The sequence below is a fragment of the Falco cherrug genome, chromosome Z, assembly GCF_023634085.1.
Source record: "Falco cherrug isolate bFalChe1 chromosome Z, bFalChe1.pri, whole genome shotgun sequence".
NCBI lineage: Eukaryota > Metazoa > Chordata > Aves > Falconiformes > Falconidae > Falco > Falco cherrug.
In genome coordinates, this window is record NC_073720.1 from 65,179,269 (window position 1) to 65,323,447 (window position 144,179).

The 144,179-nt window shown below is 39.7% G+C and overlaps 1 protein-coding gene and 1 long non-coding RNA gene across 3 annotated transcripts; one reads left to right on the top strand and one right to left on the bottom strand.

Moving 5' to 3' along the window:
- Positions 1–1,149: 1,149 nt before the first annotated feature.
- SNX2 (sorting nexin 2) lies at positions 1,150–33,779 on the bottom strand. Its single transcript, XM_055698602.1, has 15 exons — positions 33,623–33,779; positions 26,197–26,314; positions 18,921–19,084; positions 17,557–17,623; positions 17,308–17,351; positions 17,075–17,216; positions 13,667–13,745; positions 10,240–10,315; positions 8,818–8,931; positions 8,497–8,590; positions 6,541–6,746; positions 5,405–5,548; positions 2,616–2,696; positions 2,437–2,508; positions 1,150–1,637 (listed from the first exon to the last, which is right to left on the bottom strand). The coding sequence occupies exons 1-15, from the start codon at positions 33,728–33,730 to the stop codon at positions 1,587–1,589; spliced, it is 1,560 nt and encodes a 519-aa protein (XP_055554577.1). The 5' UTR covers positions 33,731–33,779; the 3' UTR covers positions 1,150–1,586.
- A 145-nt stretch (positions 33,780–33,924) lies between these two features.
- LOC129734692 (uncharacterized) lies at positions 33,925–64,919 on the top strand. Of its 2 annotated transcripts, none has more exons than XR_008730180.1 (4): positions 33,925–35,254; positions 50,777–50,888; positions 51,458–51,593; positions 55,852–64,919. It is a non-coding gene; the product is annotated as an uncharacterized LOC129734692 (long non-coding RNA). The 2 variants fall into 2 exon arrangements; XR_008730179.1 differs by having other exon boundaries at positions 56,617–64,919.
- Positions 64,920–144,179: the final 79,260 nt, after the last annotated feature.

Sequence of the window (144,179 nt, forward strand, 5' to 3'; positions counted from 1 at the left end):
TTTCTTCATCACAAACCTGTTGCATACTTGAGCTTTTCAAAAAGCAGTTACAAGCTAAATGATTTAACAAACACTGAAGCACAGATACTACAAAGCTTAAGGTTTTAACTTTTCACCATTTAAAAAGATGCTTGATATAGGCTTGATATTTTATTTTTTATTTAAAAAAACAACAGTTTCTGTACTAGTTTTCTTGAAAATTCCTAGAAATACTGAGCCAACAGAGTTCTGTACAGAAAACAATAGGGAACACTAACCTGGAAAGTTTATACTAATTTCATTGCATAAATCACAGTGTATGATCTTCCACCTGAATTTAGGTTGCCATTTTGTTCAGAAATAGTATTGGGTGTTTCTTTATGCTTGACCACAAACAATACAAATTCAGGGGCCTATCCTGCAGTCTTATGATTAACTGAAAGCAAGAACTTCTCTTGTATTTTACATGATTAATGTTTGTCTAAAATATCTTAATATTAGTACATGCGATTGACAAGCACTGTGTGTCATTAGAAATGACAGGGCAGCATGTTATAGGTTAATATTGTGTATTTCAGAAAACGTTTAGCTGCTTTGATTTCTTATAAAAGATACAACCATATAACCAGTTCCTACAAATATGTTTTCTACTCATGAAAATCCAAGTGGAATGGTAGCCCTTACAACTAGTTTGCACTCAGCTGAATTACCTACATTTCTTCCTCCTCGATTACCAGAATTATTGCAAGATTTTTTTCTTTTTGTATCCTGAGACCATTTAAGACAACTGATGAAATTTATCAGTCCACTAGGACACCGGTATTTGACCATGCAGTTGATCTTAACCCCTCAGAAGCTTTGTAAAACACTTGGAAGACACTTCTGGTTTTGCCTTTTGCCCAAGCATCAGTATTTTGACTCTATGAATATTAATGCATTACAGTTTACCAAGGCAGCGATAACTTCAGGTGGAAAGAACACTTGTAAAGAAGAGATTCAGAATTAAAAACCATAACAGTTTATCACCAATACCTCTTTGTGGACCTTTAATACCATCTCCAGCATTCTTTACTAAGTGTTGTTTGTGCCTTTGATATGATCTCAATTTGTTCTAAATGCTACTTCTAAGAACATTAGCAAATACCTACAGACACAAAACAGACAGAAATGTTTAATGTTTCACAAGGTACATCCCTTTATTATTGTAATCACAAAAACATGATTTTGTACAGGAATGTTTAAGTGAACTTCAATCGATGCAATTAAATTTGTTTCATAAAGATCAGGTAAACATACTACAGAACTTCATATTGTAAAGAACAAAAATATCAGCTTTCTGGCCTTGCAGTGCACATTTTAGTGCAAGTATTAAGACACAATAGTGTTCAATTCAGCATGTATTGCAGAACATCATGCCACAGTCCACTTCAAAGAGGGTCAGGACATGCAGCTTGTTAATAAAATGCTGTAGTATATAAAAAAAGCCACATGTTAATTTGTAAAATATATAGTGGTTTATTTGGATGATTTAAAGTGATTTCACTGTGGAATTTAGTTTTATCCAGGATAAACATCCAGACTGTCTTGTCATTTGGAGTATTTTTCTTTTAGGCGATGGCTTTGGCTTCAGGTAGGAATGCCTCCCAGTATTTTATTAGCTTGAAGAGAAGGGAAAAACATTATAATAAGTACTAAATGTTGGAAAAGAAAACACGCGGATCTTCCTTCTCTTGTGGTAAACTTGTCCCCACCCGACAAAGTAAGAACACAGGTGCTTCATATTACATATCACATTACTACATAATGCAAGAAAAAATAAAAGTAATAAATACACAATTCTACTTATAGCAACAGAGTTTTTACCACACATTGAACACAATGCTACAGAATAGTTACACAGAAGTTTTTGTAAGCTCAGTTTGCTATTCTTACCTCTAAGGGTACCACCTTTTTTTTTTTTTTTTTTCTTTTTAATTAAACAAAGCCACAGGGTTATATTCATGGCATGAGCAAAGGAGAGAGTCCAGACTCTTCTGGGAACAGGACCTACTTCCAAATCATTGGAAACTGTTTTACAGTATTCAGTAATATTATATACTTTTTAAAAAGAGCACTAAATATTTAAGCATTCAAGTCTCCTCAGTAAGTCTAAGTACGTATTCATTACAATTTACTCCAATCTGTAAGTTAAAGTATTAATTCAGTTTCAGAAGAAGGTAAGACCCTCCACTCGCCCATATCTGTAAGGCAGCTTCTCCCTTGATTTCCTGAATCAGAGCTGTGTAAAGGAGCACAGCAATAGCTGGGAAATTCCAAACACTTATGTTATTCTCCAACACAGTACAGGCTAGAAGTAGTTCTTTATGTTTTAGAAATTGCTATACTTAAAGCCTGCCTTTTTAAAACTAACCTAATATAGAACATATTAACTTGTACAAAACTTAAAATTTATCTTACCTGCTGTTGTGTTTGCACTAATGACTCTAAGTACTCGATAATAACAGTTTTAAAGTCTTTCACTCGTTCCTTCTGTTAATAAATAAATTATAGCATATTAACCTCTTAACCAATTTTACTTGGAATGTCAATATTATCTAAATTAAGACTGTTATTTACTTGGACAAAATTATACATGCCTCAAATCTTCCCACTTCCTTGCGAATGGTTTTGGAGATTTGTTCAAAATCTTTTTCCCCTTGCTGAACTTTTGTCTCCCACTGGCAAAGGAAAGACATACAGAGTTAAGACTGTGTTCTCCATTCAGTCAGTCAGTATCTGAACCTTTTTTAGTATATTAGTGATAGTCCCTCAAGAGCTGAAAAAGACCTATTTGGGGTTTTTTGCATACTTAAGGGAAAGTCTTACAATAATAACTTAAAAGTAACAGATTGGGTAATAGGATGTCATCAGATCAGTTAGAACAATGGTATCTCTAAGGTAATGCTATCTATTGATGAAACGTAAAAATATCTTAGTATTGCTATTAAGGAACACTTAACATTTTTTTAAGGATTTTTTAGAATCCAGAAAGGACCTCGAAAGCTTTACCCACCCATTTACAAACATTGCTATAGGAGGAATCTAAACCTGTAAGTTTTCTGTGACTAACTGTCCAATCAAGTGTGTGAGAGTTTCTCAAAAGTTAGTTCCCTATACTTTCCTAATCCCAGAAAGAGTTGATTAAATTTTCATCTCTGTCTATGATCAAGTGTATGGTTATCTCTATCATACTTCTGTTGCAGATGGCAGGCTACTAACGACATGTTTATTGGCTTTCCAGTCAGAATGCATGTTACTTAACCAAGCCAAAGCACATGCTTTCCTTGTTCAGTGGGAACGGTTTTCACAGAAAGCAGGAATAGAAAAGTTATTGCAGGTAAGGAGAACACAAAAGGAAAATTCAGAGGAAGTTATGTTGCTTGTGGTGTTTTGCCATATTGGGAGTGTGGTATTCATGTAACAATACATGACACTAGGTTATGTTTCTCCTTAGTTTATGGGAAAAGACATTCAGCTACACAATAAGAGATCATAATCTACATTATCTTATAACTGCTTTTACACATCTATTATATCGTGAAATCTAAGCTAGCTGGGTAGATAAGACTGTGAAAAAAAGCTATCAGCCCCAGACTTCCAACGCATGCAGGCTAAGAAATACTTAAAAGGCAACTGTATCTGTTCATCTCAACATTGTAACTGAGTAATGGGAGCCAATATATCCAGTAACGATCTTCCTCAGAAAAAGGCAGCAGGGAAGCAACATACTTCAATATAACATATTCCCGTTAGCAATCCAGTGGTACTATTTACTCAACAAAAGCATTTTGTGGTGCAGTGTCAAGTTACTACTGTGATAGGAGACGAACATCATCTATGTTCTAATAAATATCTACATATTTATATTTTTAGTTTATATTTATTGAGAGTCCCCTTATTGTCTGCATAGCTTCGTAATGTGTAAGTCATAACATGAGGTCCTTCATGGAAGACCAACATGAGGAGTTATTAGACAGCTGAAACAATACAAAACTCAGCCAAGGAAAACACAGATTAAGACTGCCTGTGCCTTCTTACCACAGCAACTAGAGGTACCTGAGACTTCAGTGAAAGCTTCTACAGGCCTAAATGGATCCAACATCCAAGTTTCATCATGCCCAAGTGCCACATATTTGATGAATTATCAATGGATAACAGCCTGTCATCTTAAGAGTTTCTGACACAGAGAAATTTCTCGTTATTCCCTAACTTATTTCTAGGACTGTTCTTTGGCCCTTTATCTGCAAAAAGCAACATGCTTTTTGTCATGGATGAAGCTCAAGTTGTGTAGGCTTCCACTTCGCAAAATCTCTGCCAGAAGTACTAGTATTACAGAGTTCAGCAACTCTGATCATACTTCAATGGCAGCACTAACTTTCCATCAGCACATTCAAATTGTGGGTTTACTAACAACCTTCACTAATCATCCAATAAAGTAGGAAAAATAAATCCTTCAGAAACAACGTAATTAATTCTTTTCATATTGGGACTGAGAAAGAGTATTTCCTACTACTTCCAATACTCAGGAAGTATTTTTGACAAGGAGTACCAGCTCACTTGTATTGTGGATGAACGGGTGACGTCGAGAGGCAACCAGCAAGAATGTGGTCACAAAGAGTGACACAAAGTTTTCCCAGTAAACAAAGGCCTTTTTTAAGAAAAAGAAAGCCAGGTTAATGAGTAACTTCAATACCATATGCAAAATATATGAGGGCAGAAAGAACAAAGCAGCATGTGGTCAGTGACCAATGAGGAAGCCAAACAAATTAACTGCTTAAGACAGCTTGAAATGTGCAATGATTTTCTCCCATTATTTAATGAGAGAATACTGGTGCATAATTAGAATGCATTAATGTTAAATAATTAAGTTGTCCTACCTCTTCAATTTCCTTAGTGAAGCATGATAGAAAAAGTGTATAAATTATGACACTTCAACATGTTAATTTATTTTTACTGAAGTTACACCATATATACATACATATATATATATATATGGGTAGATACGCTGCATAATTAAGCAAAACATGGGAACAGTTCTCCGTTAGTAGTCTTAACTGGATTTTAGATTTAGAAGCCAAGAGATGCCCTTCTGCCTACCCAAGCAATCTGTTAACAGTTAAAAGCATTACTTAACTTGTCCATGTTTCCCTCCTCCCATCTCCCAGACTCCGTAGAGACAGTATTAACTGCCCTACAGATCTTACGACAAAAAAATGCACACATTTAATATTTCAAATAAATTCCTTTTAACAATTTCGGTAAATATGAAACACAGCAAATGAGTAAGTGATTTATAAATAAAAATGGTATAAAGTAGTGCATTAATGCAGAATGAATGAGGTAATGCAGGAAGTCTAACCTCCAAAATAACATTTGATAACATTACCTCTTTTATCTCATCTTTAGCTTGCTGCAATTTATCAGGTTTGTTGGCAAGTTGGAGCTTTGCTTCAGCTTCACGTTTCTTTTGTAAAGTGACCTGAGCATCTTGCCACTTCTGCCAGCACTTCATTCGATGATCAAACACACCCTGTAAGGACAGACAAACAACTGGAATTGTTAGAGCTATCTAAATTCCTTACCAGGAAAAGGTAATGCTGGGTAAAGCTGGAACAGACGTACTCAAAAGAAACCTCACTGTGCCTACTACATCTCTGGTTGCATTTCATTTGACAGCATGCTTGCAGACCTCAACATCTTCCACAAACAACAGGGTATTAAGAAGCCTTTTCAGAGCAGACACTTTAGTGCCCCAAACCATTTTATGTTTCTTATTTCATCAAAACACTACCAAAACAATCACTTCAAATTGCTCTATTATGCAAATACTTCTCTAAATACAGATTCTAGCCAACTTTTCATGCACATGGATTACATGCATATTCAGCAACACATTTTTGTTAGGAAGGGACTAAGGTAGCAGCGTTAAACTATACATATTTTTTAAAAAAAGTAAAAAAACCCCACGCTCCCAACAATCTGGCAAGTTCAAAGGTATTTCTGGATAAAATTCATGAAAAGCTCTTCCCACGAAAAAAACTAATCATGCTGTGCAGTATGACTTATGCCAACACTGAATATTTTCTTTTATTACTTAAATATACAAATTGTATTTGTTTCTTATTTACAGAAACTATTGGCTACAGCCAAATTATGGTCTTGAAAAACTATGAGTATACTGTAAAAATAAGTAACTTGAAAGAAACAAGTACAATGTCCTTAGACACAGTAGTGTATGATGTCCCCAAACACTGTGCACAATTGGTACTGCTTGAAGTAGATGATATTCACCATTTACATTCTGTCTGGATCTTATTAATCCATTCCCATTTTTCATCACAATCATTTTTATCATTGGAATAACTGATCATGGATGCATTCATTTTACTCAGAATTTCAGGCAAAAACTTTATCTTAACTGTTACAATATGTGCAAACACGCACATTCATTTACCCTAAATCCGCATGTTGAGGAATTGACTTCAAGTACAAAAATCAGTATTTTTTTCTAGTAGTACTCACTTTTACTGCAGCAATGAGACGAATGTAATCACCAAGCAGTTCTGAGAACACATAGAAATCAGCAAAAGCTTGCTCTTGATGCAATTGATCTATCTTCTCCTCAACCTCCGCAAGCTGAGACAAAGCTCTAGATAGAGCAGTGTGGTCTTCAGAGTTACCTAACATGGCAGCACTTTTAGCAAAGGCAGCTGTGTTGGCTGAAAGCTCTGAAATACAGGAGTAGTGCTCAGTACAGTTCAGATAATTCGTAATATTACTCTGCAGCACAGATCAGTGGAGGAGAGACCTCTGCCCTATTTCAACCCTAATTTCACCAACTGAAAAATATAAGCTGTATTTCCTCAAGCTTATGATAATACACAAGGAGATCACAATGAAACCACATTTAGGAGAAAAACTGCCTCCAAAAAACCTCTCCAACAGTAAACGTTTTGCTGAGCCTGTTAATGTCATGCCTACTCTGTCTAGCAAAAGACAGGGGAAAAACTGTCACTTCAGCATTATATTGCCTGGTTCAGAGAAAACTCAGGCCCACAAAACAAAAGCCAAGTCACCTACAGAGCAAAATCAAACCAATTTTAACAGGTCTACACCACAGGAGTTCAAAGTGGGAAAACACCCAACTATTTCACAAAACCGCCACTGCCGTAAGTGGAACTGTATTTCTGCTGGACTGTTTTAATTGACTGAAGTACCTTTAACTGTGCATACTGTAATGTATTGCCACATTCTGACATGACTTGAAAAAAAAACCCCTCACATACCAGTATGGCTGGCATCTATGAAGGTAAAGTTTTGAGCTTATTTATTAAGAAATACTAGGGCAACTGTCTCACCAAATCCCATGTCAGTCGTCCTGTACAAAGTTAAGTCCTATGAAGGACCTCTGAATAAATGCTTAATCCAAATTACTTCAGGATAAAAGTGCAGGTTTGTTTGCAACCATGCTGCTTCTGTGGAAGCATCAGAACACCACAAATGTTTGTAGAAGCAAAATGTCTTCAGATACTTAAAACCTTTACAACTTAGACACAACTCTAAAAAAACAATAAACAATTCTTCAGATCTGTGAGCAGGTGCCAAATCAACAGTAAACAAAACCTCCCATTTTCCTTTACTTCTTAAAATACTCTTTAGTCTTGAGGACATCTGGCCAAAGATTTTTTACTACAGAGAGGAATTCCTGATAGAGTTACAAGAAAGCTGAAAGGTGACACCATATTTTAACGTAATACACTAGCGTCAGGTGGCACATTTACAGTCTTCCTTGAAATACAAATCAAAGTTTAGGTGTTTTGGTTGTTTGTGTTTTTTTTTAAATCATCTGACGGAAAGCCAGCTTTGACAAAAGACCAGTACAGGTGATGAAAATACAAGCTTACTGGCTTTGCTTCTCTCTAAAGTAAACAACCCAAAAGTTGATATTCTTAGACTACTCATCTTTCCAGAAGAGTTTACCTTAACACTAGCTTGATGATGTATAGTTATGTGGACCAAATTAAGAATAGTAAATATCTGTTTAAGCGCTTAAACTCAGTTAACAGAGCAATACTAATCCAAAAAATGTTTAAATGGATTTATGCAGCCACTTTTTGTTCAGAAGGAAATGACTCGTGACCTAGAGGTACATTTATGAATGTTTCCTGTAGCAGAATCACTTGCTAGGTATGGTATTAAATCTCATTTAATACCATAATTTATTAATTTATTAAATAATTAAAAAATGATGCTAAATCAATATAGTTACTTTATGAATGACAGATATTCTGGTTAAATTAAGATTAAAAGCAGGTATACAAAAATGCTAGAGCAGTTTAAACTAAAAGACACAATTAGAAGATTTTTGCATTAAAATATACTGTGTAACTCAATTAACTAATTAAGAGCTCTGACACACTAAGCTCCGTTTCATCACCATTTCCTAAAGTTCATGCAGCCACGTAAGAGTAAAGTTACCTTTTCTGTGGCAGACTAATGCTTCGACACTGGCATGAAGTTTCCTAAGTTGCTGATCCAGATTCTCAAATTGCTGCTGTTTTTCTTCAAACCACTGACAAAAGATGAAAGAGTCAAGCATCACAAATTAGATTACCAACAACATTTCTGGTTTTAAAGAAGCAAATTATCCAGGTACTGCCAGGGTGGTCAACTGATACAGCTACGAATTCAAGCCAATAAGCAAATTAATAACCCATTTTCTACTTCTACAGCTTTAAAATGCAATTGTTGAGGCTCATTAATTCGTCTCATTATTCAAGCTGAAAAATCAGCTCTTACTGCATCCGATTCATTCATCTTGATTGTCATTTTGTTGACAGCGTCGGCAGCCTTGTTCACCATCCTCAATATTCCTGCTCCACTCAGAGCCTGGGTGTTAACCGCTCTCGGCAGCTGGAATTGAATGACAAATAAGGGCAAACAGACTGGTTAAAAGGATGGAGGTTTAACTGGGCACCAAGGGGGAAAAAGAAAAGGATATAGTGTTTTCTTTACTCCTGTGTGTTTCAATATAGTGGAATCTAATTTCTCAGATTTACTACTTTTACATTCTCAAGAGGAAAACTTAAAAATACAGACTATTTACTTTTCTTCTACATCTTTACATTTAAATGGAACAAACAATCCACTTCTCCAAAGTTATTATGAACTAGCCAAAGGTCCTCACTAGCCACCTATACACTACAGAAAACAAATGCCACTACAGGAATAGAAAAGCTTAGATTTACACCAAATTAGCCAAAAGAAATTCTGTAAAACATTTAATTGTAATGCAAGATTTGCACTGTGTGCTGATTATAAAAGGTTGATGTCTTTTTGCTTTTCAGCATAGGCCAGATTTCAAAACCTACCTCATACATATCAAGAGAACTGTGTATTTGCTTAGGTACTTAGAAATCCTCAGGAGTAAGTTAACAAACTCTAAATTTAATTGATATTATTATTCAGGCTAGTCTGAATATGCCATACAAGGTGGCCCCTATGTCAGACCATTTACCCTTCATGTGAAGTTTTATCTGTCAGCAGCATTGACAAATCCACTGTAAGTTATTTATCAATGATGCTTTTGTCAGTAGTGAGGTCTCTGTGACTTATTAGTATAACTAAGATATTGACATTGGCCAAAAGACAGTTCAGTATTACAGTGAATCCACTATGCACATTTATAAATAGGTATTACATTCGCTTTAACATTATATTTAGTATTATGAAAGGTTCCAGATTGATAGCATGGGTGGCTGAAGTCCTCCACTCACAAAACACCTAGCCTGGCCACAGCATTGCTAACATTTTCACATTGTCCTACCAGTAAACCTCAAGCTGGACTCCTAAATACATACAAGAGAGCTGCTTCCAAGCCAGTTTCATTCTTGATCTAACTTAACAATCAGTACTATCAGTTATGGATTTTCACCATGTATGGCAGCCTTGACTCACTTCCACAATCTAGAACTGGACAGACCAACCTGCTTGAGAAGTCACGGAATAGCAAATAGTTTCGATCACTGCCACTCTAATTTTTATCAGAAGCAGAGGCACACCATTACCTAAGTAGCCTCTGCCATTCTGCCCCACAAAGGGTACAATTTGATTTGATTTTATATAAATCTATGGGATTAGGTCTCAATACAAAAAGAATATATTGTTTTTTAGGTTACTGTATCTACAAACAAATAGGAAAACTTCAAAGAACTTAAATACCTCGGAACTTTCCAAGAACTGTCTTAAATCTGGATCCTGTAACAAGGTTGGGTGTTTTACCGTTCGTTGTAGATACCTATGATTTTAACAATCAAAATATTAGACAATAAAACAGATTTAATGTGCCTGACAGCATTGAAAAGTATCCTCCACCTAAAGAATGGGTACACAACCTCCCTCATTATCAAAACACTTTTCAAAGTCACCTCTAAAAGATCAGATGATAGTTCAGTCTCCAAGCCCCTTCAATCCTTTACCTCTCTACTGACTCTTCAAACCATATTTATGCACTCTGTCACTTTCCTCCAACAAATGCTTGGGCTAGGTCCTACCCAGTTACAAGCTAGGACCACTAAGCTGTTGAAATGTTCACTGAAGCCCTACTCCAGTAAGACTGCCACAAAACCTGGAACTTCTGACTGAAAGTAATGCAGCCCCATGCACTCCACACCACAACATAACACACCAAAGTTGCAGGCAGTGGTTCTAACACAGTTTGTTTACACCAGAAACTCCTTAAGGTGGGATCTGCCCTAACTATATGTTACACAGTGGTAAAATACTATAATTCTTATTTTCAACAGCTGAGTGAAGTCTTCCTCCTCTAACAACAGCCAATTTATGCCATAAAAAGCCTGTCCACTGCACTGTACAAGAATGCTTCAACAAGCTCATGTGTATTTTTTTGTTGTTGTTACAGATAATTCTGGCTGACTTGTTACAGAATTAAAGGAAATCTTGGAGAAGCGAGTTGATTATGTTCCAGGCATCAACTATTTATTTGCTGCCTAGACTAATGCCCTCAACCCACATTAGTTCTAAAGGAGTCGTGCACTTGCAAACAAACAAAAAATAAATCAGTGCAGCTCCTTTCTCTTTACAATTTTTCTGTTTCTGCTTAGACCTAAAAACTGTTGATTGAAAAAATATAGGTTGAAGAGAGAAATTTCATGAAGATTCTTCCCCTAAAAACTGCTGCAAGTTTGTCTTTCACTAAAGACTGTTACAAATTTGTCATAACTGATTTTAACATTATGTAGTAACACAAAGTGTGACATTTACATGAATGCTTTATATCAGGTAAATCAAAAGATCACAGGAATATGATCAGTGATCTGCTAATTAATATGCAGTGACAGAATACTATCAATGGCATACTCTACTCTTTGCAAAGCTTTAGCTTTGCTTAAGCCTCAGCTGCAAAGTACCACAACATCCCCGTTAAACTCAGACATTGCTTAGAAACTGTCCTAGAAAGTCATGTGGGCTGGGACTTTTAACTGAAAGTCTGAGTATATTGATACTGTAAATGTAGTGTATTTTCTCCATCATCTATTAGGTATGGCTGCCAGACCCTTATTTTAATTCTTAAAGAACCTAAGGGTTGCAGTGGAACTATCATATACATTAGTATAAAATTAATTAATAAACATATTAAGTATATGCTAATTATACATTAATTATGTAAGCAGTTATATATATCGAATATGAAAATATGCAAGTAAAATTAGTAAACAATTATACATTACACTTGCATTCTATTCTCAGTAGCATTTACAAGTTGAAGTTAATGTAACAAGGAGTCAACGAGATTTTTCTTTAGAAATCTGCTGCTAGAGAACACCCTTTTCTCCAAGGGAGACTTCTAACATTTTCACTGGAGACAACTGAACATGCGCTTCAGGACATCTGGCAAGCAGACCTGCAGTATGTATGTTCACTATTTAGGGCATCAATTTTAGTGAAATCAACTACCAAGGAACCTTGCTTTTCTGCCCACCTTCCCCATAGTTCTCCATTCAAAAAAGAGCAAATTGAAGCAGATTTCTTTGGTCTGACTTTCTGGGGAACATTAATATATTTTCCTCAGCTTTAGGCAAAGGCAGCAGAATCACTGCCGCTAAATATCATTTGATCACCTTGGTAGGTATGTAATTTTTAATAATATTTTGATCCTGAAGAAAGTGTCAGCTAAAGTTGGCATAAAAAAAAAAAAAAGCTCCTTGCCAGATAAGATATTCATAGTCTTTCTGTAAAAACAAGTGGAATATGCTATGAAGCTTTCCCAGCATTGTCAAAAGTCCAGAGGAGTCCATTCCTCAGTACAGGAGGAGTCCTAACATCCACTAGAAGTGGTATACTGGTGTAACTCCTTTAAGAAATAAATGAAAAAGCAGCACTTAAAACATGCACACAAGCTTGTGAATTAACCTTTTTCTAATTCTACTTCTGTTCCAGCAAGCAACCAAAAGTGAAACTAGTAATCTATATTACAGAGACCTAAAGCTGTGTGTGGAGTTATCTGTTCAGTTAGTTATCTAAGCCCAATTACTCTAATTCTGGCTGTTACTCCAAGTTTTCATATCTCACAGCACCACACTTTTAGCAATACACTTCTTGTATAACCAGAATGTGTTCCACAGTTCTGCTCCAACCAACAGAACAACCTCAGTAACTTCTAGATGGAATTTTAAGTGGCAAATGTTAAGCTGTAAGTCAATTTTCCATACCAGACAGCTGAGACCAATGCATCAGTATTTTGAGGCTCAGTAGAATTTCAAACGTTCTTCTGTTACTCAGGAAATGGAAGATATTAGCAATGGGATTATGAAGAGATATTTTTTGTTTAAGATTGGCTCTGGAATTCCAGAAGTTTAAGAGCTTCATACATTATCTGTTAGATAGGTCTTGCAACACACAATCTAAAACCTTTGACTTGTTAATTTTCTAGTTTAATTGAAACTGTTATATGGTATATAGTTCTTGTATGATTCAACTGCATCACAGCAATGGGCATATTATAAAATCATACCAAAATTAAGGCTGTATACTTGTGTAAGTTCTACCAGTTATTTTATAAAAGCTTTACTAGCCATGTCAACAGGGGAAACTGATGCAGCGTTATCAGTTACAGTACCCTTCTACGGCAAAAATATTTGAACAGTACTAGTTGTGTACCAAGTGACAGAGGGTGACAGAGATCCAGTATCTCTTACGCAAAAATTCAGCCAGTCACACACATGTACTGTAAGTTGTCAGAAGGCCATTTTACTTTGAAATGACTGAAGGTCTTTCACCAGTCTCCCTGCCCAGCAGCTGATTTTCTATGGAACGGATATACTGCTGAAGTGCCTTAATTCCTTAGACCCAAAATGCCTATGTAAGCTGATGAAGTTTTACTTACTATATCTCTGTAATCTTAAGCACTAACTAGTCTGAGGAGTCAGCAATCATCCCCTCTATGAATAAGGCTACATTTCCCATTATCAACAGGAATTATTCAATTTCTACACAAAAATTTGGCAGCTGCATACAGCCTCTAGAATCCATCTAAGTACACACGGCCCAGACCCCAATTACAGCACCCATGCAGTATATTACAAGTAATTCTGAGGCTAAACAAGTTTTGGTTAAATACATACATTACCTTTCTAGAGCTGCTCTTCTTTTCTCTACAAATTCAGTAGATGAAGAATCTTCCTTGCCTACTTTAACCTTGGTCATGCCTTTGAAGAAAATGGCATCATATTGATTTTATTTTATCATAAATAATTCATTAACATAAGTGATGTGATTAGAAGATAAAGCTCACCTAAGTTTATGTATCTAAGTCAAATTACAATGAAAAACACTAGACAGAAACAGAAAAAACATCAATACTGCATGCTGCATGGTTTTGTGGGAAGTAGCTCTGTGAAATACACAATTTCCTGTAACATATTAATTGTGACTACAAGTTACACAAAACAAGTTTAGTTTGCATTTATGAAGTCAATCTAACACCAGAGTTTTACTGGTCACTCATTTTCAGAAGACAACAACAGTTATTCAAATAAAGCAGAATAGGAAAAGAAATCTCAGGTTATAAGCTGATTAATTGGTAAGCTTATTACCAATATTTTAATTTATTATTTTTTAAGTTCTAAAACTAAGAAGTTTATAGTCAACTAAGGCAAACTAGCCAGCTCTGAAAATACTGAAGCATATGAACAACTACAGATCGAATGGAGAATAAAATTAACAGAATAAAATGTATGCAGCTTTATTTGCTTCCTCTGCCCAAGCCAAGAGTGGCCAAAAAACTATGATGGGGAGCCAGTTATTAATGTATCATGGTATGGGAAATACATTCAATCTCAGCAACTGAACACTAAAACCATCAGACTGAGGTCAGTATTGTTCACGCTAAAGGCCTAAACTCAGAGAGTTTAGGAACCTGAGACCTATCAAAAACACCATGAAACACTAAGCATTTGTAATTATTCTTATTTCCCAAAACACAGAAGAGGTATGTTATGATACAGACCAAACATCTTATTTCTACCTGTAATGTGTTCCTGCTCTGTTAGTTCTGTGTTTCTCCAGCTAAAAATTCTAAGTCTGAGATTCTGAATATGTACTCTTGACCTGCTAGGTCAACAGTTCCCAAAATTGTTCCTCACCCGATCTCCCTTCTGGCTTTAGAAGTTTCACACAGTAACCCACGGAGGGGACAAACAGCATCCTTACAGGAACAAGGAGCGACCCTTAACCTCTCAGTGAAGCCTTAGTTTTTCCCTTCTCTGTAACATGACGAAAATAAATCTGATCGGCATTTTTTTCAAAGGTATGCTACACAGTGTAATGTAACTGTAAATCCACAAATTTATCTGTAAAATCAAGTATGTCTACATACAAGACTTAAAATATTCAAACAAGGTGAGGTAACTCACATGCCTCATCTTTTTGCATTAGAGTATTACTATTCATTAATATTCCACTACTGAAAGCATGAAATGCTGTAGTTTAATAAAAAAAAAATCCTTCACATATGATAGCAACAAAAGTTCATAGAGAAGAAACTGAATATGAATTCAAATGACCAGTATGAGGAATTGCTAAGTTGTGATATTGACAGTTATTTCTAGATATCATGTCAGCTTTCTTTCTCTGCTACTATAACCCTATTTAAATGCAAGTGTAAAAGCAGTTTGTGTAGCCCAAGCACTCCTCTAATCCTTTCCAGGACAGGATTCATAACTTCATAAATTATTTTCTTAAAAACAGAAAACATGATTTTCAAATACACATACATAAGTAATGAGGCAGTCTGGATGAATGACCAGCTCTAGTTCACCACTGACTCAATTTTATCTCCTTTCACAGTCAGTAATTGACCACTTGAATTTGTGGCTAAAGTTCTGAAATGCCAGCCTCTCCCACCCATCACCAAAATAAAGTCAGACCTTAAAACTCCGGGTGTTATCAACAGTGTAACAGAATGAACACACCAAGGAGTTATGTGTAATACACACTGCATAATATGAAATATCATGCAATCAGTGTTAGGACTTTTAAAAATAAACACGTGATATAAACACAATATGTCATCTTACTTTCAGCTGTTTTATCAGCTCTCTGCTTTAAGATGCCTCATTTTAAATCAGCCTAGAATCCCTTCTTCTCTCCAGAATTATAAATGTTTGGACTACATATTTTTGGACAGAACTAAATACTACCTGTGCACTGAAGTTCAAGTTTAAAGCAGGAGTTTCATGCTCTTTAGAAAATGTCCTACAGAATCTGTGAGTTCCCCCAACTTATCTGTAGCTTAACAAAGTCTGTATACAAGAATCTGAAGTGACAGCCAGTGCTTGCTCACACTGCAGTAAGTCCCACCACTTACATATTTCCAGGTGTATCAATACCTATGCTGGTTTTGTTCAAGTGGTACCTCAAAATCCAGGCCAAGCTTTGTCTTACAGATGAATTTGACTGATGCAAGTACTACATTTCATGTAATTCCACACTGACGCATGCCTTAAATGTTGTATCATTCAAAGCACATGACTAGAAGCCTCATTCCATCTTTTAAGTCTTGTTAACACTGGTAATTACTTATTTTTGTTACATGAAAAATTGGTTATTACAGAATCATACATTACTTTCAAGAGCTACCAAAATTCAGATAAAATTTTCAGTCTTACAGACTAAAAAATGCAGTTGCTTTTGCACAGAATTAAAAGCATGATTTTCCCAAGCTTTCTGCTGCCTACATCTACTCAGTCTGCCTAGTCCTACTTATGTGAAAAGTTGCTGCTCTGATTAGCTGTACAGACTATACTGAAAAAAAGACTTGCCATTCCCTACTTATCAAAACGGTGTTCTAGAGTCCAATCACTTTTCTATATGGGTAAGCCAAAAGACTTCAGCAGGTTTTACTATGTTAAATGTTCAGTTATTTTGAAAGAACCTCTTCTACTTAGAGCTCGTAACGTTTCAATAAGTTGCTTCAATGTATCAGGCATGTATCCTGGAGAAAGGATTTGATTTTCAAAGACTAGCAACATTCAGAAGGGTTTTACTGAATTTAAACTTTGAAGAATTAACCAAAGGTTTTAGTGTTCGCCATGACCAAAAGAAACAGACTGAAGTATTAGAGAGGTGGAGTATGTATGAAGCTCTGTATATTGCAGGCAACTGATAACAGCACAAGTTAAAAATAAACTTTCATTTAACGTCTTTGTTTTGATAGACTAATCAGCTCTTAAAGGGTAACAGTGAAGAACGAACAATAGATAAGACACAGAAGGCCATGTATTAAGGCAAATGTCGTTCTTATCATCCATGCTGGTCTGAGTTAGGAAGAGGCCACTACATATCTTTCCAATTTAACCTGAACTTTTTAAAAATACAGAACAGGAAGAATATTTAACAGTTTGGACTACCTGATAAGCAGTAAGTAATATTTGTGCAGAAAATTATTTATGAAGCCCAACACATATTAAAATGCTTAATTTGTATTACAGTACTTAACTGTCATGCTTAAATTCAACCTTGCAGGAACTACACTTACCTACAATACTTTTTTCTGGAGCTGGAGGCACAATGTAACCAATATGCATGTACTTTGTTGCTAATTTGCTGTGCAAGCCAAGAAAATCACTGAATCTTCTTTTAACAGAGAATTCATTTTTGTGGAACATGGAAAGTGATGTCTTAAAAAGAAAGAAAAATTGTTATGAATTACTGATCCATCTACTCAGCTATGATACAAAGTTATCTGCAAATATCTGTCGCACTAGTTACCTTTGTTGTTACTCTGTATGCCATATAAGCATTCATGCCATCTCCTGTAAGAAAATTAAGATACTTAAGCTAGGCCAAGTCATTTTAATCCCTCCACACATTTTTTTATTCCAATATATACATTAAATAGCTTTCCATTTAGACAATAAAAACTGCAAAAAAGATAACTGAAATCATGCCGAAATCTCAGAATAGTCTTCATGGAATAAGACAGTCTATCATCTGACTTAATATGCTCAAGGAACTTACCAACTTTCTCGGGGTCTGATACATTGATTTCTATATCAAACAAATCTCCATTTGATTCCTCTTCAATCTAGGAAAAACATATGTCATATTTGACAAGGTAACAGGTACTTATATTATGTATGATAACAAGGATAAGGGTATAGAGGAAGGAGAAAACAGCAAGCTTGTATAATTAAAAAACACTTCCAGACCCACCGTCCAATGTTAAGTGAATATAATTTCTAACATTCATTGTCACTGCAACAAAGTTCACGTGGTGGACTTGGCAGTGTTAGGTTTACAATGAACTTAATGATTTTAAAAATCTTTTCCAACCTAAATGATTCTATGATTTAAGTTTTAAGCTTTCCTGCAAAATTTTTAGCACGGCAGTCTTTTCTCAGGACTTGTAGGCCTCAACATTTTTGGTATTTATCTTAGGGGTATGTTAATTCTATCACCTACAATGCTAGCAGATAAATATGGCTCAAATACTAGTTTCATTTGCGGTATTTCTATATGCATCTAATCAAAGCACAGATACTCCTTTTTATTAATGGTATCTGTAGCAGAAGACGTTGGGAAGGGAAAAGTAACAGAATTTTCTGATACTTGCCTGAGCTTTAATCATGCAGAGTTTCATAATCTTTCATGTAATATTCCTAAGTTTGATAAAAACAGAGATCTTAAGAAATACCATGGCAGAAAGGACAGTGTACCAGGGCTGAAGGACGAAAAAATCAGAATAAAATGCCATCTTGTGGCATCTGCCAAGTAGCCATCATCAAGCCACAGGCAAGTCTTGTTTGCAAACTTATTTAGCAGGGGCACTGTCCAGTCAGAGAACACTCCAGAATGAATAGAATTCCACAATGCCCAGGCTTCGAATGGAACACCAAATTTAAATAGCCATGTTAAAACTACCATTAGCCTCAACTGTTTGTTAGCATGCAGGACAATGCTGAAAGCTGCTTCCTCCATTTCCCCGTTAACAACAGCTTCAGAAATCCAAGCTGAAACCTGTAACATGCTAGTAAGAGTTACTATACATCATTAACGTTTCTCCTGTATCAAGCTCACAGCTTGTTCCTACAATATCTATTCTGAAGCAATGAGGCTTCTTACCCCTCACACTACAGATCTCCAATATAATCAACTAAATAATTAATTACTACGGTGTTTTCATGTGTCAAATTCATGTTTTCTGTGTGCAAATCAACTTTATATGCAAAACAAATAGAAAAGGTTTTCTTTTATGTACTTTCCTTTAGCAAAGGATAATCCCATAAGTCAACATTTTGGAACTGTCATTTAAAAAAAAACAAACTAAAAAAGTTCAAAACACAAATAAAGACATTTCCATAATTTGTAAGTTTACTGCATACCTCTTCCCTGGATCTATCAAAAATCACAGGGGCTGCTATGCTTTTTGTTTCCATTCTGGGAGCTACTAATGTAGTAGGTGTTACAGGAGTGATTGCAGGAGTAGGTTCTGGTGAAAGCATTGGATCCCTCTCTGGGCTGTCCAACGAAACTTCTTCTGTTGCTTCTAGATAAACATTTTGAGTTAGCAAAGAAGTTTTTGTGGAATAGAGATGGATACACATCACAAAGATAACAAACACATACACTACAAAATGATGATGTGCAAATTTAATAAGATCATCCTTAAACAGCACCCATTTGTGAGAGGTAACTTCTTTCAACACACAGCTAAAACTAGATGTGACATTTGAGCTTGTAGTGCATAATGGGTTAAAGACTAATATTGCAAATTTGGTTTTAGTATACTGTTAGGTAAAGTCTTTTACAGTAGCCACAAGGGATATGTAATTTATTTCTGCATAATACATTGTGAAAACTAACGACAAACAGTTCTTCTTCAGCACCTGTACCAATTTTCAGTTTTGTGCTCTGAACAACATCTGATTTAGTCATATAGGCTGATAAATGGGCAGACCAAGCCACATGTTAAATGAAGTTACACAATCTACCCCTGCCACAAGCCCACAACCTGTTAAACAGAAATATTAGCAGGTGAGACATTCTGACTAGGAAGACTTAACTATCTTTAGTCTCTATCTATCTTCAGTCTCTTTGGGGCTTAAAACAGTTCACTAGAAACTGAGTACTTTCTTCAGACAGTAGACAGTTCACCTGTCTTCAAAGAGGACTGTAAATCTCTGCTTCACAAATCCTGCAGGCTTTCCGCCAATAACTGCTTTTGACCACTGGCAAACTACACACTTCCTGGGTACAAAGAAGTTCCTGTTCTAGTTTAAATAACTAGTGCTGTGATTTTCGCTAAATGTGCATTTTCAAGAATTCCAGTTCCTTAAAAGATAATGCTGACCACAGAACAGTCATTTGATACCAAAATTGATTTCCCAACTGCTCTAAAGTCTTGTTACAAACTAGACTTCCTGTAGTAAGTACTTTACCAAGCAGATAAAAGGGCACTAAAATAGATCCACTCTGTGATACCTGAAGTTATCAAAAAGGTTTACTATGCGATTTGGAAAAGACTTGGGCTTGCAACTTTTGTCTATAGGAACCACTAAATTTTCAGATTTTTATGTGTGTGTGTGTGTATATAAGTACGCCATCTTTCTTCCAAACTTTTTGAAGCCTGATGCATACAATTAATGCAACTAGTCTTTACTTAATGGTTAAGAAAAGGAGAGTTTTAAAGATCAGATCTATTTTAAAAGTTGTGAAATAGTAACACAGCATGTAAAAAAAAAGTCTTTTTTTTCATCGTGCATGGGTTTGTTTGCTTCTCCAGAAGTCTGTCACCTACTAACAACGTAAAAATAGAACTGCAAATAGCATCTAATGAACCATACCATTCATTGCTGCAATAATATTATGATCTTTCATAATCAATGTATCAAACCCACTCAACTTTATCCCTGCTGTCACTTAGAGATACCCTGTTAGTCAATTCCATTTCCCATTCTTCTGTAACACTTCTTTTGCCAATCGCTGACTTTTTCATAAATAAAAAACCCCCAACACTTCTCTACTTCACGGATGAAAATGACTGTGTGCCTAAATTTTGTTTGATACTGAAGTTCAAAACAAATTAAAACCAAACTTCAGCATGTCACTATGCCTTAACTGGTTTAAAGCAGATGCTCACTTTGGCTGGAGGCTGACAAAGTTTGCTGTCGTCACTTTGTTTTGGAGTGCATCACAGATTTGCTGAGCTGGGAAAGGACCTTTGCATATCATCTAATCTGACCCCTCTGCTCAAGCAGGGTCAGCCACAGAAGCCTGCTTGTGAATCATGTCCAGACAGGTTTTGAGCATCTCCAGGGATGGAGAAACCACCTCCTCCTTGGGAAGCCTGCACCAGTGCTTGATCACCCTCACCACACCCTCACCATTAAAAAAAAAAACCAACCATAAACCAATGTGCTTTTTGTTGGGTATTATCTGTATTTCAGTTTGTGTCCATTGTCCTGTCAGCGGGCACTACTGAGAAGTCTGGCTCGCCCCTCTCCATTCCCTCCCATCAGATACATGTAGAATTCCTCCTGAGCCTGCTCTTCTTCAGGCTGAACAGCCCCAGCTCTCAGCCTCTGCTCATGTCATACACTTCATGCCCTTAATCATCTCCATGGCCCTGTACTGGACTCACACTCCAGCCTGTCCACTTCTCTCTTGTATTGGGTAGCTCAGATCTGGACCCAGCACTCCAGGTATGGCCCCACCAGTGCTGAGCAGAGGGGAATGATCACTACCCTCAACCTGCTAGCAATGCTCTTCCCTAAATTCAAATTACAGATTTCCATAGTATTTTCAAACTAAACTGAAAAGCAAGCACCTTTTTGTTTTCTCCATTTTTATTATGAACAAAGATTATGTAGAAGTTTTCTTTGTAGGAGATTTATTTTTCCTACCATTGCTTTATTCTTACTGCTTAATCTTTCTGAAGAATGCTGCTGATGCTTCCTGCCCTCAAATGCCACAGGAAGGATACTGCATCTTAAACCAATAAAGAATTTTAATTCAAAACCTCAGATCAGGTGAGAAGTCATACTGAGGCAGTTGCAACAAAAATAAGCTTTTAGACTTGTAGAACAACATTTAAACATGGCAAAGAGGTAGTTCTCTGTTGGCTAACAGCATTCAACATATATGTTATATATTATACAAACGACTTTTACAGAACCATTTCTCAGAAAAAAATTACAAATACATAACATGTTATATATATAATAAAATATAAACCACAAAAAATGAAAGCTATTCCCCTTCAATTCTTCCTTTTTCTATCACCAGCTATATTGGCTGTGATGTGAGAACAATGTTGACAGCATACTGATGTTTTTAGTTGTTGCTACGTCACGCTTATACTAAATCGAGGACTTTTCAGTTCCTTGGGCCCTGCCAGCGAGAGGGCTGGAGGGGCACAGGAAATTGGGAGGGGACACAGCCAGGACAGCTGACCTGAACTAGCCAAAGAGGCATTCCATACCATATGATGTCATGCTGCGTATATAAACTGGGGGAAGAAGAAAGAAGGGGGTGACATTTGGCATTATGGTGTTTGTCTTCCCGAGTAACCATTACATGTGATGAAGCCCTGCTTCCCTGGGGATGGCTGAACACCTGCCTGCCCATGGGAAGTGGTGAATGAATTCCCTGTTTTGCTTTGCTTGCCTGCGTGGCTTTTGCTTTACCTATTAAATTGTTCTTATCTCAACACTCGAGTTTTACATTCCTTTCTGATTCTCCTCCCCATCTCTCTGGGTGAGGGGGAGTGAGCGAGTGGCTGCGTGGTGCTTGGTTGCCAGCCGGCGTTAAACCACAACAGTCATGGATCACTGTCAAGATGCTTAGCTCCAAAAGAACATGAAAACTTCTTACCCTGCTGCAGAAGACAACTACTTATGTTTAATTAACATTCTACAGCCAACTACACCAAGTTTCTAAAGCGCACGTTTGCAGTTCCTCACTAGCAGCTCACTTCAGCTAAGTAAGCTATTTTTACTGGTCACGCTTCTAAATGTCAGACCTCTAAGATTCTGTCATGGCTTGAGTGTTTGAATTGGCTTACTATCTTTCAAAGTTTACTCAGGTGATCACATAAATGTGGAAGTAAACCAAAGTAGAAACTGTTGTCCAGAACAGAGGACAAGTTATTAGAAAAGGCTTCTCCAGGTATAGCAGTATTTCAGAGACAGATATTTTAACAGAATTGACAGTAAAACCCACTACACCTAAGTCACAGCCCATGACCCTTACTGTTACACCAGGAGTACTGTAGATGATCTTAATGAGAACAGAAACACTTTTAACAGAACAGTCAGCCACTAATAAGGCCTTCTTCTGACTTCAAAACTGTAGGTTCATATGCTTTTGTGGATTTATTTCTTGCAGAAGAGACATAGAACTCAACAACCAGCTTCTAAAAGCAGCGAGGCATCTGCACTGAACTCTTCTCATCAGACACACCCCATGACAACAGCCTGACAGACACTATTAGCTAGAAGCTTTTGGTGTTCAGCTGGGTTTAAAGTTCATCTTGCTTGATTCACAGAACTAGCATCTCCTTTGCTGTACCAATTCCCAGGAAAAAAGCCTAAGATAAACCTATCATGACAAAAACCCAATAAAAACAAACATTGCCCCACCTCCCAATGCATTTCCCCCAGGACACAGTAGCTAGATAGATACTTGTGTAAGATGATCCATTCCCAAAGACCTATTAGAGCTGAAGAAACAAAAGAACATAAAGACTAATCTTTTACTAGACTAGGGAAGGGGAAAAATTTTGATTTTCCATTTTTCTGAAAACAGTGCCAGAGCATTGATACAACTTCACAGACCCGCTCATCATGTGTGAGCACCAGAAGCGGAAGGCAGAGACAGTTATGTTCTGCACAGGCAGTCCACAGCACATTTCTGCAGCTATACACATAACTTTAGGCCAACATTTTAGAACACTATTCACGATCTAGTTCTTCACTCTACAGTAGAAGCTTATAGACAGCCAGATCTTAAGACACACCCCAAAGCCTCCCCCAAGATATTCTTAATACTGCCTGCTTTGGAGTACTGACCATTATGCCCTCCACATCTAAGAGCTCTACAAGGTAAGACAAAGTAGTTCTTTTTTGGCCAAGTAACCAACACATTGACTTTTATTCTAAGGGTGAAAGTGCTTAAGTGGGTTTAGCAAGGCAGTTTGGTTTTTTACAGAACAAAGAACCACATACTAATTAATGAATGGAGCAGCAAGATTTACTGGTGTCCAGTGACTGCTGGAAAACTAATTTTCTTCCACCTTTGAAACCCAGTTTTAATAGTTCACTTATTAGTCACCAGAGACAAGGTAATGAATAGCTAAAATATTTTATTGCACATGCTCTCCAGTAGCTGCTGCGGAAACACAACAGCAAAGAGGTTTTAAGTATAGTCAAAAAAAAAGCCTAGAGAACCTGGGATTTTTGAAATGCATTAAAACAGTACAGGAAATCATGTAATTTGTTTTCCCGCACCTCCTTTCCTATTAGTTTGTATTGTTAGCCAGAATAGCTAGAGAGGCATACCATCGCATTTTTTACAAATAACTCTGCAAAACTAGAATAGTTTGTCCCCAGAACATCAGAGTCCCTCCTTTCAGAAGGATTTCATTGTAGCTAATAATTCAGTATGAAGGAACAAGGTAAGTTAGAAAGCTGTGGAACTTCCTTCACTTCCTTTCCAGTAAAGTGTTCCTATAAGCTCTGCCAAGATAGGTTGCTTTGGAATTTCAACATGTTGAAGAAAAAACACCCGATCACACTCACTTGTAAATTAACTCCTGTTTTTATAGAAAGTGAGGCTCATGCAATCATGCTGGAAGCAAGAAAATAGGTCTCTCATATTGCCTTTTCACATTGTTTCTATTCATTGCAAATCGGTATCAGAAAGTTAATCAGATGGATTAACAACATTGTCTAACAAAACAGTCCTAAGAAAGAAACAGTTGGGAGTGCACAGCACTGGAACACAAATTAGACGTCATTTTTGAGAACACCTATGCTGACAGTGATACAAAGACAGAAGTTCATCACTAGGGTACAACTGTGTTACACAAACTTCCTGCTTAAAACAGGATGCTGTGAAAAATGTCATATTCTGTCATAAATCAATCTGTGTTTTTTTCCCCTATGTGAGAGTTTGTACTAGCCTCAATCTGTATGTAAACTGACCGTTTAAACACCAGTCTTAGTTGTTAGACATGCAGTATGTTAGATACTTCCAGTTCAGTGCTGCGTGAAGAAATTGTCTTTCATAGAAAAACTCAAATTTATTAAATCAGTTCTGTGTTGTTTTAAACACAGTTCAGTTAAAACAATCTGGCTGCTAACATTTGTTCCTTCTGTCTGGTTCCCCTCAATATTTACTCCAGCCACCTTTTTCCTTAATATTATCCAAAGGAGAACTGGCTTTCCTAAAATATCTATTCCATATGGCTCTATGGTTATAAAAATCTGGCTTTACACACTGAAGCTAAACAACCAAATTACTAGTATTAGGAAGCTTCATTGCTAAAGCACTGCTGGTCTTTGTAGTCATAAGATCAGGTAATATATATATATTAAAAAAAAGTTAAGATTACCCGCCTATTCTTTACTCTTCTTCTCTTAAAACATTTTCAGAGATTAGTAAAATAGTCAATAAATTCTAACACTGTCATAAGCAAATGTTAAGTTCCAATACATGCAAATAAAAATTTAGTAAGTTCAGAACAAAGGTAACGGGCGTGTGTATACACATATCTATACAAAATAGCCAAAGCTAAAGGCTATAAAGTTTCTTTTTGAATGATTACATCAGAATGAAGATGACATGAGGACTGTACTCAGAGAGACTGCCAACTGACTTACTCAACATGCAGTAATAGGAAAAGTGTTAGCATTGAGAAGCAGCATGCAGAACCATCTTTTGACCCATGTAATATACTCCAAACATTACACCATTCTTGAATGGTTAATGCTTCTACATCTGTAATGGACAGCAACCATAACCCATATTAGGATAGTTGAAAACCAACACCAGTAGTGACTGATTAACGAATCGTTAGAATGTGTTGTGTATTGACTGATTCCTTATCAGAACTTTCACACATCTTCCTCCACAACGTGCAGTACTGTTACGTATCAGAAACAGAATCATGTACTAATGAAATGACAGGACTGGTCCCATGTGCCAGTTTGTTACCTTTTCGTTATAATGAAAGAGTCTTAAGAAAAAGGAAATACCCTCCAACTTGCAATATGATCTAAATAATCTTTCTTTATAATTGGAAAAAAGACTGGGATGGCTTATGTGTGGATATTAGAGCAGCAAACCAGGATGCAACTCCAGTCATGCTTTTATACAGATTTGAATATTGTTAATTACATAATGATGAATAGTATTATTACTGTCAGCAGAACATGGTACTAACCATCTAACACACCACACTATGCACTGATAGTACACACCACTAAGAAATTTGTATTTAGTAAACAAATTTAACTAACGTTACAAAGTAGCACAAGAAAAAACCTGTACATCATTGCCAAACTACTTGAAGGCCTTTAATCCTCCTTCCCAGCAAAGCAATTCTCTTTCAAGTGCAAAACAGTTTATGCAGATACATTTGAAAAAAATAGCCATTACCAGCAAAGAGGTCTTCTCTGTCATCATCTAGCATGATTTCTGCCTGCTTTGGACCATTGGAGTTTGTGTTAAGGTCTTCTGCAGGAAGACTTGCTGGTTCTGGAGATGAAGGACTTGACTGTTGAAAAAAAAAAAAGTGAAATAATTAGCAGAGAACCAGTTGCCAAGTATCAGTATATAAGAATTATTGCAACAAACATTCTTTCATTGCAGAGAGCAAAATGTACAGAAAGGAAACACTGTCAGCTATTTCCACTTCCTACTCCTAGCATGGTAACAATGAACAAAAGATATGACCTAGTCAACAGCTCTTCTCATTTCTTTGTCAAAGAGAAAAAAAAAAAAAAGTCACCCATTTCCTCAGGTTTAATTAACATGAAACAAAAGCTGCTACAGAAATATCGACAGTAAGTTTATTAGGATTTCTAAAAGTAATCTGATTATTAAGTTCCTTTTGGAAAGGCCTCCCTTTAAATCCATGTTTGTACATAGAAAAAAAAAAAATCAATAAAATACCCCTCCAAGTACTCTATAGCATTTTTTCAGAGATTAAAACAGTGCGTCAACACCATCAAAATGATTCAAGGCTGCCTGTGGCCATAAGAAATACTGATAGCTTTGCAACAAGTTGAATTTGGGGATTATTGCCACAAAGGGTTTCATTGCACTGTATGCAGAAGCCAGGCTTGCCACAGATACTTAATTCACTTGAAGACTAGAACTTGCCCTGTGAAAAAGCAAAACACTTGAAGATACTCAGGAAAATTAAAGCAGTACTGAAGCTAGGATACCAAACATAGTTTACTTGTAAATACACACCTAACAATATCAGTGCTTCAATTAGAAAATCCTTGTTGAATAAGTATCAACTATACTTATTGCCATAGTATTAGAAAATCTGCAAGACTGACTTCTCACAACTTCATCCAAGATAGCTAGCTAAGAAGCTTTCAACAATAGCATATTTATTCATGAATGCATACACTTCAAAAGGAGTACCTGTGAATTGTCACTACTTGCTTCCTAATTTCTGCATAGAGTTATCATAACTTAAGTTCAGAACCAGAATCCAAAATAAGATAGCAAACGTTTCAGGCTACACTTCAACAAATGCCACAGGCTACAAAAGATTAAAAAAACTCTGAAACATACTGAAATGCCATTGTATTTTCATAATCACAAATGTACCAGAGGCAACAGTTCTAAGGCAGAGGCCTTCCTTACAGCTGACTCTCTAAGAACAGTGCCCATCCTGACATGGAGTATGGCACTGCTGCTTTACTTCAAGCAGCACAGAGCAAGATGCTGGCCATTGCATCTATCTAGACCTCAGTCATGTCAAATTCTGGTACAGAGGAAGCAAGTAAGAAAAAGTAAAAATCCTGTCTGATAAATTCAGACACAGTACAAAAGAGTTTTGCAGAGGACATATGAAAACAAGACTCTCTTGACCTGGAAAGGTGTTAGCTCAAGCTTGTCCCTGCTGAAGACAGAAGGAAGATGAAAGCAAATACAAGAATACCAGAAAATGTATACTGCTTTAAAACATATTATGGTTGCTAACAAGGAACTACTCAATTCAAATGATGGAAGAGGTTATATCCCCTTCCCTTTGCCAAAGGCTGCCAGCCTCTGAAAAGCCCACATACAATGTGGAGAAACCAGTAAACAGAGCAAAGTGATGGGCGACAAAAGAAGCAGCCTCTCAAACTGCTTGGGTTTTGACCTACAGCCTGCAAAGAAAGTTGAAGCAGAAACACTCAGGAACCGTAAGTAGATAGTAAAATTTTACAACCTGACAAGGAACCAATCCACTTATCACATGTACACTTCTCATCTCATACTAAACCAATGCCAAAATGGTCCCACAGCAAACAGAGTGCTCTGGGGTAATAAAAGTGTATTTGTTCACTCTATGAAGCATGAACCTTAAGTTGTATCACAAGGCTTGCAACCAATTTAGATGAAATTAACTAGGAAATTTAAGAAAACCTCATCATTTGACATGCTTCATTACTCTACAAATGACAGTATAAATAGTATGTGTCACATTTAATAGTCAACAGTTTTAATTGTTTTCAGAAGTAGCATATTGCGGAAGTAACAGTCTGTCTCTCCCGACAGTGCTGCATGAAGCTGGGACTTCAAGATCTTGTCCTTCAGCTAGAAAAGCAAAGCACGGAAATGCTTGATTTCCCTGTGAGGTTCAAGCAGTTTAAAGTTTTATCAGCAAAAGCAATTCTTCACAAAACCATTACAGACACCCATTCCAAACCAGTTTTTCTGCTACTCTACTTGGAACAGCAACCTGCTCAGTTTCATAGATCTGGGGCTTAGGACATAGTGGGGACCCCACACTACCACAGATGCAGAAGGGTATATAGTTCATCAATTCACCTCCACGAACACCAGTTGTAATATAGCCAGGCACGTATGAAAAAGACATAGTGTAGAAACTCCTTAAAAATTATTTATGGTCTGAACACAGCCATCAGTTTGTTTTTAAGAGTTCTGCCACAAACTTCAGTTTGTTACCTTTAGAAGTTCTCTTCAAAACAGACATAGTTTTCAGGGAACTATGAAAACCCAGAAAGCCACAGCACTGAATGTATCAGAAACTAGAGGCAGTAATTCCTGATAATCCAATTATTTTAAACAGTCAGTGGCTCAGAGTTTGCTACTCAGCTTCTCAAAAAATGCATCCATACACCCAGACAGCTATTAACATATTAAGCTATTCCAGTTACACCCTACTACAGGCACAAGCTATAAGACAGGACCCCAACTTTGCTCCCTTATCTCTATGAAGTACAGTTGAAATGGTGATTAAAATGGCTGTCAGAGGAGTTAGTATTAGCATAGTGAAAACCTGAGTATCATAAAAGAAATGAAAGACAAGACTAACAAAAAACCCTCACAGGCCAGACACACACAAACAGCACAGCTGTTTAGAAATTTTAAGTTTACTTGAGGCCAATGATTCACAAAGTGTTCCAAACATGCCCATTTCCTGAAAGGTACATGCCTGTGAAATTTACAAATCGCTCCTGAGCTGAAAGAAAGTCAGGTGAAGCATCCAACAACCAAGATGCCCAATGGCCAGGACATTCAGGTATGCAGGACAGTCAGGATCCTGCTTTAATTGTTTTCTAGAAAACAAGTTTCTGGTGAGAGGCCTATGTGCCCATTCCAATTTGCAACGGCAATAGCAAGCTCATTTTTTTCCTTTTTTCGGTGCATTACATTTTTTGGCAATAATTAAGTATTTTATAGCTCTGACTTAAAAGAAACAAGAACAAGTTCTCACATTTTCTGTTGGCTGAAATTATAGCCCTAGATGTTCGGTTATCCTCCCTTCTCTTAATAGTAGGGTCCCCTTCAAACCAGTTCAACTACTTGTCTGAAACCCTTCCTAGCCTCCTTCAGTCAGAACACAGTAGGCTGACAAAAGCCGACCATCATATTATTCTAGTTGTTCAAGTTAAGCCAGCTCATTGTCTGAAACAGGGTTACAGAAGCTCGTGAAGAATCACAGAAGAATGAATCACAGCATGGGCAGAGAGAACAGACTTAATGGCAGGACAGTTAACATTTTCAGCAGGAAGTAAGAGGACACAAGCAACCATACTAGAATGAAAACCTACATGCTTCCATTACAGCCTGGATTTAACACCAAGGAACAAGACACATTTCCAGTAGAATTACACAAGAATTAACCTTGGAATTACCTTCTGTAATGGTCACTGTTAATTCAATGGATATCATGAAAGACATCTGGACTTCTCCTACCTAATGTTTTGCCTTCTGTGCAAAAAACAAGTGCATATTGCTGATCTTTGACATAAACTGATAAACTGGCAATGGGATTATATACACACCCTGCCCTAAATGACAGTCCTTGACAGGTTACCACATCTACCACTTACTGATTGTTCTCAAATGCCTCTATATAATCTTCCATTACAAAATAAACTAGGAATATAAATACCCATTGAAATGAGTAGGTGAAGCCTAGCTACATGTTCATCTGACACCTGCTTTACAAAAGACAGGCAATACAGAGTGAGATGTTTAGAGGAAGTTAAGTAAGAAGTGGTGCAACAGTTAAACAAGGAAGATGGCAGAGAAAGACTAGGGCAAGGAGGAGGAAGGAGAAGGAAATTACAAAATGAGAGTAACGCTAAAAATACTATTTGTCAGAAAATCTAACATATGCTTTTTTCATATGTGTTGCCAAAAATTACTTTCATACAGTTGTTTGCAGTCCCTCCTAACAGTGGCAGAGGACACAGCAGATTACCGATTTGTTGATTACAAACCTCTAACAGGAGGATGATTCTTTTCATAATGCACAGTTAACTTCCAAAACTTGTGCATATCATGGACACTTTCTAATGAAACAAAAAATCACGCACTTGAGAATTTAGCAAGTAGCTAAAAGTTCATGGAAAGTTACTAATACTGTAATGTTACCTAGGGCTCAGGAAGTCCTTGAGATACAAAAACCTGGAGGCTGGAAGAGCACTGAGGGTGACTATCAGCACTTACATATAATCACAAGTAATGTTCTTCACACAGAATCCACCACTGAGTATCACTGTAAATGGAATCTTGGCTCAGACCAATTGTCTGATTCAGACTGGCCATTCTCACTGACGAAAGCAAATCTAGCAGCTAAAGGGAGACCACTCAGTGACCATGAATTTTGTGGAGGCAGTCCTCCAGACATTACAATATGGTTGGCACAATAAAAAACAAATAATCATTCTACTGCTCTTAGGCACTGTGGATATCTGACAAGGAAATGAGTACCCCACGAGCTCAGACAAGCTGCTGTTCAGCCTAGTGCCCAGAGTTCATAAGTGCCTGACATTTACTGAAAGTAATAGTTCTCATTCTGTGCCACTCAGCAAGTTTTCAAGTCTTAGAATGTGTTCCCACTGCTCCCCAGAAGTGCTAGGTATTACAGCTCAGTGTGATCTTTAATCTTTTATATTCTAGGATTAAGAGGATTTAATTCAAGACATTAACTTCTAGTACATGCACCAAGAAAGTTAAAACTCCAGCTTCTTTTTCTTCACATCAGAGAATTCAACTTGAAATAAGCAATATTCTCCATTTGATTACACAGATAAGCCACTGAAGTCAGTAAGCCTTCCTGTATTTGCCATTCATAACATACACTGACTTTGTATGTTGTCAGAAGAAACTTAGATGAGTTAGCATGTGTTTTCCAAATGGAGTTTTTGTTAGCATAGAAGCTATTTGAAAGATGCAGTAGAAATCTCACAGCTTCTCCAATGCACAACCACATCATAGGTTAGAAAGAAGCAGCATGCCTTTTGTGAGCTGCCATGAGAATGAAAGCAAGAAAAATAGGAGAGGGAGACACTGAAATTAATCACACAAAAAGCAAATGGACAGCTCCAAGATAAACCAGTTAGGAACCACTTCGAAGTACCACTGGCTTTGAACCTCACTGTTCCTTACCATGGTCTCTCCTCTGGTATCATCAAATAAATACATGATCAATGACAAAAAGCATGGCACCATTCTGTTGCTACTGTAGAACTTCCACTGGCACTTAGAAACAGCTACTTCATGAATATTTACAGGATTAAAACAACACTCCAGACAGAAGTTTAATTAGGCCCGCACCATGAGATAATCACTCTTCTCTGGACTAAGGTGTCCTAAACACTTGAGTTAAATAATCTACATCCAAACTAGCGAGGAGTTCAAAGTCAATTTTCATGATCTCCTCCTCCCAAACTTGCAAGAAAAACACAAGATTAAGGCTCTTGGCTATATGCTGTAGCTGATTAGATGTCAAAAAAAGTTTCACTGACAAAGCTTTTCAAAGCTTCTCTTTACTTAAAGAGTCTTCCCCTTTTTACTCAACTACTTTCTTCCAAATACTTTTTACAAAAACAAAGCAGCGCAAGTGAACTGTCAGCCAAACCACTCGATACAAAGTGCATTTCTTTGCTGGTTTTTGCAGTTAGAGGAGTTTTCAATAACTGTTTTGTATCATTAAGATAAGGACTTCTTACCGTAACAGTGGTTTAGACACTATATCTTATCTCTTGCAGCTTTAATTCTAGACTGTACCAGTAAAGACATTATTTGTTAAACTGCTGTCTTCATACACAGAACAAGACTCCAATAATAGACCCAGAGATGCACAGAAGTCTATTGATACAATTCTTGTCAACTGCAAGTTCACATCATTTGCTATTCCTTCACAGCATTTTACCACAGATCTTTTTCTACCAAAGCACAGATTATGCATCTATTAAAAAAAAAAGAAGCTACTTGAGAGAAGGCAAGTGACTTTAAAATACATTTAGGAGCCTCTTTGCATACTGGCCTTTTTCGTTAAAGACAGGCAACAGCCAGGGTAAAACAAAGAAACATGCATTGATCTTATTACTGTAAAGGTCAGGGACAGGAAACTCTTCAGGAAAAGAGGAACATGAACAATTTTCTTTTTAAATGGGCAACTGTGCACAGGAAGAACAAAGGTCTTCCAGATGATACTAGCAGAACACTTTAGAAGAAAAACGACCACAACAACTCAGCAAGAAAAGCTCCCACTATAATGAACACATAAGCCTTTTTCAGAAGGAGGACCTATTTATGCATCCAGTTGTTCTAGGGCTTTTTTTCTGTATTACACTCCTGACACAAAAAGCGAGCACGGTTTAGAGATGTGTTCACCACAAATGTTCCTGTCTTCCAGACTCATTTGTCTGAACTACTGAACGACTGTGAACAAGGCTTCACAACGCCTGGCAGGCACGCCTGCTGCCTTCAGTGGCCCCGAACTGCCCCTCCGGCCAGGGGGCCAGGGGCCGCAGCCGGCCAGAGGCACCCAGCGCTGCGCCGCCTCCGGCGAAGAGTAAGTTTCTACGCGCTTTTGCAAACTGCAAGGGGGTGAAGCCTCGGAAAGAGGCCAGACAAAGAAAGTGGGCTGTTATTAATCCACGCAAAGTCTAAGGCGGGGTGGGGGGGAGGACCAGCGAAAGAGGCGTTGCGTGCAGAGGAAAGGTGCAAATGTTTATTACCCTGGCAGCACAAGAAGGGGTTAAGGCAAAGGAGAGCGGGGACCCGGCACAGCGGCACTTGGAGAAACAGTCTTCGGTCTCCCTCGGCCGGAGAAGACCCGAAGGGAAACACGGAGCTCCCACTGGGCCGAGGTCACTCGCTCGCCGGTGGGGCAGCGCCGAGGGGCCACCGTGGCCGGCACAGCGGCAAGAGGCGGGGCCGCTGCTGGGGGCCGGGCCGGTGAAGGCCGGCGGCCGGGCGGGGGCCGGGGCCCCCAGGCAGGAGCGCGGCACCGGCGGTCTGGCGGGGAAGGGAGGGCCCGGCGGGCGCCGGCCCGGCTGCGGGGGCTCGGAGCCCGCGGTGCCGGGCGGTCTCTCACCTCCAGGGTGGATACAGTGCTGGTGAAGAGGTCCTCGCCGTCCTCCAGCTCCTCGAAGTCGGCGGGCCGCGCCTCCCCCAGCGGCGGGGGCTCCCTCTCCGCCGCCATCTTCCCCTCCAGCCCGGCCGCCAGCCCCGGCCCCCCGCGCCCACGTGACGGCCGCCCCGCCCCCTCCCGCCACGTGATTGTAGCGGGCCGGCGGGTCGGGGCCGGGTGGGGGCGGTAGCGGTAGCTTCCCCCTTCCCGGGGGCCGCCGGGAGCTCGGGCCGGGGCAGCTGCCGTGAAATCGCTCCGTGAAGTCGGTGGCGGTCCGTGGAACCCCGCAAAGCCCTTGTCCCGCGAAGGCGGCGCCCACGCGTGTCTGCGTGCCAGGCGGCCTGCCCGGCGCGGGGAGCTGGCTGTGCCGGGGGCTTGCTTGCCTGCCCGCCCACCCCTGCCGGCCTGCCCGCCCTGGCCTGCCCGCCCCTGCATGCCCACCTGCCCCTGCCCGCCTGCTCCTGCTTGCCCGGCCTTGCCGCCCGCCCCTGCCTGCCTCCGGGGGGTGGTGTGCGTGCAGCCCTCGGGGGTGCGAGCCTGAGCCTCGGTGTGGAGCGTGTGCCGGGGACGCAGCCCGGGAAACGCCCCGCTGGAGGAGACGCTCCTTTCCCGCCCCGCTCACACTCGCCATTCCCGACTTTCCCCCGTGGCACGCCGTGTGCCACGCCGCGCTCCCCTGTGGGGACTCGGGACGGCGGGGCTGGTCCCGGCACCGTTGCCAGCGCCCGCCGTGTGCCTTGCCCCGCACCGCCGGGAGGAGCTTCCAGAAATGTAATTTTCCCATGTTACGTCAGTCGCTGAGTTGAGAACTGGTTTTTTTTGGGGGGCCGGGACACCCCACTGACCAGGCGGCTGGAGGTGCGGCCCCTGCAGCGCTCCGCGGAGCGGCTCCTGGGCGGGGCATGCACACCCGCTGCGGTAACGATTGTGCAAATAAAAAAGTGTCTGCAGGCCCGTTCCCTAAGGTACTGTTTCCAAATTGCTTTTTTTTATTCCCTCCGTTTGTGAGTTAGCTCACAAATCATAGCCATTCTTCTGAAATTTTAAGTTGTAACACTCATGTTAAAAAAAAAAAAAAAAAGAAAAGGTGAAGTCAGGCTTCAGCAGTGTGTATATGGTAAGTATTACCTAGGGTACTTAACACTCGATTTGAGCTGTTGTTGTTTCTGCTCTGTTGAAAACAAATTTCAAAAAGTATCTTGATTTTCTGTATTGACAAAGTAGAGGTTTCACCCGCTTGGCGTGCTAATGTTGCGTGAGGACTTTGTTAACGTCTGCTGCGTTGAAAATTTCTAAACTGCATCCAATGTAGACAGCACTCTTCACAGAGGAAGAATGAGTCGGTTTCTACAGACTATGGGCTCTTTGGGGTGAGGGGGGCACCTCTGGTGTTTGCAGAGTGCCTGGAAAGAATATGGTCTTACGTACTGTTTTCCTTTGGCCCCTCCCAATCACATAATGAGAAAGTTGTAAATATGTAAACAGAAATACATGTTATCTTGGAAACATGTAAGTGCCATGCATAATTTTATCTGTACCACTCAAGCTGGAGATGTCAGCAATTGTGGAGAGCTCTCTCCTTGGAGATATGGACTGGTGAGTTAACAGAAAATGTCCCTCATCCCTGCCTATCTCTGAGGAAGTTTCATGCCTCTGTGCTTTGAGTGAGACGTGGTAAACCTCCTACTCAGCAGAGCTAAATTTGTGTTGAAAATTGGGAACTCAGATTTCCTATTGCAAATAAAAAAAAGTTATCAAACAGGACATTTATGAATGACAGTTGCAGTGAAGATGACAATATCTGTTCCTAGACATATAGAAGTAGGTGGAAAAGGAACACCCAACCTTTCCCATTTTCCTCAGATCAGAAAAAGTGATCCACTACTCTAGTACAAAGACATATTGTGAGACGGATGTAGCTACAATATCACTGTTACTAGAAGCTGTAATAAGTTGCTTGTCATTTACCAGGTTGGATAGCGTTTTCAAGTTTCATGGGAATAAGACATTTTCCAGCATTATCTGTTTCCCTTTTCTGTACAAAGCAAGAATAGTAGTGATACTGAGGTTGTTTGCAGTGACTATGAGATGAAATATACTCTATTCACATTTTTACTTTATCCCTAAACTCAGCCCATTTCTGTTCATTGTATCTCTAAATAAAATTCAGAGGTCTTTTTAAGATTTAAAAATGCAGAGTCAGCAACTTAAAAAAGAATCTATTCAAAATATGCAAACACTTTCTATCCAGAAGTGCAGATCTCTGGCATCTACATTTTTGTGGGGGGCACTATCATTAAATCCTTGCCACCCTTCCAGTTTCTCATGGTGTTCCTGTTCTGCTATGCTGTTCTGTAAGCTTTTCAAATAACTGGCATGTGCACGCTTTATCTAGAAGTTATGATTCAATCATCTCAGTAATAGAAAATTGTGTTCTTTGACATGTGTTAAGATATCTCACCATAACTTTATTTGCTGTGATTAGAAAGATTGTATGATGTGTATTAATTTTTTTAGATTTCTGGCAAGTGTACTAATCTAGCATAATACTTAGGTATTTAATAGTTTTCCACTAGACTGACTGGTTTTATGACTTCATCAAGATTCACACCCATGCCTTTAATGCTTATGTGGCTAGACTGTAAATCAGGTCTCTGAAATACCTTGAAGTAGTCATCTGTCACACCAATTGAGTATGCTGCTGAAGCAGAATAAAATGAAGAGCAAACAAGATGTCAGCTGTGTTTTGGGTTGGGTTGTTTGGTTTTTTTTTCCTTCTTGTCACTCATAAAGAAAGGTATGTAAGGAGCATAGCTTCTCTGATTCAAAATAACATTGTATTTATAAGTTGTGTGTGTGGGGGTATGTTACTTACTTTTCCTATGCTGCTGAGATCTATGGCTGCAGAAATCTACTGCAGATATTTTTGTGTTCTAGGGATCAAGGAGTGATACATAGGAAACTACAGAACCTGGATTTTAAACTAATTGAGATATTAGTTTGAAAAACTGCATATTAGTAAATCTGGGTGGAAAAATAATCCAAAATAGAGAACCAATCATGGAAGTAAATTGGAAAACATTAATGCTGGAGAAAACTTAGTATGATTGCAAAAAGCCAATCACATATGAGATTGTGGTGTGTTACTGCAAGAACTAAAACCTCAGTTTAAAGTCTAAGCCTCATCCCTGTCCGCCTGGGTATTAATATGTGTGTCATTCAGTAAATGTGTAATAGCTGTCAACTCTACCCCTGCTACTAAGTCAGAATGTAAGGGAGAGGAAGCTACCTAGTGTCTTAACGGAAACTGCAGCCACCCCTTGCTTTGCAGCCAATAAATCCACCTCTGTAATGCTACATGAGAAGGATATTAAGGTTGCAAAGTCAAGAACCTGAACAGTAGAAGCATCTAGGCAAAGTTCACATGTGAAACTTGTTTAAGCACTTTGTGTATATGCAGTGTGCCTGCTTTAATTATCTGGTTACGTGCTAATGTTTCTTTAGGAGCCCTCTTCCCAAGGAGCATTGACTGCATGCTTACAGACACTGTTTTTCCTTATTGTTTGCTGACAGTTAGCTCTGTACTTCATATATTATCCACAGTTCTAACCCTACTCTGAAGAGAAAAAGATCTGTCTCCTCAGGAGCTTTTCTCTGAGCCTTGTCACTACCAGATCTAAGCATTTCACAGGCACTGATGAATTTCATCTTTGGAGCATTCCTGTGAGAGTATGTTGCCCATTTCACAGGCAGTGAGCAGACACTGAAAAATTAAAACTCAGAAGTGTTTATTAATTTGGATGCCAAAGCTGAAACAGCTAGTATTTCTTTTTTTACTAGAATACCTAACATTTAAAGTTTCTTCACCTAGGCAGCAACCCTCAATATCACAGTACTAGCCCTACCCACGCCCATTTTTAGGGGTGGACTTTTATTTTTTTCCTTCTTTATTCTGTCCCTTCCTTTCCTTTTGTCAGCCCTTGTCAGGTCCCAAACTTCCTTGAATAGCCTTCAGAGAAGTAGAGAACCCTCCAAAAATAGTAATTTCTGGTTTTGGCTCACCAGCCAGCAATTCCTCCAAGTCAGTGCATCTGCTGCGCAAAACTTTCACTGTACCTCTCCTGCTTATGCCCACGGTATCTATGGGCTCTGCAAGCCTTTGCAGTCCAGCCCTGCAGAGGGGATATAGAAATCAAAGAAGTCTTCTGCATAAACACTTTTTGGAGCTGTTATGCTATAAAACTCTTCTTTTTATTGTGCAGGAACAGGTTTCACTGAGGTGCATAATCTTGTCAATTTAAATGGCTTTAAAAGGAACAATACAACAGCATTAGGGCTCCGTGTCATTTCTCTAGTTCAGGCCACAGAGGTGCTGAAGCACTGGAATAGTTACAAGAAGTTATTAGGGTATGGGCAATATACCATTTATTACTTTGCTTGGATATACTTCTTTCCATCCATCCAAAACCGATTAAATTAGATGCAAAATAAAGATGACAAAGTTCCAAGCAATGTGAATCAAGGTTTTGTAATCAAGTATGTCAGATTTTGGTAACTTCTTTTGTGTGTCAGACTTCACTGACTCTGTCTTAGTATTGTACTAATAGCCACTGCAATATTGTGTCATTTTAACAACAGAAATAACAATGAAACTGAGAAACTCAAGCCTAAGAAGCAGCTGTTTTGGGAGAGTGATAGTTATACAAGCTCGAGGTCAGCCTCTGTGGTTTGGATCTGTAGGGAGCTGCAGGAGGTTATCTGGTCTATTTGGTGGAAAATGTTTGTCAAACTGTTTCTTAAACATCTCCAAAGATGAAGACCCCAAAACCTGTGCAGGCAAGCTGCTTTACTGCTTTGCTATCTAGCACCAGAAAAGAGCAAGTCCAGAGGAGGGCCAGAAAGGTGGTCATAGGGTCCTGCCAGTTACACAGCCTCCTGTGGAGTATGACTTTGTAGCAGCATGGTGCTATGGGGGCTCCTTCAGTTTGTGATCATATTCAGAACTGATACTAGGCTCACTATCTATCTGTGAAGTGGTTTAGTTAGACTTTGGAGCAAAATCTCACATTCCCTGCTGAATTTTGTCTCTCTTTTTACTGACACTTACACCAATCTGTTTTGGACATTTTGAATTCTCTTGCTATGCTACAAGTGTTTGGTATCACTTGCAAATATAATATGCATTCTCCCTCTTCCATCACTGATGAGACTATTAAATCATGTCAGGCCTACAGGAACCCACTGTCATCTTTCATTCAGTGCATCCTTCCATAAAAATGGTAATCACTGAAAAATAGTCTTGACTTTGTTTTTTAACCAGTTTTGTACCTACTTTATAATAGGTTAACATACAGGTTTCATTAGCTTCCTTATGAAAGTGTCATAAAAGACAAACGTTCAAGAAATACTGAGGGAATATTTCTTCACTAAGAGATATTGTAAAAAAAATGGCTGAGTGCAGTGAGGCAACAACCACCACCAGAGTGCTGAGAGTTAGAGTAGATGAATTTTGGAGATTTGATTTTTCACATTTATAAAATATTAAAAAAGGAATAATGTGCTGTTGTGTAGTGCTTGCACTTGCACACAGCAGTAAAGACTCTGCAGTGAGTCAGTGCTGCTAAGAAAAATTACAAAGCACAAATATTTACGGAATCTGTGCATTTGACACATGTACCCAGTCATGCAGTCAGCCTAATCAACATTGCACTTCAGGTCATGATGACTGTTCTTCTGTGAAACATATGCCATCTTTCCATCTGGGTATTTAATTGCATATTTTACAAAAAAATAATTTGTTCTGTCACCTTTGTTTTGTTCTTTGCCAGTGTTTTCACTTACTAGAGAAAAATAATTTTTACTTACTAGAGAAAAATAATTTTTACGTATGTGAAAGAAAGTATTTCTTTCACCAGTTAGATACTTTGTACTCATTAGAGTAGTGACAGGTACTGCCCTCAATCAATTAACAGAATGGGAATTTCTGATCCCCAGTTCATCTAATGTGGCAATATACTAAAACATAAAGCTCCAGTAGCATTAGCTGAGTATGTTTACCCTGTTAGAATAGTAAGATGATGCAGAAGAACAGCAATTTTTTCCATCTTCATAAGCGCTAATGGCAGGTGAGAACTAAGCAAGAAACATTTGTTACAGTGACATGCATTTATCTGCTATTGGGATTGTCCGCCACTGCTTATGCTTTACAATACAGAATGCCTTACAGAAAAGCTTTTTTTTTTTTTTTCTTTTGGCACTACTAACCTTAAATCTAAACTGGGCTGTTGTTACTTGATGAGAGACATACAGCAACCTCTGACAAGCCTGATTTACTTTGGGCTTCAGTCATTCTCAGAGCTTATAAGGAGTTGTGTCCCAGTACAGAAGTCACACTGAAAACAAATGTAAGGATGTTGTTAGCAGGTGGTAGACCTGCAGCATCCCTTGACAATGTAGAAACCATGTGTCTAAAAAGCCCCAGAATTGTTGGAGGTGTGACAATACTTGGAAGAAGCATCGTATGTGCTTGCCTGAAGCTAACCCTTCTTCAAGCATCTGCTTATGGCCATGGAGAGAAGCATAGTTTTAATCACATCAAAGAGAGTTAAGGGTTCCTAAATGCTGAGTAATTATTTGTTCAGCTACTGCCCACTGAAATCTTTGGGTCATGTAACTGCAAGCTGATGGTCTATGACTAAGTCAATTTTGTACATTTCTATAGGTACAAAGCTATCTTGATTTTCAGAGAAAGTAAGGAAATCATGTAAGATCCGCAGCTGGGTCCGCATAAGGTATGAAGATTTGCAGCATTTTATTAATCAATTTTACCTCATTTTATGAGGGATAAATTGTTACAAGATTTTTGACAACAAATCAATAAAGTCAACATCCATGTTTTACTATTCTGTAACTTGCTAGGACTTTCAGTTAGAGGTAGGAGCACTAGAAGCCATCACCCTGCTTAAAGATTCATATACAATCTTAGCTGCTGTCTAAGTAATATTCACAGCAATTATTTCTTTGCATATTCTTTGATTCCTTTTTCAGAGCTATCTTTTTATATTGATGTTTTGAGTTGTCTTCATTCTGTCATCCAAAACTGGACGACACAAAGGTAGCTAGAAAAACGGTGATGAGGGGAAGGAGGCTGGGCCTTTGGCACAGCCTCAGAGATTAATAAGCGCACAGTCTCTGTTGGTGCCATCCCTGGGTGGCACATCAAGAGTTACCATTTGAAAATCCCTCCAGCTGGAGAAAAGGCTTCATGTAGCAATATTTCTTTAATGGATACCAAGTTTCTTAAACTGTGGACCATTTTATTTTCGTTAGGTGAGCGACATGGTCAGAGGTGATCCTCTTATTCTGCAGCTAATTTCTGGTACTGCATTAGTAACTGCTCAGAAATGCCTCCTAACTCTTACCATTACTGCTTCACAAGGGGAGAATTTAACATTACCATTAATTTTTACTGATTTCTCAGATAAAATTTAATGTAGTGAGAACATTAAGGTCAGAACCATAATGAAAACAGTTTCATAGCTAAAAAAGCAACAATCCATTTCCAAGTGTCCATTTTTAGAAGAAAAAGAAAAATCACCTGCTGAAAGCACATACTTTGTTAAAAAAATCCCTGTAACCAGAGCTGCTTCTCAGTGTACATCTTTCAGCCAGCAGTACTATCTCCATCTAGTGTAGGACTTAGTAAGATGAGAGCTTAAAACAGTTTTGTGTTATGACTTGATAGGTGAAGCAAGTTTATATTGTTTTTCCCTTTCAGAGCTACAATTCTCAAGCTAACCTTAGTTCAGAAGATTTGAGGAGGGAGTAGGGGAGAACATGAATGAAGAGGAAGCCTTTTCCATGTGAGAATCTTGCAGAGAATCATGGCAAAAGCCTGAAGATAGAGAAGGTGGAAGCATGGAAGAAAATGGAAGTGACATGCAGGAAAAATCAGTGTAACCACCTCTCCAGTTCACCACCGTAAATATAAACCTTGGGAGCACTGTGTTGTTCTACTAAGCCTTGAGCCCGTGAGAAGGAGGCTTATGTTCCTGCTTCCTGGGCACAAAGCAGAGGCTGTGATGCTGACATACAGCTGCCTACTCCCATGCTGTGGGATCCCAGTGATGGAGGCCTTGCTATATCCTAAGGTGGCTGAGAGGTTTTTTGTTACCATAGGAACAAAAGCAGGTTTTACTGATCACAGGATTTTTCTGAAAGAAGATCTGCATTGTTAAAACGTTAAACTATAGTGCTGGCAGTCATCCATTCATAAAATGTACATAAAAGGCAAGGGCGACATTGCAACTAGTTCTTTGGGATAGATAAGGAACAACGTTTGTTATTTATATTCCAGACACCAAAGACTATGTATTTGGTATGTTCTCATGACTTTGAAGCCACTGCTAGGGAGTTGCCAAGAGGGACTCCAAAGAACTTGTGGAGGGTCGGGTTTCTAGGTTCCAGCTGTTCCAGCGCTACAATCATGCATCTGCAAAAGGAGGGAGGTGTTTGTCTGCTCTTACATAGATGTTCAGTGCCTTGAAATAGTTTGCCCCTCTCAGCTTCCTGTGTGTGGTTGATGTGAGGTAATTCACTCTGGCTTTAAAGCTGAAAGTAAGAGAATGGAAATCTGCTTTCTGAGAGTACTGCTGGAATTTTAAGAACGTGCATATACAGTGCACAGCTCCAAAACCCTGCACTTCAGTTCTCCCTTATCATTTCCATATGCATTTTGGGTACAGTTTACCTCTCATAACTTTAGCTGGCTAAAAAGCAGGAATCTAGTCTAAGCTATTCAGCTCATTTTGTAGGCTACAGAAGGAGACAGTGCAAGGAAACAATGATTTCTCTGGCATCCTACCTGTCTTTAATGCTAGGATGGATTGTCTGATGAGTGCCTATTGCCATTGCCTAGAGAGGGTGCTTATGCAAACACATAGACAGGTGCTACACTTCAGGACAACTGCGGTTAGGTGAGAAAATCTCATTCAGCAAAGCATATGCATATATTCTAAATTATAAACTCTCTAAGTTATTGAGGCTTAATCTTAAAAGGGGCTTGTTGGCTTATTATGGTATTTATCATCATAAAAATAATAAAGTGGCTGTAGAATTAACCTGACTCAATATACTATTAATAATACTCAATCCAAAATTAGTCTGAGAAAAAATTACTTCCCTCCCCTCCAGACGCACTGGCACATGTACGGCTGCTGGTTTAAAAAAGCCAGAGTAAAATTAAAGAAAATAAAAACCACACTTAAATTTAAAAATATCTCTCAAAATGTTTGCATTTGCATGGATTAAGAGAGCTGGGCGCCAGAAAAAGTTGTTTCAAATGTCTCCAGTAATTTTTTTCAGAGCATAATCTACAATCCACCGAGATTTTTTCCCCCCCACTTTGTGAACATGTAAGATAAGGGCATGTGAAAGCAATTTTTCGTTGAAAATTGCACAGTGAGTATGCATGAACCAGTATTTGCTTTATTTCAAAGTTCCACAGCCCAAATGCAGCTGTAATTTGCATCATTTACAATTTTGCTGTAAACTGACTTGGGACATCTGTCTACATTACAGCCAGACGAGGCAAAAGATAAGTAGGAAAAATGAAAAACTTCTAACATAATTGATTTCCACCAAATAGCACTGTCTCTGGCTGTTACAACAATTAGTTTATCAATTTAATGTTGATTACGACTTTCCCAATAAGAGGCAGGAAAGCTTGCAAACATCCTCTGAAGAGCAGTGCTGAAGAAAGTCTGGCACTGTTCCCACAGGAGCCAATACAGTATCTGATACATGTAGTTGTGTTTCTAGTATGTGTATTTATTTTACTTTAAGATATTTTCAGATGTGTTAAGCCAAAATCTGCCTTTACAACATTGTCCTTTGATAAATTTTATTTCACTATGCTCAAGCTAAATTTATCCTGTGAAGGCATAAGTCTGGGCTTGGAAAATCTATTTCCTTCAAGTCTGTGCTTCAAATGATAACAGATTCTAAACACAGAGCAAGAAAGAAAGATTGCATTGAGAAAGCAATCAAGGTATTGTCTAAATAAGATAATAATCACATTTTCAAATTTGTTTGTAAGAAAACAGCTTTAAGAGCTCAGGGAAGCCCTTAGAGAAGCATGCAGTTATAAGATAGTGAGGAATCCATTATAAAGAGATGGGAGCTCCAGAAACAAACCGTTGAGAATCACTTGATTTCTTAGAAGTGATTTTTTAAATACTTCACGTGCATAAGCCAGAAATGTAGCTACAGAAAAGTGCACATGGTTTTCTAATCTTCTATTTATCTGGTTTTCATTATATCCTGCAATATGTTTTCTTTGCTTTGATTAACCTAGTGTTGCACATACCAAACAGGGCATCAAGCATCTCATTTCAATACTATTGGTTAAAAGTATGATTCTGCCAGTAAATTAATCTCTGGAACTGTGAACAAGAAGGAGAAATTGAGATATCAGTCCACTGTGCTTATATTAATGTGCCAGTACGCTAGCAGCCACAGAAGAGATCACTTAATTTCTTCAGGATGAATTTAGTATGAACTTCAAGCTATAATAATTAAATTTTTCATGAGCTTTCCAGAGTAGCACATGGTGAGATTGTCTTAACCTAACCTAACCAGTCCTTCTCAAAAAAAACCCTAGCACTGCCATAAGAAGAGACTTTTTCCTTTTCAGACAAAGACAAATTAAAAAAACCTTTGTCTTACCTAATTTTAATCATGATATTAAATTTCCTGTAATGTAAGCATTGTAATTTCTGTGTTCCCTGTTTAGCTGGCAGGAGATACACACCTTCAGAGAGCAATTACAGTTTATCCCAGATCACCCCCACTTATCTCCCTTATCTTTTTCTATTGACCATACAGGAAACACAGCAAGTATTACCTTACCTTTGGGCCTGACCTTGGGCAACTCAGGAGGATGTCCTCTTTGACACAAATGGCCTTCTAGCTTTTTTAGCTTTGATCTTTTAGACAGAATATATGTAGATCCACATAGAAAAGCTACTATAAAACAATACATAAAGAGTGGAAGGGTGGGGAGATATATATATATATTTATCAGTGTATATAAATAATTTATATGTATAGATATGTAGTGTATATATGTGGTATGGAGACACTATATATAGTCTCTATATACACTCTGTAAAGTATATATATTTGTCATATATATATATTTGCTACCTATATATAATCTATGGATTATATCAGACTGTGTGTGCGTGTGTACATATATATATATAAATAGCAGTCAACATTTTGAGAAACAAATATTTTAGCTATAACAAAAAAATTTTGTTTGCCCTGGAGATCACTAAGCTCTCTTCCTGTGGCTGCTAGCATACTGGCACATTCATATAAGCAGAGTGGACTGATATCTCAGTTCCTCCTTCCTGTTTGTGGTTCCACAGACTAAAATGGAAGAAGGAAGAGCAGCCTCCCACTTCCTGCCTGATGCTAGGAATATAGATCGTAAAAAGCTGACAAGCTGATTTATCCAGAACAACAAACACAACCAGTCCATGGAATTAATTATTTCAAGATATTTGAGCTCTTTGAATTATTTTTAGTGATTTCCTCCAACAGACATACCCACCTTCCTCTGCATAGGCCAATTCAGTTTCTACAAAATATGCGCTACTTTGAAGCGTTCACTTTCAAAAGACGTTCAGATCTGTGGTGTTCCAAAGCAATGTTTTCCCAGTGGCTCACCTGGCTCTCCGCAGTCACTGGTGGCTTGCTGCAGCAGATCAGCCTGCAGTGCCAGTGGGAGTGATGGCTGTTGGAAGATGTCAGATGAACGGCCAAACCAGTAAGATCAACATGCTGGGAACCACTTGGTGGCAGTGGGCAGTTCAAGGCATGGGTTGGGAGCAATACCTGCTCTGTGCAGGTGGTAACCTGACTTTGCCCAAAAGCCTGGCCTGGTTCTCTCCATGTTAGCAGATGTGATTGTGGTGGGTTTTGTTGCCCTGTCCTATGTGGGGTGATTGCTGTGCTGATCCTCCAACTGGCCAGCTGAGATGAGTGGTCAGCAGTGATTTTGCCTGCCCAGGCAGGATCCAGCTGGGTTTGCAGTCTGAATGAGCCTGGCTCATTTCGTCCTAGGTGGCTTGGAAACAAATTCCACATACTTGGTGATGGAAACACCAAGACTAAAAATATTAAATAGATCTTGCATGGCAAATAAGTAATGAATAGCACATGTGAGAAGTGGTGAAGAAAACATGATGGTTTTGGAACAATAGTTAAGAATTAAGTTTTATGTTTAGTTTACTTATTTTGTCATACCCAGTGATGGAACTCTTACCCCATTGCAGTACTTTTTGATCTATAAAAATTAAATAAATCTGGCTCCGCACAAAAATCTGAATGTAGATATGGTAGCTGAAACCTTGAGAAAGGCTTAGACATTCATATGGTGTAGCGTCACCCATAGTTAAACTAAGTTAAATATTTAAAAAGTTAAGTAGTCTTCATGTTTTAAAATACAAATGATCTACTTCTTGACATTTGGAATATTTACTCTATCTATATTCATTTTACTATGTGGGAGGAGAATTATTGGGATCATTGGGATAGGATTGTAGTTCTGCTTTATTGTGGCGATTCCTCTGTTTCTGCATTTGCCTGTTTTGTCAGCAGCATAGATAGAAAGGCAGTGCGTACAACTCTGATTTGTACAGGCACACAGTGAGACCAATAACTGTATGCTTTTAGTTATCTAAAAGTCTATGTTATATCCCCAGAATCATTCAAGTACCTGCTTCCTAATGAGATCAAAAGGGCTGGACACTTGCACACCTGTGTGGATTGACCTGTAGTTATTTTTTGGCTTTTACCTAAACACTCCAGAGACTTCCTAAAACTGCACACTGCCATACCAGCAGTAGGCACCTGCTGGGAAGATGCCTCCATCAGGGAAAAAGTCCACTTGGGGCTCTCAGTGCAGCAGGAGCCACAGGCAGAGAAAGCAGCTGCCTCACCTATGCTGTGCAGTGCAGAGGAGGGGTCCCCCATCCCCTTCCCAGGTGGCAGGGCTGGTGGTGTGGAGCAGGAAAGGATGGAGCATAGCCTGTGCAGCGACAGGACATGTCTGACCCCGCAGAAGAGGGTGTGGGGCCTGCAGGTGGGTGGTCCAGAAACAGTCTTGGGGGCAGTCTGCGAGGTCCTCGCCATCACTGCTGTCCCTGACAACATGTTAACAGGAGCCTACATCTGGCTGCTGTTGTTTATTCATCATGTGACTCTGGTATGTGCCCCAGCATTTACTGTTGTTGAGCCAGCCCATATGCCAGGCTGACTTCTGTGTACCTATTCATCAACAAAGGGCTGAAAAAATTAGGCTGGCACATCCTTTTTGTGGAGCAGGCTGCTCACGTAGCAGATCTTGTCCCAGAGGCAATGTTATCTGAAGAACTGATGAAGACTAGGAGGGCTGGGACAAATCTGAGCACAGCACTGGCACCAGCGCTTCTGTGCAGGTGTTTAGGCAGCAGGAGCTTGTGAAGACAGATGTTTGCTGTGCTGCCTGATACAGGTTGCCAGGTTGGGGCACCAACTGGTCATGGAGAAAGGATAAGGGAGGCTGAGAATCTCTCAAAGAACTGGATTGGACCTTTGGTCCACACCGTCCCCACTCTAGGCTGCAGGAAATGGTCTAGCAGTGGTCCTCACATCCTTTCACTGGGTACAGAGGAGTGGATTGGGACTGGGGGAGGTGGTGTATCCTCTTCCCTGTATTTGTGGCCTACTGAGGATACAGCTGGAGCATTCAGGAGGTGCCTTGAAAGCTGGCAATGGGAGCATAGGCAGGTATATAAAGATATGGCCATTTGCTTAGTTTTTCCATATGGCCTAAGGCAATGTGAGATTCAGGGTAGCATTAAAAGTATTTAATACATCTTGATCTTTTAGTATGATCTAAGCAATTTATGGATACTGAGGACAGATCATGATTAGTGAAACTCATTTAAATATTATACGGGATAGATTTTTTTTCAGGGGCTTATACATTTTCACTTAAGCCATTTAAAACACAGAGGAAATTAAAGTCTTCTCTGAGGTTCTGATGGATGGAAAACTTAAATGCTGACATTGTACTGTTTATTAGATCCAAGAATTAGAATATCCAAATTAAATCAAATGGAAAACATTAGTGGATTTGTAATTATGACTTCAGTATGATGGGAATGCATTGTGGGTTTTCTGGTTTAGAAAGCAAATGTTATTTAGAAGCCACTTCTCTTAAAAAATCATGAACATAAACCACCAGTGTTAAGAAAATCCCCACCAGAAGTATAAAAAAATGAAGCTAATTCTATTTCAGACTACTGAGCTTTTTGTTCTCTTATAACAGCTCTGAGTACATGGAACCTATTACGTTAGATGAGCATGTTACTTCTGGAAAAATTCACTGGTCTCAGTGAAATGAATTTTTTATTTTTTCTTCCTCAAAGAAAAAACAATGCCTTGGATTTCATTTTTCCCAGATATTAATGTCAAAGCGGTGTAAACAGCATGTCACTTAATTAATTCAGTAAATTAAGAGACTTCCTGTTCTAACACAGGTGTTTAAACTACACTTGAAAACAGAGTTTACACTCAGAACATGCTTCAGTGTTGCCCCTTATGTCTTCAAATTTGTATTCTTAGATTTTCTTTTAAAATCTATGGTCCTTTTCTTGCAAGATCATGGAGTATTTTGTGTTACCTTTGGAGCTACGTAGATTGCCTCTGGTGCCTAGCTTCAAACCTTGACTGTCCAAGGACTACCATTTCTTTAGGTTGATTAAGCAGCTACATGTGTCAGAACTCACTGTGAAAGTAATGTGTCTGGAGTCTGTGTTCATGTTTCTTTACAAAGTGGATAACAAATTCAGTCACAAAAGTCACAGAGATGTACACCAGAAAAGCATCATAAAACCTGTGCACCAATTAGCTGGATAAAAATTGGTTCACAAGTTGTCCATCCAAGAAAATGGACGAAAATACAAATGAGCAAAAGAGTAAGAAGTGGCTTGCAATACTGAAAAATTCTAATCTACTGAATCAAAGCAATTGCACATCACTAACTGGCAACCCTAAGTAGTTTGTTGTCTTTAGAAAAAACATTTCACTTGATAGCTTTGAGTAATTACCATAATATACATTTTCAAAGACACATCTTCCCAGAGAAGCTATCTGAAACTGATGGCAAGTGGCAGCAAGTTGTTGTCTCATCCATCTACCACAACAGGGAGTCAACAAGCCATATGAAAAAGGAATAGTCAATGCTTCACAGCCAGAATGCAAAGATGTTGTAAGCTGATACCACAGGTATCTATTCTGGGTCACTCCTTCAATTGTGATTTTGTTGACGAAACAGATTCAGACTTAATAAATTTCTAGATGCTTTATAGATAAGTGAGAGGAGCTGAAAGAAGATGAAATTCTGAAATTAAAGAACTTGAGAATTATCTGTTAGAATTTTAAAAAATAAGTATCTCAGTCAGGAAACAAATAAATACACAAATCCAAACCAAGGACTAGCTGATGGGAGACAGAACTGCATCAGGAAACTGAGAATGTAAATCAGACCACAAGCTAATCCTGGGTGCATCACCTGCAAAATAAGAAATTTTCATTCTGGGAATAACAGAGGCATTTTATATAAGGCATGAAAGACAAATTGTGGTGGGTTTTTCTTTTACTCAACTCAATGTTCAGGCCCCAGGTCAAGAATATTGTGTGTGCAGGGCACAATAAGAAAGATGTAGACGAACTAAAAGGACTTCAAGGGACAGCAACAAGAAAGATAACAGTTTAAATAACATGATCTGTGAGAAAAAGCTGAGAAAACAATGAGGTACATGATTTAATATATGAGAAGCTGTGGAGAACGGTGTAAAGAAAAGTGATTTGCCTCTTAATATGTCAAGAAGGAAAGACTTATTTGCCTATGGGAAAGTTAGTTTCAGGCAGATAAAACTAAAACTTTATAATATGTACGTAGTTTATCATGTGGAGATCAACTCTTTCATGAGACACCACAGTAGTTTGAACAATGTCTTTCAAAAGTGATCTATGTATATGTGATCTTAGAATAGGGAGCAGATGGGGTCACCTCCTTTCTTTGAGGTCGCAGCGTGGCATCTGTTACCTCTGGACCTATACAGCTTCTGCAGACTGATTACTTTTGCTCAGTTTTAGAGTGTAGCCATAAATGCAAGAATGAGCACTGGATTCTGTCATTGCACTGGAGATACCCACATTTTATGGATTGTTGAAACATGCTTATCAAGAGGTGCAGAATGAAACTCATTTTTTCTTACCTCAGAGTTTCCTTGCGAAAGGTGACTAGTATGTAAAGCTTGTTGCAAAACTTGTTATGTTTGGCATCTGCTACCACTGAATGGTACCAGGGAGTCTGGATCTGTTCTTTTTCCTCCTTCACCCACACTTCACATATTTTTTCAACTTTATTTATATCTGAAAAAGAAGCCACAGGGGATTTTTAAAAAGGGAAGCATCCAACACAAACAAGTGTTCCAATTCACATGAAGCAAGATAGTAATCCTGAAACATAAACCAAAATCACTTAGATCATTCTGTCACAATATAAATCCTGTATACAGTATTTTCTTAAGAATTCTTTAAAAAAAAATGATCTTGTCTCTCACATTTGTTCAACCTGATCAGTTATTTTTGTCAGTAACATATCTGTTTGTGATTACGTTCTGCCTTATCATGGGATCATAGGAAGTTGGAATGGACGTCAAGAAATTTCTGGTACATCCCACTGCCATGTACTCATCTGTCACCTATCTGACAATGCACACAGATCCATTTTTAGAACATATGATTTTTCATTTTTCAGTCTAATTTTTGGAACAAACTGAGATGAAAATTTCAAGGTAGAGGGAAAAATACTGCATGCCTAAACAGAACCTGGGACAATATAGTGATCCCCTCTGCCTGCCTTCCAACATTTTGCTCTGTTAACCATGTGTTTTGTTTTCCTTTTCCTCCTTATGCTATTTTACAGCTTATTTTTATAGAATTGTTGCTTTCTAGCTTCTGTCTTTTCTTTGCCCTTATTTCCTGTTATCTTCACAGATGATGGTGCAAAGAGAACTCAATTAAATGACTTGCTATAGAAGAGCCATCAGCAGCACCGTATCTTTCCACTGAAGAAAATGGAAATGCAATAAGCACAGAAACGATGCTGGTAATTGTTGATAATCATCTCAAGACTTTCCCAGTCCATTTTTTCTTACTCTGATTGCATTTATATTGTGGTCTGGACATGCTACTTAAGGACATAATGATTACCCTGTGTTGCATCCAAGCAGCTCTTGCTGCCCTCAGTTCTCTGGCAGCTGCTTGTTGTTTCCCCTAGACATCAGATTCCCTTCTCTGCTCTTTCAGCATGGACCTGATGCCAGCACCATGACTGAAAGCCAGGCCAAAAGTGATGGCTGACCTCCCACCTGGGTACTTCTTATGGGAATCTGATCTGTTGGAAAAAACCTCCCAGTTCCGTCCTATTTCTTGGAAGGTGCTCACATACTCAATGTAAACCTGAAGGCAGGAAATAACTCATTAAACAGAATGGTTTTTAAAATTAGTGAAGACTGCCTGGAGAGTAGAATCCCATTTTTCTAAACTCCGTGATGATGCAGTACAGTCTACCAATGTGTTACCAAAACTGTTTAGATATGCTAATGTAAGTTTTTGCAGTTTTTTTAATCAATTGTCAACCTCCTTTGTGATATTTTTTTCCTGTTTTTCTTTCAGTAACTGTCACTATGTCTGAATTGTTCTACAGCCAGTGCCATTGTTGGGTGAGGGACCAGCTGGAAAAGTCGATGACAGCCTCTGCTCTAGATGACCTGCTGTCCTTTCCAGCGCTGTTCTGGAATGGATCCCCAAGGTTAGCAGCTGTATTGTGAAACTCCAGTTTATAAATTATGATTTAAAATGGAAAAGAAGAAAAAACCCTTATGCACAAAGAAGAAATGTCAAGCACCGGGTTATTTATAATGTAACTCATTAGGCTTGGACCTTTGTGTTTAATTTTATGCTCTATCTGCAAGAAAAAGATTTAAAATAGTTGCGAAGCATGTTATATTTTTGAACATCTGATAGCAAAGTTTGTTTGCCCTGAAAATAGGGAACAAAAGAGAGCTTGGTGCACATTTAGTGACTTGCAATGTGATATTTGAGGTGCTGGAGCATGCCCAGAGAAGGGCAATGAAGCCGGTGAAAGCTCTAGAGAATGAGTCTTATGAGGAGCAGATGAGGGAATTGGGGTTGTTTAGTCTGGACTGACGGGGGACCTTATTGCTCTCTACAACTACCTGTAGGCAAGTGGGGGTCAGTCTCTTCTCCCAGATAACAAGTGACAAGACAAGAGGAAATGGCCTCAAGTTGTGCTGGAGCAGGTTCAGATTGGATATTAGGAAAAAATTCTTCACTGAAAGCGTAGTCAAGCACTGGAACAGTCTGCCCAGGGATGTGGTAGAACCACCAACCCTGGAGGCATTTAAAAACCGTGTAGATGCAGTATTTAGGGACATGGTTTAGCAATGGACTTGGCAGTGCTGAGTTAATGGTTGGCCTTGATCTTAAAGGTCTTTTCCAACTTAAATGATTCTATGACTATGATTCTATGATTTGCTTCTGTAAAAGGAAGACCTATGTTGATCTGCTCTGAGCAGTTGTCTAGATGACACCCATCCATTTCAGTAAGGATGGTGGGAAATTCCCCCCAAATATTGGGACATATGCAAGCTTCCTTTCTCTTCTCTAGACAAGAAAAGTAACCTGCAGTAATGGGGAACTTCATTAGTTACCAGAAAAAAAGCATGTAGGTCCTTGAAGAAGACAAATCGAAAAAAATGAAGAGGTTTTGCATTTCGCTGATTAAAAAAATTATCAGGAATACTTTTTATATGCAGGGACTCCCATCATTCCTAGGAGGTGGATCTGTTTCAGAGCTGTTACCCAGCTTTGATACTCGGAAAGGATTCTTAGCGATCTTCCACTGTCTCCACAACATCCATCCTAAAAGGTCTATTAATCTATGTGCTAAAACAGAGATGAAGATGAGTAGAGGAGTCTAAGGCTCCACTGATGAAAGTAATGAGTTATTTTATCAAAGAGCAGCTAGAAATATAATTTTTAGAGAACATTTCTTTAAGAGGCATTGTGAGTTGACATGGAGTGTACCCAAGGACATTTACAGCAGCAGTGCCTGTGAATCAGGATTTAGTTCGTTGACATTAGAAATAAAGTTCAGTTAGGAGAACAGCTCCATCATCCTCTCGATAGACACCATGGGAAAGCAGATAAACTTGATGTATTTCATGTTATACAAATAGTAACAACCTCCAAGAATTCATTAATTGATGTCCTAAAGGCTATGAAGAAAAACATTACATTATAATTCCCAGAGCAACAGCTGAGGTTATGATTATGCAAAAAATAAATTCAGTGAAGTCCAAAACTAATGTCAGATTTGGCTTTCATGAGCTGATTTTCCCCAGCCGCATTCTCACATCAGTTTGGGTTTGTTTTTCCAACTCTTCGAGCATAACATTTCTTTGCATGGCTTTAAGTGTTATGAAACACAGAAGGAACTCAGGAAGGACCTATAGCCTGTTTTTTGCCCCATCCACCATGTGATATCTGGGACAGCCCTTTCTTAAACTGGTTGGATTCCAACTCACTAGGGAATTCAGAAGCACCTGGATGACTTTACTAGTATTCCTTTCATGCTTGCAAGACCGTCACAAGGTGAAATAGTCTGCTGCTGCTTCTTATTGCTTAACAGCATCCAAAGTGCCTGGGAGTAAAAGTTGTGAAGACTGGGGGCATATACAACTTTTTTCTTATCTTACTGCCTTTACCTTATGTGGCTTTATCCCTGACTCTTAGTACTCTCTGTAAGCTTTTATCAGAGATAATCCTAAATCCTTCACTTATTCTTTGATTTGTGGAAGCACTACAGAGCTGAATATTTTTTTTTTCATTTCATTTATGAGGACAAAGACTTGGACTGCATTTTGCACTATGAAGTTTTGTGACCTCAAATAAAGAGATCAGGCAAGCACATGCAAGCCATATTAATACCCTGTAAAAACACAAGAAGAAAGCAGTATGTTAACATATGGGGATGATCTGTTCAGGCAAAATGAAGTAATGCAGTGCTTTCCCAGGAGAATAATATTAAGCACTCTCTGAATATTAATTAGCAGAACTAAAGCAAAAACATTACAGTATAGCTATAAGAAAGGGATATGTGCCACAGCACTACTGCAGGGCCTGCTGAATGAATACACGTGCAGTGCTTTCTGGTCCTAAGCTCCTATGTGCGTTAAGAGTTAGTGACATTCTGCAAGTAAGATGATTAAGTAAATAGATACATATTTACTGCTATATACACAGCATATATATTTCATAAGAATAGATCTCTGAACCGTCCTACTCATGTAACCTGTCCCATGGAATATAAACAGGCAGGGCTTAAGTGGTTGTTTATGGCACTTGACATGAAAGCATCTAATTTGTTATGTCACTAGATGGTCACCTGCCAAAAGCTGGCCACATCCTGTTACCTGCTTATGTGTCAATAATATACTTATTCTGGCTGTCTGCAGTTAAATGAAGTCAGTCAAGTTTCCAGGGAGTATAACACTGTACGCCATGAAAAGACTGAAAGGGAATTTGGGTGCAGTGAAAGGAGGTGAATGTACACTTTTAAACTTTCTAAGTCATTCAAGCCTTCAAGCCTAATAAAGTCAACAAAACACACTAATTATTTAACAAAAGGACCTGCATATAAGAGGAGATCTCAGACACTGGGCGGCATCTAAAAGCTGGAGCTGCCTAACACAATTAGTATTTTTATACATGTTCCATCTTACTCTATATAAATATCTTGTATGTGGTAATGTTGTTTGCCACAAAAGAAATGAACCTGTTAAAACTCAAGAAAACCATCTGATGCCTGGAATTGCACAGACATATTTAATAAGGGCTGTACATTCCAACAGTGAGAAACAGTGATACCCTAAGATGTTTCCAAAATGTTGTCTGGAAAAAAACTCAACGCTTTTTTTTCTGGGAGTCCAGGCTGGTAAGTGTCAGGATGCACCACGCAAGGACAAGTGCCATTTGCAATGGCTGTGGGGGGATCCTGGTGGTCTCCTCTCCTGCTCTGGGCAAGCATGGGCAAGGCCAGCAAGGCAGGCGCTCTACAGTGTCTGGAGTTCACAATGGTACTGGATAGTGCTCTGGACAGATTTGGCAGTGAGTAGTTGAGCCAGGTCAGTGTAAACACCTGCACTGTATCTGAGCTGCTAACTTCTGAAGAGGAATTCCTCCTAATTGGTCTGTGCAAAGAAAACTAATGTTAGGCAGGGAAAAAAGCAAATATTGGCCAGAGAGCAGATAAGAACCTAGGTCTGCCCCAGCTGTGTCTTGTCTGTGACAAAGAAAAGTGAAATAAATTGCAAGGTCATTGCACCCTGCCTGTATCAGACTGTCTTTCATATTCAATAAATGATGTGTGATTACAGTAAGCAGCTAGCTTTAAGGGAGTATATTTTGGCAAGGCCTCTCCTCTCTCTCTTCAGCACTGGTACAATGGCTTTGTGCCACAGTATCCTCCTACCTGTCAGAATACCTCAGTCTGAATGCACCAACTGCTACTAGTTGAGGAGTAAGACTGGTGTTAGGCAGCTGCTCTGGAATGCGTCTCAGTGGGGCGAAGTCACTGGGCAGAGAGGTTGCTCCCCCATACCTACAAGGGTCATTCTGATATCAACAGGAGTTCCCTCTCTGGGCCAGAGAGTGGTGGTTTTAGGAGCTAACAGGCTATTTTGTCTAGGTCTGTTTGTGGAGGATACAGCAAAGTGATTGTCTCCTTCATCTATTTTTCCCTTTTTCCCTCTCCAAAATGACTCTGTCAAGATGTGGTGGGTTTTTTTGTTGTTTGTTTTGGATTGGTTTTTTTATACTTACGGTTGTTTTTTTCTCATTGCTTTCCCTCAAAAGCTCAACATTTGAATTTGTTTCTTCTATGGGTAGCATAAACTGAAGACAGATTTTGTTTGCTTCCCTTTACTGAACTTCTCTTGTTAAAAATGACTGATGCTTGTTTATCCTCTCTTTTGTGCTTTGAACAGATATCAAATCCCGTGCTTTGAGAAAGGAATATAGAAGGGGATCATGGATTCATCATCATTCATCATGCACTTCGATGTGCATGTGTGTGCCTGCACTGCAAATGAGGCTGCAGATAAATTCATTTGTCTGCTTGCAGTGAGCTGTGATTAGACATCTGACTAGCCGGAAAGTGACTATTCATTACACTGCAACACTACAGAGCTAGATTAACTTTTTTTGAGGCTTTTCAAAGGCACCATTTGCACTTTCTGGCATCCACTGAATAATAATAATAATAATAATAATATAACCAAATAGCTTCTTAGTATTTTGTAATGCAATACCAAATATGAGCCCATCACATTGACTGGGAGGCCACTGGGTTAGGTCCTGTACAAACACCGTATGTTTTGGGTCCATACAAAAGGTCTTGCAGTCTAGGTGAGCAAGACTGAGCCACAGAGGGCTTTTTTTTGAGGTTGTCAACTTCCCCCATAACCCTACACCTTTAGGGACTTGCCATATAACTGCCCCAGAACGTAAGCAGCATTTGAGACAAAAAGTCTCATTTCTGCTTTACAGTAGATGTCTTTATTTCTCCACTCCCAGTGCAGGTAGCTTCCTAAAGGCAGATTTGTCTGTCATGGGTGGTGTGCCCCAGGGTAAGCACCATCTGGCAGCACAGAGGCAGTGGAGAAACACTGGTGTCAGCCTCTGGCTGGCTGATGGCACACAAGGATGGCCACTGTTTGTGCCCATATTTGACTGCTGTCTTCATCCCTCAGGTCTGCTAAGATCAAATTCATCATCAAAAAATACCAGACTGTTAGGTGCCTGATCCAAAACCTGGAAGTGTAGAGGACATCTTAATGAGATCATCAGCTCCTTTGAATCACTGGGTATGTTCTTCAGCCATAGAACTGACTGTTCAGTCCTTGAAATGACACAGGTAACCTTCTAAGCCTGCACTGTATATAACAGATACAAATATGTATTCCCCTGCCTGCAAACATCTTGGAGCAGGGATTTTTCTAAGACAAAGTCCTTAACAATGTTCAATTGGAGGGGTATTTTCCCCTGTAACTATATCAAATTCTTACCTTCTAGGCTGGAATATGCTGTTCTCATATGAATAGTCAGTTTTTCTTGGAAATATAAACAAAAACAGTGTATGCACTTTTAGAAGAATCAAATAAAATTGTATTTCTGCTGCTACTGTAGGGAAAACACTTGAGCATTCTTGCTTACCAGCTTTAACACCAAAGCCTAGAAAGTCAGAAAATGTACATCTAGCATAGGAGTATCTTTAAAACTCCAGTAAACTCTTTCAATGCTCCGATATTGAAATATCTCAGATAAATTTCTATTTTGATCAGTAGAGCTATCATATTAAAAAATTTCTGTGTATATGTGAAACAAAACTGTTAGGGACTATTATTTAATTCTGATTTCGTAGTGGTGTTTGTTTGTATAGATAGATTGAATGAGTTTTGAATCATACTAAAAATCAATACAGGGAAGTTGTGGCTTGGTTTTTGGAAGGTTTTGGTTTTGTAAAAATTTGTGTCTGTGTGTGAATGATTGAAGGGATATAGAAAGCAAGTCAGGCTTCCTAACAGAAGGGAAGCTGAAGAGTGTAGCTACAGTACTTTAAATGAAACCTTGAGTTTAATAAAATATGCTTATCCTCAGAGCTGACCCTTTACCATTTCTTCAGCTGCGAAGGACGTATGCTGCAACACTAGGTCCTTGACACCATCCAGAGGTTTTCTGATGTCACAAAGACCTTCAGAAAAACAAGTTTTTAATGTTTCTATTTCAGTTTTAATGTTGCATGTCTACCTCGTTTACTGTACCATTTCATTAGCCTTTTCCATTTATTTAAACTACCTATTGTTTCTTGTCTTAAACTATAAATGTCTAAGGGCAGTGGATGTCTTTCTGTGCTGTATGTACCAGTCCCAAAAGAGTTGTGACTCATCATCTATAACTAGGCACCCAAAGTACTATAAAATACCTTTGTGGAAGATTTGCTGTGACTCAGATAGAAGATACCTGGTTGTTACAGAACCTGCTGTCAGAGGGACTGCTGTACTGCATTATGGTAATGACTCCTTCCATCCTGACAAATAGTAAAAGGATAATCAAAACTAATCTGCTGCCAACTTTAGGATTTTAATAATAAGCTTGAAAACCAGGAGGAAAACTTTTACAGATGCTGTAATTTCTCCTGGAGGAGAAGAACTTACCATGCTGTGCTTGAATTTCTGTTGTTTAGTACAGGCATGAAACTTTCTGACAGAGCAAGGTATAGGCCTGGAAAGAGATCCCTTAAAAAATTGTTCTTGGGGAAGCTGTGTTTTGTAGACCACTCTAGACATACCTTTTTGAACCTTTTTTAAAATTTTGACTATGCTCGGGAAGAATTTGGTATGTACACAAATGACAGAGAAAGGAGGGTCAGCAGGAAACAGCATACTGAGGAGCAAGCAGATACATCAGAAGTTACTTTCTGCATCTCCTGGGAGCTACAAAATCAAACGTGCTTTTGAAGTTTAGAGGGGAAGATCCTCAACCCTTTTCTGTCATGGGCCGGGAGCTGAGGACAGCTGCAGCAGCAGCAGAGAAATGTGGTGAGAGCCTGCCAGGAAGGGCCAGACTTTTCATGGGACCAAGAGCCAGCAAGCTGCCAGATGGCACCTACAGCTGCTGTTAAGGAACCTTGGTGGTGCCAGGTGTATTCATGCCTCCAAGATGACTAAAGGCACAGTGACCTTAAAAGAATTGCTTGTTTCATGGAGTTTCTCCCCCATCCATTTATGATTAAAAATTTACAAAACTCATTCAAGTAGGAAGTTGTTGACTTCAGTGTTTAAGATGCCACAAGTCGACTAAGTGATTGCTTGAATATGACGGGATGTAAACAGGCTTTACTCCACTGATTAATTCTCTTTGAAGAAGAATGGTAATTAGGCCTAAATTTTATTCACAGGTGTCAGAGATAAGAGGAATGAATACATCTTCATTATCTTTGTTATAATAGGTCAAGTAGCAAAATCTAGAAGAAGTTCAAAGTTCAGTATCTATACGTTTTTTTCACTGATCCTAATGGGAATGGGTTCCTCATTCTTAATTTTGTCATTGCTAATGTCTTACTCTTTAGTGAGACTTCACATGTCACATAATTTTACTCCATGCCATCACTGCGATAGGGGTGCTGTTCATTCCTGTCCCTCGGGGACCATGCTAGCTGTGCAGCTGCAACATAAGCTTGAGCGCAGTCCCATGACATATGCTAATCTGATAAATCACTGCATTTGGCAGTGGTTTAAACTAACACCCTTGCACCAAAGCAGGGTCTAAACACGAAGACAGTAAGACACAGAGCTCAGGGAGCCCTTTTTGCCACCGCTGAGCTGCCAGCTGCCTGTGCGAGGGACTGCCTTCTGCTGAGGTCTTTGCACTCTCACAGTCAGAACTGCAGGCTTGGTTTCACAGATGGAGCTCTAATTTTAACCTCTTTTTGTACAACTTTATTGCAGCTTAACTACAGCTTACACACATACAGTGTATGTTAGGTCTCAGCCTTGCAAATGTGTTTGTACCAGACCATACTGACTGCTCGTACGGCCGTACCCTTGGCAGATTCGAATAACCAACTGTGTCACGGGGCTGCTAGAGCTGTTCAGACATTTCAGTGAATGTGCCCTACTTATTACTATTTTGCTTCAGCAGTCCCAGAGAAATCATTGTGTGTCCAGGGAGGAATATTAAATAGCCTTTACCAAATAGAAAATTGAATCAATGTAGTCCATAGTTAATTAAAACTTTTTCATTTGTTCAGTGTGTGGTATTGCATATCAAATTATCTTTATTTTATCAGCATAAGAACAAATTCTGGAGAAGGCATATGTACCATGAAGTGCTTTGGTATAGGACACAAAATATGACATGAATGTGAATAACAGGTTTATCATCTGTACATTCTTTTTCATAGATAATTTCATTTTTTCTCTTCCCAGGAGACTTTGGAAGGGGTGGTTCCTTAAATATTGAACATCCCTTCCATAAATAGCCACAAATAAGTATGAAAATGCAGTGCTGAGACCACAAGAACTGGCTTTGGATTCTGAATTCAGCTTGTGCACACACTGAGAGTTTACATTTTTGTATGGCTCCTAGACGGGCCTGTGCTGAAAGGTAAGATTTAGATTGCTTTAAATATAAATGTGTTGCACTTTTCTGTGCATTTTATATCAGATTTTGGAACAGTTAGTACCTTTAGGTTTTGGAAATGCCAACTGATCTGAAAGAAAAAGATAAGATTTTAAGACTAGATGTTTAAATTGTGAAAGTATTAAGCATGAATAAATTCATACCTGTAAACTGAATGTAGTTAAATTATTCCAGTTGCAAGTGAATTCAACTATTCATACAAGCTAAACACCAGAAGAACAACTATCCAACATTTCATAACTCAAATTTTAAAATTCCTGAAGTTCTTTCTAACTTAACTTTCAAAGCCCCCATTTTTTTTATACCTAATTTAGATAGTAATCTATTTTTCAAAGTGACTGTGTCCTCTTCAGGCTCATCTACACAACAGAAAGAATACATGACTGTTACACATGATAATTTATCCACACCAGCCTCACAGGACAAGCTCTGGTAACAGTAACAGTCCTTGCAGCAGCACAGTCTTAGTGTGTGCTATCAGAAAATAAACTCTCCAGGGACCCTTAGTTAAATTAGAAGCAATACACTAGGACGTGATACAACCACACTACCCTAGACAGACAAATCTTTACTTTCTTGTCAAAATCACCAAGAAGGTTAAAAGCACAAATCTTTATTGACTGCCAGTAAAATTTGTTATACTAACTCAATGAGGGACTTCATAAGTCTTCCTCAAACTTATCTTTACAGGTTATACATATCATAAATATTGTTCTTCTGTCCATCAATCAATCAATCAATCAACAAATGGGGTTGTTTGAGCTAATGGTGACCTAATGGTATAGTAGTGGTTCTCTCTGGAAGAATAAAGCATGCTGCGGCTTTGTAAAAAATAATGGTTCCTCTCCTGCTCTGAATTTGGTAACTAGATAGTACATACTACATGATACCATGCTGTAAGAAAATACCATTAACTACCTCTGTGTTAATCGAGGTGGTTGTTACCAAGAATCATCTGCAATCATCTCTCTTGCTACATTTCATTCTGCTGTTATGAGAACCAGCAAATAAGTGTGTGACATTCTGACAGTGGCCCACCTGTTAATGGGGATTTCTGGTGTTAAACATTATAGTTCATAGCCATTATTTTTTCATTTATGGAGAGCTTGGATTCGTATGTATGTGTAATGTATTAACTTTAGAATAACTTCTCTAAGTCAGCCTGGTATGCCTTCTTTTATGTACACACTCTTTATGGCCCTGAGTTCTGTTCTGCACTGATTCACGATATAGTAATAATTTGTTAATTTCTTTTCCTTCTGAAGACTTACAACAGCTCTCAAAGCCTGACATGAAAACATACATTTTAAAAACACTCAATAATTACTGATTTAAGGTCCAGACAGGCTGAGTGGCATTTCTGTAGGAATCCTCTATTGCAAAGGAATTCTAATGTATAAACTCCTCAAATGACAAAAGTAGTATATTGGTTCTTAAAAAATATCTTGAGGTATAATGCATAGGCTGCAGACATGCAGAATAATCCTTAGAGGAGCTAGCAAGTAACATTTTACACTACACGCCTAAATGAGATAGGATTTCACATTCCATTTCAGAACTGATTTAAGAGCTGATGGTTTTGTCCAGAACATGCAGAAAAATCAATCTGAATTAACTTTTAAAATGGATTGGCTAAACCACATTAAATTTCTGTGTAGCCAGCTCTCATTTAAACTGCATTCATTTACATTGGAAGTAAATGTAGCTAAACTGAATTAGGGCCACTTTAATTTTGAATGAGAATGTGCACATAATGCACTTGAAGTAATCACAACTTTAAATTCACACCTTTACTTAATTTGATTTAGTTTTACTGAGTGTTCACAGATGTATAAACTCTAAATCTCACTGAAGTCAACAAACATTTCTTCAGATGTGCATTCTTACATGTTCAGACAAAACAGAGCAAGCAACACAACCTAAAGGAGCATGTCCTGACAGCCAATGATGCTGTGGACGCAGGATGAAGGTAGAGTTTCCTATCTAGAAAAAGCTATGGTGAAAGCAACTGTCTCCTGACTGGTATCATCCAGTACCTGAACACTGAAAACATTTAAAACCACCTACTGTCAACATTTCATTATAACTGCGATAGCCAAATTTTTGGTAGGTAAATAATGTTATCAAAAGCCAAATTTTTGGTAGGTAAATAATGTTATCAAAATTGACCGCAGTGGGTTGCTACTACTTGACAGGCAACATCACCTGTGACAACCAAGAGGCATTTAATAAACTGTGGGTGTTGATTACAAATGCTTTCCCTGCAAACTGCAAATCTTAATGACCTGGTTTGCTTGATATCTGTGGCCACCCACTGCTGGGTATGCTTGCACTATGTACAGCTTGCTGCTTCTTCAAGGAGCTGCAAATGGAAGAAGCTGAAAAAGCATTTATTTAAGCTATTGAAAAAGCTGTGGGAGATGTGAAGGAAGAGGACAGGGATAATACGACCTCTACGAATCTCTTTACTCTTATGGCTCAGATTAAAGTTTACGTGAAAATAATCAATGTGCCAGATGAACTACAGGATTTCTTCTCAGAATGTCTGTTCAAAGGTTAAAAAGTGCAATGGCTGCGTGACTGAGAAATGGCAAGGTATGAACATGAAGTGAATCACCTGGTACTAGCTGCATATGGATGAGCAGGCTGTACTAAGAAGTGAGAGAAACGGGTCATCTGGCCATCAGAACTTGGCTGATTGAAATTTGCAGGTAAAGCAAAAATGCTGTGAGACTGTAAATGTCAGAATTTAAAAATCGGAACAGAATAGCTTGCAGTGAATTTATCTGTGGTATTTCAATAAAATACCTTAATAATAATAATTTCAATAAAATATCTAAATACCTTTCAATAATAATAATATTGCATTGCAAATGCTGCTATTGCAGATTCTTTGAAAAGAAGTTGAAGGTATAAGCCAATCTGATCAACAAAATTTTGAGCAGAGCTAATGTGCTCCGTTTCTGCATCATCTTACTTTTATATGTGGTCATTTTTAAAAGTTGCATTGAAATAGTCAGGCTATTTTTCTTTTCCCACAGAGACATCAGATTTATAGTGAAGGCAGATTTTTTTCACTGTATTAGCTTCTGTCTTTATCTTAGTATTAAAACCAAATCCTGAAGTTTCACATTTTTAATGCATAGAAGCCACCTGACAATTTCAACTTAACGTGAAACTGCACACCTGCAGTTAAATTTGTAGCAGATTCCCATAAAAATAAGGTGCAACATTCTAAATCTACATTTAGACATATTGGCCTTCTTTTAGAAGAGCAACATTATTATATTTTTTAGAAAAACCAAACTGTTTGGTATTCATGGACCTATAGATGACTTGTAAGTACATCAAGCTTGCTCATACAGCTAAGTTATTTGTGAGAGCCAGGAAAAGAAAGAAAATGCAGTTGCTAGAAAATAGAGTATATATGTATAAAGCAATGCATGACAGATTACATTTTTGCATTTGTTGTCATTATTTTCAATTTCAACTAAGGTGACATTTTAGTTACGCTTGGGTTGTAACAAATTTCAAGTCAGTAACAAATTTCACTGTTTAGCCTGAAAAAGAGTCAGGATATGGACTACAGGCAGCTTGGCTTGCTGCTGCTGTTGAATGTTGCAAATCCGTAATCATATTAATAGTTCTGACCCAGTTAAAAACTCATAACGAATCATCACGAGTTTTGCCTATATGAGTGTATAAGCACCAGACGACACTGAGCCCACGGCATCCTTTCACAAGTGTGCCTCCCATATCTTCCACAAGAACTGGCCAGCAGAATTGATCCTCCCGAGTTTCAGTTCAACTGTGGAAATTAAATACATTGTCATAGAGATTTCCCCTGATTTGACTAAATGTTGTTTATCCCAGCTTCTTCTTGCAAGCAGTTTATCAAAATAAAGTGCTCAGCAATCTTTTAATTCAGAAGCTGCATCTCAAGGTCAACAAACCTCCATGTGCTCTAGGGCAAATAATAATGAAAATTCCAGGTTTAACAACATCATTTTAATGGCAAAATACTTATTTTATCCTTCTCAATTGCATTTAAGCCACAGGCTTTCTATTATGATTATTTATGGTTATCATTTTGGCTGCTCTGAGCAGCAGTGTCTTGGCTTAGTTGTCTTCTCTGCTCTGAATGAAAAATGAAGTTTGAAAGAATGTTCATTACCTTCACGGCATGTGTTGACTGCACTGATTCTTCATCTGCCAAAGTGTGTGTGCTGGCTTCTGTCTCATCTGGAGACCTCTGGAACTAAAAGTAATTGATCAAATTAATTCTAATATAATCCCACACAGACCTTGCTACCATTGCAGCTTGTTAACCTTATATGCAAACAGTTTATTTAAACTATCTGGATGACATCATGAAAACTGCCTTCAATACATCAAAAAAAGTATGAAATGAAAGCTGTTTCAACATTTTTTCCAAGATAGGACTTGGTTTTCGTTACTTTTTTCTAAAAAAAGAAAATTTGAAACCTGAATACTTATTGAATTAATTTCAATTCAGTTGGCCATACCTCCCAAATTACTGTATTTTCCCCCCACTCCTTAAAAAGCCCTACAACTTTCAAATCGAGTTCACCATAGTAGCTTTGTAGGTAGTACTAAGTAGCAAGTGAAGGATCCTAGTAGCAATTTTCTGAGCTGTGTGCTCTCTTTTCCTTCATGCTGATGATTCTCATTCCTGCATCTTGTGGACCTTTACATCTAAATCAAGTCACTGACAGATTTCTGTCATCCCTTATGGACTCCACTTCACCTATTGCCTCTCTAGAACAGCTACAGATTTTGGTTATGCAAAACATTAAAGCATTTCTAATAAACTCCTTTACAGTTTTTTCCACCATCCTGTGTGCTTGCTACTTTCATACTGGCTGTCGGTGGTGGGGCACTATTGACACCACTAATAAATTGTGCCCTGTGCAACATCCTGGCATAGTGTGTGAAAGGCAAAATTTCTCTGATTGCACTGTCACGGCAGAATATATCATTTGTTGTAAAAGTAGCTATTCATAAACCATCAGAAATGTCAAGGGTACCTAAAACAGCAGAAAGTGATTCTCATAACAAAATAAGAGTGAGAACATAAGTGTGCACATGACTGGTTGTGATTTATAGGTACAGAATGTTCTCCACTGCTTCGGGGTCCCAGCTGTAACTAGACACAACATGGTGAATTAAAGATAGCAGAGCAGTCTCAGCTTCAAGATTTCCTATAATTTATCACTTTAGCCTAAGCACTTAGCCATGATGATGTCATGTAAATAATATATATATATATAAAATAAAATTTGCATAATATTGCAAAAAATGAGAAGCAAGATTAAAAGGTTATAAAGATATTACCATGATCATAAAAAAATAAAGTAGTATCTCCCAATCATTTTCCTTTGTAAGTGCATAGCTGGGTTATAACTAACAGCTTTAGGTCTTTCTATACTGAATACCTCTGGGAAAATACTTAATACCTATTAAATATAGCTTCTGGGAAGGATGAAGACTGTCATGAGAGCAGTCCTAAAAGGACAATACATTGTCATCATGTCTTGTGATTATTATGCTACTTAATAAGCAAGAGTGTCCTTTTCAGGAAAACTGGGCTGGTTCTCCTAGGCTTTCATGACAGTTTTATTAATTCTCTCGGCTCTAGCCTAGTAGGCAGTTTTCCCAAAATGCCACACTTCTAGTTGAAAGGATATAGCATACATTAAAGTCCATTTCTTCTAGAGTTGCTCTAAGCTATATACTACAGCCTGTATTCTAGTTAGTGTTAATTAGCAACATTTGAGTAAAAGCTTTTTCTGAAAGCAGATACTGAGATGCAAACTTTTTGCAAAAACATCATTTTTTTTCAGATCTAGGATAAATTTTACAGTCAGAACAGGAGACATAATTCTGGAATTATGCTGTTGTTCTGTGGCATAGGAGTCCTAAGTCCACATCTACATAATTTCTCTTGCAGTAGCTTGGGAGACCAGTTCCACTATTTTGACAACAAAGGCCTGGTTGAAAAAGTAAATTATTTCATTAAAAAATAAAATATGGCTTGTTTCTGACGTTATTTGTGCAAGTAGCTGCAAAGAGCACACAGATACCTGGCAATAATGATATGCACAGTGCTCTAGTCAGTTTCTGATGATATCAGCATGTGAAATGTGGTGTACGGCAGTTGTTTCTTAGTTTACATTAAGCAAATACCAACTGTGGATAGATATGGCTACACTTCGTGTATCAAAATTCCCAGATCTGGTTTGTGTGCTGCAGTGCAACTCTATTCTTTTTTTTCTGGTTGTATCAGGTTCTGCAGTAAAAAATCACTACATTTCCCACAGACCTTCCCCCAAATACAGACATCCAGAGTAGCCTAGTGATCCTTTAGATTGTTACACAGGGACAAATTCCGTAAGACAGTATCTTAAAACCAAAACATATTTATTGGCAAGCATAGTAGATTGCCTTCTCCAAAACCCTTGGTAATCACCAACAATGATCATCCATTTCCTAAAGAGGGAAAAGTAACAACCTGTCCACATAAACAATGCCAGTTTAGAGAGTTAGAAAAGGACAGCCATGAAGCTACAAGCCTGTCGCACTTGTGACAAAACCTCAAAGGTCCATACCAGGTTCCCCCTGTAACAGCTGGGGTAAAACAGGCTGATGTGGAAAGCATGGAGAACGCCATAACTAACTACTCTTATTTTCAGTCTTACAAAGTCAACAGGTCACTCTACCTATTTTTCAGCTGAGCGCATGCACAGGCTGGCAAAGTTCCCTACTTGCCCAATCTTTCTTGATTTCTTTCCACACAGCCCGTAATTCTATATTAGTCTTTCATAAACAGTTTGTGGTAGGAACAGGCACTTTCTGTTTATAGCTAATGATGCTTTAATGCTGTGTGTCTGCATAAATTCCTCTCACTTTCATAATTTTGAAAGGAAAACTAATCCCCACAGAAATTATTACTGCAATAAAAAAGTAACAGGAGATTGTATTTATAGGCACATCAGTTCCAAGTTTTTCATGGATTAATCAAGAAAAATGTGTACAAGAACTGCAAGAAAGAAAGAAATAAAATTATATTTTAATTATTTTTTTAGAAAACAGAAGCAATATAGACTAATATTTCTGAAAGTGCCACTGCTTTATGCATCATTGCAGTTAATAATTTATTCTAGGTATTAAATCTGTCACATTCCTTTGACTTAGAATAGAATTGAAAAATTTACAGCCAGAGACCTAAATCTGACCTAGCAATTTGAAAGTATAACAGAGATATGAATCCAATTATTCTCTGTCCAAACACTGACACACATACCTTGTATCAGAAAGACATCTGAACAAGTCGTATGTAATATAGGACTGAAATAATTACAAAAATGAGGGCATGAGAATTATTAAACACTCATTTACTGAAGAGTCTCCACTCCTGAAAAGAGATCATCAACCGGCTTTAGTTGATAATGTTAAAAGTCTCTTCAAAGAACAGAAAATTTGGACTGCTTTTATTGCCCACATTCCACACCTCACATTTTTAAAACACCTGGTTTTCCAACTTCAATTAAAAAAAGAAACCCACCTCACCTACGCCGATGTCTTTGTGACAGCAGCAATATTAACAACCTATTAGTGAGATCCAAAGGATCACTCCCGAAGTTGGGAAGGTTTTTGAGTTGGTTTTTTTTCAGGTGTATCAGATAGAATGGTGTAATTAGAAATGGTGAAAGCACAAGGGTGGAAATCACCATTGCACAATTCAAAAGAATTACAGAACATATTCTCTCCTGCTGGGTTTTTTGCCAGTTGCAAGAACGAATAGATACCAAGCACTGAGAGCCAATGGCTTCTCTTGACGATGTTAAAACTTCAAGCAAGGGATGGAAAACTTCTCTGCATCACAGAACCAAGAAGAGGTGGAATTAGATGTGTGTGAAGAGGCAGCAAGTCAGGGGGATAACCTATGAAACACACTTGTGGTCATGGGGGACCTTGTGCTCAAGCCATCAGGAAGACAAGGAACCAGAGGAGTGTGATGGAGGAGTGCATGTGTAGGTTGGGAAGCCCAGTAAAGGCTTTTGAAGATACAAGCTCACTTTCCAACTTTTTCTCAGGTAAGAATTTCCATTCAAGAAGATTGAAACGCTCTTGTAAGAATAAACACAGGGTCAGGCCCTCACCTCCTTCCCAAACAGTGGTGGGAGATAGGGCCATGGTGGTAGCAGGGAGCATCTCCTCCCACCACATACTTGCTGGGTAGGTCCCAGGCCTTATCTCATTCCCCAGGCCATCCGCACCATCCATCAGCCCTTATCTTCCCATGGACCTGGCACCCCCTCACGACCCAGATGGTGCCGCCAGGGCTCTGGGTCAGCACTGTGGTGTGAGGCAGTGGGGGAAGGCGGATGGGGGCTGGTCCCCACAGCACTCCCCCTGTGGCTTGTACTGGCTGAAATGCCAGTGCCCAGGTGTGGGACTGGGCCCCTGAGAAGGGACAAAAGCTGAAGACTTTGACATGTTTCAATCACGTTTAGTTTCCATTTCTTTGAAGCTCATATGGGTATATCTAATCTCTTAGGATGTCTGCACATTTTCCCCCAGCAGCCAGATGCTTGCAGACTAGTACAGGATCTCATATCAGGGCAGGGATGTTAAAAGCACTAAGGATGCCAGCCTTTTCAGTGTACTCATGGGCTGATATTACAGTATCTCAATATAAGAACTTTGTTGCAGCACCAGAGTTGGAACAGTGTGCTTTTCAGATGTTCAGATCACACCACTCATCAGAGACATAGAGCAAAAAATTCTTAATATTGCTCAAACAGGGAGAAAAACCTGGAGACTGCACTATTCAGGTTTCAGACTCAACTCTGCAGCCCTCTGCTCAACTCAATGGTGACACAAGTGTGGTTTAAATCCTTAGAGGGACTTAATCTTAGATTACATGAAAACAGGAAGAAGACGTGATAACTAAATACCCAGTTTGATTTCCAAGAGAGGAAAAAGCAGAGGGAAGGACAGCCAAACAACAGCCAGAGGCAATCACAAAGCAGTGAACAGTGGAAAAGGGTGCTTGGACTCCCCAAGGCTGGGAACAAGACATTTCAGCTGCCAGGTGTGACTGTAAGGGTGGAAGCTGAGTGGTCTCAAACATGTGTGCACCGAGTATGAATCATTTGGTTTTCAATATATTAGTATTTACCTGAGTGAGTGCAAACAAGTCAGGTACCATTTTATACTTTCTGATTTCTGGTCAAAATGAGTGAAATACTTACAGACCAATGAGTGATTAGGCCCTTAAGAATGGACACCACATTTCATGGCTGCTAAATTATAATTGCCTTCCATTTTCAGTGTAAAAGCTCATTCTTCTGATACTTCCTTAGACTCCCTGATGGGATTCCTGATAGGGTCAGTAAGGCAAACTGAATCCACTTGAGCCAGAGCTTCCTGGAACACAGCTCCTAAGGAAAATATTTTTAAAGTCAAGAGATGCTACTATCTTTGGACACAACCAGGGAATTGAATCACAGCAACAAAACTTTCCCAGAGGATCTCAGTCGTGTAATATTTGCTGCTGCTAGTTCATCATGTCCATTACCTGTTCGCTGAAGGAAGTGCTAAACTTTGCTAGGAAATGCCAGCCCAGTAAGTGGGAATCTGGGACATCCACGACTGTCAGAGCTCCTTCCCTCTTTACTCCACAGGCAAGAACAACACATCTCCTGCACTGTGCAAGGTGGTACCTTTGGATGCTGCTGGCTTACTCCCTAATTCGTTTATTTGCTGTTAACGCAGGGGATGCGCGCTTACCCGACTGCCAGCAGTCTCCTGGGTGGATGACTGTACCCTCATCCTATCCAGGCTACATGAGTTGTGTATCACTGCTGAGCCAAGCTGGTCCAGCTTACACTCCCCTCTCTGTAACGCAGCTATTCACTGGCTGATGCTGGCATGTGTGTGGAAAACTGGCCAGTGTCAATAACAGGGACCAGAGGTAAGGTTTCGTGGCTATCCATTCCAAGACTGAATTTTCTTGTTTAAAAGGACTGGATTTTCACCTGGTATGGTCTGCTGTGAGTACAGCAAAAATCCTCCGGTGTAAAACATCACCTAAGTGCTAAACACTGAAAAGGAGTAAAATAATCATTTGCATTGTCGCCTAACTAGTCTGGTTATTTTTTAAACTATCTGACAATGCCATTAGAAATCAGGAATATTTGCTTCTTTTACTTCTTTGAAAATCCCAGTGTTTGCACAAAAGGATGCATAGACCTCAGTTAATTTTCTTAAAACCTTGTTCAGAATATTCCTTTGAAAATACAAAATTTCTTTCTCCTTATTGTATTTAATGACCCACTTGTCTAATAATGACAGAAAACATGAACTAGCAAATGACTGCTCCAAGCTATAACTTTTTCTATTCAAGAAACAGTTTAATCTCTGAGTGCTATCATGTGGATTTCATTTTTAGAAAAATAAACAGAAAGAGCTCACTATGAGCTAAGGGAAAAGTGCAGCTCTTTATTATGAACTCTTTAAGTGAGAGAAAATATGGTTCTGTCTAAGGACAATATTATGTAGTAATATTAAATAGTTTACATGACATGATGAAAAACACAGATGTTGAGGGTAGTAAAACTCACTATGGAGTAAAAGTGCTTAAAAATTATTTTTCTGAGAAGACACAAAATGTATGAAAGCAGCATAACACTAGTGATCTGCAAGTGATAACTATTTGACCCTAATACATTGCCGTATGCTGAACCAGTAAAGAAATATTTTCTGTAGACAAAATAGGCTGCCCAGAGAGGCTGTGGAGTTTCCTTCTCTGGAGACATTCAAAACCCACCTGGACATGTTTCTGTGCAACCTGCTTTAGGTGAACCTGCTTTAGCAGGGAGTTGGACTCGATGATCTCCAGAGGTCCCTTCCATCCCTGACCGTTCTGTCATTCTGTGATACTGTAACATATGAGTCAGTGCTAAACAATTTAATGTACACAAGAAAGCAAATGTAGAGAGTACCTGTAGACTTCTGGCACTTGGAAGGCTGCTGAGGGTTGTACGATGTGGGACTAGACTGCTCTAAGATGGAAGCACAGAATATCCACTGTGAGAAGACTACATTTGGCTGAAGCAACAGCTGCGTTACAGCCATTTTTTGCAGTTTGCACAGTGAAGAAATCTCGGGCAAATTTCTTGGCCAAGAAGAAAGTAATGTTGATACTCACTTCTGTTCACTGACACAATCTTCATGGAAAGCTGTTACACCAGCCCCAGAAAGGAACATGTGGACAGCCTGCACCTTAACAGGAGCAATGTGTTTCCCCAAGTTGGCAGTGCTAATGAGACCTAATAACAATAAATCCACTTATGAAAACATTGAAGAGCCAGAGAGAGGAAGAATAGGGAGCATCACTGTCAGTCTGCTGTGATAAAGCCTGAGCTGGGAGAACTCTGTTTAATCTTCTTGATTCAATTCCAGAGCTGGGAGAGAAACAGATTCAAATGATGAATATTTTCAAAGTACGTTAATAAAAGACTGATGACAATGTGATATACTTTTATTTGTGAGTTTACTGATAACATACTACTAATGAAAGAAGTAGAAATACTCCATTGTGTGCAGCTTAAATTGAACTGTGTCTGTATACTGGAATTTTTTGACCTTCACGGTTTGGGGTGAGCTACAGGTTGTTTTCTGTGTTTGGGAACAACAGGGACTCTAGATTGAAGGGATCTCTCTTGATTTCACTTTTATTTGCAAATATGTATTAAAAGTATTGCTAGGATTACTGTTGTCATGTGCATGCAGAGTCTGTGGTCAGACACTGCTAATTCCACGTGCTGACACAGATACAAGAAAGGTTGGTGGGGTGGTAAGCCAGATCCGTATGTGCTCTTCAATCCATAAATAGAATGGAGATAGGTGTCATAGGAGAAAACATTGAAAGACAGCCAGATGGCAAAGAGGTCTCAGTCCAGAATCTTCCAGCATTTAGGATAATGGACTGAGAATGAGGATATAAGGTGTCAGAGGGCAAGTTATCTTCTCTGTCATCTCCTGTCAATGCTGTATGCTGAAGACAGCAGTGCTTAACAAAATAAATGGTCTGCATAGCCGTCTATAATTAAGTTCTTTGCATAACACTATATATATGTGATTTACCACACAAGAGAGAGGAACGAATAGAAGCAACTAAAGGCTCAAGCAGCTATTTTCCTTTTGACCACTGCAACCTGGCCAGATCCTCAGAATAAGCCTGTGCAAAAGTTAACCCCATTGTGGGTATCCATGGTTTGCAATATCAGACCTCAGTTATAACACAGGTCAGAAGGAAAATATGTCTGAAACAGGCAGAAAGTAGGAAATAGTAAAACAGAGGCTTTATAAAAATGCAGTCTGTATTTTTTTGAATTTTATTTTAGTTTCAGCATTAAACAAAACACTTTTTGTTTAGGTTTTGGGAATGTCACCTAAGCATGGTTTTTCTTCACTTACTGGGTAAGCCTCTTCTCAAATGAATACTGAAGCAATACATGTGTAAATTAATGAAACTAAAATTACTATAAAATCTATACAAAAATGAAAATTACTAAAGCTGGTCCCGCTGGTCATGGAGCCACTGTATTTGGCTGACTGAACTACCTAGATAGAATTATGAAAAGACAGATGCTTCCACTCAGATACTCAAAAGTCCCTGCTGTCAGAAGAGTGAGTAGTGTCTTAAGCAGAGAATTTTTGTTAGTAATTCTTAAAAAATAAACATCAAGTCAACCCAATTGCTACACTGCAAATCTGAGGCTTGCCCTGGGGATGAAACACACAATCTCCCTGTATAGATTTTGCTGTGCTCATTTTAGCTTTGCAGGGAACCTCTGAAAAGTACCCAGCTCATGGCCACAGGCAGCCAGCACCGCTGTGTGGGAACTGCAATACTCTGGGAATCACAGGCAGCACCCTGCTGCCTGCTCCTGTGGCCACACTGATGCTTCTCAGAAAAAAGAGAACAGGAGAGGGAACAACCCATTTTATCCCTGGGAAATGCAGGAAAACAAAGATAGCCAATGGGCTGGGTGTGACAGTAAGGAGCACTGGTCTCTGACCAGCAGCAAGTATTGCAAAGATGGATCAGGAATGCTGTGCTGTCACTTCTTGAGCAGAATGGGTTGGGCTGGCACCTGAGCAATCCCAGGAAAGTGTCACTGATTGCCAGAAGCAAGGATGGGATATGGGAGCACATATAAGGTAAGGAGATAATCCTGATTGAATGCTAGCTTTCCTACCAGGACAAACAAAAGTATGGGATCCCCTGGGAAAAGATCAGGGATGAAAAGGAAAGATGCTTAAAATGGCATCTTGTCCTAGAGGAAAGGATGATGACTCAGTGAGGGTGTCACCTGCACAGATGCTTTCTCAAGAAGTGGCCCTATTTGGCAGACAGGCTCTCCTTGGTCCCCAGGGCACTACCTTTTGGGAATGGATGTTGCCATGACCAATAGGTACTTTAAATCAAGGGAAAGCAGTTATGTAACCTCCAAATCTAGTTTTAATTCAAAAAACCCTCAGGTTTGGAAAAGCAACACAGCAGACAACAAAGAAGAGAAAGAAGGATACTAAGAAAAATGAAGACTAATATGGAAAACAGCAGAGGTCTTGCAGATAAAAGCATCATCAAAAGGGCTGCATGTAATTCACTGAAGAATTTGAGTGTGGCCAGAGAGAAATAATGGAAAAGTTTTTATACTGGTGCAAGAAATTCACCATGCTGCAAGAACAACCATTACCAGTGCAAGAGATGAATCCAAGTATTACATAAATAATAGAAATGGACTGGACTAGTAATCATGCTTGCAATACTTCAGGGGGTGCTCTGCCTGGGGAAGAATGAAATAAATAATGATAAAGGCTGGAGGAGGTAGTAGCCTATAAAGTTTTAGAAATTATACTCTCAGATTTATGCCCTCCATGGCACCATTTCTTATATCTTTAGGACTGTTTAGTATAGCAAAATGAAAGCCAAGGGTAGAAAAGACTATTCTATAAATACAGCTAGGTATGAATACCTGTAAGGGAGAAGAGATATCTAAGGAGTGTTGATACAAGGAAAAATATATACATAACCTAGCAATGAATAGGCTGAAATTCAGAGAAGCAATTCTGTCCGAGCAGGGAGGTTCAGAAAAATGACACAGAGGTGCAATAGGAGCAAGAAAATGCTGCTTGGATCAGCAACATGGAAACCTACATAGACTCTAAATTTGTTCAATACACAACTTGGCATATGTTCATGTAGGGATTTTATTTTCTTTTTTCCTTTATTTTATAATATTTTTATATATTTCAGATGCTAATAATGAAAATATTACAACAACCTTGAACATGACAGAAGGATCAAATACCTGGTACAGCTAAATCACCTGGTTTTAGAGAAAACCACAGAAAGAGGCAGACAAACTGTAATAAGATGCTTCCCTACCAGAAAAAAAATTACCTGCTAAAGAAAGGGTTGGGATAGGGACCAAGCTAATACCACAGGCAGGTAGCAATAGAGGAAAAACCTGCTGTGAAGTATTTCATTTTTGTGATTCTTTAACAATTTACAGAAGAAATGTCACATAATAGAAGTTTGGCTCTCTTTCGGGAGTCATAAATAAAATAGCGCTGTAATCAAAGGACAGAAGAAAAAAGACTTTGCAGATATTTAATTCTTATTTATGCTCACTTCCATAACTTATGACTCAAATGTAAATGTGGAAGGCTGCAGCATACAATATTTCAGACTTTTATATGTTCTCGTGCTGCACCCTGCCTGCTAAGCGTTTCCAAAGCCTGAACTTGCTGCTTTAATTTACTGCTTTCTACCCAGTGATTAGAGAAAGGTTTGAAAAGGTCTTCTGAAAAAAAGTGGTAAGCTATCTCTAAGATTTGTTACTGCAGCCTGTTCATCTGTGATCAATACTACGTAGCGGTCCGGGTCTCCTCCATGGTCTCCTGAGAACCCACACTTCAGGCGGGGGAACTGCCAGAAAGCAGATTTCATGCAGGCACATGGACAGTTCATTTTCTTCATGCCAGGTGCAGAGATCTTCAAAGTGTTTGGAAAAAATTAGGACAAAATATTATTTCTAGATGAACAGTTAGTACCTAATAAAATATTAACCAGTAAATTCTATCAAATATGATTTAGATATAAACAATAAATCTATCCACTTTATTGATATCCCTTGTCAGAACCAAAATCAGGAGCAATAAATACACTGAGGGAATGACAAGATTTGTGGGAATAAAGTGTAAAAAACCCACTGGATTACTCTTGATTTATCTCCTAAATTCAGTTTCAATCCTGTAGGTTGCATAGATGACTGGACTGTAATTGTCTCCATGGCATTCCCTCATCCTTTTTGCATGCAGCAGAGAAAGGGAGGATTGGGGGAAGAACTGAAGCCTGAGGGATCTGCTTTGCTTCCCTTGTCTCAAGCCACAGCATCCTCAGCCTTGGCCCAGACTGAAAATACAGTGGTCTCTGGGATCAGCTGCCAACTGGAAGCTTCCTGAACATACTTTAATTTCAGTCAACCCCCAACCCAACACATCCTTTATAGCAGGAGAGCTGTCAGATGCATCTGCTGGCCTTAGACCTGCTGAGAAGCACCTTTTTCTTTCTCCAAAGCTAGACATTCCCCATAGCAGCACCGTGACACATCCTGCCCCTTGGAGCCTAGGATGTGCATTATCTTGATTTTTTTTTTTTATGGTGCAGAGCAGTGCTCTTTGTTTTAAAGGGCCAAGCCCTGCATCACTCCTTACCTATTATCCTTACTTTACCACTTGGTGACTGTAGCAAGACACAGGAAAAAATTCTGTTCTAAAGCCATAAGGAACAGGTACATTCACATAAGTTCCTTCTCATTTAAAGAAATATACTGCCATGCTTAGATGTTTCATACCCTATAGAGATCACCTCCTAGACAAAGATGTCACCCCTTTGATGGACCTGGCAGCTCACTTCAGACAAGTGGTGCTGAACAAATCTTTTTGCAGGGTTACTTCAAAAATCTCCTCCCAGTGTCACATGCCTCATCTGCTCATGAGAGATGCGGCTCGTGAGAGCAGTGCCCCCAGGGCAGGTGAAGCAGCTGAGGAAAAAAGCAAAAATGGTTTTGGAGCAGTTATATTTGTTATGTGCCTGGCAGTCAGCTGGGACCAAAGTGGCATTGTGGCACCTCTGGTTAAGAAAGAAGATAAATATCCCTAAAGGAGCTTTGCTTTAAAATGCAGAATAGGCCAGCATCTTCTGTGCCCAGCAACAAAGATGCAAGAAGTAGGTGAATGACAGCTTCACTGCCATGGACTGCAAATAAGTGCATCTCAGCTGCTCCAGTAAATGCAGAGTATGTTGTCTGATCGCTTCTGTCCACTTTTCTCAGTCCTTCTTATGTTCCTCTTATTCCAGCTTATGCATCCGTGTCTTGCATCCATAGTGGTTAATGTCACCAAGAGACTGCTGTGTGATACCTTCTTTCTGAGGCTACATTTTACAAAGTACCTTTGAACACTTCCAGCTGGTGAATGCCGCAGCCAGGTTTAGAAAACAGTTTGATATAATTCAGATTGTGTAATGACACTGTCACCATATCTTCCAAGCTGAATCTTTTCTGGAACGGGACATGGCAAGAGTAAGATTTACTGTATGACTGACTACCTTCTTTTCTTATATGATGGAAAAAACAAGGGAACTTTGCTACACAGTATGTTTACTCCACATGGAAATGTCTGTGTTTTTTGGGGGTAGAGCAACAATTATTCTTCACAGAACCATAGACACTGCTATGACCTGTTGCACCCCCAGAAAATATAAAATACTCTCTTTTTGATGGCCACTGAACTGCTCCCATGTCAGTGATTCAGAACCCAAGAATGCTGCAGTGATAGCAACCATTACAGCTTCAAGGAGAGTCCTTCAGCTCAGCCTTGTGGAAGACTTTCCTTCAGGTTTTCTTATGGAGCTACCATAAACAGCATAATCACAGACAGTTGAAGGCAATGTTATGTGGGAATTTATGCTGCTTAGCTAAAATCCTGGTAGTGAGTACTTAAAATGTTAATATGCACATATGAACTTATTGAAAGATAATATGCACCTCTGCATAAAAACTTTTTACATTCTGCTATATGCAAATGGAATTTAGAAGGGTAGAAGTGAACAAATACATGTTTTCAGGTGGCCTTGCATAGTCATTTTCTTTGAATTTTTTTTCCCTTAGCTAACACTTCTTTGGTCCTTATGAAGCTGTAATGTCTTGCAGCTCTATGGCTGTAATGTCTTGCAGCTCTATGGTAGTGCATAATAGTTGAATTCAAATAAAATGAATATAATTGTTTCTGTAAATATGACCCTGTTTTTTAGCCAAAGAAAAACACCAGTGAGAATCAAGGAAGTGATCATCTAATTTTCCTAAGACTTGGCATGGGATTCTGTGCTGCTAACCTTGACTGATGCTTTCCAAGGAAGGATATACATGTTATAAAAATAATAGGTAGGCAGATGTCAGAAGTTCTACAGTTTAGTTCAAGTGTTCATCTGTGGCTCATGTAACCTAACTATCAGGATTTCCTTTAGCAGCAAAATTTCTCCAGAACAGAGAGCAGAAGTGCAAAAATCTCAGAAAGGTATCAAAAAACCCTCATTACTTCTGCATTTCTGTTTTCAGCTTGACATTTGAAGAAACTGATTTTTTCTGAATGTTTCAGAAACATGTTTTCTAGGATTGAGTGGTGATCCATAGCTGTAGGGCTAGCAGGAGTGTGAGACTGACAAACTGATCCACCATCCCACCAGCGGAGTCCCTGTTCTCTGTACACATAACTGCAGTAAAGTTTAAGTGCAGCAATGGGCAGTACCAGAACATAGAGATACGTGGAGACAGAAATAGACATATAATGCACATAAACTCTGGCTTTGTGGCTGGTGCTGCTGTGAGGGTTTTGGCTTCTATGACAATGAGACATTCTTTGACTGTAGCCTGTTAGGGAGGGATGGGATCCATCCATCTAGAAGAGGCAAGGGAATCTCTGGCAGCAGGCTGGCCAGCTTGGTGAGGTGGGTGTTCAACTGAAAGACTCAAGGGGAGGGATCTAAAGTGCCAGTGCTCATGCCATCACATCCAACTGGCGAATAAGCCAGGCCAACCAGAGCAGCAATATATGTTCCTTAGTTGACTCCCAAGATGAATACCAGAAGGCCAACAACTTTGAAGATGCGCATGACTATGGTGGATCCTATTGCACTCCTCTTGGGAAACCTCCATGCTCAATTACCTCTCTGAATTGCCTGTACACCAACACATGCAGCATGGGGAAAAAAGAGGAAGAATTAGAGATCTGTGTGTGGTCACAGGGCCATGATCACATTGCAGTTACAGACACATGGTGGGATAGCTTACACAACTGGAATGCTGCTGTGGATGGCTACATCCTTTTTAGGAAAGATGGACCAGCAAGGAGAGGTGTTGCAGTTGTTCTTTATGTGAGGGAGCAACTGGAATGTATGGAGCTCTCCCTGGGGATGGATGCAGGATGAGTTGAGAGCTTATGGGTGAAGATTAAGGGGCATGCCAACATGGGTGACACTGTTGTGGGTGTTTACTACAGGCCACCTGATCAGGAAGAGGAAGTTGCTGAAACTTCCTACAGACAATTGGAGGTAGCCTCATGATCACAACAGACCCTGGTTCTCACTGGGGACTTCAACCAGTCTGCTATCTGCTGGGAAGATAACACAGACAGGCACATGCAGTCCAGGAGCTCCTGCAGAGCACTGATAACTTCTTGACACAGGTGGTAGAGGAGCCAGTGAGGCGAGGTGTGTTCCTGGACCCTGTACTCATAAACAAAGAAGGACTGGTTGCAGATATGAAGGGTGGGGGCAGCCTTGGCTGTGGTGACCATGACATGGTGAAGTTCAGGATCCTGCATGGAGGAGGCAGGGCAATAAGCAGGATTGCAACCCTCGGCTTCAGGAGAGAAAACTTCAGCCTCTTCAATGACCTGCTTGGAGGAATCCCATGGGTTAGGGCTCTGGAAGGCAGGGGGTCCAAGAGAGCTGGCTAATATTCCAGCGTCACTTCCTCCAAGCTCAAGATCGGTGCATGCCTATGAGTAAGAAATCAAGCAAAAGTGGCAGGAGGCCTGCATGGATAAGCAAGGAGCTGCTGGCAAAGCTCAAACAGAAGAAGGAACTTTGCCAGATGTGGAAAGAGGGACAGGCGACTTGGGAGGAATACAGGAACGTTGTCAGAGTATGCAGGGATGTGACAAGGAAGGCTAAGGTCCACATGGAATTAAATGTGGCAAGGGATGTCAAGGAAAACAGGAAGAGCTTCTTCAAGTACATCAGCAGGAAAAGGATGACAAGGGAAAATGTGGGCCTGCTGCTGAATGAGGTGGGTGCCCCAGTGATGAAGGACACAGAGAAGGTGGGGTTACTGAATGGCCTCTTTGCTTCAGTGTTTACTGCCACTGCCAACCCTGAGATTTCCCACCCTGGAGGCAAGAAAGGAAGCCTGGAGGGACTTTCTCTTGGTCAAGAAGGATCATGTTAGAGATCACTTAAGCAAACTTGACACCCACATGGGCCCTGCTGGGATGCACCCCTGAATGCTGAGGGAGCTGGCAGGTGTTATTGCTGAGCCACCATCAATCACCTTTGAAAGGTCATGGAGGACAGGAGAAGTGCCTGAGGACTGGAGGAAAGCCAGTGCAACTCCAGCCTTCAAAAAGGGCAGGAAGGAGTTCCCAGGAAACTGCGATCTAGTCTGCCTCACCTCCAGCTCATCCTGGAGGTCCTCTCAAAGCATGGGGAGGAAAAGAAGGTTATCAGGAGTAGTCAACATGGACTCACCAAGGGGAAATCATGCCTGACCAACGTGACAGCCTTCTGTGATGGAATGGCTGGCTGGGTAGATGAGGGGAGAGCGGTGGATGCTGTCTGCCTTGACCTCAGCAAGGCTTTGACAGTGTCTCCCTCAGTACACCCTCACAGGTAAGCTCCGGCAGTGTGGGTTGGGTGAGTGGACAGGGCGGCGGATTGAGAACTGGCTGAATGGCAGAGCTCAGGGGGCTGTGACCAGCAGCACAGAGCCTGGCTGGGGGCCTGTAGCTCGTGGTGTTCCCCAGGGGTCAGTGCTGGGTCCAGCCCTGTTCAACTCATTCACCAGTGACCTGGATGAGGGGACAGAGCGCACCCTCAGCAAGCTGCTGATGATACAGAACCCAGAGGAGTGGCTGATGCACCAGAGGCTGCGCTGCCATTCAGCGAGACCTGGACAGGCTGGAGAGCTGGGTGGAGAGGGACCTCATGGAGTTCAGCATAGGAAAGTGCAGGGTCCTGCCCCTGGGGAGGGACAGCCCCAGGCACCAGCACAGGCTGGGGGTGACCTGCTGGAAGGCAGCTCTGTGGAGAAGGACCTGGGAGTGCTGGTGGGCAGCAAGGTGCCCATGGACCAGCGGTGTGCTCTGGTGGCCAGGAAGGCCAATGGGATCCTGGGGGGCATTAGGAGGAGCGTGGTCAGCAGGTTGAGGGAGGTGATCCTCCCCTTCTACTCCGCCCTGGTGAGGCTGCATCTGGAGTGATGTGTCCAGTTCTGGGCTCCCCAGTTTAAAAACCGCAAAGAACTACTGGAGAGGGTCCAGCAGAGGGCTATGAAGATGATAGGGTGACTGGAGCATCTCTCTTGTGAAGGAAGTCTGCGAGAGCTGGGCCTGTTTCACCTGGAGAAGACTGAGAGGGAATCTTATCAATGTCTACAAATATCTTGAGGGCGAGTGCCAAGAGGACAGGGCCAGGCTCTTTTCAGTGGTGCCCAGTGACAGAACAAGGGGCAATGGGCACAAACTGCAAAAACAGTTCCGTCTGAGTATGAGGAAACATGTCTTTCCTTTGAGGGTGACAGAGCACTGGAACAGGCTGCCCAGAGATGCTGTGGAGTCTTTTTCTCAGAAGACATTGAAAACCTGCCTGGACACAACTCACTCCAGGTGAACCTGCTTTAGCAGGGGTTGGACTAAGTGATCTCCAGAGGTCCCTTCCAACCCTGACCGTTCTGTGATTCTGTGGAGGATGCCCTGCAGTGCTCGGAGTGGACCATTTTAGGAAATGTAAATCTGAAGAGGCAGCTTGCCCTGGAAAGGCAGCTGGCTCATTTTTATCAATCATGACAATTTGTTTTTCCTTTTCTTTGTCCACATGGAAGCTAAGGCCATTCTGAAAGGGCAGTTTCCACTCCTAGCAGGCTGTGTGGGCTGAATATGAAACAGCTAGCAAGATCTGGTTGTTGTATGTCCTTAGTGTATCTTCAGTGCACTGAAACAGTCACTTAAGAAGAAAAAGAGATACATCATCACTGGAACAATGCAGAACAGACAGTATTACATAGGGAAGTGGGTTTTCATTTCCAGTGAGAAACCTTTTTGTATTTTGATGGAGCATGCAGACAGCATTTTAATCACCAAATCCTAGTTGTCAAAGTCATCAGCACTCCAAAATTCATGATAATGACATACTGAAAAATGTTGGTCCAATGGAGTTATATGTAATAATTAGAGGCGATACTGGAGAGCTCTGTGGTGTCAATCTGAAATGCTATTTCTGCAGCATTTACCTGGATCTTTTGAAAGCTCAGGAGCATAAGGCAGTTCTACAGTTTCCAGTTCATGCTTCAAAATTTCTTGTCCTTTTTCTACCTCCTATAAAGTCCCATGAAATAAATCCTTTTCTTTTCTACTGCCCTAGCAGGGAAGACAGTAATACAAAGTAAAATAGTAAGGAGAAAGTATCTTCACAGATCAGTCAGAAGGACTGGGAATCACACTGCAGACCTGCACATACAGTATATGTATGGTAATATTTATTACCATACATATGAATGAAGGAAAACCAGCTCCTAGTAGTTTCAGGTTTGTGGGTGATGGCATGGAGAAAGGTTCTGGGACTCATGCATCAGTATCCACTGTAACTGCAGCTTTACTGAGAGAGGGGAAACACAATCAAGGAAGACCAGAGACTTCAGCTCTTTCTTAGACTTTGGCCACTCAGTGCTAGTCACCTCAATTTCCACATGCATCTTTACAGCAGATATAAATATTACTAATTACCTGAAGAAAAATATTACTAGACTTTTTTATTTTCTTCACCTGCAGTGAGATTCTTATATGTAGAGAGAGCAGAAGAACATAGTGAAAGAGATGCTTCAAAAACTGCTGTGCCGAAGCATGAGCTCTGGTATAACCACCCTTTCCATGGTTAACAAGTAGCCATGTCTGTGTCCAGATAAGAGGCTGAATCTATGCTAATACATTAAATAGGGTCAACTAAGACCAAATTGCACAGAACAGCCCATGACTACACAGATAAACTAAGTCAAAAACAAGTTGGCTCCCTGCAAACTGCCTGTTGGTAACACTCCCAGCAATGCTCTATATGCGTTGCAGGGTACTGGCTGGCATGCCTGTATGATGCCAGGGAATTTTAGCAAGTTACTATGATAGATAATTTTGCTCCAGTGCTAGAGGATGTTTCCCATGTGCTCAAATATAGTGCTGTTCATATAACCAGCAAGGGCTGTTAAGAGAGCAGACAATTCTCAAGTCATGTTTATTCCTGGTCATCTAATGCAGAAAGTAGGACTCCCTGCTTGATTCTATTTATTAGACACAAATTTTAAAGATTGCTTGAAGGGAGGCAGTTAGTTACCAAGTGTATTGTAGCCCCTTGCAGCAAACTGAAACAAGAAATACCATACTACAATACGTAGCTAAGATAGAGTGCTGTTGTTACTAAAAGCACCACGTACAACAGGGATGTTAACTGCAAATAACAAAAATCCAGAAGATGCTACAGTGTGAATCATTTTACAAGTCCAGTAGCAGACTTGTTCTTTCTTTTCTATTTGTCTCTTCATAACAGGTATTATTTTTCTGTTACAGCTTTAGGAAGGAAACAAATTCTTAAATAGCTTCTAAATACAGCTGTATTGATCAGATTAGCAATGGTAAACTAATGATGCTGAAAGTACACAGTAAATATGTACAAATCAAGCCCAATGTTTAAATCTCTAAGATTAAACTTCTCACTTAAACATTTCTACATTTTGGGGTTACTTTTCATAACAGATCATAACTTACTCTTAGACTGGTTTGTTAGTTTCTACAAGCATCAGAAAATTTATTTTTGAAACTTTCCTATTGTTTGTGTCCTATATACAAATAAAATTATACATCCTTATGTACACATCAAAGCAGAAAAGGTAACTTTATGTATGAAATGATTTTAATTGTTAGTACACTAAAGAAAAAAATATTGGTAGGCAGAATACAACAGGGACATACTTCCAACTTACAATATATTAATAAAACTGTTTTTAAAGTTATTGTCTGTCTTTCTCAAAACTGGAAAACCATGTTCTTTTCGTTTTCTTCCCATACATATAACGCTATCTCTTCTCCTTTGAAGGACCCCATTTATCTATTGGCTGCAAATGTCCTGCATGCATCACATAATCACAGAGGAGTTGAGGCTGGTAGGGACCTCCGGAGGTGGTCTGGTCTGTCTCCTCTGCTCATGGTGAGCCACCCAGAGCCAGTTGCCCAGGACTGTGTCCAGACAAATTTTTAGTATCTTCAGGGATGGAGACTCCATCAACTCCCTGGGCAACCTGTGCCAGTGCTCGGTCACCCTCACAGTGGAAAACTGTTTCATAATGTTCAGAGAGAACCTCCCGTGTTTCAGTTCGTGCCCGTTGCCTTCGGTCCTGTTACTGGGCACCACTGAAAAGAGTCTGGCTTGGTCTTCTTTGCACCCTCCCTTTGGATATTTATATACATTGATAAGATTCCCCTGAACTTTCTCTTCTCCCAGCTGAACAGTTCCAGCTCTCTCAGCCTTTCCTCACAGAAGAGATTCTCCAGTCCCTGATGTCTTTTTCAGCCAAGACTTTCCATGTAAAAAGCTCAGGGCTTTCAGACTGATCATATTAGAAACAAATAGTTCATTTGGGGCAAGTGTGGAAGATGAAAAGGGGTTTATACAGAAAAGGTGTTGGATATCTCGGAACAGAAATCTAGGCTCCCCTCATAACCAAGCAAGCTTTATGCATGCTAGCATTACAGCTGTCCTCCAGACTATGGAAGCTACTGACATTAACCATGGTTGAGGAATCAGCTGATTTCCAGAGAACTGTGGTAGTGCTCGTGGGTTTTCAGTGAAGGGGACCTCTCTTCCTGAAATAAAGGACAAAAATTAATGGGATAATATAAAAGTAGGATTTTATGACAGTTTTGTTTTGGGGAGATAAACACCAATGAATGAATGATAGAGCAGAAAGAGGGGTGGACAATGGTGCAAGAATGTTACATTTGTGTGCAGCATTGTTAGCTCTGATAACTGCACAGGAATGAAGGATCGAGTCCTGTTTATTTACATTTGTTTTTTGTTTGAGAGACAGCCCAAGAAGTAAAATAAAATGAGAGCCTACTCAAATACCTGCTACGTTTCCCCTTAAATTGAATTTCTCATTTTATCAGGAAGCAATACTTGCACTGATGTTAGACAGGCAGCTAAAAGGTCAGCAAGTTCCCTTGGTTGCCTTTTGTCAAGGGTTTTTGACTTGCCTGTGAATAAAGATCTCCCAGGAGGAAGGCAGACCTGAATTTCCTGTCATCTTGAAGACAGCAATGAATTTGAAAATGTTACAAAAAGCATAAGGGACTTGAAGCACACCTTCAAATGCACTGCTGATGCCAATAGCTTCCCATGTAAACAAGCACACAGAGTTGTTTTGGATTTGTTCTGTCAACTTTTTGTTGTGAAACAAATTGTTATACAGCTGCCCACCTTGAATACGGAATGAATCTGATGGTTTTCCATTACTGCACTATGCCTAATCGGGACTACAGCCTCTTTGGGTTAGCTGTGGTGCGGGCACACTCCCCAAAGTGGTGTGCTGAACCACTTTTCATTTTCTGTCATACTCTCCTGTGACTTGCCAGGCTGTCCCATCCTATCCTGCCTACTGGCAGCCCTTGATATTAATTTTATAAGTACCAAGGGTTAAGAAAGTCTTAACAGGTATCTGGGCAAAAAGAAAAAGCTCTCTCACTCATGAGGAGTATTAATCATTCCAGGAAACACCTATGTTTCTCTCCAACAGACAGAGCTAGGGTTACTGCTTTTCTTAACATCTGTGGGGAGGTGCTTCTTGCTTTTGTAGCCTTAATGGGGGACACTTTTTCAGAATATACTTTGGGTGATAAAGCCTCTATTATTATTTTTGCTCCCTTAGCTTAGTTAGTGAAATACAGTAATGTGAACAATATATTTGTGACTGTGTACATATTGCATATGGGAAAAAAATCACCTCCTAGGAAAGTGAATGGATCTGTGCTCCTATGTCCAGAGACCCAGCATGTTTTCCATGTAGCAAATAGTGTGGAAAACTATTTATTTAATTTGGAAATTTTGTGTGATACCAAAATTTGCAAGTAAGAAAATGAAAGCCCACTGTAATCAGAAAAAGCCTACAACATTTTGGGGATGCTCAGCAAGTCTCTGCGTAATGACTGCTGGTAACATTTTCACTGTGTACTCGCCTAGCTATTTACAGATACAGTCTTATGAAAACAAATTGATAGTTTGATGTAATTACTAGCCTCCTGTGTAACTGATGCATCCATTATAAGTTCCTATGAAAATAAGCATCAACAAGAGGGTTGTCAGCTATTGTAAAACGTCGTATTCTTTGTCTATTTGAGACTTTCTTCCCTTCCCTCTGCGCCTCCCCCCACCGCCCCCAAAGTCTGTTTCAGAATAGATTATTGAAACAAACTCCACAGCAAAAATAGGCTACTGTTTGTTGCATAGTTTGGAAGATTTGCAGAGGAAAGAAAACTCTAATTTAGATTGGAATCATAAAAGATTCTCTCAGCTGAGAATCTAATTATTAATATTATAAAACCTGTTCCATATAGTGAAGAAATTGGTTTCTTTAGCATTACTGTTCATTTAGAGTTCCTTCTAAACCTGCTTGTGGCCATTCCAGGCAAGCGTAAAACACAGAAATGCTGAGGCTATGGCAGGATGGAGATAACCAAGGAATATGGAGGTCTGCCAATTATGTTCCTCTATTTTATAATCACATAGGTGCACAGAGATATGCATATTGAAAAAAGCACTTTTCACACAACCATTAACGGATTTACAGAAACTACAGATCAAAGATGCATGAAGTAATCTCTGAATTTTGTGGATTTGAGTTACTTTTACAACTGGCAGACGATTGTATATCTGGAACGTGCCTTGCAGTGAGCTGCAGTTCTGAACATACAGAGTTTTGTATCAAAAAGGATATGGCAACAGAGATTCAACCAGGTAGTTTCAGATCCTCCAGGTTTCTGATTCTTTTCTAAAGTTAAATGTTACTTTACAGGATGTTCACTTAATGCTCTTTGATTTCTGCTGTCTGATAGGTTACATATGACTGCAATTTACAGAAGGTATCTCCAGCTCTTATTTTTTTGATTACAAATAAAATGCAAAGCTCAACACATGTTAATGGGACTCCCAGGAGGGAAAAAAATAAACAAAACTATGTAAAAGCCACAAAAGTAATTTAGTTTAATTAAATAGGACCTAACATTTTTATTTCCCTGATGGATGCATTACCTGAATCAATAGGAGTATATACAGACTAAGGGCAGAAGAGTACAAATCCAATCACAAAGTCTTTTCACTATTGTACTGAACAACTGCAAAATGGATCATCTGATAACACTTTCAAATCAAAATCCCAAAGACATATTTCATGTAGATCTACAATGAAACAAATGCTAAATAAATGCCTATTTATTTGAGTAATCAATTATGAAGATAAATAGTGTTAGTGCAGATTACTGCTGATATTGGCGATACAAGCCTGTGTCCTCTGTATGGTAAGTAGGTTTGTTCTGGTTTGTAATGCTGAGTTGGTTTTCACCATATAATAAAGCCATGTTCTGGTTAGTAATACTGAGTAAGTGTTCATCATACAATAAAGCAATCCAAGTCTTTTTATATTTAAAGTTTTTAAAATATTCTGTCATTTCTTTTCCAAAGAAGCAAATGTACCAAAGACTTCATCACATACTTGTTCACCAAAGGTTCATATCTTGTGCATGGACTGCTATGGCCTCTGATTTTCTCAGGTCAACAAGGTGCTCACAGTGGGGTTTCCTTCCGTGGGTGCCACTGGTGTGCCCTAACCTCACAGACTTGGCTGCAGCCATACTAAGGACATTTCCATGAGGCACATGCAGCTGTCCCTTGTGATGTTCTCAAAGCCATGAGCCACACTTTTCTGTCATCTCCATGTGGTGTGTTGCCTTTGAGCATGGGCCACAGCCAGGACAAACCTGGAGTGGTGCTGAGCTCCCATGACCAGAGGCAGTAACCAGCCCTGTGAGACAAGAGCATCAGCCCTCTGCCTGCCAGCTAACAGGACCGCCAGCAAGCCATGTCACTGAGGGGAAAGGCATGGCTGGGCACTGGCTGCTGCATGCATTTGTTGCCATGATTTCCAAAGAGCTAGTCCAAACAAGCATCCTGGCCCCCAGCACCAGATGCTGTGCAATGGCCTTCTGTCCCCAAAAGTGACTACAATGAGGAGAGAGAAGCACTCACTCATACATCCACTGTGAACCACTGTGAAAACAAACACAACCTGAGATGAGAGAATGTTGTTCCTCCTTCCTGGTTCACAGTTTTGTCTGTCCCACAGGCTCATTTTACTGCTACTACCACCCCCCCCCATCCCCCATCCCGCCACCCACCCCCCCTCCAAGTACAGGGTGAGTACCTCCACCTTAAAAAGAAGGAGCACAACATTAAAATAGTTTTATAGCTGCTCCCAGTTGTCTACAAGAGTCTCCAGCCACCTAACTGGAGATGTTCAGGGGAAAAACTAAGCCATGGTAACTTCCCCCAGCAAAGCAAGGATATATACATTTTCTTGGAGGCAGAACAAACCCATAATCTTATCCAGTGCTTATATCAGTTGTGTCTACATGGACACAGTGAAATAAGGTCCTAAAAATCATCCTGGCAGTTTTGTAAACAAATAAACTGTAAGATCTTATCTGTTGTATAATTTTATCTTCTCAGGTGATAGATTTATTGTGTTAATACAAAACATGACTTTAAAAAATTGTGATTGCCTGTAATCTAGCCAGTCTTGATTGTATCAACATTTTGCTGTAAGGCAAAAATGTGACTCTGAAAAATACCCTGATCTTGTGCAATCTGGAACTCTACATGGGAGAGATGTTATCAAGATGTATCCAAACATTAGTTACAACTCAAGAAAAAATAAAAAGGAGGGAGAGATCTGTATGGCAACACTAAACTGTGTTTATCTTCCTCAAGGCATGGACTGTAGTCCATTGACTGCTAAAGACTGCTTTGTAGGTTTAAAGAATAGTACCTGGTATGAGATTGTGCTTTGTGCTGTGATTGAAAAAATACAGTACACAATGAAGTTTTTTTCCAGCCTGCTATCCTGCTTCTTCTAGTCTTTTTATGCCAAAACAATCTAACTAATATTGACTCAAAAATTAGGTTACATTTCTAGCCAACTGCAGACAGATTCCCCTGTATTAAACATTTCTGTAACTCCACTGACTTCAGTACAGAGACTCAGTTTATTTTGGTGTAAGGTGACTCTGTAAATTGCTTCTATGGATTAGAACAAATCTCAGAAGGGGAAGCTGATGCAGCATCTATCATTAGAAATGTTCGACAGTTGTGAAGCAAAACTTAAAATCTAAAAATATGTGAAATCCTGGTAGATAAGTGAAGAAAGAACTTTAAGAAGACCCAGGCCATACAATGTAAAAAAGTAAATGAATGATCATTATTTTTTTAAAAAAATGCTTTTTAAAGAGATTCTGTTCATCTAGAAATTATCCTATGCTAAATGTATCCGATTCATATCATATGTTAGCCCATTCACTTTGTCATGGTTATTCCCCCTAGTGTTACTTAGAGAGGATCAAGGCTGGGTAAATAAGCTTCTAACCCATGCTTATTTTACTAACCACACTTGATTTTACTTTAAATAATTGAGACCTTTCCTAAACGCAGTAAACTTATAAGAAGCAAAAGGTAAACTTGGACAAAGTGTTGGAGGGAATCATGTTTTGGCAAAAGAACTCTGATCCCTTTACATACAAATTCCGAACACCAACAGCTGTCTTTGTTGTGGTTATCTGGCTGAGTCTGATCACAAATCCATCACACTGGTTTGTGTAAAGGGATCAGTCAAATTGCTCCAGTGACAGTACCTTGTACACAATGCATAGTCTATAGGGTACTCACAATCACAACCACCAAGTCTTCACTGTACTTGAAGTCATATTTCTTTGTCCATAGAAAGGTATTTACTACCTCTAAATTTTTAGTTTGTGGCATCTACTTTAAACATATTATTAATATTACCTTAAGGAACATGAAATATCAGTGGCTTCTTCTGAAACATCATTGGCTTTTGCTAACCTGAAGAAAAGGTACCTGAGGGTACTAAGGGCCTACCTACACTGACTGGCTTTGGGGACATCTCCTAGACTTCTTCATGAATTTTGGAAAATTCATTTCCAAACCCTAATTCTTTCTCTGGAGGACAGTTGATAGTAGGAAAGGCCTTCATCTCAAGTGTTGTTTTCCAACCAGCTAGAACTGCCAAGGTATGACCACAACCAGTACATGTCTGTTGAGAAGGCTGAGGTTTCATGATGTATTACACTGGACTGCTTGATGGATCAGTTTAAGACATGGTCAGGTTGGGTGTGATCTGTATGAATTTCACAGAAGTGCAGGGCAGGTTTTTGGGGCATTGTTGAGCACACCACTCAAAACACCTTCATTCCTCAAGGAAGCAGCTGTGGAAGGTGGCCCTGCTGGTTGGTGTAGCTTCTTGCTCTTAGCCTTCTGCTCTGGCATGCTTGGTAGCCTGTTTGCTCTCTGGGAAATTATTTGACTAGATACGTTTTTTCTCAAGCATATGACTGTGTTCTGCTCAAAGTGCTGCTGCCAGTGGATTCCAAACGTCACACCCATCAGCAGGTAACATGCCTCCCTGGACCTTCTCCTGCCATGTCTAGGTAGGTGAGAGAAGAATGCATGGTGACTGTAGTTCAGGCTACAAAGAGGGGAGGAACATGAAAATGCACTGATGTTTACAGACAGGGAGACAGTATTCACAGGGCTTTCTTCTGAGCTTGGCCTTTGTGTGTCACATCAGTGACTGAATGCACTCTTTCCTTACCTTCCAGAAAAAGAGCTGTTCTAGTGATTTGTCAACTGCTCCTGGCAACTCCAGCTTTCTTCCTGAGCTGTTTGGAACGGCAGGGTCATCAGTCCTCCTACTAGTCTGTCAGAATACATTACTTGTTCACAATCCACACTGTCTTGATTTGATGCACATACCAAAACAAGGACCTTTGCACAGGTGGGCTCTAACAGCTGCACCAGAGGTACAGACAGGATGCTAATCTCTGTTTGCTCTCCTCTGGGCTGTACAGGTCTTTGTCAGCCAAAAAAAGTACCGTACTGTTGTGTTTTCAGGCCATGGTAGATCTCCACTGCTATGCAACTGTCACTGGCGGCAGGCTGCACTGGCAGCTTCATGTGGGACATGAGCCTCCCACAGCTCTGGCTGGGCTGAGCTCAGCTAGGCCTGCTTGTAACAGCCATGGAGCCACGGGCATTAACAGAGCTATAAAGCTCTTACCTATGTGTGGCAATGCCACCTTGGTGTGCCCTCTACTTCACAGAACCATTCATAAGCGTTGTGGTTTACGCTGGCAGGCAGCTAAACACCTCACAGCTGTTCACTCACTCCCCTCTGGTGAGATGGGGAGAGAATCAGAAAAACATTAAAACTCATGGTTTTGGATAAAGATAGTTTAATGTAACACAAAAAGAAGGGAAAATAATACTACCAATAATGATAGAAGAATATACAAAACGGGTGATGCACAATGCAATTGCTCATGACTCGTTGACGTGCCCAGCCAGTCCCTGTGCAGCAGGTTGCCACCCCCTGGCCAAGTGCCCCCAGTTTTATTGTTCAGCATGACACCATACGGTATGGAACACACCTTTGGCCAGTTTGAGTCAGCTGTTCTGGCTGTGTCCCCCGCCAGGCTCTTGTGCCCTCCCAGCCTCCTTGCTGGCAGGGCAGAGTGAGCAGCTGAAAAGCCCCTGACTTAGTGTAAGCACTGCTCAGCAACAACTAAAACATCAGTGTGCCATCATTACTCTTGTCCTAAACACAAAACACAGCACTGTACCAGCAACTAGGAAGAAAATTAACTCTATCTCAGCCAAAACCAGGTCTAGAAGCATCAAGACACCTTATCAAGGGACCTGAGTTACCGTCTTCATGGCTTCAAGGTGCGTTTGGTGGTCTGAAAGGGAAGGCAGAAGCCTATCTGGGTCACATGCAGGGATGACTCTCAGCTAGGTAGTGAAATCATCTTTGTTGCTGTATTTTACAGCAATTAGAGGATGGGACTGTCCCACTCAAGGGGAATGGTGGGACCTATTTTTCTTGTTTTGCTGCTTAGGAGAGTAAAATAAGACTAAGTCACAGTTTTGTAGGGCATCTGAAATGTTTGGCATCCCATATTTTCTGAATTTGTAGCTCCTTCTTTCTCTAAGTGTTTCCTCCAACACCATCTTCTTTTTGCTCATCTTGTTCTTTCATCATATCTTCCCACTCTGCCTTCTCTCTTCCAGTTTGACTGCCTGTGTATGGCAGGCAATGGGCTCTGTACAACTCCTAATGCCATCCTACCCCTTCATGCCTGAGCCTCCCACTTGGAAGGCAGGCTGCTTGTGCAAACAGTGCACTGAACCAGAAACATTTAATTGGTATGAATTGTGCAAACAATGATATCAAATGCAAAGGGAGATAAGAATAGAAATCAAAAGCAAACAGATTGCACGAGCAAACTGGAAAAGTATATGAAACCAACTGAAGTAAAAAATCAAAAAAGGGTCACACATTAAAGGAAAATAACAGCACCAAAGGTGCATAAAATATTGAAAAAAGTCATAAAATACTAAACAAGTGTAAAAGACAAGCAACTGTGTAGGCAGTGGCCATTATCACAGTGCAGATATTCTGTAAAGTTGAGAAAACACAGGTGGTAACATTCACAGTACTATAAAACTTCAGAAGTAAATCAAAAGGTGCAAAATATACAAGCTTATGCCAATACTTAAAATAGTGACCACCATTGACTGTGACAGCAGCCAGCTAAACTGCTTCTGCAGGAAACTATTGCTCCAGCAAGAGCAGAGAGGGCTGAGGGCAAAGTGCAAGGGCTGGAGGGTGACACACAGGCTGCATGGCTGGAGGGTGGCTGCTGTGGCTGGAGTCCCAGATGACCTTTTGCGCAGGTGGCTTTGGCCGCTGGGATGTGGGAGAGGGTGGGAGATGCGCTGGTGTTCCTGTTGTGCAGGGAGCAGACCAGTGGCCCGCAGGGAAGGGTGCTGGAGCTCAGGTGAGCACCTAAGTGAAAAGTAGGCTAACCTGAATAGCCACCTGGAGGGCACACTCCCGTGACAGAGCAGGCATGTAGTTGGTGTGATAGAAGAAGAATTGGCTAGGTGTGATATTGCTGGCCTGATCCTTCTCTTCAACCCAAGAGAGCCCTGGAGATGCTGGGAAAATCCCTGATGCATTAACACACCGCTTTACTCTGCAGGGCACTCCTTTGTTAGGCATTCTTGTGCCTCCTCCTCTCTTGCAGCCGGAGTCTTCAACAGACAAGGAGAGCATCTCCTTTCCCACCTTCCTCCTCTGTTGAAGCAGCTGCCTTGTTGAGTTCTGGTGAGCACTGGCTTACTCTTGACTTGTGGGCCAAACTGATCTGCTGGGCAGGCAGACCTCCAGCCTGCTTCTGCCCTGGGGACTTCTGCTCCTTCCCTCCTCTTCTTGCCTGGAGTACATGAGTGGAACCACAATGCACTGTTGTACAATGTTTCTATTGTCCTATCCTCTGCATTCAAATTTAAGCATAATCAGCCACAGGGAGATCCATTTTTGTGTCATTAAGTAGAATAGCATAAACCATGTAGCTTTTAAGTTTGGAAAGACTTTGCCCCGAAGATAAAGACATCATTTCAGATCATGGCAGAGTGATATGTTTCCCCTGGCTTGAAATGCTGATGAGAAGTAGCGGTAAACTAGAGTGGGTAAATCTGATGAACATAAAAGTGAGCAAATTCTGTTGTTCAGACCTGGGGTGGTGATAAACTCTGTGTACTTGTGTATGCCTTTGATACTACAGCAAGGAAGGTACAAAGCTCCAGCTATGAACTAGGAAGCCTGTGCTTGGCTGCTCTGCTTTCCTGTCCAAGAATGGATTGGCAATATTGTGCATTTTTTTCTATACTCTTTTTCTAATTCCACTAGAATTTTAAAAATGCGGAAAACGTAAGTACATGGAAACAATTTAACCAGTGTTCTCTCCAAGGTAAGAATAAAAAAAAAAAAAAAAAAGGAAATATTGTTTTTTGCTGGAAGGAAAAGTGAAGATTTAAGCCTCTACTCCCCCCGCCCTTGTAAAGACTTGGTATCCATTGTTAGATTTAGTTCTTCTTAATACTAGGTACTCATCTCAGTTTACTCAGTTTTATGTCTACTATAATTTAGCAATAACAAGATACAAAACACAGATGGAATATTATGTCTAAACAAAATATATTTATATTTGCACTGCGTTACAAAACCTCCTTCTAATATAAATGCCTTGCTATTTCCATTCTGCTGTGTTTGATTTTCAGTATTAAACTGTTCCTGTGATTCATTAATACCATGTCCAAAATATATTCCAGCTAAAATGTTTAGGAGTACTTTAATGATATATGTTAGTTTATATAGCCATATCTTGAACACAAGAATAGTAACTACTTAGTCTCGAGGTGTGTAAAGATCCAAGAGAAATTACCTACAGTACCTGTAATTGGAGTTCTCTTAAAGGTCATAACCCTCTATAGATCCACACTTACCCTCCTTCCTCCTCTCGGGATTTGGAATACATTAGGCTTAGGATGGATTGTTTAGTTCTCTTTAGACCATAAAGAAACTGATGAAGAGTAAGTCACATGGTGCTCCCTGTAAGGCGTGTGTATAACTTAGCACATATAAGTCAGCCTGACAGATGAGCAGAAATAAGCTTTCCAGTAACATGATTCAAATATTGCACTAAAAGTAATCATGATCTTCAAGTTATTTCAATCATATAACAAGAGTTTAATTTCCTTCTACTGTTATAGCATCTGCCAAGCTTTTTCTTTTGAGGATATGAGAGCTGGCTTGGCTAATAAACAATACCACTCTTTTTAACATAGACATTGAACAAACTACACCCACCCCCCCAAAAAAAATTTTTTTTTAATAAAAAGATAATAAAAAAAATACTGCAGAAACTTCTGGTTTTCAGCTCTGACATTGGTGCAACTTTCTTTATCATCCCAGATGGGGATTTCATGCTTTCTATGCAAAAGATTTCTACTTCACCTTACCTGTCCAATACTGAGTGCATGAATATTAAGGGCTGGTTTGAAGTTATAGATTTCAGTGTAGATGGCAGTTGCTGTATTATAACTGATTTCATCCTGAATATATAAAAATGCTGACTTTTTCACAAAGATTCCCCCCCTCCCCTTTGTTATATTTTCAGTTATTTATTTCAGCATCACATAGTATTAAAATGCCTCCATAGAAAAGGTCACTCTTTTTCCTTTCAAAACATTTCTTTGTGGTTTCTGTTCCCAGAGGTACACATAGAATCAACAATCGATAAGAGAACATCACATAACGCTCTGACTTACCTTTGAGGAATATCATTTAGGTCAACACATTTTATCAGGGAAAGACTTTTACAGCCAATCATTTTCTTTTTAATGACATTTTCTAATCACTAGGTAAATTTTCCTCAAATAGCAATAATACAGCTCAGTTATTTGGTTTGATGCATTTTAACAGGAAAAAAGCCCTTAAAGACTTCATTTTGATAAATCCTCTTTTCCTGATTGCAGCCTGTGTTTTATGAATTGAAGTGCTCCCTTGTTATAATTCTGAGCATTCCTGGAATGGATAGAGACTTGGTATCCTAAAGGATGGCTTAGTAAATTTCCACTGCACCTCATAACCAGTAGGACACTAACAGAATCCTAACAGTGGTATCCTGAATTCTCGTACCATCTTTGGAATCTTGAATTTTAGTGGAGAAAGCCAAATCCATACAGTTCTGCTATTTAAGATCAAGTACATCTCTTTAGAAACACTGTTCAAAGTTCAGGAAGGCTTTCAGATGATGGTGATGTATCTTTCAAAGCTGTCACAAAAGAACATAGAAAAGCTTTTTCAAAAGGCATGGTTGTGAGTTGCTGTGAACAAGGTCACTGCTCATAGGCCACTCTGAAAAACAAATCTAAATGCCACATAAAATAGTTAACCGCATCACTTTCTCAGTTTACTGGAAGCCATAGAAGAGACAGAAATGTTGTGGTTTTGGAATCATATTTGTCATGAGGAAACGTATCGAGTTTATCGATTTCAATGTAATAGGAAAAATAATTTTAAAATACGCATTCATCAATCACTGTAGTACTTGGCAATTTCTATAATCTAACTCCCGCTTTCCAGTGTGATATGAACAAACATTGCTCTCCATGGAGACGTATATGAAAGCCATTTAAGAAAATTCCATCTTTACAAACTATCTGCTGAGTTTCTGTATTGCAGACAAAAAGCTTTGTTGAAATAACATCATGGTTGCATAGTTCATCATGCCCTCAAAAGACTGATTATGCCAGTTGTGGGGCTGTCCAACCAGTCATGTGCATTATGATCACATATTTTTCACTGGTTCATTTCGTTATTCAGTACAGAGAAAGAAAGTATGTTCAATATTTTATTTTCTCTTAATTATTCAGAGCATAGCCCTATGCTTAGGATACATTCTTCACATCTTCACATCTTCACTTCTTCACAACCATTTAAAAAAGGTTAATTGCATCATGAACAATTACATGCCTATGCCAATTACCAGCTTATGCAAAGGATGTAAAGAAACTCTAATACAGAGTGTTATGTTTGCTACATTTACATCAGTCTTTGAGAAAGAATGCAGTCAGTTAATGGAAGAAAAGATTAAGGATGCCGGATGCCACAAACAAAAAGGATACTAGCTGTCAACACTTGGTTGTGCAGTAGGACAGGTAAGAGAAAGGATGCTAGATTTAGTTCTGGAAGGCCAGCTTGTGCTGTCCTTGTGAAGGAATTGCACAAAGGAACAGGATTGCCCTAGCAGCACAGAGCACTGGTTGATCACATACCCAGATGTAACTCCAAACTTCACCTCGTGACTGGCTACTCCACTGAGCCTGTGCTCTGCTAAGCATAAGCTTGAAGACCCTAAAAGTTACTGTATTTACTTGTGTTGCTAGTAAAACCTTACTGCCTGAGAAGCTTACTTTCCTGCTTTATTTTTCATTGTGGAAACTTGCTTGGAGACCTTATATTGTGGCATCTCTGTGCTTTGACACCCAGGCCTAGTTTACAGGTTTGAATAAGTCCAATATGCTCACCCAGTAGCTGGTTGATTGCCAGGCAGAAGTAGAGGGGATGACTCAACAAGATTTGCAGAGTAATCAAGAGAGAAACAACCTGTGACAATTGATCTGCAACATTGCTTTTTGCTTCAAAAATTATCTTAAATAGCCTGCTGATGGTATGGGTAAAGAAAAATTACTTGTACCACAGTGACTGAGCTTCCTTTTCTTCAGTTCCACATGCCACAAGTTCATGGTGCAGGCTACCTGTGTAATGGTTAGTGCTACTGTAAGGCATTCTGTGCTATATCTAAGTGAGATTAACAGTGCTCTTCTGGCAATAACTAACCTGTTAATTAAAGTTGGATACAATATCTGACATAACACATTTAAGAAAATTGGAAGAGGCACCAGAAATTGTCTAGACCAGGGAAATAGGTTTGATGCCATTGCTAGTGCTGTTAGGGTCACTGTAGATTTCTCTTAACTGAATTCAGCTGGAAATCAGAAGAAAATCATAGGAATCAGTTGAGAAGATTATAGCCACCTAGAGACATGTAGCAAGGAGCCTCTAAGAAGAGGTTCAAACATTATCTGGTGTCTTTTACAAGTATGTTTACTATGAGCTTTCCCTTTCTGAAGAAATAGATAGCAAAGGATGGATGGACTGATGGATGGATATTATAATGGACCTCTCTGGTCAGTCAGATAGCTTCTGTGAAAAGAGGTTTTCCAGGCAGACTTTTGGAAGATGCAAATCAAATGAAGTTACCAACCTGACTGTTTACCTGTTACAGGAAGGATGAGCAAGTGCCTTTTTCCTCAGTGCTGTGTGCATATGCATCATGGTCTGCACTGGGAAACCATACAGAGAAGTGAGAACATGCAGGCCAGTTTTCTGACCCAGAGTTTGGGGATATATATGTGGAAGTCCAAAGTGTTTGATCACTTGTGTCTGAAGACAGCTCAAGGGCATGCCCGAGCCTGTCTGAAGAATGAAGAAAGGATGAGAATAAACCTGGTGCACCTTTCTGTCTACACAGTTTAAACTATGCCTCTCCCTGCTGGGACCTGTTCTAAACTCTGTAACTTCTGATGGAGAAAGGCAATTATTCAAGAAGACTAAGCATTGCAGAAATGGTAGTGATGAAGGACTGCTTCAGTTTTTCTTCACTTTTATCACTTTTCCTGTTCTATGGAGATGGGCAATGGCACGATCATCTCAGAGAAAGGTTTTCTGTTACTGGCTGCCTGGGTTAAGTCTGTAGAAGGCAGAAAGGAGGCACAGTAAAAAGAGAGAAGATGCCTTGAAAAGGAGTGCTTCCCCTCCTGATGCAGATGTAATTTAAGAAGCAAATACAGAAATTATCATGTGTGGCAAAAGGCACTCCAGAGCAGAAAAAATTTTGCCCTGTGTGAAAATGTGATTCCTCGTGATCAGAGAATGACAAACTACAGAGTACAGATTTTTTATTTATTTATTTTTTTAAAGGTTATATTTTTTAAAGCATACTCTGTTGGACATAATGTCTAGGACAAATAGCTCTGGATTTGTACCATGAACAGAATCAGCCTGCAAAGGTGGCAGTAGTATGAAACTGGCATTGTAAGATATGCTGTCATAAGTGATTCAGCTCTGTTTACAAGATAAATCTTATTTTCATGCAAACCAGACTGCAGACAACCCTATTGTGTTCTAAGGCTAAAATGATGCAAGGGAAAAATATGTGTCATATTGATAACTTGTTGCTGTGTTGATGGGCTATAAAATATTCAACTAAATGTGGTTGAAAAGTGGCTTGAAAAATGCCACCCCGAGACACAATTCTTTGTTGCTCTAGGAACTTTAACATAGTTTGTTTATTGTGGGCAAAGAACATAAGGGAAGTACAATGACAGCATCAAATTAGTCTGGAAATATTTGTGTTAGCATAAAGGATCCCTTGCCCTCCGCCCAACAATGTGTCTGCCTCCTCAATCTGGCCTCTTAAAAGATGATCAGAATTGTATTTGGTGCATTCCACCTTGTGAAGTTAAACAAGTCTAAAGAAAACTGCTCCAGCATCTGTCTTCTTTCAAGCAGATTGTCAACAAAAGGAGGGGGGAAGGGAATGAGGGGAAACTTTGCAAGGATGTTTTAAACCCTCCAGATAAACTGTCGCTTTGAGCCTTGACAGCTCAAGAACTTGACACATGCATCTGCTCCCTGGAGGCCGTCCTCTGCATGCTTGGCAAGCTGATCACGGCTGGTGAGCTGTGACGCCACAGTGCTTGCCTGACCTGACATAATGGGCAGCTATTTACTGCAAACAAGGTAGATGGAAGAACATAGACTTAAATGATGCTCTGGTGTAAGAAAGAATCCACCAGGGCCCCCAGTCAATCTCTTCAGGGCTTTTTTTTTTTTTTTTCCCCTTTCCTTTCTTCTCCTTCTTTTTCTGGGATCATTTATTCTTTCCCCAAGGAGCAGGTGACTGCAGCACAGTACTAAACCTCCCCTCCCTGGATCAATAGAGTGGGTTAAAGAACAATTGCAGGACAATAAACAGAAAGAGAAAATGAACTTTGGCTAACCACACCAACAGTTCGTTCTGCTGGTTTTTCATCTATTACTGTGAAAAGTAAAAACACAAGCCCCTGGAGGGCCTGCAAGAATGTTGTCAGCTTCATTCCAACGTGCAAGCACAATCACACTTGATAGGTGAAGAGCAGGTGTCAAAAGCTAGAGTGAACGCTACAAATATTGTGTCTATTACATGAATCTAGCTGCATCTGGTGTCAAGTATTTCTTGCACACCATGCTTTCATTCAGCTATGAATGTGTTAAGGAAGATATGCCCTACTTTTCTGCTTCCCACTGTGGCAAGCAAGGCAGCAAGTTCAAGCAAACCCTGGCTTTTTCTTTTAGCATGCCAGCTGCATAGTACAGGCAGCATTCTCCACTGATGAAAACCACTATCAACATTGACCCAATATGCTGGTTTAAGTCAGCTGAAAAAGTCATCCTGCTCAGTAAATGTAAGCATAGACATGAACATGGTGATTAAACAAAGTTTAGATCTATGTGACATTGGTATAGCTTCAGCAAAAACAGAAGGCTAAGACAACCCACTGAAAGGCTGAACTTCACTGTATGTTTCCTGACCCTTCTCTGTTTTCTATGATGTTACTGAATTTCATTGTTCTGCTTAAATTATTTTGGTTTTCAGAATAAGTTTATTACAAAAGCGTCAAGAGATTAGTACTGCTCTTTCATTTATTTACTAAAGAAGGTTCTGATCTTACAGTCAACTTGGGCAACTGCTTGCATTCATATAAGGCCCATTAACTTTAATATATTTGCAGATATGTACAAGCACCTGCTTTGGCTATAAATGAAAAAGCAGAATTGAACTGCTCTGATCTACTGCAGTCTTTATATTCTACAATACATGGAATTTTGTACTGCAAGTATGTTTATTTCAGAATATTTAACCCAAGACGTCATCAGAAGTAGTGCACTTCCATTATAATCTCCACTGGCACATAATGTTTTACAAATGTTACTCTTTAAAATATTTATTACTTTGATGAAGTGTCCAGACCTAGATCCTTTGAAGCCTTTTTAAAATCTTGAGCTAATGCTTATAATTTAGATTGTAATTATGAAGTAGGGAAGGGCACTGCTTACTGATAAACTCTATTTGAAAAGCCTAATTACACAGGCATCTCAATAGTGGGCATATTTAAAAAACCAGCTCCCATGACATCTACTGCAAGACAGCTGAGTCTAGGACCTCATTCAGCTGTGCTGTGGATGGGAAACTGAAGAACTGATGCAATGGTGGCTTCGTGCCATAACCTGGATATATGCCATAAGGCACTAACAACTCAATGTGCACCTAAGGTACAGCCGCTCCCTGTTTATATCTTGACATAAACCCTCTGCTTATTTTACACCTCAGTTTCAGTGGGTGTTAGCCAGGATTCCTGTGTATCTTAAGACAAAATTTACCTACTGAAGACCTAGAAGGAGTAGCACAAAATACTGTGAATTCATTTGGCATGTGCACATAGATTAGGTACACCTCTGTGCATGAAGAGCTGGTCTCTGCACGTGCCACACACAGTACAAGCTCATCAAATCAGTCTAAAAGAGAACTACAGCTTTTCCATTCCTGCAAATCTGACTAGAAGATAAATGGACAAATCTGGCTTTGCACAAACACCAAACCCACACTTGCATTTACACACAGATAAAGCAACACTGACAGACAATTGCAGATAGACTTGTATTTATCTAACATGCACCATCATCCATCTGCATGTAGGTATGGCATATGTACTATATGCATCCAAGGGATGGTATCAAGGGGCATGCAAATAATGGTTTGAAAATAAAAAATATTGTTTGATCAGAAGCTATATTATATATGACTAATCATGAAGGGACTATCAGCCATATGAGGCTGTATCCCTCGGTACTACAGTGAAGAATCACAGGTGTATTTTTTATACATCCATTGCTGCCTGTACTTTTGTTGCAATTATTGTGATACAGCTGAAGCATACACTGAAAACCCCTTGAATAAACGTCATGTTTTTCCAGGTCTTCTTTGAAGTGATTAGTATACTTCAAGAAGAATAATAGATAACAAAGCATGGATTTTTTTCAATAGATGGATCGTGAATTGAATGAGCTGTAACATGCATTAGTGAGCTTTCCTAAAAGCATCACAGTTCCCACAAATGACAGCTTATGGAACACTTTGGGAAACATTTTTGGGAAACATTTTGCTTTGAATGAATTCAGTTTTCCTTCCAATTTTTAGCATAAGGATTTCCACTTGTTTAAGGACTTAACTAATTACCATGCAGGTAAGAAAAGATAACTGAAAAAATGGTAATGAAGTTTAAGTTAGGATGTCCACTGCCTCAACAAAAAGTAACACTATTTGCCTTTTTTGGTTTTTTTTGGGTTTTGATTGAAAGTAGAACCCATTCCACTATGAAGAGACAGCAGATTCTAGAGCCACATTTCCTTCTACAAAGATTTTATCTTTGTAGCACTGAGGAGTATTTCCAACTTCATAATGAAACACAGAAAGGATGTTGACTCCAGACTTACCCATCATTGCCAATGTTTTCCACGCTGCCATAATAATATTGGGAGAATTAACCAGAAGATCAAAAGCATCTGAAAGGGGAAGTGTCTGTACATTTGTTTCCCACTGTTTGCACTAACATGGTGGAGTTATTTCAGTTTCAGGAACGTCTGAAAATAACTGCCTCTCGAGGACATAACATACAAGGGCTGTTTAGAACAAAAAATCTCCCACTGAAATGGAACAAAGCATCCACTGACAGATTTTTTCAGTGATGCCAGGCCATGCTTCTACTTGTTGTGACACAACACATGACAGAAACATAAATCAATATACGTATGATCAAACTTCTGAAGGATTAATTAGCAAGGTCAACTCCAGGGTGCCACCAATACTTTCAAAAGGATCTGAAAGGGATTTGTAAGGGAAAAAATTAATAAAAATTTTTCTAAACCCCATTTTGCCTATGTATGTCCAAATCATCCTTTCTGTATAGGTTCTTGTCACTGGCAGGCCTGTGCTGCTGGACCTCCAGGGGACTTCACAGCCACGTTACCACTTTTACAGCACCTTGCAACAAATCCACAATTCCAGCCATGTGGTGCTTTCCCTGGGTACAGAAAACAGCTGATTCTGTTTACATATTTTAGAAGATACCCCCTCAGTTACAAGGACAGTAATATACCTACTCCCTAGAAGAACCAGCCACTTGAAGTAGAAATACATTTCAAAGGACAGGGCTTTACACTGTTTCCAGAAGAACTGAGTTCCAGTTTTGATTCAGCAGTTTGTATGTATGCTGTCCCAAGGAATTTGCCTCTTTGTGTCATGCATGCTCTATCTGAACATGAACGATATGTTGTATATTCTTAAACATTACAGAAGTGTGACTGAAAGTTTACTGAAATTAATGGTATTCAAATGCTTTAGATGAACTTGACATCAAAATTAATGCTGCCCATCAGGCAGTTTCTGTTTAATTAGGTGAATACAAGGTGCTGAATTTTGGCTTCCTCATAATTCTGCAAGCTCCCACATGAGCAAGAAAATCTCATCTTCACAAATGTGACACATTTCATTGTGCGAGGCTCCAGGCTCAAGCCTGTACCCCAGTATGTTATTGCATGCAGAGAGCCTTCAGTGCCATTGACAGTCACTGAGAAACTTCTGCCTCCTTTGATCCCTGTGATCCCTGTGATCTCACGTGGCCTGTGCAGCTCAAAGGGGTGTCTGGTACCCTTTGACTAGAGTGTGGAGGAGTGCTGAGGAGCTGAAACGTTTCAGTTGTCCCTGGGCTCCATTTTACAGTCTTGGCACATCCTTCAGTGAGGAATACCATGTTGTTTTCCCTTAAGCCACTAATCAAAGCAGACTCTTAAGCCACTAATCAAAGCAGGCTAAGTACAGTAACTGTCCATACAATCTCAGAACAGGCAGAACACTTACACATACAAAACATAAAGCTGCAGAATCAGGAACAGCAATCGTGCTTACACTAAGGTTATGTCAAGAGTGTACCTTTCCATCATTCAGATAACTTGCTGTTCCCTCCCTCCTCCCTTCTTTATTTGCTGAAGTGTGAAACCTTTAACCCTCTTACTTGACCTTATAATAAAGTCCTCCTAATAAAACCAAAGGTTTTCCTTTCCATAGGTATGCAAACATATCATTCTTTATACTAGGGGTATGCACTAGTTGGTAGACGACTCTGTCCTTCAGTGAAGTGTGGAACTCATAGGTCTCCCTTTGATAGCTACTTGGCATTCTTCAAGCAGGAATGCATCTTGGACTGCCTCTTCATTGCCATCAGCTTGTACACTAAATGTACGCAATACAAATACCTATACAGGCTAATGGTATGCAGTTTATTACTGGCTTATTAAATCACAGAATCATAGACTCATTCAGGTAGGATCCTGTAGGATCATGAAGTCCAACCATTAACCCAGGACTGCCAAGTCCACCACTAAATCATGTCCCTAAGCACCACATCTACGACTTTTTTAAACACCATCAGGGATGGTGATTCCACCATGTCCCTGAGCAGCCTGTTCCAGTGCTTGACCACCCTTTCTGTGAAGGAATTTTTCGTAATAACCAAACTAAACCTCCCCTGGTGTAACTTGAGGCCATTCCCTCTTGTCCTGTCACTTGTTACCTGGGAGAAGAGATGGACCCCCACTTGTTTACAGCCTCCTTGACTGAGACTAGAAATGATAACAGCCAAACCCTTTGAAGTGACCACAGGTTTATGTTGATGAATCTCTACTCTCCAAATGGGCAAACTGTATTAACAGGTACCAAAAGGAAAAAAAAAAAAAAAAAAAAGAAGAAAGAAAGAATTACGTACTCTTTGAGTGATTTATTAAGATAATTCTACACTGACATTGTTTAGCTTATTTTAGTATCTGCTTTCGATTGTCTACCACTTAATTTGCAAATATTTCCAACTGTTTTTTAGAGATACCTGCCCTTGCAGGAGTGACAACTGTTTCATGCATTGCATATGCACGCTGATCAGGGACACCAGGGCATCAAAGGAGAAAGTCTGTGAAGCTTGAAGTCAGAGGCAAAGAGTGGATTCTCTCTGTTGCACTTTTACTGGGGTATTGTGGAAATAATTGCGCAGTCAGAAAATACAAAAAGAGACAGTTTCCAGACTCTCATATGTTCAGTAAAACTCTTCCTTATTTTTGCTGCTGCACAATCAGACAAGCCCTGGCACCAAACTGTTCATTGCTTAGACAGGAGGATGACATCCCACAGCTACCACCAGCAAATGTCAGGCTCCATGCTGGCCAGATCCACCTTTACTAAAACAGCTTCTACAAGAGCCAGCTAGGACAAATTCCACCTTGTGTCCTACAGACTTGGTGTCATGATGTTTCCCCAAATCCAGCTACAGAAGAGTACTCCACATCAGAGAAGGAGGGGCAGCAAACCCATGACCAGGCAGCATTTCTTGTGAATCAATGTACCCTGAAGCATGTTGTGTGAGAAGTGGGTTAGAAATCTAGAGAACGGAGGTTGTACCTGGCTACAGTTCTGGCTAAAGAGGTGCCCCGCCTTCCCTGACTCACAGAGAAGAGCAGAGCTGAGACTCTTCCTTCTGGTTAACCTGGACTCCTCCTAGCCAGTTTACTTTTTTGTGGGTAACCTGTTCTTACGTAGCTTTCTGCACTGTGGTGGGAAAATATTGCTCTACTTTGCGCTGAGGATTTCAAGAAGAAGCAAGATACAAGCTCTTTTTGTGTCTCTTACCTTAAACTGCTATCATCATGCACACTGTCAGTGGTACAGGAACAAGTTAATTCAGATCACTTGAACTGTGGGCACAAGTCTTTTATTTCTAGTTGCTAAAGCAAATATTTATGGGATAGACCCACCTATGGCAATAATTACTTATGAAAAAAATCAACAAACCCAACTTGGGTTTTGTGAATTTGCCTGAATTTTCTTCAGGAAGCATTGTATCTGGATGAGATCTTTGGGGACAACCTTCTCTGGGCAATGCCCCTTTCTTATGTGTAGGTCTTAAACGAGTAATAGGTAATAGGATCCAGAAGAAGATGGTGGGACATTTCAAATCAAGTTTCTAATTAGGATTTAAACCCATGGAACCTGTTTATCACCCCAGCCTAGTAACCACAACTGCAGACAATGAGCAAATGAAGAGTATGAGTGGTTCAATGTTCACTCCACCTGTGTGTTTGTGGATGATACATATGCTCCCCCTAATGTTGATTCACAGGTGTGCTTACATTTTTGTGTCAAGGCCTCAGAATCTCTCCTTTAGAAGTCTGGACTGTTACAAACACCCTTTTTAGCCACCTCCTTTGAATGAAGTTCAGAAGCAAGTAACTGACATTAGTATTGGTGTCTTTTCAGAAGAACTAAGATTATGATTATGCAATTAACATACTAAGCCAACTCCAGAGATTATGTCCTTTAGGACACCGACTGATTGATGTCTGTGTTAGCCCAGATCAAGCATCTGTATTCAAAGGCAAAGCCACGCTTGTGTTCCCACAGTCCTGCTTCTCTGCACTCAGTCATGTGCATGTGGGGACATCTCCTTTGTGCTGGGACTACAGAGTCCTCTGTGAAAAGGTGTGAAGCAGAATAATAAATGTTTGTGTGATTTTGTCAGTGTTCTTACAGAAAGGAACAGGGTGGTTTGTACACCCTACCTCAAATCCAGGGATCACCCACAATTTTACTCTACAGAGCTGGAAGCCAGACACCTATTTATGGTAACTAACCATGGGAATCAAAATCCACCGACCTCCTCTATCACCTCATTCTGGAAATTAAGCTTCCAATGTGAATCTGGAGATACTTTAAATTTAGGGAACAACCAGATTAGCATTAATTAAATATGCCCTTTGAGTTGATGTGAGGCACCGGTACATCTGGAGGGCTTCAACACGAGGGGAAAAAATGGAACAGAAAAGTCAAGGTGGGGACATGGGTGTCCTGAGTAAAAGTCTGTCCCAAGGCAACACCCCTTGTTTATCCTGTAATAATCTCCAGCCATGACTCCTGGGTCCCATGCACTTGGTTTGCAGGTATTTAAACCTTCATTTTACTTTCTTACTGGCTGCATTCCTACCGCTTACACAGAAGCAGAGTTTGTGCTAATACCCAGATACCTAAAAAAAAAAAAAAAAAAAAAAAAGAAAGAAGGAAAAAAAAAGTGTAGTGATCAGTATCCATCATCTTTCCTACTGCCTTGTCACTACATCAATTAATACAATTGAGCAAAAAATGTCACAAGCCCAGTGGAAAAACCTTTACACAGCCTTTCAGGGGGAAGTTTACTTCCAGCTTTTTTCCCTTGCATTAGCTCCTGTCATCCACAAAACAACAGAACCCAGTGGTGTCAATTATATTTGATTGACTGAGTAAAGCACACACACAAATAAGCGAAAACAATGGACACAAAAATCTATATATGACTCCCCTTGTCAGTGAGAATGCCTGTCTTCTCCATTTTCATGCTGCACGGTGTCCTGCTGCTACAGGCTTAAATGTTTCCTTCAGCCCCCAAACTATCACCAATTAAGTTAGCAGGGTCTTCAAAGGTGTCAAATGACTCCCTGGGCAATTGGCTGTAACTGCTGTTCAATAAATGAGGTCTAATTTATCAGTTTAACTTCACTTTTAAAAACCTAATGTCTCCTGGTACCGTGTGCCATTTGCCCAGCATGTGAAGAGATGCCTGCCACGTCGCATTTCAAAAGTTGTATGAGCTCTTGTTAACAATCACGTTTTGTCTGTCATAGCTTTACTCTCCTTTTGAAAGATGTAGTTGAATAAAATATACTTGAGCAGTATGGAATTGCATACTGTGGTACCTCAATAAACCATTCCTAGAAAAACAGTAACAAGAATTAAACACATCTCAGTGCTGGTTTTGTTATGGGAGGGTTTGATTTCACCTTAAAATATAGCCCTTTGTTACCTTTCCTGCAATCCTTTTACTTAGACCCTGTGTGGAAACAGTGGGAACTAACTTACTGGGGCTTTTTAAAGTGTTGGAGATGCAGGAAATCTGTGGCCAGCATAGGAGATGTTCTGGCAGAGGATACATGGTTCAGGGAACAAGGTGCAGGGCAGGGTTGTAGCTCACCATCAGCACTCTAACAATATCAAGCAGACGCAGAACCAAAAGGTCACAAAGGTAGGATATAAATGTAGAGGATAATTATTAAACTATATAGGAAGCAAAACTGGGCCTCAAGAAAAACAGACTGCAAAATATTTATGACTAAAACCCATTTGTCCTGCCATGCAATTAACCTAATTTGTGTGTGTCCTGGGAAGCAAGTAGATGGAATGGAGAGATGTGGAAAACCAAGGGTGGAAAAGACAACACAGAATTAGTGGATATAAATTTATGTCACAGAAAAATAGTACCTTTTTGGCATTAAAAGATACACAATCTGCTTTCAATACAGACAAGACTTGTGCTAGGAACAAATCTTTTCACATATATCAAGATTAATACACATCAGTAATAATGGAAATTCTGGTAACACAGGCGGATTCAAGTGCATATTTGAGTAATACTGAAGTGTTACTTTAATGCTGGGGTTTTTTGTTTTTCTTTTAATATGGGTCCCAAGCTGCTCAGTGAGGCAAAGACATTCTCATATGAGCTTCTGTTTCACTGCAAAAAAAGAAAAATAATTCAATTTATCCTACCCGATACAGTATTTTAAATCTACAGAAAGGTCTTTCTTGCAGGTGAAATAATCTCACCCACCCCACCCCACCCGCCACTACGTTGTGTGCTGGTCACACCACGGGACAAAGGTTTGTATATCCCCTGTGTAACCTCCCTGATTGCCTTCCTCTCTTTTGATCCACAGTTATCTGCAACACATCTACTCCTAAGCTGGAACTGTTCTCTCACATAACTTCAGAATCTTAATTTAACATTGAGGTTCATTATGCCATTGATAGCAGAATTACACATAGGAAACATTTTAGCCTCTAAGCTTACAAACAGGGCAAGAAGGAACAGGCTAGCAAAAGCCAAGGACCCTGCATTTCCACATTCAGAAGGAAGATACTGTTGGGAAAGAGCTCTGAAAGACTCACCCTTGAAAAAAAAATGTTGAGAAGAGTCTGTGAGTGAAACTGAGAGATTTGTACACAAGTTACAAAATTAATGACAATTACAAGTCTGTACATAAAGATCCAGCTTCTGTAACATCAAGGGTGAGTTAAAAGAGTATAGGAACTCTCTCACCTTAAAGACATCTAAGGGACATGAGTAGAGCGGAATGACTTTGTAATCTACTCATCTTCCCTGAACAGTTTTCTCAACACCTTCAGACTTCATTTATCTTTGACAGACACTAAAACTTCACATGCCGCGTAATATCCCCATGAAGTCTCAGCAAGCCTTTGTACAATGTTGCTGTACAGTATTTCTGGTCTATCTTGTATCATCATTAGGTTTTCATCTGTGCATGACTGAGTACTGTATTGTGATCTCTGATCACTGCTGATTCTTTCCCTTTCTTATATCAAATACAAAGCTTCTCACCAGTAGCAGAGATTTTTACTGGTACCTATGTTATTAATCCAGTGTTTTTTATGATTAAGTTTCCTTTTGTTTCTGTTAGTGTAACCCTCACCATTATGTGGTTGTTTTTGTAGGACACTCAGATCCTCTTCTGCTGACGGTTTCTCTCAGCTCCGCACCTTGGACAACTGTCATAACTTTTGGGGCAAATATTGTTAATAATATCACACTCTATGGCAACCTCTCAGACTGTCCCTGTAGCCTCAGAGCAGGTTTTTAATCCCCTGCTCAAATGAACCTGCTACCACCTCATTTTGAGCCAATTACCACAGACTTCATGGTTCTTGTATTAATCGCTACCTTAACTGATGATTTTCTGTGTTAGATGCTTTACTGAAGTCCAGGTAGCTTTGTTTCACCTTCTCCGCAAAATTGATTACTGGAGAATAGTATTGAACTTTGGGAGAGTAAGTTGCTTGGATCACTTGTTTTCTCTTAACTATAAACAGCTAATTATGAACCTGTGAGGCTGGTTGTGGTATCACGGTTTTCTTACAAACCTCTACTGCCTGACTTGTGAATTTATATGCCAGAGGTTTCACAATTGTCAGATAGAGATTATTTGCTCCCTCTATTTTAAACTCACATTAAACTCAAAGACTGAAATGTAAATTTGAATTTTACTGCTATCTCACTCCATGTGCCTTTGTATTGTGTCAATACTTCCATCCTTAATTTTGTTCTTACTAATAAGGAGGAACAATAAGAAAAAAACCATCTTCTTTAGTTTCACTGTGTAGTAGTTTCCTGGGCACAGTGGAATGCAACTGACACAAGAGGTTATCTCTGCAGAAGGAAATATGACCCTCAGGTATCCAAAATAGGCAAAAGTAGTGCCTTCCAAACGAAGGCAGTGGTAGAACAGATTCTAGATTTAGTTACAGGCGAGCATGGCAATATTAAGCCCCATGTGGTGATTCCAGTTTTAGAAATAAGACACACACCCAGGGATAACAAGTCTGTGATTATCCTGCCCATTTCTGGGATTGACAGGATAGGTAGAAATGTTCTGGCATCACAGCTATTGCCTCTATAGGTGTGTGATCATCCAGCAGCTTTGTGAAATTGTAAAGAATCTGTGCTGTTGCTCCAGTTAATGGTTCAAAAGAAGAAACCCTAAAACTTACGTGTTTTAAAAAGGAATGCAAAAATTAAACAAACTAAGGGAATAACCCCCCAAACATAGATTTATCTAAAATTTGATTGTACTCAGCCTGAACCAGACACAGTTTTCAATTATTCAGTGAGCAGCTGAGATGGTGCTATTTACATTAAAGGTGGGTAATAAAGTTTATACCCATGCTGTCCTTGTAAAACAACAACAAAATGTAGCTGTACACTACCCACTCTGAAATCTAGTGTGGGAAGGCAAACACCAGAAAACCTAACATTAATAAATTCAAATAGGCAGTTATTTGGACAACATAAACAAACAGCAACAGGAACAGGAGTATCTAGCTGCAACATCAATTTTGGATTAAAAAAAAAAAGATGTTCAGAAGTATCTATATATAGTGAAGTAATTTTCATCCATCACCTCTCTGAATCCTAGATAGGTGGCTGACTAAGTTCCTACTGTTTCCTGACAAACTTCTCCAGCAAAGACTTGACAGGCAGGTGTAGTTCTTCCTTGATCTCTGGGAGAGAAATGATGCTACCATGTAACAGCAAACAGTGCGGTCTCTATCTGAAAAACATGACTCATACCACAAAACAATGACATGCAAAAAAACAACCTGAGTGTCTTTTTTTGTCTTCTTTTTTTTTTTCTCTTTCCTATCTGCCTATGGTCTATTCAAGTTTTGTTTGGAGCCCATTTTGCTTTGCTGAGCCCGTGATTAAATCTATAATGGTGCCCAGGTGAGGCTACCTTTGCTCAGAACTGGAGCAGGGCAAGGAAACCTCCTCTGCATGAATGGAGAAGAGGCACAGTGCCAACAGTGACAAGGTAGGTAGCAGACATCTTAGTGAGGGATTAAAACTACTCGTAGACTCCAGGTAGTAGCAAAAGCCATCATAGCAATGGTCTTCTGCTAGAAGCTTGAGAGGACTTGCTTGGTATTACCAGTGACACAGCCAGAACTGGACTGGTTTACTTGAAAAACATAGGTCCTATCTAGTGCACCTTTCAAACCCCAATTAAATTATTAAAGAATTCAGTGGTATTAAGATATTTTTGATCCTGATTTCTCAAAGTCAAATGATGTGTTGCATTAACAAAACTGTGCAAGATTTTTTGCAGCTTGGATGATGCTTCCAAGAATTCCAGTGTTCCTAACATGTGACAAGTGTGATATTTGAAGTAAAATCAGAATAAATAATCATATCTGTCATCCTGTTATATGTACATAACCTGTCACACTCAGCTTAAAAGCTGTTAGTTAGCACACGTGAGGACTTATCCAAACTACATGACCCTTCTGACCTGCTTCCAACAACGTATCTTCTCCTTGCTTATTCCTGCCCTGCTTTTCCTCCAGCATGCCCCTGAACTCCTGTGTGATGGTTTTCAGAGGTAAGAAAGCACCTTTTTTCCTGTTAGCCTCATACTCTGTTACCAGCTGTGTTTCTGGCAGCCCTGGCTGTACGTCCTGCACCCGCCACTGTCATGTATCTGTTGGAATGACCCCTGTCCCGCTGGTAGCATCAGGAACGCAATTGGAAATGACCTTTCTTTAATGAACGACTACATACCTGTCATGCTGTGGGCTATTGCCCTCTGGAGTTCAAAGCTGGGATGAGAATTTTTGCAGTATCTTTCCAGCACAGGCAGAAGACTTGGCGATATTTCTTGATTTTCTCACCATGGACTGAGTTTACAGCTAAGCAGGAATTTTTCTGGCTTTCACGCAGCCGGGCCTAACTGTATAGAGGACACTGAAATATTTGCTCCTTGCAATCACACCTTATTGCTTCAGGGCCAAGCCAGCAGTGGCCCTAATCTTGGCTCATTACACCACTAATGCTTATCTTGACTTTAGAACTATTTCAAAGAAGTTTAGAAGTCTTTGGCATTTTCGGGCATCAGTGGTTGCTTGTTCCCACACATTACTATTATGGAAATTACTGATCTAGCTCTAATAGCAAGACTCAGCCACCGTGGAGGGGTGAGGGAAGATAAGAAACGCACACAACCTTTTGCAGCATGCTTTTATAGAAAAAGTATAGGAAATCAAGCTGAAAATAAAGTAAGAGCCCCTGAGGTTCTATTGTATTCTCTAGGAATTTGACAGTTCAGAGCCACAGGGTTTTGTTTGTGTTCAGAGCTGCTCACACAACTTAATTGGTAAAAGCTCTGATCTAGAAATACAAATTCAAGGAAGAGTAGGATTTTGGTTACTCCACTTGCTGGTGAAAGAGGAGAAAAAAGCATAAAGTGAAAAGAAAGGAAAATACAGGTAGCAGAGTTTATTGCAACCCTTGTGCTCAACTGCAGGTTGCTTCTGTGGTTTGCAGGGACTACAAGGAATCACTATGGGCTGCAGGATGAGCTGCCACCCACAGTGGATGTGCCAGGGAAATCAATGGAACACCAAGTCCTGTACATATTTCTTAGTGAGATATTTATGTCTGTGGTGTGTGCATTATGTTAAGCAGGAGCAAAGTAATGAAATGACACATTTTCCTGACATATTTTCCTTGCCCTGAATTTAGTGTAAATTAAGTAGGGTACAGACACAGAAGACTGATAACTGAAACATTTACTAAGGCAAACTAGTCTTCTGAACACCTTAAAGCTTCCTGCTTAAAATACTTACAGATGGATCCTGGTTTATCATATTTTCCTATGGCTTATGGAATCGTGCTCTGTATGTGTAATGTTTATATGCGTAATCCCTTATAACAGCATTTGAACCCTTGATCACATACAGCTACAGAAGGTGCAGGAAGAGTGACCTGAAAGAGGCCTAAGCCTCTTAATGTCTGATGAAAACAGGTGCCAAGGCAGGACACACAGACCGATAACATAATCTACAGGGAAAGTGGCTGTGCCAGACACTCTCCTTCTTGGACTACTAAGTAAATCAACCAGGAGATGCAAATCCATAGGAGATCAGACTCCTGAAGTTCTGGTCATCCTCAAATTACCTATGTTTAAGTAAAGGTTTTGTCAGAAAGTGCCACCCCTAGCTCAGGTTTAGAAAAACACTTGGAATATGCACAATATGGTTAACCAGATTTAGCTGCAGGCTGCCCTCCCAGACCTGGAGACGCATCCCCTCTCCTCCTTTTCACTGGATCTAGCTACCAGAACTAACCTTCACTTATTTTGGTAGGGTTGGCTGGTGGTGAGATGAGGCAATGTGCAGCCTGTGCTGTAAGGGGTCTGTGGAAGCGTGGGTGCCAGGGACACCAAATCTCTGGTGGTGTTCCTTCAGAGGAGCAATTCAGGCAGGGATCCTGCTGCCATTGGCATGTACAAGGGGCTCCACTGAACCAGATGAGGTCATTCACAAACAGGCAAGTCAGCAAGACGAAGATGTTTAAATGGTATTGGAAAATCTGTCCCTGAGAAGTCACTGATAAGGAATACTTCACTTGACAAGAGCAACATAATATAATCCTTGCTTTACTGTGGTGTCTAAATAAAATTGCAGGTGGCCGGTGTTGTTAGTACTGTTCCTAATGAAGATATACAGAGCTCTATTTTTGGAGAGTCTATAACAGGCCTCGTGACAGCCCGTGGAGATTTATACTGCAGGATGTCCTCAGATATCTACTGGTTTCCCTCCCGCAAAGGTATTCCACAGTCCTACAGACTTCGTTCTGATGCATCTCAGGAGAGAAGGCTGCTTATTAACTGGTCTAGCGTGAAGTATTAACTGATGGCCTTGCAATACGTTTTGTTATGCATTAAGCTTTATAAAGTCGCTTAAAAAATCAAACCCATGCCCATTTGTTCTGAATTCTTAATAGATATTTTAGAAATAGTAACAGGAACATTTCTTGGCTTAACACCAAAAAAATCAGATTTTAAAGAAGCTGAAATACTAATCAATGATTCTTTAGGCTGGCTTCTTTTCTTGCTGCATTAAAAAAAGTTCTGCGAATGCTTGAATCCCCCAAAGTCTGTTGGAAAAATGAAATCTTCTTCTCCCAGACCACAGTGTGGTGAAATAAATTAGTATAATGATTTATGTTTACGGTTTTAGTCAATTCTGATAGAGATTATAGAGACAAAATGACAAACTGCCTTAGAGGTAAACTTAAATCATGTCAGCCAATCTTTAGTTTTTCCTTACTCTAATTGCTCCTCTTGTTCATTTATCTTCCTAGGCAATCTTTAGAAGAAATACTAGTTCAATCAGTGCATGTGCAAACCACCAGAGATAAAAAGTTTATCCTAATTTGTCTCACTAAATTGTAATGCCTCTAGTAAACAAATCTTAGTTTGAAAGGAAACCAAGAAAATCTGAATAAACACCCTCCATGAAATAATTTTTTCTGCTACATGCGGTATTGCTGATGGTTTATAAATTTTGCCTTTTGATGCAAGCAAAACAAAAACATATGCACAACATGTTTTTGCAGTTACCTGGAGTAATTGCTTTCAACTATTCATAGTAGCTTTTAAGCACAAGTAATATGGCAATATCACAGAAAAGTAATGCAAATAATTAAATGGCAGAATAAAATACTGTATAACAACTGTTGTGCAGTTTGTAACAAAAAGGTATTAACTTTAATTTCCCTTTCTATGATTTTGAAGCCAATACCGTTTTGCTGCTCACAGCATGCAGAATTTCTTAATTTGGTATAGCTTTATTGCTGTTAATCTTATCTTCCCCTCACTCAAGTCAACAGTTTTGCCACTCACTCTGAGACAAGTAGGTTCAATCCATTAAGCTCTGCCTCTGCAAATTATATTCTTTTTCAGCGGAAGTACTCAGCATGAAGCAGCATGCGAGTGTGTGAATCTTTGCAGAGTAGAGGCATAAGGCAATGAACGGTCACTGGGATGAAAGCATCCCTGGTGTAAATTAATTCAGACCATTCATTTGATTTCTGGAAAGTTAAGTTCCTTAAATGTAGACTACATTTTCTAAAAAAAATCCACAGCTGTAATTCTCCAACAGCATGCAGTGGCTCATTTTTAGAGGACTATTTCAATGGCTATGTTTTTGTTGTCTTTCTAAAGCAAGCATCCTATCAATGGGAGAAATCTCATTAAAGGGAATTTTGCCCTTAGAAGGCTTTCAAGACCCGGACTTTCTGGGCATCTTAGATTAGAATCTGATCTCAATAGCTAGGTTTTCAAAATACATGTGTGTGTCATTACTCATAACTAATCCAAGCAACTTGAATCAGACCATATATGTGAGAAAATGAGCATGTATTTTCAAAAGCTTGCTGGATTGGGCCTTAATCCTTCTTTTTTTGAAAATCACCAGGATCCTATCAGATTTTGTGTCTAGCAATTTTTGTTACACAGCACTGCATAAAGCTTGGTCCTGTGGCTTATGCTCTACAGGGAGGAGAGACATTTTTAAACAAAAAATTACAGCAGTGTCTATAATAAGGTCATTGGCTGAGATATCTTGTTGTTAGGCAGCATGCTTGCCAAATACATATGCACTGGTGGAAAATATGCTTTCTTTCTAATTAAGAAATTAGAGAGTAAAGATAAAAGTAAAGCATCTCCATTTCTGGACAACAGAGACATAACTCATGTCAGATGCTGCAATTCTTATCTCTTTCTCATTATGCACATTTATCATGGTCATTCATCTACTTATCAGGTCTGCATGATGTTACAAACATCAAAAAAACACAAACAGCCATAAGACCCCTAAAGGAGCGTGACTTTGGGCCTGACCTTTGAAAATATATCAAAAATATATCATGTTCTGTGTTGTAGACAACAAAAGATTAAAACTTTAAAGACAGGCCTGTATTGTGTGTAGATATATATATATCTATATATATATGACAAATCTCTATTATCAACATATTTTTCATGGTTTATGTCTCTTTTTTGCTGTCCTGCATTTCTCATTGCCCTGCCTGGAGAGCCAACCTCTCAAATGTTTTAAATGGCCACAGTCCCCTGCTAAAGCTTGTTGCAGCTGGGGCAGTTTACACAAAATGAGGATCAAACCCTCACTCATTTCTGAAAAACAGTTGGTCTGGTCTGTGTCCTGCTGTTCCAGGGCTTTAAATGGACCTGACTATGGTCTCATGGCTTGTCTCTGCACCTCTGGGACAGCACAACTACACCGGTGAGAAAGCAGAAATGGGTCCTCTTCACACCACCTCAACACTGGTGGAAGCACAACAGGTTTTTTTTGTGTGTGTCTTGCAGAGTCTTTACACAGAGGCTTGTAATGTGACTTCATGGATGACCTGATAAAAATAAAGGTTTCCCTCTGTTAACTTTGTCAAGTGATCAGCAGGTTCAATAACTCAGAACAATATCCTTTAAGAAAACCCAACTCCACTCCCAGAGCACGTTGACAGGCTAATTTTTATAGCTTTTCTTTGTAAGGATGGCTGTCAGAAGAGTGATACATAGAGTATAATTAGGAAATAGCACTTCGAGACCTGTTGGCTGCTGCTACTGCAACCTGGTGGAAAGCAGAGCAAGTGGTTGATCTCCAGCAAGCTGGTGTTCTTGCATCCATCTCATAGATCTTTTTGTCCAGCCCCTGGGAGAAATTAAAAGGGACTGAGGGCAGCCTGCCTCCTTACCCCATAAGACACAGGAAAGATGACACTGCATGGCAGAAATGACTGTAGCAGATAACTTCCCACCCTCTCTGGAGATGCTCCTTCCAGGTCCTTAGGGCTCACCTTGGGAGCTGGCAGCCAGGGGCACGAGCTAGGTATAGGTGGTTCACATGCGTACCCAGGAACTTTCTGATGCATCGCTTCTGGGTACCTTTGTACACGTTTATCTCAATGAGAAAGAAGAAACAGAATACCGCTGAAGGGTTCCTCTTCCCATGAAATTAAAGAAGTATGAGCAAGGCACTTGACATGCAGCCCAGTCACTATTTTCAGTACAAAGAAGGACACACAGTGGTTTACGAGACCTCAGACACGTCACTTAGCTTTCTAGGCGTGAATTACAGAGGGTTGAACTGGGTGTTGAAAACAACCTGGCAAATGTAGCCTTTTTGTGAGATGTTTAAGAATAGATCATAACTTTACAGAATAATGAATAATCTAAATTTCACGATGACTAATTGATTTAGTTGATTTGAAAAAATGTGTCTGCCTTCTTACAGCTTTTGCTGTAAATGACATAGCACTTGACATGTTGTGTCACACTTCCACTGAATTGCTTCAGCATCATGCTTGTAATGAGCGTCTGAAAAGCCATATGGAGCTGGGAGATGATCATACAAGGGGAGGCAAGACACCAGACTTCAGCACTTCTGTAAGTTCCAGGCACCACAGAAATACATACACCCTTGGCTGCTTTAATGGGAAACAATTGTTGTCCCAGAAGTACCTAGCTATGTGGATAGCGATGTTTGTAGTCCTGGAAGTAACAATTCCAGATGGCAACAATGTCACTGGGAGCTCCAGCTTAGATTTATGCCACTTTGAAGGGGTCCCCTGAAGACCCAATGTAACACCAAACATACAGCTACAGCTGTTCTCAGCAGTCCCCTTAATACCCCCAGCGAGGGTCATCAAATGATACAGAATGTGTGACCCATAATGGAGAGACAAGGATGAAGCAATAAATGTGAGGAAAGAAGGATGGCAGAGTAGTGGTCCTGGAAATCATCAAGGAAGGGTAGAGAAAACCCTTTCTCATTGATCTGAGATTCACAGGATGGGACTTGTCAACATCTCCAGTCTAACAATGCTGCCCTGCAGGAGCTGCCGTTATAAGAAGGGATATATTCAACCTCTGGAGTTATTAAAATGCAGACAGTTTTTTCTGAGAGTGACAGGAAAAGTCTAAATAACAATGGTCATACTTTTACTATTGGAATGTTTGACTCTTATAACCAGGATGTAATTATAATGCCATGTAAAACAGGCTACCGAAGACCTACCCTAGAATAAGGCTATCACTGGTGAGAGAAGATGCACCACGAAATGCCCATATGAAAGAAAATCTGTGTTTCTGTTACTGATCCCTTGATCCCAAGCAGCCCACTGTTCCTGTTTTCAGTGAATTCTTGCTGGGGCTCTGCCAGGATTTACAACTTTAGCGCAGGATAATCAATTGAAATACTGAAGCACAGCTCTGAAACTACTCAAACAACAGGTAGTCACAAAGACATAAAGTGTCTGAAACCTGTAGACTGAAGTTACCAAACCTAGATAGAGTCATGGCATTACGTCACCAGACAGACTTAAAATGCATAGGCAGAAGACAAAGTATTAATGCACAGCAGAAGCAGATTAAAACTAAAAGATGACAGTCTAACCATCACTGTTTTACAGACTGAAGGCTGGGCAGATGGCTAAAGATGTTGATCCTTTTATGCTACCTCACATGCGCATATGGTGAGCCTGGAGTCTAGGTGGGGAAAGAAAACACCCCTACATTGCTGAAACCATAATATAGCAATAAGTTTTCCTTGTTGCCCATGTTTGTTGGGTTTTGGTTATATTGTCAGCACATATCACACTCAATCTATTGCATTTTACTGAAAACCTGCACAGGTTAACCTAAAGGCCCAATAAATTATACACAGTGTATTCCGAGGAGGTTTAATGAAGAAAAGTATGCTTTAAAGCTTAATTCACAGCAGTTTTTTAAAGCAAGACTTATGGTCCCAAATGCCTTTAAGTGGATCTTTCAAGCCCCAGAATGGAAAATGCAGTGTAATATAATTGCATAATCTGACTTCAGTGATAATATTAGAAGACCTGCTGGTATTAAATATGAAACATTTTGTGAATCTGAAATCTAATTTTTGGGGATTCATTATATTTGCACTGCTGTGAGGCATAGGCTGCATTTCTTAGTTTTCTGCTCCTAAAAGGTTTACCCCTCTGGAAGGTTAGCTCTCAGGATAATCTAATTTGTAATTATGAAGATCTTATAATCTCCTAAGTAACACATTTTAAAGGGAAAAGAGTGAAAACTGTCTTGTAACAGACTTGTTTCATAGATATGCAAAACAGAACAATTGAAATAAACTAATAGCTCCTGCAGCTTTGTACAACAATTTAACTGTAGAGGAAGATGCACATACTGAGAGAAGATTCACAACTGTTCTAGGAAGATGATTGGCAACATTTAATCAATCAGAACAAGATCTGTTTAAGTATGAAATTTTAAACACACAAAATTAACACCTAGAGATTGCTACAGGAATACATAAAACATAGAGTTTAAAAATAAATGCTATCTTATTCAGTGACAGAAGCCCTCAGTTGTTGCGGGCTGCGAAATGGTATAAGCAGTATAGACAAAGCATGATGGGGCAATAGATCACAGTAATAACATTTGCAATAAACAATAACAGAACAAAGCAGACATCCATAAAAATCCCATGAGGAATTTGCCTTATCCATAATTTTTCTTTACATTTGAGAAACTGTGTCAGGAAAAGCCATTACAGCCAATGGCACCAATTAATTTCTGCAACTTTTAATGACATCTTTCTGGGTAAAAACCTCAGATAATACCCCAGGCTCATGACTGATAGAAGCTTGTGTTTGATTTGTACCAGACTGTTGATTTTTTTAGTATTTTTAAAGAGTCCCAATGCAGCCAATCAAGCAATCAACATGAAATACTCAGATCTTCTCTTGTAAAGTACAAGAAAACAGAAAGACAACGGGACCTTCTTCATAGTGTTGACAGAGTATTGGTGATTTTATTTCAGTAGCTCTCCAGATGACGGATTACACAAATTTTTATTCCAGAAGAAAATGATAGCCAAAAAGAAAGCTTTGATTCTCATGCTATTCTGGATATTATTTTACCCTTAAAAGGACTGTTGAAATGTAAAGGGGATAAAAATAATTGATTCTGATGGGTGAAACATAAGAATAAACTGATTTCATGTTTGTTTTTCTGGTCTTCAGCTAACCAACAGGTTTCAGGCATATGATAAAATCCAGCCTGGGGTTCTCTCATAGATAAGTATTTGGAGAATTTAGAAAATGCAAACACAATTCCCTGCTTTTTCCAGAAGAGTTTAGCAATATCATTCTCTTATACTTCAAGATCAATTGTAGAATTAAACAGAGCTTGAAAACAGGTAGGCAGCTCTTCTTTGCTGTCTAGTGGGCTTCTTACACCCATCAGAATAAATCCAGATATTCCCACCTCTGTAGCAGTTAAAACATACCAAACCACTGTGATATTAAAACAAGTAAAATCTCTCAATGAAACTAGGGAAAATCACGTTTGTGGATTTGTTCTGCAGTGCAGCTGAACATGCGAGAACAGTGTTCATGCATGTGTCTCTGTGTATGAGTGCTGGGAGTCGATGCCTGGATATGACAGCTTTTAGCAAGAACAAACATACAGTGGGGAAAGTGGCAGGGGCTGGTTTGTTTAGCTACCTGCTTAGCATGCGAGCACCATAATCACTTTGCACTGTTCTCACGGATAGGCAGCCAGGCCTGCAAGCAGCAAAAAGATACAGCAGACAGTCCTGTGAACTCTAGTTTATTGCATGGGCATAACCATGTTGGCCTGGTAAAGGGACATGGGGAGAAGCAGTCACTCAGCTATGGACCTTGTATGCTTGTAAGAGCATCTGTCGTAATTAGACTCCTGATGTCCAAGACTTCTGATGGTCTTGGATGGATGTCCTGCACAACTGCTCAGGCACTTCCCCCAGTCTCTGCGTTGACCCGTCTGTATCTGTTGGTGTCTGCCTCCACACGCCTTTTTAATTGCTGTAGATGGGATGTGTGTCCTCATGGCCACTACACCACAGGCTGGTTTCACTGAACTTAGCTCTCAGGACAGAATAACAATAACTTTTCTAGGTATGAATTCAGATTAATTTCTGAGATCTGTGGTTTTGACATTTGATGATTGTTAACTGTATGTAAATAAGTGAAGGGAGAATGGGTCTTATACACAAAACTACCCTGAAAGGTTGTGATTACATATATTTAATTGATTTATTTGGAATATTTTCTGAATGCTAGAAAGTTTTGGAATACTATAAACAAGAAGACATATATCATCTAAATTTGATCTTTGATCTTCTAATGAGCACCAAATAACAGAACACAGTAATGATCCTTGGTGCATTGTATTTCTTGAGATTAATACTGTCGACTTGTAAGGTAATAGTTGTTTTGTTCCCCCCTTACTGCTGATTAAGAATCTGAACGGCCAATGCAAATGGCAATAAGCTGTTTAGCTAAGTCCTCTCACCTGGACTAGCAGCAAGGATCATACTAGCTCACCGAAACTGGCTAATCCTAGCTGGTTTAGTACATTAGTGGGGAGTTCAGAACTGTAAATCCTATGACACTAATATATCTCATCTATATTTCCCCCAAGCTTTGTATACACAGTATTAGAATTACTCCTTTCTAAATGACCTCTCTGTTACATTAAGCTGCTTTTAATCAGTACTCCAAAGCTCTTGCAAATGAAAATACCTTTCCCCCAAAACTAGTTTTCTTTTACTGTGCTACCTCATGAAAAAAAAATCTCATCTATCAGTCCCTCCCTGCCTTAAAAAAAAATGTTACAGTCATCCCTCCACAAACAAACAAATATTTCTGTATTTTCCTTGGACAAAATAATTTTCCATGACATTTTTATAGTTAATACTTCTTTCATTACAGGAAATCCTTGTTATATTATCTGTTATAGAGGTCATATCTGCTATTATTGCTTACCATATAGCTATCAATATAACTATGATTGCACTAGAGGTTAAAATTTGACTCTCATAATACGTGTTCTGTGAGAATCTTCAAGGTCTTCTTATCCCAAGCCTTACTCCTCTCAATTCCTTAGTGCCATCTCTTTGAAGAATAATTATCTACCACAGAAAAATGGTATCTGCTTTTGTGTATATCTGATATGACAAATTCAAAGACTAGGAGTATTAACAAATACTTAACATTTACTCTTATTGGCAGAACTACTCAGAAGAATAGCTCAGTAACTGCAGTGCAGATATTAATTACTGTGTAATTTCAGAAAAAATGTCACCGGATTTTGGATACAAGCATCCTATTTTTCTTTCCTGCTGCTTTTGTGAACTACTGGGAATACTCGAACTAAAAAGTGAAATATGTCACAGATGACTCAAGTAAGCACGTGTTTGTTTTGTGAAAAGACGGGTGTTTCATCCCAGGGCCTAATTCAGTAGATTTATCTGCTACAATTACAGTGCTTTGATCACTCCAGAATAGGTGGTGTAGTGCGGGTGTAGCTGTCCTTTTCCAATTCACTTTCCTTATCAGGATACATGTCTGTTGATTTGTGGGAAGCTGGCTGTTTTTCGTTCCTGACAAACTCCAGTGATTAAAATGTAGTGGCTTGCTCTTGTTCCCCTGATAAAGGTGACAGCTGCAGAGTTTCCAGTGTTAGTGGATATGGTCCATGCAGATTGCTTTTTAATGAAAGCAATATATTATCTTACCTAGAGACCCTGCAGCCTTACCTTGTTAATGTATTCTGGCTTGGCACCACATTCATCTATAAATTAGTTATATTAAACATGCTTCTTACTATTTATTCAGTCTGTAAGGAGTTAGTGGTTTATGTTGGGGTGTTTTTTTTAGTTTATTGTGTTTGTAACTTTGCTTCATACCTCCTCCAGCAGCACCATAATACAAACAATGAACAGTGGTGTGGAATTTTCAGAAAAATATCTAGCATTAAATAATATAGTCACAGACACCTCCATACTTGATGACTTGATAATCCTACTCATTTAGCCATTAAAATATGTACTACAGGATGTGGAATCAGCAGCATTTGGTTATACAAGTCATATCTGCAAAGGTTTTCCCCTTCAAAGTAATTTTAAAATCAAAATTATAGAAATAACTTACAAAATAATAATAAAACCCCATCAATATTAAGCTAAACAAAGTTGTGCTTCAATTTTCTAGCCATGTCTCTTTCAAATTGTCTGAAATAAGGCAGATTGAAAATTCCAGTTGCATTGCATCCTTTAACAAAATCTTGCAGGTCTCTGGAACACTCAAATGCCAAATTCATTATCACCACGAATGGTCTGTTCTTCAGATCTAAGTGCATTCACTGTCAATAATTTATATTATTTCCTCCAACCTTCATCTTGAGCTAAATTTCAGAAAAGGACCAGAATATCACTTAGGGACCAACTTCTGTTCTTCTACTAGAAGTATTTTTCTAGCAAAAGATAAATTTTTAAACTCAATTTCTCTCATAAGATATACATTAAAAAATACAAGTTTAATTACACACCTGTTATTTATTCCTAAATTATTATGATAATTTAGTACATTGGTATAATTCAAAGGTGATCACTGCATTATCCTTAAAAATCTTCTATATCTATCGTAACAAAATATAAAAATGTTTTAATAATCCAGAAATAACTACTGTGAAAATGCTTTTTAAATCTTAAAAATTAAATATGCATGATCAATACAAAGACTTCTTCAGTGGTGAGTATTCTGCATTTTGTACTCGAAATATTGCCATTTAACTCCTTTAGAGTGCCTGCATGTCTCTGCTCCCTTTGTATCTTTGTTAACAATGCATGTACAGTAGGAGAGATAAGTCAGGGATTAGTCAAGGATTAAAGGAAAGCCTTTGGTTTATATACACTCTGAACACTGCCTCTGCAGTTAATTTTTTGAATTTTTACGTTTTGTCAGAAAGATAACAGAATACCGTACCTGTTTATTTCCTCTATCTGAATGAGCACCCTGCTTGTCTTCTCATTTCCTTAGAAAATGCTCTTTGTCTAATTATTTTGTAAAAATAGGGATACTCTTGAATTTCTCTTAGCAGCAGCTTTGATTCTAAAGAATTTAATTAATTTCTTTTCTGTCTTACTTTTGTTCGTGTTGTAAATTTTAAAGCTACCTGGACCTGTGAAGCCTTCTTGTTTCAGGGAAATAAATTATCATCTTTTAGTTAAATACCTAGCATCCGTTGAGCTTGTGAATGCAGAGATAAAGACTGAGAAAGAAAGCATGTAAACCTGTTATTCTGAGTAGGGCCATCAAGCCTTCTGGTCACTTAACCTGGAAATACCAGTTTGCAGCTTGGGTGGGAACTGCACTTTCTCATGCTCCCTTTTCTCTGGCAAAGTTTGTTTCTAAAAACAGATTCACTTTTTCTCCCTGACAAATATCTGAGATGTATTAAAGGTATAAGCACACCTCTTGCAATATCGTCCCAAGTATTTTACATTCCCTCCAAAGCTCTTTGAAATCAACAAAAAGACTCCAGCTTCCTAAGTTATTTCAGACACAAGTATTTGCTCCTTGTTAATAGAGGTAATTTAATTTTTGTTTTCCTTCTTTTCCTTATAATCATCTGGAGTCCTGATTATACTATGCTGATGTCTGAATTATATATGTAGTAAATAACTGAGTCATAATCAGAGATTCAAGGCTTTAGCTAAATAAATTGATATCATGGGTGAATCTGAGTCCCTACAAAGCCGATTTGATTTTTTCCATTGCCAAAAACAGCACCATGAATTCATACACATACAAAACTGAACAGCACCAATTTAACACTGTGCTTATGACCTCTGTGATCTAAGAAGGCTGCTTGCATGTACTATACATCATTATTCAACTGCTTATGACTCAAATTGATTATCTGAATGGGTGCCTGTCTTGGCAGAACTGGTTCTAATAAAATGGAAAATATTTTAGATTACATTTTCTTTTAAGCATTTGGTGCACTTATAAGATTGTTCTTTCTACTCTGTATAATGGTATTGGCATCACTGTCACTGCATTGCCGTATTCTGTGGACAGTTCATAGTAAACCATGTGTTTTGTGGGTATTTTATTTCATTTGAGTAAATTCTTGCTTTTTAGTGGTTTTCATAAATAAAAAACTCCGTGAGTGACCAGTGAAAGAGCTTGTAAAACTATGTTTTGTTTATGTTCTGAAATGCAAATGAAAATTTGATACTTGTGCAGAAAGAGATAAAATTAAGTACTTGCGTTCTCATCCCACGAGAAAATATTACTGACCGTAATTAACTTATTTTTCTACATCTTGCCTTTGGCGTATGTACATAGCCCCTTGAACACACAGCCTTGAATCCTTAGGATGTATTCCATCCCTTTTTCATTCATCAGCTGCAACTCAGGGGCACAAAGCTGCAAAATTAGACAAAAACCTCTGAGCCCCCCCGGCCTGCAGCAGCAGCCTGTGTAGCAGGGAAAGGCAACAGCCAGGCCCTGCCCGGCTTCTCTGCTTGGTCCCAGATTAAGGCAAGAAAGGTAAGGAGGAAATGGGATGCAGCAAAGACAGAGGATAGGACTCCACCATCAGGAGAGAAAAGGGAAAAGTACAAAGTCTCAAAAGGAAAAAAAGAATTTTCATTTTATCATCATTAATCATTTAGACAACTGTACAGATCTGGAAAACATATGCAAGCAAACCCACAGAGTGCTGATTGCAGCATTTGTTCTCTGAGAATAACCAACCGTTGCTTTGCAAATTGGTTCCTCCAACATATTTCCCCATAAATAATCTGTTTAAAGAAAACATTAGGTGCAATCTATGGGTTGTTCTCCACTATCTTTTTTGTGCATCACTGTTGCACAAAGAGATTTTGATTGACAAAATAACATGCTGGTATAAACCAAGCAGAAATACCATCTCATATATCACAACAGAAAAAAAAGAGATTATCAAACAACTAAATAATGCAACCCACAGCAAAACATACCAGTAAATCATACAAAGCAGGGTAAATTAGATAACACTGTCCATATACAATTACACCGGTTGGCTCCCACGACAGCCTTTAAATGTGACATGTTATTTGACATGTATGCAATTAGGCCTTAAAATCAATTTTTTCCTATTCCATTTAAAATAAAAAAATGTAGTTTCCAAATCAAATGCTACCTTTTTAGTCAAGATGGACAAGCAGTAGTATCAGGTTAGCAGCAGCATCTCAGCAGCATAATGCAAGCCAGTAAACGATGGTTTTCCTGGATACTGTGAAAGACCAGATCCCAGGTCATTACTGCACGCTATTTACACTCATGTATTACTCCAACATTTTTTTTTTTTTTCCCCAGGACCTATTGTAAACCCAGGATCCATTGAAAAACAAAAACTCTAACGCACAATTATACTGATGACAAGGTGAGTATTGAAGAGGATTTAGCTCTTTTCAGGTAGTTATGCACTGTAACAGAACTGCAGCATCTCTAGCCTGTGATCCCATGAGAAAGTGACCGAAGGGACACTGGTACAGCTCTGAGCACGTTGCTGGGAGGAGGGACATTGCTGTTGAGATGTTTCAAGATTATGAGTCACATACCCACTCTGTCACTATTCTTTCGTCAGGAAACACAAAGCAGCAGTGCTTCGTTACCCAGCTCAGAGAAGCATTAGAAGTGTTGACTGGCTTCAGAGAAAGTTTGAGCACTAAGGTCACTAGAAATCTGTTCAGTATTACAGCATCACCGGGTGATAACTGCCAGCCCAAGTTCCAGCCTCCTTGTGTTTTTTGGCTACCCACTGACACATGAATACATCAAATGGCTCCAAAGCTCTAGGCTGACAGATGGGGTGACATGAAGTGGCCAAAAGGTCACAGAGGCACACAGGTGCAAGCACACGATCTAGATTTCTGTTTTTTTCCTACTTGCACCTGCTCTCTCTCTCCGGTCCTTCTTTGCCCCAGGGGCATGCTGCATGACACTCCGAAATACACTCCTTTCCCACCCCATGAGCTGCTCCTCCTCCTCCTCCTCCTCCTTGTGACTCCATTTCTGCCACAGTTGTCCAGACATTCTCTGCCTAGGGAGAGGAAGGGAGACAAACACTTAGCAGAAGAGAGCTGACAGTACCTTGGGCAGATGAGAAACGTGCAAAATCCAGGGACTTGCAAAGTTTCCTGAGCTGCAAGGGGCTACAAAACCAGATTAACCTCTTAATCTCTGTGGAGTTTATGTTCCTTGTTGAAGGGGTGCATGAGGGCTATGCACAGGGTGTATCCATGTTGTGCTGTGAGGTGCAGCAGGCTGATGTTCCAGCTGGTCCTAAGCAAGATCAGCTTGATGTTATCTTGTGATGCCTTCCCAGAGATGGACTTGCTGCACAACCCTGGAGAAGATTGGTAGCTTTCATCTCAAATTCTTGATTTGTCTTCTGTTTCACACACTTTTTCCTCAGTTTTAATCCCTAGCAGTCATTAAAAATGAGTATCTTCCTGCCAGCTTCTCACTGCTTACCCAAAGCAGGTTGTCCTGACAGATGGACAGTGTTCACAGTTTGAGGACTCTACCTGAATCATTATTGCATGCTCAACATCTTTCTCCTCTATGTGTTTGGCAAAGAAACAAAACCTTTCTGATCCCCAAAAGATCAAGATGACAAAATTAATCACACCAATTTTCTTTAAAAAAATGTACAGGCATTTCCCTTATACTTAAAAAGTTGTACTTCATAAAGATCAGTTGTGCAGTAGAAGAAAAAATTGCTCAGAAATGGATGCTAACCATAGCTTTTAAATGATCAGATGACTACTTAAAAACTATGAAAAATAAGATTATGATCTCCTTTATGCATAAATCCCTAAACTTATATTAAAATAGGATTATGTAAGCTGGTGATTTTATCCTTTCTTTCTCCTCAGTCCATCTGTGACAATAAAAAAAAAAATAACAAGGAAGTGCTTTACAATTACAAGAATAAATTATTTTCCAGGTCATCATGAAAATTTTGGCCCATTTGAAGAATCAAACATAATGTATTACATTGCACCTGGAGACAGAATGCCCCAAGAAGTGAGACAGCTGTATAAGGTAAAATCCCAGGGAAAAGATAAACATCACAAGTAAATAGAAATAGTTTTTGTTGCCATTCACTTTCCCTTCTGTTTCTGTCTTGTCTCTTGAGTTGTAGGTTGATGCAACAAAGATTAATTGCCTTTTATGCTAAGATATATAGAGTTCTTGTGTAATAAACACAAATGGAGTAAGTCTGAATTAAACATGACAGCTCTTCACTCTTTTATTCCTACAGAGAACATGAAACCTCAGGAAATGGTAATTAGTAAAACAAACTCTTCTGCAGTGATATCTGTAATAATGATTATACTTTATGACAGGATCTTACAACGTGGTTCCTCCTTGAATATTTCTGTGCACTATCCCATCGGCATTAACCCTGTGCTGTTGAATCAGGCCCAGAGATAAGATGAATTCTGATGACAATTGCTAAATCAGTTCTTCACTACCTATCCTTTAATTCTATGTGTGATCAAAAAAATGCTGCCTTGTCAGTGAAAACTTGTTCTGTGATTTTTATCAGTTTCATCCAATACACTTGATATCCAAAGTGCAAATATTCTGGAACGTTGTCACTTTGTGTTCTTGACTTGTGATAGATGCAAACATGTGCCGTTGTAAATTACTGTCCTGGAAAACCAGACAGGATTGAGAGCATAACACCCTTTTGTGTCTGGTTTGCCTGAATACAGAGAAAGCAATTAAATCTCACTGGATTTCTCATCTTTTCTTGCTGAGATCTGCCCATTCCCAAAACATGCGAGACCAAGCTGTGCCTTGGTAGAGGGAGCAAAAACATCACATGTGCCTGTACCAGCCACCGGTGCATGATGGGGAAGAGCATTTTCTCAGTCTGCCTGTTTCGAGGAAGGAGGACGCAGGGCACGGGAAAATCCCACAGTAACGCTTCCCCTGGGTTGCTGCCCGCCGTTTTGGTTTCGCACAGGGCAGCACCGGCAGGAGTCGGGCGGGCAGCATCCCCCGCGCCACGGAAACGCGTCAGGGCATCCCCTAACCCAGGGCAGCGCGGGGCACGTTTTGTTTCCGTCGCTCGGCTCCCTCCCCGCCCGCAGACAAGCCGGGGGGCGGGGAGGGGATGCCCCCTCCGTGCGGACCGATTACCGCCGGGCGCTGCCCGCAGCCGCAGAACCCCCGCGGCGGCCGGTACCCGGGGGGGCGGGGGCAGCGGAGCTGCCTCGCTGCGGGGCAAGGCCCCCCTCTACCGCCTTCCTCCAGGAAAGGCGTTTCCAGGGAAAATACGCTCTTTCGGTCGGCGCCGGCGCCCCTGGGCACGGCGGTGTTGTTCTACCACGGGTGTCAAAGCCTGGCGTCTCCCCCGCCGTAGGGATGCCGGGGGGAAGGTTTGGCATCGCTTCTTCCCAGCAGGGATGCGTGGGGGGCGATAGGTGATTAAATCCCTTCGCAGGCGCTTTTCTCCACCTGTGCCCGTTGCTACCTGGCCATGCCGCAGTCTCATGTTCTGTCACACGAGACAGCTGCTCGTTTTCCCCCTGCGTTGTCGCTGCTGGCAGTGCCTGGATGGGAAAACTCAGCGGGGCGCACATCCCATGCAGGCAGCGAAAAAGCGGGCAGATTTTCCACCTTTATTTATGATGGTATCAGTAAGCCAATATACCATACAATCGATACACAATCAATTTTCATATCTGGAGGCAGACAGAAGGGCAAAACTCAGCAGTCATCTCTTCAGCCCTACAGTGACAAATGACTGTGTGGCAGTTCTGCTTATAAAACACTCTTGGTGGAAGAAGTAAAAGATCAGGTTATCTACTTCATGCATGAGAAAGAGCACTGATCTTACTACAGTAACGCAATTCAGGCCGAGTCTGCCTCCCTTGCTGTGACTGTGGCTGCATTTGCTTACCAAGTAACGCAGCTTCTTACTGAACCTCCTTGATTTCCTACTGTCCCTTGACAAACTTAGCTATTTCCAGTCTCTGCCTGGGCATCTTGTTGCTCATTGCTACAGTCAAGAAGCCCAAAGAAAATAACGAAATAGCTCAGATAAGCTCTAACCAGGTACTGGAAATGCATCCACTTCTTATTTTTACTCTTTGATTTTACCAGCCCAAAGGGCAGCTGCAGATAGCCTCTGCTGTTGGAACAGTTGGGTTCAGAGACTGACAGGAAACAGAAGTCCATAATACCAAATAGCAAAAAAGCAGAAGCAGATAGAATCCTAACACAGATAAAGTAAAAATAATCACCTTACAGATTAGCTTAACCTTGCTGCCTCCTAGGGTCTACTCGAGCTGCTCTCCAGCTTTTCCCATGTGTTTCATTTAAGCTTGATGCATTTGCGAAACTACAGTAAATGTTACTGAAGGGATAACCCCATCTGAATAAAGGTAAGCCAAACAAACTTGTGAAGGCTTGCGGTCAGTGCGCAAGCAGCAGCATAGCTGCGAAGCTGTTGTGAAAGAAGTTGTTAGCGTTCCTGTCTTTTTCAGGTAGCAATTAAGGCAAAAAGATGTTTCAGTTCTGATCAGGTGTAGTAAATGCTTGGATTATCATGTGCTGGTGTAAAAACCAGCCTTAAGAATACCATGTTCCTCTAAGATGACTCCTCTATAACAAGTGGACGTGCACTGATTATTCTGTCTAGCAGAAGAAATCAAACCAGGACACCACCTTTTCCTCTGCCTGGCTAAAAAAGCTGCAGTGCTGCCTGAGAGAGGAATGGCCTTTTTCAAGGAACTGGTTTTCTCTGTTACAGACAATAAAACCAGTCTGCTCCTACTGAGATCCCTTGTGGCTGTCATTTTGTAACAGGTTTTGTTCTGTTTTAAAGTGCTCTGGTAAAAGTGATAAATTTGGGTGGCACTTGTCCCTGAAAAAGACTGAAAGCAGAAAAGTGCATCTCCAGAAGATGCCAGTGGATGTTTCAAAATAAAGCAACTTCTCAAAATATGTGCCAAAATCTGTTACAGAGACCTGTATAGACAGACATGTTTCTAGAAGCACTCTGAGCACTCACTTGCACCAGGCACAGGTATACTCATGTGGTACCACCCCTCTGTGCCTTGTCGTTCATCATTTCATGGTCTTCTCTACCGATTTGTTTATTTTCCTGCAGTTCTGCTTCACAATTTCTTTCTTACACTGAGTTTTGTATTTGTCAGTGCATAAATAGAACTGGGATTGTAAAAATATTCTGCTTGGCAGCCGGGCTTGGCAGTTCCAATCAATTAGGACCATTAGTCATGTTGGGATGGAGAAGGCAGCCCAGGCCCAGGGCATATAAATGTTCTCAGGGCCCAAAAATTCTCTTGGCAGCCCAAGCCTCAAGCAATTCCATCTGCTTAAATTGCTGTGTTCTAGTGTGCCTGTGCTAGTCTAGTGTGGTTTGCTTCATACTTCTGGGTTGAATGGAACCTCAGAAATTATTCCTGCGATGTTGGCAGGGCATCTACTTACCTTGAACCCAGAGGATGAGCTGCAGGGATAGAGGAGGTGATTGAGAGGTCTCTGTGAACAGTCCCTGTGAATGCGGACAGGCAGCCTGAGGTTTGTGATGGGATAGGAGCTGCAGAAGTGGTCAGCTACCTGCACACAGGCTGTGATTACGGTCAGTCTTCACAAAAGTAATGAAGGTGGCACTTCCAGCTCAACTGTAATCCTGCTGAATTTCTGCAATGAAGTATGGTCCAGGCCAGCCAAGCCATAGAGAAAAGCCCTATAGGGCATACAATAAAATAAAGAAACTCTAATGGCTGTCCAGCCAACAGCTCACCCCTTCCCTCTGACTAATCACTGCACATTTCCTAGCACTGATTTTAGGGACATGTAGTGTGCCAGTGCAATGCTTGGTAAATTAATATTAGCTGTTCCTCAGACTTGTGCTGACATCTACCACACAACTGAATTACAATCAAGATAATTTACCCACATGCCTTTTACAGTTTCATTTACAAGGAAAAAAGGTGTTTCCAACAGCTATGCCTGCCACAGCTGGAGCAGCATGTACATGCTTTGCAACACCATGTTATGTAAGTGCATCTCAGCTGTTGAGCAGGGTGCAGGGAGAGAGCCGGGCCAAAATTAGCTACATTGCTACCATAGCTACGGAATTTTTGGTTTCACTGGGCAGTAGCTGCACTTTATGAAACGTAAGTTCAATTTCTCCCTTTTGGGCTGCCTGACTTGATACCAGCTCTAGCACCCAGCTTTCAGAAATAGTTCTGGGTACGGCAGACTGTGGTCGTGATTAAGGCAAGGACAGCAGAGCTCGAATTCATCAGCTGGCTCAACACAGAATATAGTTTTGAATTAACATTGACTATGCTCAATGATAAAAAGAAAGCATCCTTTGTCCCAGCTCTGCATAAACTGCAGTCTGCATACTGTACACACAGAGCTGTGAGTGTTATATATGTGTAGAAATAGCTGATCCTTTCCATCAGATCTTAAAATGTTACCTTTGGAAAACCATTCTGCTGGAAATGGTGCTCTGGTTTCAGCAGCATTCTTATTTTGCTGAGCTGATGGTTCAGATCCTGCACTTGTTAGTCTCAAACTATGAGGACAGGCAGACATGTCTGTATCCTAATCTTCGCTCCAGTTCTCAATCTGGTCATTTCTGGCAGACCTTCTCCAGTTCTCAATACTGTTCCTAATTCCCATGTCCTAACAAGCCCAAGACCAAAATGATAGTCACAGGATCTGGATCCAGGCAGATTCAGATCATCTCTCAGATTAACCTAAAAGGGGACCCATCCTTTTGATTGCTAACTGACGGCTACCTTATAAGCATCTTCTGTTAAAATTCATAACAGACTTATTCACTGGAGTGAGGTATTTTCCAAGTTTTGCTTCTTGCCCAAAAAATATCATGCTTTAAATGAACATTTTTTTTTCCTTTGGCACTGTAAGACCTATTTGACCTACTCTTACTTCTTTCCTACTGTCAAGGAATTCTACTTTGTGTCCCTGTACTATAAGTATTCACGTTCTTTGTTAGGTCCCTGCTTAAGCTTTGCTTAACCCTGGATTGCTTACTTGCCCAACAAATACATGGGTCTCATTTACCTTTTACAGTAACCAAAACTGAAATTATTGATTACCTGTTTTCTTCAGGACACGTTGTTAAACTGCTTCACTTCCAAACCAGAGAAACTGCACACAGCAGAAAATCCCCCTGAAAATGTAAAAAGGTCAATGGTGCATTTGATGACATGAGTGCTTATGAAGCCACATAATTCATCATTTGTTACTACAGAATTTGTTCCTAGGGGGATTAACGTTTGCCAATAAATATACCATATGCTGGATTCTGTATGGAGGTTTTTTAAGCTACCTTACTAAGTCATTAAGGATCTCCCATGACAACTATGACTAAAATGGGCCAAACCCACCAGGGTTCCCTAGACCAGTGAAGCATGTGGGTTAAAGGATGAAGTCATGTCTCATTCGTGTACCAATTCTTCAGTGAGACGTTTACAATTAAATAGTTTGCTTGTGACTTGTCTTTTGGGAAGAACTATTACTCCTCTGTGAGGACATGGAGTTAACCCTTTCTTCCCTCCAGAAGGAAATGAGAGCAGAAAGAACACAGGCAAAGATAAAGGAGAATTTGAGTGGCAATTAGTGGCTGATGCAGTTTAGATTCCAACAAGAACCATGGAAACTGAAGAAGGGTTATTAGTAGTTTCCTGTTACTATCAAATTGTAACTTATTTTTTCAAACAAAAAGACCAAATGAAAGGAATAAAACTAATTTTTGGAAGTTGGCCTCTCACAGGAAGGGTTTGTGTGTTCCACTTTCATGCTGTCATAGCCTTTCCTTAGCAAAGTTGCCTGAAACTTTGCAGAGAGAGAGAAAATGGTCTTTCCAGCCACTGCAGCAGAAAGCTCTGTCAGGCAGACACAGGCGTGAGCTCACTCATGGTCCATAGCGGTCTATACCAACCAGCTGAGAAAATCTTTTTGCAGATGGTGAGACAGCATCAAATTGCTTCTTTGGATCTCAGCTATCTTCCTGACTCCCAGGCCAAAATAATTAATATCTCTGTTGCCTCCTGTCAGCCTCTCCTGTGTTATGCTCTGCCAGGAAATAAAACAATGGCTCTTTAAAACACACAACCTGTCTTTGTGCATGTACAGGCTCAAGTGCTCACACAGAACTGTGTTTGCTTTTGATATAGAAACATTATAAATACACACCCAACACTGTGTGTGCTGAATTAAAACCTAAATCCCATCACTGGGGACAAATTTTTTTAAGAACTAAGAATGACTGGGGCAGGTCCACAGCATGTGAGAAACTCTAAGGATCTCTGGAGATGAAAGCTATTACTTAATTGTAAATACTGGGAAAAATTCCCAGTATAATGGAAAATTAATGACAAAATTCCCAAGGAACTCCATTAGAAGGAATATTTGGCTCATATGACACAGTACAGACGGCTAAATTTTGTCATGATGGATACAGTGTAAACGACTAAATAAAAATAGAAAAGAAATTATGAAATAAAACCAATAGCAGTGTATAGTTTCTAAAGTGATCTTAGAATGGATGCTCAAAATAGATATAATGGTAGGCTTTTGGTTCCTTGAAAAACTTTTTGTCCTGTTCAACTTTCTGTTTGCCCTAACAGTGAGATTTCCTGAAGCATACCATGCTACATTAGCACGGAAATTTCCAGTTCAGGTAATATTCCAATGAATGCGTGCACTACCTGTAAAAATAGTTATGGCTTCTTTTCTTTACCCACTATGTAGAATTCATGTGAGAACTAGTTGGCAAATCTGAGAGGAAACTGAATAAGAGAAGAACAGTATGTGTCTGCTTAGCTGTTTAAGCTTATTCTTAAATTTGAAAAACTTTCAACAAAGCCAAACCCAAGCAATTAACAACCAGGTAATCCTGTTGGCCTGACCAATAAGAAAATGGCATTATTTCAGTGCTACAAAAGAAAAGTTCATAGAACTGGCATATGGGACACTTTTTCCAAACCACATTTGAAACAATTGTGATAGCCAAAATGAAACAGGGACAAAGCCATACATGAAGGCACTATTCTGAACAGAACAAAATGAACTATTTGTTTAACAGACTTTTTTTTGCCTTTCCATGCTGTAGAAGCTGCTGAGCCTTTCTTTTTTGTCTCTTATACTTTAAATAACCCTTCACATCACTGTGTTTGAATAGACGAAAGTTTTAGTGTACCTGGTAATTTTGAATGAGTGCTGTGTAAGCACTCCATTCCTCCTGCAATCATGGGTGGTACACAGAAGAAATGATAGATTTTCTGCGTGTGTTCTGGAATACAGAGTACTTGAGAGTCCATATTATCTTGACCATTACAGGGTGCTGCTGCTCTGAGACGCGTCAGGAAAATGACACTGAATGGTCTTTCAGTGAAAAACTGTGTCTGACAGCCTGACTACTTGCATATAATTAAGTTGCCAATTTTTTCTTTCCTATCAATAAGGTAAGATAGAAAGCAGAACGAAGATGTTTACCCAGATAGGCAGTTAGCAAATCCAACTTCTTGAGAGCAGCGGATGTCGATTAGCTGTGATAGCTGTAAGAAGCCATCTCATCCGGGTAATTATGATCCCTCTGAGATCTGCAGGACTATTGCCTGGAGTGTTACGATGATTTTTGGTTGCCAGATTTCTTTTTCCAGCAGTCATTGTTGCAGCCACTATAGACTTATATATCATTATTTTGGCTAATGAAACTGAGGCGGCTTGAGTTCATCACCCACAGGCTGATCTCACTGCCCTGCAAGTGTTAGGCCCTGGCACCCAGGCAGAGACTGTCTCTGCTGGCTTTTCAGCCACATTGTAACACAGGTTAATTACAAGCAATATGGTTATAAAAGAGAATGCGCTTTTCTCCCCACTATTCTGGCCACAGAAATTTACATTATTCTTAATAAATTTTGAAACAACTAAATATCAGTGTCGACATTCCCTTTTTAATAACACCAGATTTCTCCTAGTTTGAAAAGGAGCTCTCAAACAGCCCTTTTTGCTCTCTCTCAACAAAGCTGCACCCCAGCAAAGCACATACGCACGTGCTTTTGTGTTGATTTGGTCAAACCATTCATGCTTGCATAAGTATTGCATTTAACTTAGAGTAAACCAAAATGATTGCTAGTCAGGCTACCGTTATTCAGGAATATTTTGTGCTCAGCTGATAAAAAGTTACTCTCCTCTCTCGTCATTCATGTGCAAACCCTAAGGAAAACAGACCAAACCAGAGAAGTCTCATTATGTGTATCTACCACTGTTTTCAAAACTCATATAATCTTGTGCTACCTTTACCCTGAGCATCGCTTGCCATTTCCAGAGCTATTCTGAAATGTTACACGCTCTGTCTCCCTCTGGTGATCATCGAGGCCACAAGGCGGTGAGCGTCTCTGTGCTGCCAGGGTTTGTCACTGCAGCTTCTCTGTCACGCATGTTCTACGTGCAGCATACTGTTCACTTTCCACTTAAACCCCAAATGATTGTATGCAAACAATGTCTGTGTTCTTCTTTGCGAACCTTATTTTTTAACAGCTTGGTCCCTAAAATAATGGTTTTGTCAACAGTTTGCTGAAATATGTTCTGTAATACTTTAATGCCAGAAGCTGGAGACCACGTTAAAGAGCTATGATCTAAAACCTGGAGCATGCTGCACTTGAAGTGGCACAAAACACCCCATCTGGAACACAGAAACTAACACTGTAAGGATATTTGCTAACTGAATGGTCATACTACTGAATTATGATTTTGCAGTTACTGGGTTTTAAATATAGTTTCAATGTATACAGTTTTGAACTGAACTTCTGAAAAGTTTGTATGTAAAATCTTTCCAAACTTATGTTGAATCAAGTTCTAAACATATAATTAGGAAACTTTTGGCTCCTAAAATGGCTCTTATGTGAAATATTTCTTAAACAGCTCCTTGGAGCCTTGCACAGCATGCTTTCACTGCTTTGAAGTTACCATTATTCTGAATGAGCAGTATTTGACTGGCATATGTTCTGCTACATAAATGCATATGAGAAGCACAAAATGCCAGAGAAAACCTGTTAGTTTATCAGATAGCTGTCAAGTTATATCTTATACCTATGTGACATCTTAAATTCTGCTGAGAGATATATATATGTATATGTATTTATATACACATCTACATCTACATATAAAAGAATATCTAGCTATCCATTCATCCATTCATTTAGAGGACAGGTGTAGAAGTGAAAAACCATTCTTTGTTAGAAATGGGTTTCTTCTGTTTTTGGAATGTTGTGCTCTGCTTTCAGAATAAATTCATTCTGTTCTAGTATCTGACTTAACAGTCTGAAAGATCGTGACTTCCACACTTTCAAAAGGTACAGTCACCGAAGAAAAATGAAGTGGCCTCTTGACTGCCAGGCATCTCCCTAAGAGGCAGCAATGGAGATGTCCAAGTGGCTTAGCTTCTTTGGTTTTAATCAACACCAAACTCTCTTCCCCTTAGTCTCTGCTGGATATGGCCTGGTCCTTTTTTTAAAGGCTGTTCAGAACATACAACAGACCTGTTAAACACGCTTAGATCCTGGCCTAAAGATTTTATGTTGAAGTACAAATATCTCCTCTCTTTCTACTGGAAAAAGCTGGAAAGGGATGAATAACAGCTCTGTAAAAATGCCTACTATTTTTCATGTGGCAAATTTCTTTATCCAAGGAAACCAGAAATTCAAAAACAGTGAGTGGCACTACTTTTCCAGTAGTGGACTTTTATAAATGGAACCTCAAAATAAACTGGAACATACTTAAACTTTTTATCCCCAGGTGGATGTTTTGTCTATTTAACACTGCCTAATGAAATATTTGCATATTTTATGTTTGTTGTAAAAGTATAATAAAAAGCAAAGGGGGAGAATGCCTGTTTTTTTATTGCTATAGCATAAAAAGGATTTCCTCCCTCCTTCTTTTACTGTGGCCTCTGCTGCAGCATTTGCTTAGCTTGCTCACATGAACACACCATTCAGTATGGTTACCTACACTGAAATTTCTTTGTAATTTTTGTAGACGGTGTCTTTTAATGCTTTGAAGTACACTTTAAAGCAGTTACCTTCAGCACTGTCAGATTTCTGAAGGCACAGCACAATTCCACTGAAAACTGGTAAAAGTTATCTCCAGTGCTGACACTGGATGTCACTGGATGGCAATTTTCCATCATGGAATTAGAAATGTTCATGAATATGGCTGACTGTTTTCAAACTGCTTCATGCTATAGAGGGAAAATTGTTTCAGGAAAGAAGCTTAGGAAAGGATGCCTGTGAACATATCAGGCAGACACGTTCAAGCCCATGAGACATGCAAGTGTCTTAGGTAAGAATAGTTAGCAGTTTGCACACAGCACTGCTTGTACTTTGTTTAAAAGCAATGCATTTTAGATTTTTTGTTTCAAACGCATTCACAGGGGATTCAGAAATTATAGGCTATAGATTTTAAGGATACTTCTTTCTCCTGTTAAGGTTTTCTGAAGTCAAAGTACAGTTGTGATTTGTAACATCATCTGTAAGGGGTGTTCTAAAGGGTATTGTCATTATCAAGTGTCTCAGTAAGGAATTCATACAAATACAGCTACTTCACCCACCACTTTGGAATGTAAATCTTCATTCTAGTAAAGTTTATTGTCTCCTCTAGGACAGCTGTCAGGCATCAAGCTCCAGAAAACATAAGAACTTGGCTCATTTATTTACCTGGTCCTGCCCAGGTCAACAAAGGGCCTGGAGTGGCACAGATGTAACCAGCATCCCATTGCGTATTGCCAGATGAGACCTTCTTGAGCCACATCAGTGAACCAGCCCCTGAAAGCAGCAGTAAACAGTGAGTAGGGCAGCAGGTGAGCACTCTGCAGAACAAGGTACCCAAGAGAGCTAGCAGTACCTGTAATAGATTTATTTACTCAATGGCATCTTACAAACATTTCCCTTTGAAAACCAGGAAAAAGCTGAACAACAGCCTGTTTTATGCACGTGCTCTCTCAGTGCAGTTCTTAATTTCTGCTCTGCTAAAGCAGGCAGTTGTGTAGGGCACCAGCACTGGTGTCTCTTTGCCGGTGTCAGGGCAGTAGAAACAATAGTGGCTATTGCAAGTGAGAGGCAAGAGCACTTCGAGCAGCAGCTATTGCTGAAGACTCAACTTTCCTGTCCTGTTCCCCTCCCAGAACCTGGCAGCAGCAGCAGCAAGTCTGGATTTCAAGTTCCCTTCGCCCGTGCATCCTTTTCATGCCAAGAACTCTACTCTTTATCACCGGAACACCGGAACTGCAAAAGTAACTTTTTCCTGTGCTTCTGGGAGAAGCCACATTTATTTTGTTATCTCTAGGATGCTTTTTTATGCATATCTCCAGCAAGGGAAAGACAGAATCTATGTTTGAGCAACAGGGAAGGGAACTGAGGGCTAAGTACAGGACCAGGATCACTCCTAGGATTGCCACTTGTTCATCTCACGCTTGCTCTACTGGTTTGCTTGGGCAGTGGCAGCTTCTCTTCACCAAAATGGGCACTTCTAGCTGCTGCTGGAGGCTCTTCCTTTTCACTAAACCAGGACTGATTACTTACCCTCAGTGAGTGATCTCTTTTCTCCTGTGACACTACTGCTGAGTATCCTGTAAAAGAAACTTCTTACAGCTCAGAAACCTGGTGCCTAGAGAAAACTGGCATTACACTGAGCAAAAGGATTTTATCTGGTTTCTTAATGGACAAGAAACATACTTCAGAAGCTGCCACAATTCTGGAGACATTTTCAAGGAAACCTAAAGCCATGTGACATATTTGATTCTTTAGCAAAGCTGTACATGGATATTATTTGATCAGGGTTCTCAGATAATAATCACAGACCTCTGGCAGAATTGTTGGTTGTCTTGACAGTGCTATAAAACTGTAAGTTATAAAGACCTCAATGGTTTTCTCTTTTAAGCCGCTCCTGCCTCAATTGAATTGCAGACCCATTACAAGAGAGCATCCTGAAAGGGAGCTCAGCAGGCCATCCTAGTTCAACTACCTGCCGTATGGCATTTCTGATGCTTGTTGCTGGCATGCCATTTCTGACAGTTGTTTCTCCCACCTGTTCTTAAAACCCTCCAATTGCGACATCTTCCTGCAGGCTATTGTTTCCAGTGTTGTTATTACTTGCGGAAAATTTTGCTAAGATGTAACATCCATTCCCTTTTCTACAGTTCTATATTCACTGCTTCTTGTTCTACCCATAGTAGGCAATGTGCACAGAAACAGGGATGGGGCATTTATTCCCATCCTCCTTTTCAGTTGTGTAGTAGAAGACAGTTGTCTTGACTTTGTCACTTAACTTTTTTTTTTTTTCTTTTTTTATTTTTCCCCCCTTTTTTTCCTTTTCTGGTAACTAACTCCTTTTCACTGTTTCCTTATGGCTTTGTACTTGTGCACTTTCGAGTTTCATTGTTTGATATGTTTCTAGGTGTTCTGTCCATTTTCACAGCTAAGAAAATGTAAAGATTATCTCCTTCTACTGCATGCCCATACAGAAATCTATCTGCATGCATATGCAGACACATACATAGATGGCCAGGCCACAGCTTTTGGCATTACAAAACCCCTCAGCTGGTCTCTATTCTGCAGTTTTTCAACGTTCTACATATATCTGCACACTATCTACATGTAAGTTTATGTTCATGTCTATACAGGAAGGTCAGTAAACTCCTTTCAGGCCTTTTCCCTTCCCTTCCCTTCCAGACCCACATGATTTTATTTTGTCTTTTCTTGGAGCAGTATCGCTAACTGACAAAAGAGATATGTAAAAGCTAGTTCCATATTCTAACAGCCTCAGGATTTCTTATCAGTTTCCCAAATATGCCAAGAATAATTATTTTCCTTCCTCCCGTACACTGCTTGCCAGTAAGCACACTAGCAAAACACCTAGCTGTTGGAGTGGGAAAGGAAGTGGCTGTGCAGACGTCAGAGTAGCGTTTTCTCCAGGAAACAGATGGCTTGAGCTAGTATTTATAGCTGTCCATATATGTTAGACAAAGGCAGTCAATGTTACAAAATATGGAGTATCTGGAAACCTGGTGATGCATCATTAAATGTGTGCAAGGAGTACAGAGGGTGGATGCTGTGTGTATCACCCATTCTTTATTTGAAAGAGGTTATGCAGCACGTTAAGAACCTACCTGATTTCTCCTGGCTGCAGTCTCTGATACTTGGATCAAAGTTACTTACTGACGTGTCATATAATGAAGAAAAGGTGGGTACAAATAGTGGCCAGTGTGCAAGAAGGTGATACACCAGTGATATTGTGCAGAGGCAGAGGACGAACTGCAGGTTATCCAGTGCTTGGGCTTTTTCACTTGAGTAATTTATTCAACATAGTTTGGTGTCCAACAGCCATTTTGGTTACAGGGCATGGGCTACACTTTGTGCTCACGCACAATGGCACACTTCCTTGCAACCTCACAATGCACTTATAAAGAGAAACAAGGTTATGCAAAAGCTAATAATGTTAAAGGTTATACTTGGGTACAGCTGATGTACAGTCAGAAAGACATTTCTGAACCTACAATAGGAAATGCAATATAATTTGGGAAATTATTCCTATTATGTCATTGAGAAAACATTTCATGACAGATAATTAAGCCTTGCAGCCTGATGCTACAAATGCAGAGACTACATTTTTCACAGACCTTTCTGTCAAATTTTCATCAAGTAGGTTTTTAAATGGCTAAGAAATATTTCAAGGGTGCTAGGAGCTGAATCTTAGTCTACATACAGACAGAAGTTGTCTCATGATGAGATCTGTTCACTAATCTTTTAACTCATACCTAGCATATGATGTGCTGACATTTTTACTTTATTTTTGACTGTGTTGCATGGCCATATTCTGACATTCCTGTAATGGTAGGTGATGAAACATGCAACAGACCAGCTCTCAGAGAACACGTTTTTGAGACAGTTACCATTTTATTATAAATAAATGGATGTTGGAGTACTTCCGCCCCCCGCCCCTGTTATGCTGTCAATTGTATTTTGTTATGCCATTGATCTTATGTCAGCTTGATGTTACGAAAAGGTTTCTGAATGACAGGTACAATGAAATGAGTATTAAATCTAAACTGTTTGTCTAACTTGTCTCCTTCATCTCCTTCATACACCATACTGACTACAGTTATTTTATTCATGAGTAATCTAGTAAACCAATGTTTTTGCCCTCTAATACAAAGACTAAAAGTCAAATAAATGAAATATTACTAGAATTCTGCTCCGCTACTGCAGAAAAAAGCTCACCATCCTGCTGAAGAAATAAAGTACTGTACTTGCAGTTTTGATACTGCATGCATCCACACACTGTCCATCTCAAATACCTGAAACAATCAAATGAGTCAGTCAACCATGAAAAACCAACACTCCTAGCAAATGATTTTCATTCTTCAAAAGAGGAGACCCAGAGATTACATGAAAATGGGAATGCACTACTGCTCTCCAGCACCTTATTTATCACCTTTGGTACAGAACTACAGGACAAACACAGAAAGGTCTTACTCTGACATCTTCGGGGGTGACTTAACATGAAAAGCCATTCTTTGTGTCTGTGGTGTCCACAGATGTAGTTTTACTACAACACACATTGGTTCACCAGCAAATGACTTCACTACCTTCTTCTGATCAGAAATTCCCAACTGGACAGGGGAGGATCTTTTCTGCCAAGGGTTGTAATCAAAAGGGGTTCGTGCTTCTGTTAGAAGCTTTGGCTAACTGATACTTTCTGAAGATGTTTGCTGGAAAATCCCTGATCAGCTCTTCTGCCTCTGGGAAATGCTTATGCTTTGCTGACAGAAGCCTGACTTACTCATGCCAGGAGGGATCTGCCTGGAGGATTATAAACCAAACAGAATGAGTTATGGCACCTGGATTCTATAGCTACTAAGGATACAAATATGCAGAGTGCACTCTTCAGCCAGATGAAGATCACAAATTCAGCATTTCTCTAATAGGCATGACATCAGAGTGTACCACATGTGGGCTTTGGGGCCCTAGGTAGGAAAACCCTTACCAATTAGGAACAATAAAATCAGCATTTATACAACAGGGGTTCAACTTTTCCAGAGATAAAACCCTCCAGACACTACTTTTCATGCTTACGTCAAGTGGTCCTCTCTTTTGCACTAGCTAGCCCTGAAACTGCCTTCTGCCCCAGTGTGCTCAGGAACCACGGACAGCCATATGCACAGTACGTGTAGCTCTCACTGTGGACACCCAGCTGTGCCCACCTGTAGTCAGTTATGCCCTTACCTCGGATGGGAGTCTTCAGCACAGCATCATCTACCTGGCAGATATCTTTAACCAGGGCCACCGAACATCTTCTGGCACCCAAATCTTATCTCACTTAGTAACCTCTATTGCCCTACAATACTTGCATAATTTGATTCACCATGTGCTGTAAGAGAATATACTCTTTAGAAATTGCAACCCTACAGAGAGCAGGTGGGTTTTAAATCTTCAGTCTTTAGAACAGGCAATTTCTTTCTTCCAGGATTTGACAATACTTACACCTCAGTTGGTTTCAAATCCTTTCACAGAAATTCAGTTTTATACCGTGCTTCAGCTAGGTACTAGAAATAACTATGGCAGACGTTACACATCTCCATCCAGTCCAGATCAATCAGCAGGATTGCTGCTTCTGCCATTCACATGACTGTAGTCAACACTTCACACTCTCAAAAATGCAAATTGCCAATTTGTTGTAAACCCATCTACCAGACACAGGATCTCTCCTTCTTATGCTCTCTTTCAGCAATCTGGCAATTGTGGCACATGTGTCTCTTCTCACTTTGCATTCAGATTTTTCATATGTACACAGATGAGAAGAGGCCAAGTCAGAAGTATTGCTGTTCCTGGATGACATATATATTCTTGGAGGTTTGATTGTTTCTTTAAACAACAGAGCTCGGGTCAGCTAGAGTGTTAGGTTTATTACTGTAGCTCAAAACTCAAAGTGTTGCCAAGTGACAGATAAGAACCGTGGAAAGAAACCCAGAATTTCATTTCTGTAGGTGCATGCTTTTATTATTTCTATTTGTGGGTCTTTCTGCTAATGTCTCAATTGGCTCCATTTCATTCAGTAGTACTCTGTCCTTATCCAAAGCCCATAAGCAGCATGCTTGGGGCATTCAGTCATCTTGGCCTATGGCAACTGTATGGCCAAATGTGACACCACTCTGAAGAGTGACCCAAAGAAAGACATTTATCTCACTTAATTAAAGGCATTCAAATACTTAGTAACTTTTCAAAGAGCTTTACTGCTTCAACTTCCCCCGTAGTAGGTAGAAAGGGACTGGTACTCCTGTAAATGAAATACCTACAATAGGTAGGATGAACCACACTCAAGTCCCATTCTCTTCCC

Coding starts and splice junctions, on each gene's coding strand:
- SNX2 (XM_055698602.1), bottom strand. CDS start 33,730: ATGGCGGCGGAGAGGGAGCCCCCGCCGCTGGGGGAGGCGCGGCCCGCC. Junction 19,085..26,196: donor CAGAGAAGACCTCTTTGCTG/GTAATGGCTATT, acceptor ATGTTTATCTAG/AAGCAACAGAAGAAGTTTCG. Junction 2,697..5,404: donor CTAAAGATGAGATAAAAGAG/GTAATGTTATCA, acceptor TTCCTTTGCCAG/TGGGAGACAAAAGTTCAGCA.